This window comes from Passer montanus, unplaced genomic scaffold (assembly GCF_014805655.1).
Source record: "Passer montanus isolate IOZ18808 unplaced genomic scaffold, ASM1480565v1 scaffold27, whole genome shotgun sequence".
NCBI classification, from domain to species: Eukaryota; Metazoa; Chordata; class Aves; order Passeriformes; family Passeridae; genus Passer; species Passer montanus.
Genome location: NW_024367372.1, coordinates 4,268,729 through 4,379,643, shown reverse-complemented (window position 1 = coordinate 4,379,643; position 110,915 = coordinate 4,268,729). Strand labels below are relative to the sequence as shown.

The 110,915-nt window shown below is 40.5% G+C and overlaps 1 protein-coding gene across 16 annotated transcripts; it reads right to left on the bottom strand.

Annotated features, from left to right (window-relative positions):
- Positions 1 to 324: 324 nt before the first annotated feature.
- CDC42BPB (CDC42 binding protein kinase beta) lies at positions 325 to 91,361 on the bottom strand. Of its 16 annotated transcripts, none has more exons than XM_039712492.1 (39): positions 91,184 to 91,361; positions 62,864 to 62,955; positions 50,575 to 50,658; positions 46,909 to 47,004; positions 42,490 to 42,638; positions 40,437 to 40,530; positions 38,923 to 39,123; positions 37,818 to 38,066; positions 36,783 to 36,862; positions 35,638 to 35,804; positions 35,429 to 35,548; positions 33,460 to 33,593; positions 31,482 to 31,724; positions 29,825 to 29,935; positions 29,127 to 29,371; positions 28,840 to 28,945; positions 28,221 to 28,345; positions 27,365 to 27,470; positions 25,644 to 25,792; positions 24,936 to 25,030; positions 24,769 to 24,848; positions 23,300 to 23,350; positions 22,129 to 22,218; positions 21,618 to 21,707; positions 20,909 to 21,014; positions 18,405 to 18,541; positions 17,504 to 17,643; positions 15,864 to 15,945; positions 12,510 to 12,726; positions 12,060 to 12,122; positions 9,199 to 9,795; positions 6,090 to 6,187; positions 5,897 to 5,981; positions 5,630 to 5,750; positions 5,427 to 5,544; positions 4,461 to 4,499; positions 4,220 to 4,331; positions 4,058 to 4,128; positions 325 to 2,056 (listed from the first exon to the last, which is right to left on the bottom strand). In XM_039712492.1, the coding sequence occupies exons 1-39, from the start codon at positions 91,359 to 91,361 to the stop codon at positions 1,925 to 1,927; spliced, it is 5,253 nt and encodes a 1,750-aa protein (XP_039568426.1). In that variant the 3' UTR covers positions 325 to 1,924. The 16 variants fall into 16 exon arrangements, 14 of the variants coding, with proteins under 14 accessions (XP_039568426.1, XP_039568427.1, XP_039568428.1 ...); XM_039712493.1 differs by having other exon boundaries at positions 1,511 to 2,056; positions 5,630 to 5,747; XM_039712494.1 differs by having other exon boundaries at positions 1,511 to 2,056; positions 21,618 to 21,692.
- Positions 91,362 to 110,915: the final 19,554 nt, after the last annotated feature.

Genomic DNA, 110,915 nt, shown 5'->3' with positions numbered 1-110,915 from the left:
CCTTACATGCTTCAGCTCTAAGTAACGAGTCATATAAATCATTTAAAAAGGAATTAATAAGGCCAGCAAATCAAGATCATGACAACACTAAAACAAAACTGAGGGCACAAAATTTCAGTGCTGTATTCCACCAAAAGGACTTCCATGGCTCCTGAACATTCACTCACCTTCAGCAATATGCACCTTTCTTGTAGTGCTTGGGTATGGGGCTCCAAAATACCTTCAGTTTATGTCAAATGTCCATGTGAACAAAGTGAATTTACCGTGAGACTGAAGCAAGTGTCAGTGGTAGATTGTTTTCAGATGTCAAGACAGACGACTATAAACTTTAAAACCTCCCTCTTCTGCTTTATTGACATGTAAATTGTTCAAAAATGTTCTCACAATTCAATAATTACAAAGACTTAGACTTACATTAAAAAAGTAAAAACCAGAAAACCCCCAAAGCAGTAGTGTCCAGCTCTAACTGAGCCCCTTTATCAAGAATCTGAGAAAAAGAGCAAGTACTGTCGAACACTTAACGTAACAGGATTAAATGTTGACTAGAACACTCAGTTTAAACTAAAGATAAGTGCACGTCCTATACAGTGTTTCAGAAAAGAACATTAGCCATTGGTATATCATTAGCCCATTTAAACTGAATTTTAAATAAGTGACATCCAACTGTCATAAAATTGGCACAGAAGGCACACTAGTGTGACAATGACAAACTGGATATGCCAGCCACTGAATTAATTACAAGCTTTTAATGAAACATGGTCACAAATCTTTGAGTACTAAATGTATAATACATGGAAGCATGAGATTAAATATACACGCAAAACATCACCGCACGTGGGCCATCGCAAAATATACAGGAGTGTGTTGTGCATTTTTCTACATGATCAATACTTGATTAATAATCATGGGGTCTTCATGCAGGTGAGGATACAATTAATGAGAAAAGCAGCACCCCCAGTTACACATCCTTCACGTTCCACTTTGGTAACCAATGAACAGACTGATGTTTTAGTGCGATACAGTCCCTCGGGTCAAGCAGACTCCGAGGGCAATGCGTCCACAAGAAGGCTTGCTAGCTAAACAGCGTAGTGTGTCCTTACACCAAAAACCCAGGAGAAACAACTTCTCAGGAGGAGAAAGGCAGGAACTAGGAGTAAAATTTTTTTCACAGCAGTATTTTAAAAGCCCTGACTAATGAGTGATGAGGACTAAAAGCAGGGAATGGGTAACGAGATAACTGTCAGTAGTCCTATGTACAAGACTAAAAAGTTGGTAGAAAGATAGAAAGACAGTTATGCACCTGTATATGTAATGGCTAAATGAATTAAAAGGCCACAAAACTATAACCAGCTTTTCTTTGACTTCCTGGTGACTCTACTGATGTTGGAAACGACCTACAGCTTCCTACCATTCTCCTTCTCCTTAAGATTTAGGAAAAAAACAGTTACAGGAAAAAGGGAAAAGTGTATTCATCTGAGGATGTAACTAGCCCTGCTCACATTTCCTATTTAGAAGTCCAAATTCTGTCTAAAAGGATTTCCTGCTAATCAGACATTACATCATTCTATAGAAAAATAATATTCCTGATATTGTAGCAACATTATCAGTAACTCTATTTCTCTTTCACCATAAGAATAAGACTATTTACCGGTGGCCTTAAATGCTCCTATGCAATAAAACTGTCACAGCTGTGCAGAAAGGAATCAACCGTAACCGAGCAGTGAACAATTCTGCATAAAAAGCTCAATCGCTATTAGTAAAGAATTTTCTTCATTTCCATAGTTTGTATCTACAATCTGGATATATAATTATTCTTGTACAACACTAGAGAGTCTGTGTCAGGCTTGGCACTAGCATCTGAGACGGCTTTGCCCTGCTGCTGAGCAGGGGCGAGCAGGGGATGACAGCGGCGGGAGCGCTGGCGTTACGCGTCGCACGTCGACTGGTCCAGTCCATCCAGCGTCAGCTGATTCCTATGAGGAGAGTTGGGACTTGGGGGACCACTGGGGTTTGAGCTGTTCGATGGAGTAGAGTGTTTGGTGGAGTCTGAATCAGGCTGTTAATGAGAAGTATTAAAGAATTATGTTTACTTGAAGTGAATTCTTTACACTCAAAAGCTTTCAAAGGCACTCAAAATGAGGGTGAGCATCACCTATGAAGCAGTGTGCATTGGATTAAATCCAGAGTTAAACATTCAAGCAATTACTCCCATTACCATAACAGGCTCTAGTGCAGTCCCAAAGGTGACCTCTGATGCAACAGGAATTATGGTAAAGTATGTGGAAATTGCTACATCTCTGGCTCCTCTCCTTTAGACATTGCAAAGCTTTCCTGATGGAATACATCTATCTGTTCACTGCTGTTCAGAATTTACCAGCCTGCAATTTTTATAGCCCAGGAGTAGCTTTATCTGCCCATGTAAACATATAAAAACTATGGTCAAATCATCTTCAGTTTGGTGAGGAGGAAGGAAATAAGCATTATGAACTGTTTACAAAACAGCAACAAGCCTGTGAAGTGCCTGACAAACGAGTGAAGGCTGCCAAGAATCTGGCTGGAGATCTGGAAACAGAATACACTTAGTGGCTACGTCCTACATCAATATCTAATAAAGACTATCCACAGTTATTTCCCCAGTATGAGATTAGTCGTTGGATATTTGCCTTCACAGGCTGGTCTCACTTCAACAGGATGGCTGGCAAGTTTCCCACTATTTTGGTGTGTTAGAATTCTGAGCACTGCACAGACTCACAGCTAATGAAATACTGCACAAAAAAACCCTGTTACCAGTGCAGCAAGTTATTTTCAAGAAAGGGAAATATATACTTAGCAAACAGATTGAAAGGTAACATCCTTCAAGAACGCTGTTCAGAAGATTTTGCATGGCTTGAACAAAAATAAGATAATCTATAACAAGATTATCCTAACATGATCCGGTTCATAAAGTCCAAAGCCATGGGGGAAATAGTATAAAGCCAAAAGGTGTTATTAGAGTCTTTTTCCAGTTTCAAACTAATATTTTTTAAAATTTAACAAGTCATAAGAAATTGTAAGAGCTACCAAAAAGAGAAAACATTGTAAAAAATCCCTTTCGAGTCCATCATTAATCTTGTCTACAAACAACAATTACCATTAGAGCATGGAACATAATGGAGTTTGGGAAGGGTGAGCAGAATAACTAACACAATCTATCATAACCACCACTGAAAATCAAGCCTGTTTCAAAAATACCCATGTTTAGAGATCCCCACTTTCATGTGCTTTTAATGGCTAACTGAAGGTTACAAAGGAAGTCAGACCACAGGTGCCATCAGAAATCTGGACTTGACATGTGCTAAGGCATCCAGCAAAGGTCTGGCTTTACAAAAACATGCTTCAAAATTCAGAGCATTATATGGACCTGCAGTTGGGTACCAAAAAGTGCTAAAAATATCTTAATCAGGGGCTTTGCTTCCCAGGAATAATTCCTAACACTTTCCTTTCACAGACGATGCTTTAGCAAAGCTTAGAAGAAAACACATGATAAATCACAGATACAAAAAACATGTATCTTCTCTATTTAGATTTAGGAACATCAGTTTTGTAGAGCCAGGACATTTTAAGTTTGGTAATTACTGGCACATACTCTTATTCTTGCTAAAAGCAGTTTTATGTATTATAAATTTGATTCTTTCTCAAGTTACATGACAAAAAGTCTTCCTTAAGGCAGCACAGAAAATTACTTAACTAGTCATATTACTTTGCTATTCTATGCTAATATCCCAGAGAACATTTTTAGGAACTTTGAGGACATTTCATCAATTAGTCAAATTTCTGTTGCCTATAAAGCTTAATTGAAGACATTACACTTCTTAAAATATCACCACAAGAAGATCTTTTCACAGCTTTGCTTTTGTGCTAGCATATCTAACTTTTGCTGGGAAAAACACTTGTGGAAAGAAAACATCTCCATAAACATCTCTATGAAGTATTTCCTTGGGAATGTAATTTATTGGAAGAAGAGAACAATCTGTGTCAACAGGATACTGCTGGTCTCCATGCACAGGAGCTGTTTTACCTCTTTGTCAAACTCCTGGTCAGGGTCGGACATACTTCGGGAAGGCATGGCTGCTCCCCCATCACTGCCACCTGCAGAGAGGAAAGGACAAAAGGCAGTTTGCAGCTCCTGCTGACATCACAGAGTACAGCTCAGAAGTGAGCAGCTTGCTGCCAGCCTTACTTGACGAGGGCCATGAGATGTAGGTTTTGTTTCTCTGCTGCTGCTGCTGCTGCCGTGACAGGTTAGCTGAAGACAGACAGGATTTTTCATCCTGGGCAGGAGGTAGGACACTCTACAGTGTAAATGAAACACCTTGTTAGCCAGCAACAAAAGCTATCCAAGAAAAAGCTGTTACTCATGAAAACTTTACTGTGGTTTTGAATCTATTACAACCCAGTGTTGGTAGAAAAACTGAACTTACTTGACCACATCCACATATTTTCAGTAACAGACACAAACCCTGAGAAAGACAGAGAAAGAACTAAGCCCCACAGCAGCCACTGGAACCTGTCAGCCAGCAAACCCTCTATGAAGAGGCAGGGACTGTACTAACAGCTCTGCTTTCCTTCCTCCTCCTGCTGAAATGACAAATGCCTGACCCACATCTGGGCTATCTGAGAAAGACACGAGAAAGCCTGACTAACAGCTCTAGGATGGAGGGTACATCCAGAACATAAAAGTGTACCTTCACATCTTCCTCTTGTAGATTTAACACTAAAATAGCTCATAAAATGCTGTATTAGTTAAATACAAAATAAAAGAAATGCTATAAAGCACTGCAAGTCGCATGCATTTTAGTTACCTCCACAGCATTAGTTTTTTTCCCCTTGTTATTGCTCTAGAATTGGTGAAGTGCCACAAGCATACCATATTCCAGTTCCTAACAGTTTGCAGCTACTCCTACCCTTGCTAGGGAAGCAGAGGAGGGACAGGAAGAGGAAGAAAGCAGAAGGGAGCCTTGCAGTGAGGAATGGTCACTCTGGAGAGAGATTTCAGCAGAGATAGGGCTCATGTGATAGACGTGCTCAAAGCCTGTTGGGGGTGATACCAAGAGCAAAATGTTGAGAGGATGAGGGGAAAGGAAATTCATTCTGTTGTTTTAAGACAAACAAGAAAAAGGAAGGAGGAGACTGATTATATACAAAACTACTAACAAGCTCCTGGCAGTGATATCTGTCTTTCAGTGTCTCATTCATAAGTCAGCTAACAGTATTTCCTTGCACAGGATTTAGAAGCATTGCACAGCAGGAAGGTTCACCTTTCTCAAAAGGATTTAAAGAAGAATTCGGTACAGGGATAATACTTGAGCCCATCCAGCTCATCTTCACAGCTTTTGTGAGCAAGAACAAATGCACATATGTACCCCTCCCTTATAAATGTATTTTACCAGTGGGAGGTCCATGAGGACCTGCATTCCATCTCCTGGTCCCATGTGAGCCACGTGGTTGAAATTCGTTGGGTTAGAAATCATCTTTGACCTTAGCTCAGGGTCTCTAAGCATTTCCCTAAAAAAAACAAGAGCGATTTTTACCTCTGCATGTCATCATGTATATTCAGTTATGTTTTACAAATTTGCAAATAAATTCTTACCGCCTTTGCTGTAACCTCTCTTCCTCAGGAACCTTAAACACAAATCTTCTTTTGCTCCTGGTTCGGAGCATTTGCTTCTTGCTATTGTCAGAGGTTTCTGGTACACTGAGGCCAGCTCCTGCTGTAATAGCACAAAGCAATTTCACTTACAGAGGTACAGGCTGATCCAGACACATTCAACACAGATTTCATCTAGTGCAAAGGTAACATGGTGAAAATTACCCAGTTAGAATGAGTTCCCCATTTCTCCCCTTGCTCAGGACTCACCTGAAAACTTGTTCTTGAAATATATTAACCTTGGTGGCTCACAGTTAAGGAGGTTCAGTGTCCCATCCATGTTTAATGGTCTGATCTGTGAGGAAGGAGACAGAGAATTACCTCAAGTCTAGCATGCACTCTGAAGAAACACCTCATTTGAAAGTAACCCAATTAAGTTCAATATTCAAAGAAAATGACTTACCCTTCGCAGGCCAATAGTCTGGACCCACTCCATAGTGTTAACATCAAACACATCAACACCATACTCGCTATACACTGTTACATATGAAGAATTGCAACCTGCATTGATTGAAAGCAAACAGAAAACCTTAATGTCATTTCAGTAGTGCAGAACTGACAAACATTTGAGCTGATTTACACAGTTACATGTTTTCCACTATGTGCAAGATACATTTTAAAACACATTTTCAAAGCCCCAGTTTCAAACAGATTTATTTTGTGAGAATCAATTTGCTAATGACAACTACGAGCATTATGGAAATATTTAAGTTTGACCCTTTCAGTATTTTTTAAAACTTCACATTGCCATTTCATGAAATTGCAAAATGGCATCTGAAGTTTTCAGATGCATACAAATTTGCTAGGTGGTAGGAGCTGAGCAGCTAGCTTTGCTATGGATTACTTCACTTCAGAAGAAGCAAACTAACTATACATCTGCTGAGTGCAGAGGAGATGAGAGAGCCACCATCTGTGAGCTGGGTCATGAACTCATGATGCAGATCTGCTCTCAATTTCCTTCCTCTTTTGCTTACAATTTTCTAGCTTTAGATATTCATGTATGGATTACTTTCATCAAGTCGACAGAAAAATGTCACAATGCTTAAAGCCCGTAACTCATTTTCTCTTTTCAACTTTTTTCTTTTAAGGCATAAAAAGCATCAGCAGACAAGTTTATTTTAGGTCAAACAAAAAGCAGAGATCTCTAGAGCTTTGTATCAACATGCTTTTGCTCATGTAAAGATTGTCTCCTGATGTAAAAAGCAGTTATTAGAAACTTAAGGGATTTAATAGAGAGAAGATGCTTCAATAAACAAAACGAAAATAAACCCAGTAGGACACTAAACACATCACAGAATCTTAGAAGAACTGAAGTACAGTTGTGGTGCTATTTTTTAAATTCATTAAAAGAATGCCTTGGACAGCTATCATAAAAATGTAACACAAAAGTGATTTATGGTCAAGCATCTATTACATGAAGCCTTAGCTGGCCTGGCTGTTCAAATCAAGAGAGAGAAGCGAGCACTGGGCAGAAGCAGCACCTGCAGCCAAGGCTGGCACTTGCCAGCCAGAGCTGATGAGCTTGACCAGGTCTCAAGTGGGCAGAGAGCTGTGTCAGTGCCTGCACTGGGGGGGCCCATGCTCCACCTCCAGAGCAGCTGGCTCCAAGGCTCTGCTCCAGGCTGCAGCCAAGGACACCAGCACCAGGCTGCTGCAGGGACAACCCTGCTGGGCCAGCCAGGGTGACAGAGCTGGGCCAGGGCTCACCCTGCCCTCTCCTGGGGCGAGGGGCAGCCAAGGACACCAGCACCAGGCTGCTGCAGGGACAACCCTGCTGGGCCAGGGCTCACCCTGCCCTCTCCCAGGGCAAGGACACTGAATGCCCCAGACACAAATTCTCTGTTTTAGCCCAAAACCTCTCTACAACATGGTGTTTTACACAGCAGAATCACTTCCACTTTGCTGGTCTCTCCTACGAAGACTGGCTGAGAGAGCTGGGGCTGTGCTCAGTGGGGAGAGGAGAGGAGAGGAGAGGGAGAGGGAGAGGGAGAGGGAGAGGGAGAGGGAGAGGGAGAGGAGAGAGTGGGGAGACCTTACAGCACCTCCCAGCACCTAAAGAGGCTACGAGGGCATGGAGTGATACAACAGGAGAGATGCCTTTAAACTGAGAGTGGGTTTAGACTAGATATTAGCAAGGAATTCTTTATTGTGAGGGTGGTGAGGTACTGGAACAAGCTGCTCCATCCATGCCAGTGTTCAAGGGCAGGTTGGATGGAGCTTTGAGGAAATTGGTTTAGTAGAAGGTGTCCCTGCCCATGGCAGGGAAGTTGGAAGTAGGTGATCTTTAAGATCCCTTCCAACCCAAACCATTCTGTAATTTTACAACCTCCTGATGGGATAGTTAAAAAAACCCACCATCACTAGTGACAGACACTAGGACTGAGGAGTGAGGACAAGTCTAATGAAAAGGGAAGTAATTCAGTTTCCTTTGGCAGCAGAAAATGTTGCTCTTTCTACAAAAACAGCCCTAGGCCAGCACCACTCAGGACTGCACATACAAGAATGTTATAAAATAGTTTACAGTAAGAACACTTCTAATAATAACAGACAAAACCATTAACTAGCAAGTCTTGTTTGCTGAAGTGCAAAAAACTGTAAAGCTGGTTAAGGGAAAGGAAACATTAGTTTTAGCTAATAGTGTTTTAAAGTAAATTTGCCACTACATTGTTTCCTTGGGACTTTGCTTCAGACTTCTGTACAGAAGTAGGTCAGAATAAAGTAAGCAAACAATTTCAGTTCAAATCAAATACAATTAAACACATTCCTATTAGGGCCTGGTCTGATCAAACCAACATGCACCTAACTCCTTGCTGTACTACTTAAACAAAAAGCTATTTATTGCCTTCAATCATTCAAAAAATTTTAATTGCTATTTGAGCTTCAAATAGAAATACAAGATTTATCATCAACTACCTTTGACTACTGAATATTGAAAAATGCTCTACATGTGCCTCTGTTCTACCAAGCTGATAATCAATGCTCCTGAAACAAGCAGGGTGGTTCAAATATTAACCTGCACCTATACTATTTTTGGATATTGTCCCCTTAAAATTAAAACCAAAAGGAGAAAATTTTTATCTATTATCTTTATGAACCTTCAGACTTGCACTTACATTTCTTCTTCAACTTTCTACTGTAATTTAAGTACAGTACACAGAAGACACCGTGCAGGCCACTGCACATTTATGCTCTCTAGGTGAACAAAAATCTTTCTAGAATTTCACAGACAGGACTGCATCCAGGACTACACTCTGTAAAAATTATTTTGCATTCTACTATTTATTCTTCTGTGTCCTGTAATAAGACAGAGCACTTCTTGCAGCACCCAGGATCTCCAAGTCCAAAACTACCACCAGGAAGAACCATGTGTCTGTTAACTCAAACCAAGACACTCACCAAAACTTAAATTCAATATTCAAGGACAAACTGAAGCAAAATTGAATACAATGCTGAGTATTTTTTGACAAGTAAAGCAGCAACAGGGATATGGCAACAGAAAAACATATACATACTACAGGCAACAGGAGTTGCAGGCCACATTAGTTCCTGCATGCGTGACCTTCGACCTTGCGAATCGACGTAAACTCCCATATGGCTGAAGCAAAGCAGGTATTCCTCATTACTGAGCTCCACAGCACAAAGGGCATCAAAAGACTGCTGGGAGAGGAAGATAAGCGAGGGGTCATTAGGATTTACCAGGTTTATAGATTGTCCATCTCCCTGGATGGTCAACAGAGAGAACCCAGACTGGTAGCCAACACAGAGCTTGTCCTTGAACACTGTCATCCACTGTACAATTCCTGGAGCCTGAATTTCACTGAATTTTTTGTGGAAAGGTTTAGTTCTGTGAATTTCATAGCAAAAAACCTGTCGTTTGACAGCCACAAACAAACAAGTAGAAGAACTCTTCTTTAGCGTTCCAGTTGTAATCAATTGGCAGCCTTTAGTTTCTGCAAGCTTAATGTCAAAGTTCCCTTCTGACCCATCCAGAGAGGCCCAGGGGTAAAGGTGGACATGGTGGTTCCGACCACAGATGAGGATGATGATTTTTTCTTTGGGAGCAAGCTCTATCTGGTACACCTTCTTGCAGTCAGCAGCTCGGACTATCACTGCAAAGGAAACAAGAGCTGCCATAAGTTAGAGGAAAATCACCAGGCCCAGAAACACTGCAGTGCTACACAGTGATGCCTGAAAATTAATCTAAACACAGACATCTACCAGGTGAGGAAGAACACTTATTACACATGTTTGATTCTCTGTTATGAATTCTCAGAGCAAACAATGAAACAAAGCATTCCTGTAACCCTCTCTACTCATAAAAAAAAAAAAATCTCAACAACACTTTGTGGGAAAATGCTGCTTAACATGTAGGATAAATGGAGACATTTCTTTATATAATTGTGTCTGTACCATCTGTACAGTGAAAGATGCTACATCTTCAGAAGTGGGTCCCACCTCCAGGAAAACATCAGCATCTTCAGTAAATTTTGGAGGAAGACCAAATTAGGAGAACACAAAGACAAGAAATATAAAGTATTTAATCCTGATAAGTGAGGAGATAAAATGTTGTACTGTTAGCAGATGTCTCAGCCAGGTACAAAAGCAGTACAATAAGGGGGTGTAAAACCCACATATGGAAAGATGAAAAATGCTCTTTGTGATGGGGAAAGGATAAGAAGGAATGGGCTTGGGCTGCAGGAAGAGAGGCTCAGGACAGGCACCAGGAAAACCCCTTCAGAACAAGGACTAGTCAGGCTGCCCATGGGGAGTTTTGCTGTTTGATGCATTCTTTTTAAAGCAGGGTTAGAGGCAGCTAAGGAGGCTGGGTACAGTGTGTGCTCTTTGGGGATCTTGGCTATACAAGAACTTCAAGAATGCAGTGAGTATTTAATGAGGTACAAAAGAAGAGCAATTCTAAACTAGGAAACTTAATAAGCATAAACCAATAAAATTAAATTGTAACTTTAATTTTTCTGCTAGCTGAATGCTTTAAAAATATTTGTGAATTGTAGTTAAAAAAAAAAAACACCAACCCAGAACTCTTCATTGGAAATTCTTTGCCTTTTTTCAGTAACAGTTGAGTAATATAGCCAAAGCTACCAAATTCTTTAAACTTGGCAATAAAACTTTAGCTGTTTAAATCACAAAGTGCTGTTGTGGTGTACCCTCACCTGAATAAAAAGATGAAATGTCTGAAGAAATGCTCTATGAAATAACTGGCTTTGCCACAGAGGAATGGTTTCCTTCCTAGCTCCAACTCCAGCTTATTTGTCAAGAATTAAGCAATATTCTAACCAAAATCCTTTGCTATAAACAGCTGGCAGTTAATTAACACTAAAAATTACAACTGCCATAAAATGACAAACAGATTACAATTTATAAAAATGCTATTAACACACAGAACTGTCCATAGAAAACTCCTGCTAAACATCTCTTAACTTAAAACCAAACCTGATAATTAAGTTTCACATTTACATATAACACGGTGATACAGATAATTGTTCCTTTAGGAAATGACCTTTCAAATTAAATTTACAACTTTCTTTTATGCAAGAAGCTGTACTGGAATTCCTGGAATTATTTGCATCTCAAGTTGTGTTTATATCTAACTACTTAAAGAATGGTGACCACTGGAAGTTTACTCAAAGGAATGGCATTCATTACTGCTAAAAAGAATTCCAAATATCTGCTGTCTCCATATATAAAGCAGTTTCTCCTGGAATTGGGCAATGTCTTATTGTAAACAAGAAGAATTTTCTGTTGATCCAAAACCAGATCCCTGATATAATTTAATTTTGGAAGTCAAGTAAGTCTTTAAAAACCTGTATTCACTGCTTTATTTTACATTGAAATGCAAGCTTTAGCATGAGTAAAATCCAACTTTCACATTGCCACAAACTAAATTACACAGAAAAAGGAATTGAGAAAATCCCTGACAAGACAAGCACCCCAAGACACATTTGCTTGGGACACCACTGGTCTTCAAGAGAATGTGAGTGGTTGTCAAATTTCTGGAAGAAACAGGTAAGACATGGAGGTTTTAAAGGGATGCCTGCACATTTTGTGTGTGCTGTGCATGCTCTGTGAGCTGAAGCATTTTGAAACCTGCTGTGGGAACACAGCTAAGGTGAGAATGTGTCAGGATATGCCCAGTAACTCATCCCTTTAATTTCAGCCATTCACCTGAATGTAACGATAATGACCAAATTAGTGCTTATGTCTCACATTCACTTTTCCTTCTCATCAATTAACTGAGTGCTTAACACTTACTGTACATGAAAGGCTGTTGTGCAACCTATATTAGAGCAGCACTAAAAGTTATGGAGCTCATTATTTTGTGTGTAATTACTGCATGCATTATGGCCCAACTTACCGTCACGGGTCACCTCTATCACATACAGTCCTTCTTCTGAACCAATTGCTATTCTGTCTCGATCTAAGGGGGAAAAAAAGGCCATTAACTCAGCTATGCTTGGTCTTATCTTTAAAACAGGCTGTTTGCTTTGAACAGCTGAAAAAATTTCTCCACAAACAGATTTTCACCAGCAAATCAATTTTACTTGAATTCACACAGTCTATCAAAAGCATGCTAAGTACCATATTGCTAAACCAACCTGCTGAACAACTCAACAGTATTATTTTCTCCAAGTGGATGAAGAAAACTGAATATCAATGCAAGATTAGCATTTTTCACCCATTATTAAATTCCTATGAAGGAATTCAGCTGAGGAATTTATTTCAAGATGTCATTGCTCTCGTTATAAAAGCCCATCTAAAAGTTCCAACAACCTTCATACACTGATAAAAGTTAAAACAAACATACCTACAATAGCAGCAGCTAAACTTGCTTTAATAAGAGGCAGTGTACTGTCATAGGCTTCTTGTGGAATATGCACAACCTGGTTCCTCAGCCTGTTTTTGTGCAGGATAGACTGCAACCCTTCTAGGATTCCAACCCACTTCCTCTTTTCATTCTCATTTTCCGTCAGGATCAGTAGAGAACAAGACTTTGAAGGCAAACCTAACAGAGAAGCTGTCACCTTTAAACAGACAGAGACAGTGGAATTAGTTAGAGTAATAAAAGCCCTTTTTATCACACAGAACTGTGAAAATGAACTACACTTTCACATGACAATGGAATGATGTACCCAAGGGGCGTACACAACACAGGTAACACAGTGCTTCAAAAAAAACTACCAAAACACAAACACTGCACAAGCCAAGTGGCTTTGTTTCAAAGTATTCTGCCTTGCTTACATATTCTAATCCTAACATATGGGCAGGGAATGTTACAATAATCAATACGTGGCAGTAAAAGGCTCCTTCCTGCTCTGAACCATTGTTTGTCCTGATCCCACCCACCCATAACTTACTGACAGTGACACACAGGCTTTGTAAACCAGATATATTGAAACCCAAAGGCATTGCTATCACCAGTTCTACATTTTGAATTTGTTATCTAATTTTCCAAACATTTGTCCAGGGGAAGAGCACATCATATCTGCATTCAAAACTCTGGAGAAAAGCAGTATTTGAGACTGAAGAACTGCATTCTCCCATGTCCCTGTGTTAAAGGAAAATCACTATGGCTTCACTTAATTTTCAGTTAAATCATCCCACTGATCTCAAAGCAGAATGTGTTCTACATAGAAAAACTATCCAGGAATTTCTGTTGCCTGAAGAATGCATGCAGTAATTCTTAACATTCTGGGGTTTTGTACTGCATGAAGAGACTGAAGGGTTTATGGTATCACAGGAACTGTACTTTCAGCCACAGACAAACAGGCCAACAGCCAGGATCAGCCCTCACCACAGACTCTGAGTAACAACAGTTGAACAGAAAAAAAAGCAACAAAAGGTGTCAAAGTGCAAATCTGAAGGCTGTAACATGGAATATCAGACCTTCAGCCTACATGCTGTTATAATAAAATCATTTTAGGGATGGATGTTGTGGTAATGCAACACACACACTTCCTGGAAGAGTGAAGAAAACAGTAACACTCATCCTGAAGATAAAATATATCGGAAAGTAAACTTGGGACAACAGGATGTCAAAGACAGAAGTTCAGAAGTAAGATGAAGGTGGAGGTGAAGGGAGGTAGGGAAAGAACTGAGTAGTTGCAACTGCTCATAGCTCTTACTACTCTGCATAAAGGTTTGCTCCTCTCTAAACTGTAACTAAGCATTAATATCTTAAAGACAGATGGAGGCATAATGGACAGTGTTTAGAAAACAAAACAAAACCAGATTCCAGCAATGGTTTTCCCTTTGAAGTACCACCATGTATTACTCCTCAATCTTTCAAGCTGGCAACTTGCATATAGTCAAATGCAAGAAAAAAGAAGTGAGCAGTTGGTCATAATATAAATTGCATTATTCGTCATAGAAAAATCCATTTTTTGCTATGAAACTCAAGGCTTCTTAACTTGGACTGCTAAGCTGTGGGAACACTCCACTACAGCCAATCTTACACTATTATTAGAAATGTGAATCAATGGCAGAACTTCAGACTGTGGTGTCTGAATGTCAGCATGGCCTAACACCCAGCTTTAAAAACTGGTTACCAAGGAGAAATGTTTGAATCTGAGACAAATTCTTACTCTTCTTGAATTCATGGGGGGTCAGAGGTGGGAACATTTTAGTGTTTGGCAGCATTCTGGTATCGTTTTCTGCTGGTAGAATATCCAGAAGAAATGAACATCTGTCTTTCGTAGGCCATCAATATCACCAGGTGTTTTGTGCAATGACACATAAAAACAAGGATCACATTTTTACACAGATGATGTGAATTAACAGTTTAAACTGTTCTGTACAAGCTACTCTATGTGACTGTGTCAGCAAGATGCACATCCAGAACTAAATTAAATTGAGATGAGACTCTCCCAATCAGGCTCAGTGGTTTTCAGTTTTAGAAATTCCTGCTTTTGAAGGAGGACATAGAACTGAGAAAAGAGGTGTAATTCAGCAGCTTCTCTGGCCCCCTACCTGAAAGGATATATTTATACATCAAGCTTCCAGTTAATTCATCACATCTCTTTAGCAGGGGATAATCTGATCAAACCATGGAAATATTTGGTAATGTATATCCTCACAAGTATTTTTACACAGGGATATTTGATAAAAATGAATTTTATTATTTAGATACCCTTTCAGTTAAAAACTGGAGGCAGAAACTAGAGCAGCAAGTCAGGCAGGCTGAACTGTATGGATGCCTTGTTCTTAAATGAATGAACCATCATTCTGCACAGTGTATTTTCACTCCTCAGATGTCCTTTCCTACAGTATTCCATGTTTGCTAATTTAACAAGAGAACAGACAGGTGGGAACTAAAAAACCCAAAAACCAAAATACAAACAAGAGGAAACTTAAGGTAAATGTAGTAGTAAACCAAAGTATGAAAATTCACTGCAGAAAATATTTTTACAAAAAAAGCAGAAACACAGAGACAGACAAGTAGCAAAGACAATTCCCAAGTAAAATCCTGAAGGACCAAATGACAGGGACTGCAATTGACTGACAGCTTTTTGCTTTCCATGTTTTCCTGACTTGATTCTAAATGGATGAAGATCAGAGATGCTGAAAACTATGAGTGTCTGTATTCAAATGTAAAGGACTACAGATACTGGCTACTAATGTATTCTTTTCTAAATTTTAGAACTCCAGATTTAATATAATTCACACAAAACACAGGAATTAAGTTCCTGTTGTTAAAAACTAAATACAGCATTCAGATAGAACACACACTAAAGGAGATATTAAAGCTCAGTTTATTATTTTCTCTTATTTTACTTTTTTCTCCTGTGCTTAAATATGAAATTAAGGAAACTAGATCAGTTTCAGAATACTGTGTTACAGCATTGGTTCCTAAAGCAAGAAAAAAGAGAATCTGGTAAGACCAATGGAAAAAGAGAGAAAATATACTAAATTATAATCAGGAAAATAAAAAAGTGACAAACTTTATATACAAGGAAGGAGCTAAAGAAGGAGAACTTTGTTCTTTACAGTTTAGTTATAAGAGGAGCACCACATTGCTTTTCTACATATGTTAGCACCCTTGTAAATTCTTACACTTCTACATAACTTAATCAACATCAGATATGGATAGCATTTGCTATTATCAAAGCAAACCACTGGTATTTATCAGGTATTTTCTGTAAGAGTCAGTGCACAGCCATACCCTGAAAATGCATGGGATGTCTTTCCGAGTTGCGTGTATTACATCTGATGCTAGGACAGAGCTCACACAAAAATCTTCATCTCTAGTGAGAAAAGAGAACAAGAGCATCACATAGAAGCACACACTAGGATTATTCAGCAAAATCTAATTGGTATCAGCACTGTTTCAATAGGCTGCAATCTCCTAACACCGCACAGAGGTCACAACTGCTTTGTTATGCTCTAACCATCCTTGACCCAAACAGCTCCCAAGCCTCGCTTATGTCTCTACAGCATCTGGTATGTGTATCTCAGTCCACCTGAAGTTAAGCAGGGTGGCTTTGTGTAGTTTTGGTGTCCCAACCACACCTATTCTACAATTAGAAGCAAGAATATTGCTCTTCCAGCCCAGCAGACACATTAGAAATGAATAATTCATACCTCAATGTGTAGCAAGAGAGGGGCCTTTGGAAAAAAAGAAAAATCACATAAAAAGCTCTTGGCAACATAATTATAGTTTGTGGGTTTCAAATAAGGGTTTTCAAAATAGCTAGATTTTATTCTCTATTACAGTAAAATAAACAGACACCAGAACAACCTTTGCATCTTGGAGTGCTCCACTCCAGAGGGAACTAGCACTAGCCTTTTAAAACTGAATTTGACCAAGTTGATCACCATAATTGCCAATTTTAGTGCAAAGATGACACTAATGTCTGAAAGTTGCCTGTGCTAGAATTCATAGCTGTGGTGCTTAACATCTATTAAAAACATCTAAGAACCCTCAGATGACAGCCTGAAAGGGGCAGCTACAGTAAGCAGATAAAGCATGGGACAGTTGGTATAGGGTATCTGGCTGAGTTGCTTCAAGCAATGTACTGATGGGAATGCTGCTATTTGCAATACTTCCACGTTCCTGCTCCCACTGCCAGCATGTCAGAGAGCTGACACTGACAGCTCCCAGTGAGTGTGAGACCAGCACAGCAGCACTGGGTAACCCCACGGTACTGCTGTCTGGAAAAAATATAAATCAAGGTGCTTGTGAATGCAAACTTTATATTCAACACAGGTACAAAGGTGCTGCAACATTAAAAAGTATTATGCTTTCTTGGTATTTCCATAAATTGAAATAAAAGAACTTCCCTGGTTACTCTGATCAACATAAGTCTCAGATATTTGGCAGACAGTGTTCACTGGTTCAGATGGTTTCCCTTGAAGTAATAACTCCTGTTAAAAGGCAGGGTCAGAGCCATTTGCAGTGGAAATTAGTTGGTGCTTTTCTGAAGACTACTTCAATTTTTCTAACATTCCTGAACTTACTGGCTAAGGGATGATCTGTGACTCAATGTTGAGGTCAGAGTGCATGGGAAAAGCAATCTACCAATATATACTCGCTTTTTACAGGTGCATATGGAATTCTAGGAAGAAGCATGCCAATGCTGTGAATACTGGTGATTGCAGTGTGAGTGACTGTAAAGTCACTTAAAATAATTTCTTGTTGAGCCAACCTGATCAGCCTAAACTCAGCTGCAGTTTATGTACACAATACATGAATCTTCTTAGGCCAGAGCTCTCAAAATCTTGTAATTTCTTGTGTACTAGGAATAAACACTCCTGTTAAGAAAAAAGTAGAGAGGATTTCTACTCTGCCATAACAATACAAACCTGAGATCCAAGACTTGACTTGCCACAACTCCAGGCTGGGTGGATTTTCCTTCAGGCACATCATATAAGAACAGTTTACAGTCACAGACAACTGCATACGCCCTCTGCCACCCTTTCTTAACTCCTGTAGGCTTTGGGACCTGCAGGTAAAGAATTGATTGCTTATTACGTGTAAGCACATGTAGAAGACACAGAAAGCAGGACATTTAGAAAAGCTTATACTTAGATCTACTAGATCTATCTCGTAGATTCTACTTATCCTTCAAAATAGGATGAAAAATACCAAGTAATCAAGCAATCACTTTTCCTCTTTTAAGTTCAACCATTCCTTGTTACAGCTTAAAAAATATATGAAGACTTGTATAAAGATATTTGGTTTGGATATTCCACCAATGCCAAAATGGTAGGACAGTTTAACTTTTGTATTATGCTTACATCAAAAATGACAGAAATTCTTTCTTAAACCATTCTTTTTTTTTTTCCCCTGCTGCTTATGAACATTGTAGCTACTAATCTACTGACCTTCAGCCCTTGTAGTAAAACCAAGTGTTTCTCCCACATCTAAACCAACAAAGCTTAAATAAGTTACATAGATAAGGCTTTAGCACTAGTTAGGAGATGGGTTCAAACATACTTAGAGTCTTAAACCATTCTTTTTTTTTTTCCCCTGCTGCTTATGAACATTGTAGCTACTAATCTACTGACCTTCAGCCCTTGTAGTAAAACCAAGTGTTTCTCCCACATCTAAAGCAACAAAGCTTAAATAAGTTACTTAGATGGCACACAAATCCTTAAGGCTCTAGCATTAGTTAGGAGATGTGTTCAAACATACTTAGAAGTTCCAAGCTGTAGAGCTGTAAGTGAAGTATTCTTCTCTTGTCCAAGAAGAAAAGACTGTTACCTTGACATAACCTTTGTAGGCTGTTCCTATTCCTCTTTGCACATCTACTCCAAGAGGCCTTTTGGCTTGTTCAGGGGGTATAGGGCAGACCTGAGGTGCACTATCCTTGCAGGAAACATGGCATGCAAATGAACACACTAAGTACAAAAGAGAAAATTCACAGTGAAATATATGTATGAGTCAATCATAACAGGTGATTAACATAGTCTATGCTCAGCAAATTAATTAATCACACTGAAACTGGCAGTCAAATACTACAATAGCTCACTATGCTGAAGGAGTGAACACACCTAGATATTATATGGGACTCTCCAAAGTGCTTTTATTTCCTCTTTTTAACCTATTACATTCATGAAGGACATGATCTGAGTCCACATTTCAAGGAAAATGAGTTGGGCAGCCTTGCTGGTGCTAAGCACCAACTAAGCCAGTCATAGAAGAGAAACAGTATTAATAAAGAAGGAATAAAAATTACAGGGTAGCACTAATAGGTGTTTAATTTGATCCACATATGCAAGAAAACTGCAAAGACAAAATTAAACTGATCAAAAAATAGAAAGGGTTAAACTATACTACTAAACACAAGATATAGACATAAATAAAGCACAAATAAAGTAGAAACCAGGGACAAGGACTGAAATACTGCATGATGAAAGAGCCATCCATAGCTATTGCCCAGAGGTCCAGTAAGTTCAAATAAGGAGGAAACTAGCATTGCATTTGCACCACTTTGTGCTGCACCAGCAAGGGACAGAGGTCTCTAGATCTTGTCTACAGAGCACTTCACAGAGAAGCAGTACACAGAAAATCCTCATAATACATGCCATTTCACATGAGACATACTACAAGAACTGTGGAATGAGTTAATGTGTTGTATCATCTGACCCACAGCTTAGGGGTGAGATCCTTCCACTGAGATTTTGCTTTGTTTGTCCCAGCTACCCTGTTTCTGTACCAGAAGGCTTGGGAAGGCAGGAAGAGAGGGGCACGACAGCACTCTGAGCTGTCCTGTGTTTCCTCCTAACCATATTCTCAGAAGTGGGAATCTGGCAGATATCCTAGGTACATCTTGTTCTGTAATTATGAAGTTTCAAAGGATTCAAAACCTGGAAACAGCCTCCTTCTGCTACAGCCACAGTCAGGGCAACAAACCTCCTTCTCATGATGCCTGAGGGAAGAGACAGCAGAGGGGGCAGCCCAGATCAGGTTGCCTGGCTTGTTCTTTCAGTTACTGTCTGCTCCCAGGAGGGCACGGGTTACCAAACAGTCACACACACAAAGTACTGCAGGTGCTCCCCAAGATCAGGTAATAAATTCAGCTCTTTGAGGAGGCATCATGATTATTTGGGACTGTGGATATCAAGGTACAGCAGTTACAGAACAGGGAAAATCCACAGGATAGAATCAGTTCCAGTCTTCTGTAAGTGTAGCTGTATCCACAGTCTCCAGGATTAGAAAGAGGAGGAATTGGGAAATGCAAGTGATTGAGAGGGGAATGTTTGGCAAAGTTTTGTTCTATTGGAATCATCTCTATTTTTATATCATTTTTTTCTCTAGCAATCAAGAACTGCTGTAGATTAGGTAAAATGGAAAACTAATGAGGCAGAGCTTAATCAAAATACACAAGACAAAAGAAGAGTGAAGCCGATGGCTGCACTAAAGGAAAAAGACAGTTTCAAGCTTGCAAGAAGAGATGCAAAACAAGAGCTCAGAACTGTCAGCAACAGGAGACAAAAGGCAGCCCCAGGGCAAGTGCTGGCAGAGTGATAGGTCCTCCTGGGGAAGAGCTGCCACCAGAAGATCTGCCAGGAAAAAAGCCCTGAAGGGCAGATGAGGCAATCTACATGTGATACTGAGGGTGACAGTGGAGAGACTGCCACTAGCAAGAACTAAGCTGAGCACAGAAATAAAGTTATTTATACTGTAGTATGTATACTACATGGATTTGTGGCCTATTTAACTGAGCTCATGTATCTTATCAATATACAGTAAATATTTTCAAATGAAAATACCTCCATATACTTGAACATGGAATTCAGTAGTGATACATGCATCAGAGAAAGCATTTTAAATAAACTAATGAGCAGCAAGACAGGCTACAGGTCAAGTAATAGAGCAAACAGTCCTCCCAACATATGGGGTTATGACCAGAATAGCATAAAATAGACATAATCAGATTCATGCCACCAGATCATTCCTGCACTTTTCTCTAGTAAAACAAAATAAACTAGTCTTGTCTTCCCTACCCCCTCCCCTGCACTATAACAGCACTAATGGTAGTAGAATTAATTAGCAATATGCAAGGAAACCATACTTCATCATACATCACCATTCTTCTAAGGAGACTTCAGGAATATGCTGTGATGCAACAGAAAGGAAAATCATCCAGTGGCAGCCACCCTTCTCTTTCATTTCCTCCCCACAGAAATGGTTGTCTTAAAATACATTGGGATGCTTTTTTTGAGGGGCTTGCTGAAAATTTACAAGAAGTTTTACCAACTCACCGTCACAGGCATAACCTTGTCGAACCAATCCCACCATAAGAGAGGTGCAGTGACTACACTGAGTGGGGCTTGTGAACGACTTGATATTGAGCTGGTGAGCTTTAGGCTGAAAGATACATTCAGGATAAAAAATAACTTCATTTTCTGGACTTAAGTAATGCAAGCACCTCCCTCCACCACCCTCCAGCATATCAGTGTGTACATTATGAAGCCTGTATGTAAGTGCATCTTGTAGCTGCAAGACAACAGTAACAGTTTTATTTCCAACTCCAAAACTGACTACACTGAGTGGGGCTTGTGAACGACTTGATATTGAGCTGGTGAGCTTTAGGCTGAAAGATACATTCAGGATAAAAAATAACTTCATTTTCTGGACTTAAGTAATGCAAGCCTCCCTCCACCACCCTCCAGTACATCAGTGTGTACATTATGAAGCCTGGGCTTCTTTTATGTAAGTGCATCTTGTAGCTGCAAGTTTTATTTCCAACTCCAAAACATACTCAGAATCAAAACTACAACCATGTTTTGTCATCCCCTCCAACAAAACAAAACTCACTGATATGCATGTGGAAGCATTTGATTAAAAACACAGACCTAACAAAAACACACACATGACAAACCCAAACAGGACAAGAAAACATAGAGGGCTAATTTATAAATGACTTTTTTTCCTTTATTCTTTAGAATAAGGTTAGCACAGTCCCCCTACCTTTGGTACAGCTAGAGAAATGGACTGAATGGTGGGGGAAGGAGCAGCAGGCATCCTCTGAAGCCGAATTGGTTCCTGAATCACAAGAAACTGTAATTGAGCAAAATAAGGCTGCAAGAATTTGTTTCAAGATTGGGGTGGCAAAGCTTATTGTTCTGATTTTTTTTCCTTTTTTGAAAATTATCAAAAATTTAATAATTGTAAACATTGCCATTCTGATTTAATAGAAACAGATTGTGTTTTAAAGCACTCACAGGAAAGCCTGCACACTAACAAACAAGCAGCAATACAGAAAACATGAAAATGAGGTACATCAACATACACAAAGGCAGTGAAAGGGTTTCATTTGCAACTGTCCTCAAAGCAGGTGCAATTAACACTGAGACATTGCAAATATGCAGCATTCAATCCTGCTTCTTCATAATGAATGCTGCAGTATGTATTTATCATGAGCAAGACAGAGAGACTTTCTGGTGAATTACTCTTCGGAGTAAAATAACGGGTCTCTTACTTCTTGTTGTTGCTCTGCAGTTACAACTGAAGTAGATGGTGAAACCTCTGACTTGGGACCCTGCATTTCCTGCTCACTAATAGAGCTGGTCTGCAAAAGGGACAGCAAACATGTTAGATTAGATACCACATATCTGATGAAGCGCCCTCGTGTCAACAAAATGGAAACAAGACCTGGTGCTGATTTCTATATGAAGTACACATACATTTAACATCCACTCCGAAAAAAGATCTTTCCTCAAAACAAACCCTGACACCTGATGGAAAAGCTGGAAGTACTGAAATGCAAAATCTCATAGTAGACAGCATAAATGCTCTAACAGTTGTATTCTCCTATGCAAGGCTGTGCCTAATCTCTTGCTTGCAGGTATGGAATGATGTTTGAGTAGCTTGGCAATCATCCCTAAAATAGCTGATTTCTCATGGTAGCTTACTATACTAGGATTTTTTCTAGCATACAGAAGCGAGCAAGTCTGCCATAAGAAAAAAATCTTAAAGTAGTAATACTCCATCTTTTGAAAAGTTGTTTAAGAATGATTGGCCTCTGTCATTAAAAGAATCATGTCTAATTAATCACAGTGTCTTACATTTCACTAACGTTTAAAGCCAGCATCCATTACAAGCCATCTATTAATTTCACACTTAAATTAGCAACTACTAATTGCCAGCACAAGGGGGAAGTATGCTACAATTGCAGAACTAAAGCAGCTGGGTGTGGAAGTAGGATTCTGTATTACTGTACTCTCAGGACATCATGAAAACTGTGATTAACAAACATGAGATTAGACTTCACATCAATGATGTAATTAGCACTAAAGGCAACAAGTAATGAATCACTCACTTCCCAGCCAGTTTAGACAGGAAGACATCTCCAGTCAGCTCAGTAAATTTGTTCAGATACTTGTTATTTTTGTTTTGCTCCAAATTGATTAGAAGGGCTGGGCCATTTAAGATCAAATTGCACAATTATGTAATATGAACAATTTCAAAATACTGTGTGATTCAGCTTTAGCTATATAGATAGTCAAACTATAGAACAGTAAGCCTCAAAGAGGTTTAGTGGATTAAGTCACAGAAAAATTAAGGAAGCAAAATATCTAGTTTTAGATGGCCATTCTTACTAAGACAGGTCACAACAAAATAAGGACACAAAACTACTAGCAAAAACTTACTTCTTCCCAAAAGGCTAGCAGAGAAGATGTAGACGAAGAAGAAACAGAATCCTTTGTTGTAACAGATATGAGGGATAAAAACGATCGCTTATCACCCACAGGAAAACTTCAGATAGAATATTAGTTGACTAGCTAAATAAAATTTTATATGGCCAAATGAAACTCATTCAAATTAAATTAACCCCACAGCAGATGATACAAAATATCTTTATAAGTACATGTGAAAAAACCAAAAAAGTTAATGTAAAGTATTAAGCATGGCATCAGCAATTTTCATGTAATTAATCAGAAAATGCCACCTGTATTTCCATAGAGAATATGTATTTATTTCAGGATCCATCAAATGGAACCTTATTTAGTTATGGTCCTGATATTCTACATGTTACTGTTTTACATCTATCTGGTACTTTTTAAAGCAATGTTTTAAAATATAAGTAGATAAAAGATAGCATTAAGAAAGTAGCATGTGTCATGCTTCTCTCTCTTCCCTCCTTGTCACCCACAGAGTACATCTTCCTGCTTCAACAGAAAGGCAGCATAGACATTTTGTGACTGGGAACAGCAAATACACAAACTGTATGAAAATATTACAGCACGTCCATAGGATTTTTTGTCTTTAGCAAAAGTGTCAATAAAAAAAAAAGAAAAATAAAAAAGAGAGAGTAGACATCTCAGATAGGAAATCTAACCAGACTGACGAGGTTTTAACCTGAACCCCTTTAACTCAACTTCCTCAACAGACCGTTTCAGTTCAAGCCCTTGGTTTTATCCTAAACTGTCTATGCTTTGCAAAACAACATTTAAAAAAATCCTAGAAAAATCTTCAAGGATCAAGAGTTCATGAAGTAAGGAAATGTGATTCAATGTTGGATTTAACAGCTGCTTCCTCAGGGAATGCACAAATCATTTAAAGTGAAACGCCTACTTGGAGCTGTGATTTGAATGATTAGATTTCTAAGGATCACAGGGTGTGTCACAATAAAATTATTATACCAACATCTGTGGGTCCTCTGATTCTCTTCCTGGCTCCTTCTCCTCTAACCACTGCATTAAGATCTGGAGCCAACAATTTTACAAATCTCACTCCTTGAACTGTGTGAACACTTTTCCTTGTAATAATCAGCATCTTCTAACTGCAAAGCATTTAATTCCTTATTTGTAACAGGGTGTGCCAACATTTCCAAAAAACTGAATATATTTCATTTAGCAAATGTTTGAGATTAACCTAAACAAAGAAGCCAGAATGGGAAATAATGAAACTGAACTTCAGAGAATATTTCCCAGAGGTGCCAGCTTCTCTACAAAATGCCAAGCAAACAGACAACTACTGGGCATCCAATTCTGTGCCATGCTGATTTGGCTGATATGCAAGATACCAATCTGCCATACAGTGCCTAAGAGATACTTTTACATAATAAAAATATAATTTGGTTATCTCATTTTTATAGTTATTTTATGTAATAACTCACTCTGAAAGTCAAATCACGTGCAAGAGGAGAGGTGTTGAAATAGTCAAAAATGGAATCTTGAAAGTCTGGAAGTTTGAGACCTAAAACCAAAAGCAGAACAGGCTTAGCTAAAAGGCAACATCACAGGTTGTGTTAGAACTCTGTTAGAACACAGTGAATTCAATTACCTGAATCTGTTCTGTATTTTTCTTCCATTTTTTTCTTCAAACCTTCTATCTCTTCCAACAGTTCTCTATTTTTTGCTTCTGATTCCTTTAATTTACTAAAGAAAAAAAAAATTATCACAATGTAATTTGAAATGTCTCACAGGCAGGAATGCCAGTACACAAAGTTGTTTATTTCTAGTCCTACATCTTAAGACTTTCAGAAAAACCCTTTTTGTAATTTTTGGGGGGTTATGTTGGGTTTTTTTGAGGGGCATTGGGGTTTTTTTTAAGTAATTTTTTTTAAGGATTAATTTTACTTTTTCCCTGAACAGACACCTCACTACTTGACTAGATATTTAAAACGGTACTTAAGAATTCTGCTATCACTGCAGGTATCTGCCAAACAAAATTATTCTAATAGTACTTTGACTTTTTAATTCCCAAGAACATGTCTAACTCTCCAGTTAGTCGAAGAAATGGTAGTGAATTTGCTTTGAATTTGCTCTTACAACTTTGTTTTCTCAGATGCCCAAGATTTGTTACTTACTATAGCAGTGAAGTGTTTACTTGAAGAAATTTTTACATTTGACTATGTAAGAAATGCATAGTCTGTAGAATGGGATCCTTCTGGCTCCTTAAATGGGAGCCATTTTAAGGAAGTTGCTGCTATTCTAATCAGCAGTTTAGATCAGCACATTAATCCCCAAACAGAACCAAACCCCTCATTACCTTTCAAAAGATATGTTTGCATCTTTAACTTTCCTTAGCTCTTCTTGAACCAGTTGTTTGGCACGAATTTCTGCATCAAGAGCTGACTGTAATTCCAGCCTTGCTGACATATCCAACTTCTGACTGCGGCGCACTTTCCAAAGTGGATCCTGTTGCAGTAAGTTACTGAGTATTACTATCAACTGTCTCAGGATATTTCTGTTCTTGCCCAAATACATAAATTAGCTTTCACACTGGTTCAGAGAATGCTCTTTTAATCACCTAAGGACAACATACCTGCTGCATGAAAATTAGTCAATAGTCAGTGTCATGACACAAAAATGAAGTAATGAGCAATTTTAGTGTTGGTTACACCATTAACACAATATGCTGGAAACCAAAATGCTGGATCACTGAGCATGGAAGTCAGACAAAACCCACTGGAAATGACTAGTTTTCACTGTCCAATCTAGAACTGAGTGTAAAACTTGCACAGTGATATAATGGACTCTCAAAGGTGAGTTAAATGACAACATTTAAGGTAAAACATACTAACATAAAACATACCAAGAGTAGCAAAACCATGAGAAGAAAAAAGGAAGAAAGAATCTGGGTCTTCAGATGCCCCAGATACCCAGAACATTTGCCTAATCAAGTCTTATGCTTGCTAAGTAGCATATACTATATAAGCTACTATACATATAACATATGCTACATACATCCAACATATGCTATACTCCAGCATACACCATGCAATTCCTCCCTACTACCCCAAAAGCCAATATTCTGAGCTTTTACAGGCATTTTTCATGTGGACTATGTTTCTGATATTCCCTAATGAATACCTCTCTAGTCACAGATGAATGTGCAAATAAGAGTCATGAAAACTGAGAAGCACTTTTTATGTTGAGAAGTAACTGCCTTAGTTATAATATAAAGAACAGACAGTGTTCATTATTCTGGCAGTAGCTAAGATAAAAATGCAAACTGTATTTGATCCAATCTTTCTTCCCATTAAACCTCTCTATATTATAATATAGTCTCCTGATGATGCAAACAAATGTCAGCTCACAGAAATAAAACTTTCTCTTATTCTCTCATATTCATAGGTTTGGAAGGGGTGAGCAATTTCTCAAGTGCATAAACCAGCAGCAGATGGATTCTGGATGGCAGACTAGTGATTGGCATTAGTAGGGATGTGGGCTCCCATGCCAAGCTGCAAATGGCTCTTCCTTTCCTTATGCAGGTGTTTTTCTCTTTGAAACCATACTCCTTTATGAGAGCTCTTCTATTAAATTTTGGGGAATTCATGTTACTACTGTATGGGAAAATGTGGCACAAAGGTCTCATTGTTCTGCATGTAAATAAAGCCACATGCTTCTTGTGTCCCTACTTTTATTGGTATAAGCTAGATAGTATTTTTTCACAGAAGAAAACTTACTTTGTTGTCTCACTGTAACAGCAATTATTCAATTGTGCATGACATTGTAAGGTATATTTCTGTACTCCCTTTTGATGGTTTAAGTTATTGTTTCTTTTCTCCTCTGTAGTGTTTAATATCTGTGATGGCACATAATAATATCAAACAACTGCCCCCTGTAATGATCAAATTCTGATCAGATTACCTAGTTGGATTTGCAAGCAGTACCTAAAAACTATAAAGCAGAGCAGAGGATAATTAGGTACAAAATGTAGCTTCTCAGACATGCCCAGAACATCCTGAATGTTTCCTATTTCCTTACCAGTGTCCGTGACCCCAGACTGGAACTTCTCAGAGATTCTAATTCTTCTGTCATCTTGGAAGCTAATGCTTGGAGATAGCCACGAGCATCCTTCTCATCACTTACCCTGTTGTGCAATTACAAAAACCCATAACTTAGCAGTTTCATGGCTCACAGCACCAAATACTGTACCACCAAATTATCAGAGTGTCTGTGCTGGGCTTAGGGACATAACAGGAAAGAACAGAGTAGGGAAAACTCTCCCAGCAACTGAAAACTGAATACATCTCAGATTGCCTGCCTTAAATTTTTCTTTTATCTGATTTTCTTGATTGTGGCAGTTGCTAGGGAAACTGAAATCTCTCTTTTGCCATTAGCAAGAGTTCTGCAGAGATTTGCTGTTATATGAAAATTATCTGCATATTACTTGCTCAATTTTTGTAAGGACTACCTTCCAGTCCTTTCTGTTTTGCACACTGAAATTCTTGCACAGAGCTTGCTAGAACAGTGAATTGTATAGGGGAGAAGAGTGGAAGTAATAAGTGCTTGTCTAGTACAGCTAGTGAGGTTCTGTATGTTAATGCTGACCTTTTAAATCATGACCGACTTCCTGAATGAATTTATCAAAATATTCCAAATTGGATGATTTAACAATCACTTTAGAGACTGAAGAAAGTTGATACCCAGACTCTGCTTTGTACTTGTGTCAGGGGCATCTGGCAATTTTAACAAAATCAGCACTCAGAAGTACCATGCTTTTGCTGGTCTCAGACACAGACAAGGCCTAGCTATAGGTTAAAAAAAAAAGAAAAAGAAAAGCCAAACAGTATTTCAGAAGTTGAAAGTGGCCGTATCTGGATCTCTAACCAGCACATACCATTGAATGATTTCTGCAATCTGAGCTTCCCAGTGAGCAACAGACTCCTTCTTTGCTGCTAGATCCTGGAGCTCATCTTCCAGCTGTCTGTTCTGTGCTGTCAGCTTGTCCACAAAGGAGCAGAGCTGAAACAAGAGATTAGTTTCACTTGTGACTTAGGTCAGTTTCAGACTTTTTATGTGTGTATGCCTACCACACACCTTTAGAACCTAAACAAACAAGACCACCCTGGGCTATCTGGATGGGCTTCCTTTTTGTGAAACTATCAGTTCACATAAAATAATTTAAAACAAAGGAAAACAAAAAAGCAAGTGTAGAGGTCAGAGAGGAACAAGGTTTAACTGTAAACCACCAGGAAGGCAGGCAGTGCGTGTCAATGATTCCCTCTCTTTGCAGCCTTCATGAAAAATCAAAAAGGGTGGTGGGAATCAATCCCCCAAAGAGCAGAGTAGCAAGATGCTAAAGTTACTATGCAGCCAAATCTCTAATATTTATATGGCAAAAATTAAGTTTTTAAAATTCAGATAGTGCCTGAATACTCACAGATCCTGTTCTGATCAGTGAGTAGACTACTTTAACATCAGAGAACTAAGAATTATATGTTTTCTGAAATAATTACCCTCTCATTTTCTGTTGTTAGTTTTTTGTTATCTTCCAAGAGCATAGATCTTTCACGCTCGTATTTCTCCTTCATTGTTCCTACTGCTTCCTCCATTTCACTGTGCCTAAAGAGAAGGGAAGAAATAGAAACACACTGTCACACTGCTGAACCTGTAGACTGGGATTTTCAAAAATGAATAAACAGAGTTGGGGTGAAATACCACCCTGCACAGGCACCCCTGCAATGCAGTACATACACACAACAAAAAGAAATCCACTGTGAGGGAAGCATGCCCAAAAGCTTACCTCTCTCGCTTTGTTTTCTCTAATTTATCTTTTAATATCATGATCTCCTTCTGGAGTGCAAGCTGATGGCTCTCTGAATCATGTACTTCCTTTTTCACGTTTTTTACTTCCAAAACATGTGATGCTTCTCGTCGGACCAACTCCTCTTCATAAAATAAGATTTTCTTTTCCAGCTCAGACTTAACTTTGGAAAGCTCCTGCTGATGTTCCAGTGTGGCACCAGCTGCCCGGCCTCCCTGCTTCAACTGCAAAACAAGAGGAGAAGCCATCAGGAAGAAGATATGATCTTTGTATTTTGAGTATATTCTTAAAAGTCAGAATTGTCCAGTTGGTGGCATTTTGGAAAAATTTTTATTTGGGCACTGAGTGATTTAAAAGCTGCCTGTCCCCAAGCATTGTAAGCAACTGCTCTGCTTACATGACCCGAATAAGGGGTTGAAATGGCTTGCAGAGGTAACAAATTTGGATCACATTTGTTTACTTGCTGCTTAGAAATTATATAAACTGAGCATTTTCAAGACATTAGTATCTAGCAAGTAAAGGCTTTCAAGCAAAAAAGGTAAATAAATCTGGATGTGCTAGGTCAGATTTCTAGTAATGCTGTAATTTTTAAGTTTCCCACGGGTATCAACAGTTGAGTAAGCCAAACTATTGCAACTTCTAGGCCACGAGTAAATATTTGTCAAAAACCATGTAACCTTTAGAGCTTCCAGTTCATTTTCCAGTTGTTTGGAGAAAACCTCGCTGTGCTCACGGAGCTTGCGTTCTTTTGATGCTTCTGCTACGACTTCTTCAAGTTGGGCTTCCAGCTGTGAAGAGCCATTTTAGGTCATTTCAACACAAGATAACACTATCTGGATCACTCATTTCCTTTCCTCCATACGGCCTAGCAGCAAGTTTTACTTATTTCTATTTTAGGTTACACCACTATAACAACCATCTCAGAATGTCATGATAATTGTTTTGCCTTCAGTGATTCAGGCATCCATCTGTCACATGCAGAGAACTATTATTTTATGACTCTTTGTACTGATGTGAACTACATCAAGCCCATTCAGGGATAACTGCACAGCTTCTATTACAGAAAAGAGAAGGAAATGGCACTAGGAAGACACTGCAGCTGAAAAAGAGAAAAGTCTGCCACATTTACAGGTCAGCTCCATGGCGCAGTATCTAAGTACAGCAGCTTAAAAATTATCAACCTTTAAACCAAATAATTGCAAAACACTTTAAATATGAATATTGAATATTTTTACTTTGCAATTATGAAACAAAGTAAGCCTGATCATGCATTTATGATCTTCAGAAAGCTTATCAGAAAGACAATTTAGATTTAGTGGCAACTAAGGCAACTGCTGGAATTCAAGCAATAGCAGCACAGTTTCAAACCCTGACAGGAAGAGAAAGGTTTGTTTTCCTATGTTCAAATTAAACTAGCAAAGTTGTTTTTAAAAGGATTGTACTTAGAACTGTGGGATGAGATAATGAACTTCTAGACTGTGCTCTGAATAGAAGATTGATACAACTGTTATGAAAGGGAGTACAGAGGCATTTTTAAGAACAAAGACAGGAGATTTTAAAGCTCTGCATGGAAGTATTTAACTGCATTAGCAACAACACTTGAATGCCTGCTGCACTCTGCTCTAGAGATGAGATGCCACACCAATTCATCAATTCCTAGTTGACTATCATATCTTGTTCATGGAGAAAAGCCTTAGTTCATTATCTACTACATTTTCATAGACTACCCTTCAATTTGCCAGAAGTTTTCTAGCAATGTTTACAGAGCTCTTGAATTTCTGTTCTCTTTCACCCAGAGAATACAGAAAACATTATGATTTTTCAGTGATTAAAATACTCCAGATTAACCACAGTAATTTTTTTATGCTCTCTTCTGGCTATCCACTTCATCCCATGTAAAACTATAAACTGCCTAGAATACTAATTGGAAATTAGCTTGTTTAAAGATATTACTCTTACAATGACTTAAATACAGAGGAAGGAAAACCACATATTTAGTTTTGCATCACTGTTCCTCATTTCAGCTGGACAAAAACATTCAGTTAAAAAAACAGTGAAGTCAGAATACTCCAGCCTCAGAGCACATGAAGACATTCACTGAGCTTTATAAGTTTCAAGCTGTGAGTCAAGACTCTAGAAAAATCCAAACACCAGAACTAATAAACTGGACATACATCAAGAATACTTCCCTCAAGATTCAAATCAGTCTGAGCGTAAAAAAAAGCCCCACAAAAATCCCCAGAAGACACTCCCAATTTCTCCATACAATCACATATGAGGTACAGGGTAAGCAGCAGCTGAAACACACGAGAGCTAGCTGTTTTATCAAGCTACCTCTTTTCTCATCTTCTCTGATTTACGGAGGTCCTGGCGCAGAGCATCGATTCTCTGCATGCTCACTTCCAGCTCCTCCTCCTTGTCGCGAAGTTGCCGGGACAGCTTCTGCTTTTGGGAGCGCAGGTCCCCCATCCTCTCACTGAGCTCAGAGAACTCCTGCACAGCCAGCTTTCTTTGTTGGTGGGCATCCCTCAGCTCTTTGGACTGCATCTTTAATCTCTCCGAGGCTTCTACAAGTTGCTGGTTTAAAAAAAAATATAATAAAAAAGAGTAATTTGAACTCCATCTATTCTTTCCAAGAAGAAAGAAACTGGATGTACATAAGCTTGTTGTGACCACCTCATGTAACTACTAAAGATTTCTAATTCTTAACTTACACAATTGTTTAACTAAGCAGCTGCAGTGACATACAAAGACAGCCATTACTCTGCTTCTAGTGTGGCAGCTCCAAAGCTACTTTTGGTATTCCCAGAAGTCTTTCTTATAAATGTGACTAACTACACAAGGCCACCTCACTTCCAAATAACTTGATTTTAGATTACCACCCAGTACCTGCACATTTGTAACCTTTTGTTTAAAGGAATGCTTCAGAAGACAGAACATTCAGAAGCAACATCAAATACATTGTACCAGCACTGAGGGGCTGCAGCAAATGTGAGATTTTTCAGAAAACTGAGGAAGATTCCTTGAAACAAATTGTGAAACTCTTAATACTTTAATACTCTTAATTGAAAGTATAAAAACTATTTTCTTTAGGGAAAGTAGTTCAGAAAAATTAACAAGATTAAAATACAAATGGAACATTTGACATAAAATCATTTGAGAGTTGGAGGAAAAAATAAGAAAAAGAGCAGAATCACACAACAAAATAAATATATACTGCACAAGGGAATTCTAAAAGTTTCTGCTATTAGTATGAGCATTGCAGGAAGATTAAATTCCCAAAAGCATGTGCTCAGACCAGAAGATCCACCTTCTCTGCTACTTATACACTATGGTAAATAATCCCTACTGGTGGTTAACAGACAGAAGAGAGACTGTTAAATTCTACTGTAGAAACAGCCCAGAAATTCTGGCCCGTGGATTACTTTTGGATCCATATGAATGCTCAGAACAATATGGCTGGTAGACTTTTGCAAAACTAGTTATTCCAATACAGGTAGCTTTTTTTACTATTACTGAAAGTGGTAGGTAGTATATGCAAATCCCTATTTACTTTACTACAAAATATGTTGCTGACTTACATCCTGAAATACTGCTAAATTTCAGGAAGCAAACTAAGGGATAATTTACCCAGCAGCAAATAAACTCAATGATTACATAAAAGTCATCATTAACGTTAAGCAATAATTAAGCTTTTGGTATAAAAAAGAGCAAATGGGCTCTTTCAATGAGCTCTGCTAACTTCTGTGCAAAGATCTTTTTCCCCTAAATAGACAGGTGTACCCCAAATGTCACCAGCAGGCCCTGGTATCATGTAAACACTGACCCATGGTCAAAACCCCATAATTCTTCCAGGGATACCAAACAGGATCTGCTGTGTCTGTTTCCTCCCTCATCATTGCCTGAAACTGGAAGAATAGAGGAGAATAATACTTGTGTATTATTATATAATACTCATGTATTATTATATACTGATCCCTTAACAAGTCATCCCAAGGCTCTGAAGTCTCTCTTGATTGCCCTCAGACTTCTACTGAAACAGTTCAGAATAATTAAACAGCTTAATTAAAACCATTCTTTAGGTGCTTGTTTCATCTATATCAGAACATATTTGACATAGTAAGCCCATCAACTTCCAAAAAATGAAAGTGTGATAATTTGGAAAGCTACTGTACTGCTGAACAGGATCCTTAAGATCTCTGCATAGTTTTAAAAAGCAGCATTTAAAACACTAGAATTGCAATCACAATGTAACTGTTCTGGAACTACTTTGCATCACCATTTAAAAAAATATCTGTCTTTGGATCAGTACCTTATGAAGGTCCTCCTTTTCCTGCCTCAGTACTCTGCACTGCTTTTCCAGTCCTTTCAACTTGTGTGTGGAGTCTTCATGCTCCTGTCGAAAAGCCACTGCATCCGCAAGCTGAGCTTCCAGTTTACTTATATCTGTAGATAAATACATATTACAGGCAGCTGGTCCCAAATTAACACCAATAACACAAGCCACATTACTCATGCAAATTTGCATCACTTTGCTTGGAAAATAAACTTCTTTCCTATTCCCACCATTTTAGACTGTTTAAACTAACATTGGGACATTGATACCTCAAAATAATTTTATTTTTCTCAGTCCCAAAGATTGTGATCTCTAAGGGAAAAAGCCTTAGCACAAGGCTTTGTTTTGTTTTTGAGGAACGTAACTTCTAGCCCTAGAAAATCATAAAATAAACTTGAAATGTTCCAATTCCAACTCTAGTAATGTGTTTCCTAAATAGTTTTCCTTATGCAACAAAAAGGCAACAGTCATTAGCGCATCCAGCAAGACAAGCAAGGACTATTTATTTTCTAGATAAGAACTAATTAATAGTTTGGGAAAGAAATACCATCCTGCACAAGGTAATCTGGAGACCTGACTGACCATACTCCTGGCAGCTTGTTCTCACTTTACTTTCAATGACAAGTAAACAAATTTGATTTGAAATTTTTGTTTTTAAGTGCAAAACACCCAACAGAGCCACCTTTATATACTCCTGCTCAGTCTTACCAATTCTAAGAAAATGAACTTCCATTCTCTATTTGTTTTTAATTACCACTTCTATTAAACAAATAAATAAGAAATTTCACAGGGAATAACTGTCTCACTCAAGTTCCACTGATATCTGTGGCAGAACAGGAAAATGGACCTAAGTATTCAGGATCCCAAGCACTGTTATAATGCTTGAAGTATTATTCCTTTTCTCACTTCTGAACAAACTCCTCCCATCCTACATGAACCAATGCCACTTCTTTTTAAATAAGAACATACTGTTAGAATTGATATGTAACAGGACATCACTGGTAGAAGAATGACATAAACCTGAACCCTTTGAAAAAGCAGAACATTAATCTAACCATTGTGACTCAAACCTAATTTCAGAATACACAAAAATAGCTTTTTTGGGAATATAATCTGTGTAGGAGAACAGCTGATTTTAGCAGGGCATACACCTACAAAAAGGGTATATTGTCAAAAGAAACCAGGAAAAGATAGTCTAAAACAACCAGCATCAGTGATTTAGAATCTGAATTCACACTATATAGGCCTCTATAAAACTCTCAGCCAAGTCATTAGGATTCAAAACTACCACTTTGTTTATCACTGATTCCCACTTAAAAATTAGGTGCTAACAGGAGGTTTGCATGGATAAACTAATAGCATTGTCAAGCAACAGATTTTCAGTGATATGGGTGAGTCAGTCTTCCCTCAGGACAGATGCCAGTATTTGTTTTTCTGCAATGCTCAGTGCTTCCTAATTAATGCATCACCAAACACAGAAACACAAAGGGAGCAGAAGCTCAGAAATATTTAAATGTGCACTACTATTACACATCCCCCATCTACTCCTTTATGTTACTAAAGAGCAACCAGACTTCCATCTCCTGTCTCTTACACCTGCCTCCAAGTAAAACCTCTCCAACACAATACTCCTCCCCAAATAGAGGAGGAAGAGAAGAGGATCTCCTGAGATTTTTAGGGAAACAAATATCAGTATTTGTGTTTTAGGGAAACAAACATTTAACTAAATCCATCCACACAATTCATCACACTCTGGACTTCCCATGTGTTATCAAGCCAAGCAAGTGGAAGAACCAGTTAAGCACTCATCTGGAAAAAAATGAAATGCCTCTTAATTTTGAACAAGGCTTTAAAACACCCTCTGTTTTTTAAACAGCTCAAGAACATTAATTCTACTTACTGCAAAATAAATTGCATTACTATAATTACCATGCCAGAGGCTTACCTGTTAATTTGTTCTTCAACCGTTCAATTTCTTCATTTAGTTTTTTAATCTCCTTATCACGACTTGTATTTGCTGTAACACACACTGGACCTTGGAGGTTCTGCACTGTCTGTGTAGATTCTTAAAATCCAAAAAGAAAGGGAAAGATTTTCAATAGAATATATTCCAATGAGCAGAACTAAGAATCCAAACAAATATAAACCACTAACCTTGCAGTTTTCTGTTCAAATCCTGCTTTTCTTGCTCTAATTTCCGTATTTTCTTTTCATAGCCTTCTATTTGTGAAGTGCTCTTTAAGTCTCGCTGTACATCCGTATCTTTGGTTACAGTGTCAGACTGCAGCACACTCTTTAAAGTGCCTCTATCAGATAAAGAGCTGAAAAGAAATACTTAAGTTAGGACATTTTAATAAATACTCACAGCAGTCTATAGCTGGGACATGCTGGGATTCCACCAAATATGCACCTTAAATTCACAAGTACAATTAGTGCAGTAATTGTTACTGTAGAGACAATTCTCAGGGTAAAGTTATTACTCCCTAGCAACTGTGCATGCTGCTGTAGACTTAAGATACCTGCATGCAGAACTTCAATGATGCAGATATACCTTGACTTCACCAACTGCCTAAATGACTGAAAATGTTAACTCTCCCATGCCAAAGGTTACAGGTACCTGGCAGAAATGGAAGCAGGTACCTGCTTTGAAGTGTACCTGCACTGAGACAGCTGAGGGACAACCCCAAAAGTTTAGTTTAAAGCATGGCAAAGATGGATTTCAGTTAAGGCACATGATCTCACTGTGAACAGGATGACACGCATGATTTGGGGTCATGGGGTAACAAACCCCAGCAATGGGAAATAACAGAATTACAAACAGGTCAGATCAGAGACAAGCATATGTTTGAGAGATCTCTGGATCTCTGAAGTCAGATGGAGGCCATTTCATTTCAAAGATATGCAAAGTCCTTTGTCCATGCTCAGAAGCCTCTATGTTAACTTGGACTACCAGCAGGACAGTGGAGCAATGAGATAATCCTGAACAGTTCCTGGCAGATGTCCAGTGGGGACAAGACTTGCTCTCAGCCTCTCAATGCAGGAACTGCAATTGACACATCCTGTCCCTTAACTTTATTTCATTTCAAATACATAAAATATTAAATACAAAAGCACCTAATCTTGGAAAACAGGATCAAAATATGTTCAGATATTGGGAAAAACCAAACAAGTAACAAAATTTGGGCCGCATGTATACCTATGGACATCAACCTTTCTATATGTTTACAAAAATGAGAATTCCCAGGAATCGGCTGCATTTGGGAAAAAAGTTTCCTTGATAAAACATATCCTTTGCTTACCTGTCAGTTGTGTATGTAAACCCAACGAATGGCAAATGCAATCCAGAAAAGCCTGTATGAGAACTTGGTGGCACCACTTCCTGCATGAAAACAATGTGCATGAAAACCCCAGAGAGAACCCATACAGAGTGAAAGACATTTCACTGAGCCTCAACAGCTAAAAGAGAGACAGCTAATGGAAAGATTTTTCTTAATGCACCAACTGATAATTAATTGGCAGTTATGCTCCACTGCCCCTGGACAAGCTTTATTTCAGATCAGGTCGCCTAACAGAATGACTTGAATTTTGGAGCCTCTTGAACTGGCACATGAAAGGGCAGCATTTCAACAAGTTCAAAGCACAATGCAGCCAGTAAAAGGAAACCCAAAATTTCAAGTTCCTAATTAAAAGTGACCTGGCACCAAAATGCATGCTGTTACTCTTAGTATTCTAGTTACTGTCAGACATGTAATCAAAAAACGTGCCAAAAGCTCTTAATTTCTTGGAGTACAAACGGGTGAAAAAATTACCACAAAAGGTCTCTACTCCTCCTGAACCATTTGTAAACTACAAGAAATAGAAATGGAGGAGTGCAACACCAATGCTCCTATTCCAAGAACCATCCTCCTGCTTCTTAAGTCAGCGGAGAAGTAGCAGGATGAGTCCTCTCACTTGGACAGCTGTGACTGCAAGCTGCACAGAGAATATATGTGTACTTGTAAAGACAGATTTTTTTTCACCTTTGAAAAAGCATAAATGCTAGCTCCCTGTCCAGGTAAACTGAAAGGGCAACTAAGAGGCCTTTTTCCCTACCTAAACATATTTTAACTTCGACCATGTAACAGTAATGCAGTCTGGCAAGTGCTACCACTTAAAAAAGCAGCTCATGATTTCTGATAGCACAAAATGCCAAGAGATGAAAAACTTGAATTTTTCACATTTGGAGTGACTTATTTTTCATCTCTTTCTTTATTCTGAAGTAAGTTCTCACTACCACATTACAGTGCACCAAGGATGCATACTTCCATTAGTAATATCTAAAAACAAAGACTCACTGGATTTCTTAGTACATCATCATCTACATCAAAGTTTGAGGTGTCAGAAGGACTGCTAACTTCTGGAATGTAAGGTGCTTCTAGGTTTCGGATGTTATCCCAATTAAGTCCTTCAAAAAATGCATGAGACTTAAAATCCTCTATTCCATTCTGTCCCAGTCTACGTTCCCTGCTGCAGATAAGTCTCTGAATAAGATCTTTTGCTTCTTCAGATACGTCTGTAACATGGGATGGAAACTGAAATCGTTCCTAGAAAACAAAACAAACAGAGAAGTTTTTAGAGAAGGAATTAATTCCAAAACTTACAACTGTAGTTTAAAAAAAACCCATTAAACTACACCAATAAAACTGGAAATGAATAGTCGAATGTTGTTCTAGTTACAGTGAGCAATGACAGAGCACAATTCAATACATTCAATGACAGACTTTTTGTCTTAAATTGGATTTCAAGTACAAGAAATCATTTTTCAATTTCTTTAAAACAGATCTGTTTCATCTGTGATTACAATAACTCTTTTAGGAAAAGCAAACATTTTTTTAAGACACACCAGGATTTTTACACACTACAATATATTAAAGATCATACAATAAAGACAGACTGGTATGCTTAGAGGTCCACTGATCTCCTGGAGATTAAATTAATTTCAACTCCTAAAACCCCATGATGTTAGTCAGTTCTTTATGTTGTCCTATTTAAGAATGCATTTTTCTAATATATAGGTTAAATACATGTTTTTCTTACCAAAATATAATCTACATGTAGAAAATATTTCTATTAAAATAAACATAAGATCTAAAAATTGTAATTACCACTAACAAGTGAAATTACTCTAGACTGAAGAAATTGGAGTAGATTTTAATTTTGATTTTGTGATGACTTAGATTTTCCAACAAGAAAATCAGCATTTAGAGAAAAGTTTCAATTTGTTGAAGAATTAAATTTCTGCAGTTCAGAGAAGCAAGCTTCCTAAAACCTGAACCAACAAACCTCCACAACATCAATCTAAAACACTGAGCAAAAGCAAACAACTGCCATCACTTCAATATCCTCAAGTGCTAAGTTTCTCTGTAAACACAAACTCAGGAGATTTAATACAGCTCTTACTTCATGATTCATAATCTTCCCATAGGTTTCCACTAGTGACTCTGCATAGAAGGGTGTTTCACCATAGAGCATTTCATACATGCAGACACCCAGTGACCACCAGTCACACTCAGGCCCATATTTCCCCATTCCATCTTCCATTGCTTGCAGTATCTCAGGAGAGATGTAGTCAGGAGTACCCACTGCTACTGATGACTGTACCTTAAAAATAAGGCAAACATAATTCTCATAAGTTTCCAGCTTCTCTCAGCAACTGTTTTACTCAAACACTAATATTTCTGACAGAGACACCACAACATAGTTCTGGAGAAGGAAGAGATTCATAAATTCATAGCAACATAACAAAGGAAATATTAAGAAAGTAACAAAGACTGCAAAGATTAATTTCCATTCTACTGCTACATAAAATCAGTTGATATGTTTTATTCTGAACACAGGAGAAACCCAAAATAATCACAGATACTGCGAAAGCAGAAAGACAAAATATATTTTTCCTTTGAGTCTGTTTATATTTTAAAACCACAATTTGCTGCCCAGAAGTTGAAAAGAAAAATGAGTAAGTAGGGAGATCAGGTTCTACACCCGAATTTTACAGTTTCATTTGAAGATCATAGACCAAATTTCCTGGGTAAGTTTTACTATGTCAGAAATCAGTCAAATGTTTATTGCTAATGTGCAACTGGATGTACTACAGGAATAAGGTGGAGATTTACTCTGTGCACAAGTAATAGGGAAGCCCTGACCATCAGGACAGACTACTCTCTAGGAATATGTTCTCAATTCTAATGGCTCTTTCATTTTACATTTTTTATGGTAAAGCTTTGACAGGCTTTTTATGACTAAAGAACATCAACAAGATGTGAGTTTGTGCCAAAACCAGTGAACGATGGTGCATGCCATACTTTGGCAGGACTGGCACCCCTGGAAGTGCCCTAAATGAGGCAAAACAAACAAAACCTGTCACAAGCAATTCAGCTTTTAGAGGTAAATCCAATCTGCTGCACAAGATGGCCAATTACCATCATGTTGCTGTTCCATTTGTCAAACGCATATAAAACAAACTGCTTATTAATTGTAGAATCAAGACAATTATCTAGGTTGGAAAAGACTTTTTAGATCATTATATCCAGCTGTTAACTGAGCACTGACAAGTCCACCTAAATCATGTGCCCATGTACCACATCAACACATCTTTTTGATACCTAGAGGGATGGTGACTCACCCTACTTCCCTGGACTCAAATGGTCATTAGAAGAAAAAGTGAAAACCAGAAAAATATAGCAAAGGATAACTTAAAAAGTTAGCAGTCTGTAAAATAAGGAGATGGAAGATTTCAAAAATGCATTTAAGTATGTTGAGTTATACTGCACCCTCAATTTATAGTGTGTCATAAGTTCACTATCTATCACACCCCAGATGAACACTGATGATATCTAATCTCTTTAAAACCAGCAACTAACTCACTTAGAAGGTCCCACTATCAGCAACCCAAATAAATGTAGCTTCATACATACTGTGCCATCTTCACTCATTTTCAGACAGGACCCAAAGTCTGCCAGTCGTATGTGGCCATTCATGTCCAAAAGAACATTATCAGGCTTTATGTCCCTGTTATAACAGACAAAAGTGAAAGGATTCAAACACACAGTATTAGCTGTGCTTGTAGAGATTATATCTTGCATCAAAATAACATAGAATTTTACCCAGTGATGTAAACTCTTTTTGGTACTATTTATGACTCTCTCCCCCTGACCAACCTTAAACCCACTGGCTTTGTTGCACCATAAAATCTGCATTTCTTTTCAAATGTGAAGTTCCAAATGCTACTACGTGTGTTGAAAAACTTAAAAACTCTACAACACCTTCAGTTTAATATTTGAGAAGGAGACCAGAATTACGAGTAGTAAATAAAAATAAGGTGCTCTAATACACCTTGCTACATAATACACCTTGCTACATAGATGTGGAAGCTGACAATGGCTGATTTTTAAGGTGCTGAATTCCAGTTTCACACTTGACATTTGTGAGAAAAAACGTGACTTAACAAATTTGTAAAAAGCCTGCCAATTGATACATTTTTCCAACACAAACTTGAATTAACCTTTTTTAACTAAAGGCTAATGCTCTGAAATTAATTACTGAAATGTCACTAATACTGCTGCTCATTAGCAGTATTAATACAAAATAATAAATGCTAATCTATGCCTATCTACATAAATTTAAATGTTAAATGCGTATTTACTTGTCATAAGACACAAAAAATATGTGCTGAGAAAATTGGACTATGTCACCATGCCTCCCCAAAAATAATTAGTAATTCTGTATTGTTAAACTTATTCCATACATTTCAGTTCCAGATATTGTCAACCTTCCACAACCACAAGTCAAGCTCAGTAGTTGCAGTGGACTATAAAAATTAATACACAACTATACACTAATTTGTTTGTTTTTTAAAGAACGTTGCTGACTGTGGCACTTGCAGCATGAGCCAATCTGTGCTTGGCACGCAGCCCTCACTTGCCTCAGGGACCAGAACTGCTGCTCAGAAAGGCTCAATGCCTCCTCTCTGAGCTCCACTGTCTCCTATCTGCAGCTAACAGGTCGTATAAGCCCTTAAAGGGTCCTTGAAACCCTCTCCAGAGCAATCCTGCTTCCTCCTCATCCATTCCAGCTGCCAAGCAGTGATTTCTTGGGCATTGGCACACGTCCTGTTCAAAGCACGTGTTTTGGCCACAGAGCCACACTCTCCTATTGCCACAACAGACCTTCATTCAGCCCTGTGAAAAGATGTAGCTGCTCAGTAAGTCAGGCCACCTTCCTTGGAAATTGGTGCAATGGTGCCTCGGGTGAACTTCTCTGAGTCTGTAACATTTTTAAATCCCCAAATATTGTCCACATTTACTCACAGGAGTTTTAGAGAGTTTAAATATCTTGTCAATATTTAAAATAGTAATCAAAGTGCAAACAGCAGAGCTCAAAGCATTATAGCTGAGAATTCCCTATGCTTTTTGAACTTTAACTGTACAGCTACTACCAACCACAACCTAAGTTTATTTGATGGCAGCCACTGATTCAGAATACACATCTTGTGTGCAAAAACAATTAGACCAGCACATGCCCACTGATCAGAAAATCTGTTTGAGGATGATCTCAGGTAAGTAGATGCACTGATGTTACCATGGGCTTACTGCGCATAAATTTTGCAGAATGTCTAAACATCTGTAGAAAGTTAAAACCATTTCAAACTGCTTCAAACTTCTAGGTTGCTTGGACAAAGGCAGATAAATATTTATTAAGTGAATTGAGAATAAGTCAAGAGCCCTGATTAAAAATAGAACAGACCTTAAAAGGTTAGTCAGATAAATGTCACTGCTTCTGACACCAATCCATCAAAATTTGATATTTAAAATAAAGTAGCTTATACAGCTATTATACAGCATAAAGTTAACCTGTGTCTATAGTAGTTTGGTTTTGGCTACTGTGTGTGTTTGTATACATAGCAGTAAACTTGGGATTAACTTCAAATAACTGTATTTGTATTTTTTGCCACATGAGAAGGTATTTTACCTGTGTACATAATGCAGCTCGTGTATGGAATGTATAGCAAGCACCATTTCACCAATGTAGAACCTAGCCATATCTTCAGGAAGCTTGTCTTCAAACTTACTGAGAAGTGTCAGCAAGTCACCACCAACATAGTAGTCCATCACTAGATACTGAAAATAGAGAAATAAAGCAATCAAGTACTGAGAGACAGATGGCAAGAAAAAAAAATTTAAAGTTCATCAGTTAACCCCTGAAAAAACCCTTTCACTATTTTTTTCTGTGCCTATGGAAAGCAGTCAAAATTGGTGGTCTTCTGTTTTACTTTTATTTACTTAGTATAAAAAGGTATCATATTCCTTTATTAATCACAGAAAAAAAGGCACATCAGCATTTAGTTCCTATGATTAAAAAAACTCTCAACAAAATATGACAACAATGAAGTAAATCAGGATGAGTTTATTTCTGTCTTAACTAGTATCATAAAGAAAATTCACCAAAATTGATGCATGTTATGAACTCTTAAACTGAAAATTTTCAGAAGATGATGAAAGAAAAAAAAAGTATAGTTAAAATCAATATTTGATGCAGCTTAGTCTAAAATATACATTATTAATTTTTTAGTTATGGTACCCTTTCAATACTACTCCGTTGCTCCTGAAGTGGCACTTATCAACATCTTCAAATACTCATCTTGGCACATCCCACATCATGGATGCATAACACAGCTGGCAGGAGTGTGATGGCACCACACATTACTACACTATCCATGGATGCCCATAACAAGCTAAAAGCACTGTCAAGCCAGAGGCACTAGTGGGAAATTTAAAAGTAAAACATCGGTGTTCTTTGAAAAAGTAAACAGCCTCCTAGGCCAATCAGGCACCATCCCATCCATGAGAAGGACCAATACTGATAGGGTGACATGAAAGAAAAGGACTCAGGTATGTTTCTCCTACCACAAAACAAGGATTATGTTTGAGGTATGTCTTAGCAATATCCACCTAAATCCAGACCATTACATCAAGTATAATGACTTCATCTAGTACTACCAGTCTTGAGCCATTTTGTTCTTTGTTTCCCAAGATGACTTGATATGTGGTTTTAAGACTAACGTTGCTTATTCTGGAATTAAGTTTTCAAAGCCATCTTCTTATTTTTCTCCTCAAAGTAAAGCGACCTAGAATCCACTGTCCCTGCCACAGATTCATCTTCCACGAGGGAAACTAATCAAAGATAGAAATGCAAAGAACATGAAGTGCAACTCCAGCCATTTCCTCACAATCTTTTACATTAAAAGAGCAACTCCAAGAACCACAAGTTTTGGTATTTTTCTCTATTTTATTCAAATTACCACTTAATCTGATAAGCAAATTGCATCATTTATGCTGAAATCAATCTGTGGGTATTGTTTCAAGGAACTTTAAACATGTACTGAACACTGTACACAAGCAACATTTATGTTTGAAAACAAAATGCTACAGGCAGAAGCCATCAGTCTTTTAAAAGGGATATTATCTTGAAGTATTTTCTCTCAAATTCAAGGCAAAGAGGTTTTATAGAACCTTCTGTGGGAAGTGAAATATCCTCCCTGTCAGAGACAAGGTAATGCACTTCTGTCAGCTCCCAAAGCATTTATAACTCAGCAAGAACTCAGGTGACCCATGAAGGAAGGCACTTGGATCACAGAAACATGGTGATATCTCGTCTTTGAGGAAGCAGAACTTTATTAATTTTTCAATTCAAAATTATCTGCTTGCCAGAGGTGCTTCACTCTTCTTATGGGGTTAAAATAAAAGCTATTCTGATGCTGAAATCTCGCAGTAGTGCATTTCTGCCAGGGAAGTGACTACATTGAATGGTGACAGTAGTTAGGAGTCAAAGGAAAAAAGGCTATCAAAATACTCTCATGAGTACCCAGAAGCCTTTGAGAGGCTGACAGCAGGGAAATACACATATGCCCTTTTTCATGAATGAGACCGGGTAAGAAAATTAAGAGATCTGAATCTGGAAGAGATGGAGAACTTCAAGTTCCATGCAAGTTTTCAATATTCATGGACTATGTTTCACTTACATCATATCTGCTTCAGCTAAATCACCAAAGGCTGGTTTAACCATTCTTGACACAGGCTGTCTCTTATGAAGAATTTTTAAGAACCAGAAAAAACTTACACAGCATTTCCATGTAACGTAATTTAAGAACTGACTGTTTAGAAAACAGTAATGCATGGTGCATTTACTTGAAAGGTTTTAAAACTACAAGAGCAGAACCAGAAAATTAATTCCAGAACATATATATTTCATAGAATTTTGTATTTATTGCTTAAATATAAGTTCTGCATTATCAAATGGTCTGTTCATACTAAAGGCAGAGACTAAAACTAAGTACTTTTAGACTCTCCAAAGACAGATACTACTTTTCTATATTAGTATCTTACTTTTTATTTTCTTGTTCTGAACCCTTTATCATGCAGCCAGAGGAAGCAGAGCACTAGGCAGGAGAAGACACAAGGCTCTCCCTCTGCTCAGGGTTAGCTTATGTGGTTTTGCATTTAAGAATCACTAGATATAATACACAAACATCACTGGGAGAATATACTGGAACCTAGAAATTTCTTTTGCAGAGGATCAGGGTGGAAAACCAAGCTCTTTTGTCTGTTCTTATTTTGTTCTCAGCTTTGTATTCCATTCTGCAAAGACCATGGGTGAACAGCACAGCTAAAAAGTAAACTAAATCTGCCCAGGCTCTGTACTAAGCTCTCACTCTCCAGGATGAGGAAAAATGTACCTATAAACTCCTTCAAGCTCCAAAGAGAATTGAACAGAGATCTCTCAGCCCCTGGACAAGGACTAGATGGTCTGGAAGAGAACCTTCTGTCCAGCTTTTTGGATGAATTGATTTCTTTATGTGTTTCACCTTTTCCTCATGCATCATTTACAGCAGTGACTGAGACATGGATCCACTCCATCTGTGAGCACCAGACACTTACAGGAGATGGTTTCTGAGTAACAGACCAAATTGGAAGACAGCACCTCAGCACATGCAGAAGCAGACCTCAGGCAAGCTGGGAATCTGCTGACTTTGGCTGCTAGGCAGAAATGTTGCCTTCTTAGATATTGGATCTTAAATTAGATGTCTACATTCTGCTGTCAAGTGAAACTTCAATATCTAAACACCTTTGGGAACTTTGGGAAATGGTTCCCCCTCTGTGCTGTCTTTGCTATTGCTTGTTATCTCACAGAGCTAACAATTTTTCCTTAGGTAGCTCCATTCTTACAAGCTACTTGGAAATACAAAACAGGATGCTATTTATGCACGTCTGAAGGTTGCCTCTGTGGGAATTTGAAACTCCAAGCTGATCTGAAATCATGAGGCAGTGCTGGAGACAACTAAACTGCCAGAGACTGAAAATCTGGACCTATCACAAACCATTCAATGGAAATAGCCCGTAAATGAGGGCCTAAGATGTGACTGCTTATTTTCCTACTATGTGCTTGGTATTCTAAAAATACTCCAACCATGACAAAGTAATGTGTTTTGTCTCAGCATCTGTGGAATGTTTGAGTATTTACTAACTGCTGCTTAGTTCCTGAACTATTTGGCAGTCTTTTATAAATACATTTTTCTTATTTATATTCATGACTTGCTACCATGCTACTAAAGTGTTAAGAAAGTGAAAACTTTCACACTAAAGCTATGTCAGATGTTACAGAAACAGCAGGTTTGTAAACCCAGCCTGAAGTAGCCACGGGAAGCTGTATGGTTAAGTATATTGCAGGATATTGGGGCTTTACTGACTTTGCTCCTAACCAGTACTCTGGTGTATTCTGTGACTAAAGTGAACAGGCTTGTATATCACAGTTCTAGTAACCAATCATAAAGAAATGTCATAAGAGTACAGATTTTCTTTATAAATGTTTGCTAAAGTCCCTCAAATTACTGAGAGACCAATCTGCTGATTTAAAAACATATTTTATAGAAATACTTTTAAGAAATAGGCAATTTTTCCCCTAAGGACTATAAAATACCAAACTTTTAAATTGATTTTGCCAATTTAAACCAAAATCTTGCTTTAAAAAACATTATGAAAGTTTAAAATAAAATATTTCTTACTTTCACAGTTAACATATCTCAGATTAGTTAAATGCAACCTTATCCAAAATACTAAATTTGAACATGGTATTTTTTTATGCAAGGCGAGATTAGTTAATTTAAGATGCTTAATTAAATTTCTATATACCATAGTTCTACACAACTTTCTCACTTTCCTGAAGTTACAGACAGTCCCTTTGAAGTTTTGCTTCAAGGAGAAAACAAGAACGTTGAAACACTGCTGTGAGGCATGAGGTGGACGGATTTAATGCACTAATATTTTTTAAATATACCAAAAACAAAGTTCTTTCACAACCCAGAGCTTTTATTTACTGATGAATCAAACATACCAAATAGTTCTCATCTTGAAAGGCATAGTGCAATGTAGTAATCCACTGACAATCTCCATTCACCAAGACATTTCTCTCCTCTCGGAAGCAAGCTGTCTAAAGGAAGAGAGGGGGAGAGAAGCCATTGTCAACATCAACAAGTAGTTTTCACAGGATGAATATACATGGATGTTTTATGGGATTATTTCAAATTACTGAACAGAGGTCTCTATTCATTTGGATGCAGTCTACACAAGTGACATGCCAGGGAATCTCTGCAGGTTTTAGTCAGGCATTCAGTTGCTCTAATCCTGACTGCAACTTTAAAAAACAAAACCAAACAACCCCAAACCAAATGAAAAAAACCCACCAACCTCCCCTCCCCCCCACCAAATCCCAAAAACACTCCACACCAACACACAACACCCCCCAACACCAAAAAGCCCACAAGTCAATTCAAGTCAAAGCTAAATCTTTGTTTTACAAAACATTTTTAAAAGTTAGAAAATAATAACTTGTCACTACCAACTGCAGCAGAAAGATAACGGCTCTAGGAAAGTAAGTCTGATTCTTCTGATAAAGACCTTTATGAAAACAGTTACATGTATACTTTTATTACATTACAGTCCCAGTTCCAGACACTGCTAGCACACTATGGAAAATAAGCAGATTTTACTATTACTGTGTTATCTTTGTCCAGTATAATACATTTTCATTTTCAATAATCCTTCCTCAACTTCAAACAGCACACTGCAACACTTCATAGAAGCAAGCTCTGTGTAACAGGTTTTCTCAGCATCTTTACATAAAACCAACTTTCATAAACTTCAAGAGAGTTCTCCCCAATAAAAATATATTAATGTTTTTATTGGATCAGAACTATCATGAAATAGACCTTGGGATTCTTCTATTACTCTCAATCCAGAGAGGCATTATCAGGATATTTGACAGCTACAGACTAAAGTGTTTGGGCTCTAGAAAAGAACTGATTTTTTTTTTGGTCATTGCCACTTCTTCAAATATATTAGAAAATGTACTATGGAAATGTGCCTGGGAAGCCCAAACCTTACCATATACTGACTGCACCTTACAAATGTATCTCCAACTATTTTCCCCTCAAAGGAAGCAAAGTTAAATGTACAATTTTACTGAAGAAGACCAGGCTGTGGTCACATTGTAAATTAGTAATCACTGGTGCAAAGAGAAGTAAATTGTAATTAAATGGCAGCTGAGTGGTTTAACGGTTTATGAATGCAAGGACAAAGTAGCGCTCTGCAAAAAAGGCTGGCAGCTACAGCAGCTCCAAGTAATCCTATCCCCTTCCCACAGCACCAGAGCATTGCACTTCTCAGCTCTCCTGGCACCACGATGTGAGGAGGCTGCCAACACAGAGAACTAGTTTGTTTATTTTTGAAGACATCAGTCCCTTGATCCAGTTCACTGTGCAACCTCAAATAGCGAGGGAATGTTATGAACACTGAAAACCCAGAAATGCTGCTGAACACTGCATCATGAATTCAGAGCACAAAATTCTCCTCCTCTGCTTACACTAGCTTAAAAGGCCTTGAGATGTGACTTGAAAAAGCATGACAGGCTACCTAATCAGCCAGTCAGGACTTATTTGGAACTGTCAACAGTAATACACTAATGACTGTGTATTTTGCTGTGAGAACAACGAATACAAATAGTCCTTATCAACATAAATGGCATGCCTATTTTTGCTTCCAACCCATTTAGGGATGTCAGGTGATATTCACTAACCTTTCTTTTATTTGAGTGGCTTCCAACCATAAGGGGTTTTTTTCTTGCAGCAAGTACATGAATAAGCAGTATTTTGCTAATTTCTTGCCATGTTTTATGTCATGCACAACAAACATAAACCAGTATAACAACATGCTTCTTAACCCACTCGTAATAATAACAATAATATTTTTATATAATAATAGGTGAGTGGATTAATAAAATACTAGAAGTCTGCTTTTTCAGTGGAACTCTCCATTTAAGAAGCTACTGTATTCTTGCAGGCTTCATTTTAAAAACTAACAGGTTTTACCACATTTGGGAAATTTTTAACACCCAGATGTTGCATGAACTTGATATGCAGGTTGTAACGTCCTGCTTATCCAGAAATGCCAAATCAAGCAAGCCAACTCATCAGGAAAAGACAAAGTGGTCCTGCAGAAAAGACAGTTCCTTTATTGTCCTTTGTAGATGGGGAAAATCAGAAGAGAGAAAATTTTTTTTTGACTGTTACTTTTCTTAAGTTGGGAAAACTATTGCTTAGTATACATCTTTCATGTCTGCCTGAGAGGATGAGTTAGTTGCATGATTAGAACACAATTTGTAAACAGCTGTCTTCTCTACATGCAAAAGCTGCATCTACTTAGGCCACATAATGAAATCACTTTAAAAATGACTGAAGTAAGGCAGCATAGCTGTATTCCCATTTGAGCTTGGGAGACCCCTGCAAATATTTGTGCTTAAAATAATTCTATACTGACCAATCAATCAGCACAGCTGAAATCTGCATAGAAAGGGAACCAAATTTCCCTCCTACAGGGAAAGGCTTAATGCAGAACCGCTGATGCAGCACAGCCCAGGGTGTGAAATCTCCTGACAGCTCAAAGGAGAGCCGGGTGGCAGCGGCTGCTGCCGCCTCTAAAGAAGTGCATGGATGGATGGATGGAAGGACAGACTGTGACTAAATCAGGCAAAGGCAGTGCTGAAGAGGGGCTTAACAAGAGGGAGGAGACTTTGTCACAGGAAAAGGCCTGGCACTGACTCACTGAAAGGAAGGGAGGGAATAGATAGGGCAGGCTGGGGGGAGGAGGTGTCAGGAAGGGGACAGAAGAATGGGACAGGGAAGGGTCAGCAAGCTCAGACCTCAGCAAAGCTGCTGTTGCTTGCCCCTTAACCGAACTGCTGCAAGTCCTGATGCAATACATGTCTTTTCTCTTCAAATCTATTGCTCATTTATCTGCAAACTTACATAATATTATGTATGTGCCATAAGGTTTTCCTCTACCATGGAGGAGTATGTGTCCTAGAAATACCTATCTGAGAAAGCTGCTTTCCACTGTGTATTCTTAGTATTTTCCTAATGTGTGAAGTACCCATTTGCCTTTAGATTTACAGAATTTGTTGTGACAGTGTGCACCTCCTTTCACCAAAAAAACCCTTCTTAAACAGATTTACCTTCTTAACACGTTTTGTTTTACAGTCTGAATCTGATTCCAAAATATTTAGCTATAGTTTTACTAGCTATATAAATCCTGTTACAAACTGTAGGATGCAAAGCTCCTTAATGGATGCTTTCTGAATGGAACAGAAGAAAGACCTTTTTCATAACATTTTTGTATACAGCTGTGAATGTCACAGTAGCACCAATCTAAGCTTTCATGTAGTCTTTAACTTGCCTTTACTGTAAACAAAAATCTGGCCAATAAATTCAGGGTAAGAACTAGGGCAGACTGTCTGGTAAATGAATACACAGTAATGCTGAGAACAACAGATGCCTAGAAGGGACTGTCAGACTTGATTGCATTAAAACAGCTTAAGGGAAAAAAAAGAGAAAAGAACGAAGCTCCTATGCTCATGAAATAATTCTTTCTAATCTGGAAGAGCTTCAGTGTAATCTTTCTAATGTCATTTTAAAAATTCTCTGTGTTAAAAAAACGTATTACTTACCTCTGCCCTTTTAAGCATTTCCCATTTATTTAGAATTTTCATTGCATAAATGCGCTCTGTACACTTCATTTTAACAACTGCAACCTGAAAAATTAAGATATCTTTAACAGGAGCATGGTCAGAAAAATACAATATTTAAAGAGATCAATACTCACACAAAAGCATGGTCAGAGAAATACAGTTTTCAAACAGTTTAATTTCAGAAATCCATAAAATAAGTTACTAAGGAGTCATCAGTGATCAAGTGACACATTGATGAACTGCAGTCTGAGTCTTTGCTCCTTCTGTATTCCTCCAACATTACTACTATGTGCTTGATGCACCCTGTGTGGTCAAGAGCTCAGGATGAAGTACATGGGGGATGATACAGGAGGAGCATGAAGCTTTTCATATGAAGATGTGCAGTAAAGCTGCATTGTTTCCCAAGAACAAGTGGGGTTTGTAGTCATGCCTGCAGCCAGTGGGGCAACATTTAAAAGGGCAGCCTGAGAAAACAAGAAAGGCTGCTGTCAATAGAAATACACTACATTTGACTAATTTGTTTTCACATTTCAGGTCTCAGAAACTTGAAAGATATTTGCAAATTAGCATGCTTTTGTGTACCTTATGCAGATATTTTAAAAGAAAAAAAAATTCATTTATTTATTCACCATTTTGCTTACAGCATTTTACCATGCATGCTGTGTATTAGACTTGCTTACACTGATCTATTATGAACAGTAGCTCTGCACACAGCTGTAAATGGAAGAAGAAACAAGAATACAAAAACTTCAAGGCTTAGGAATGCAAAGACTTTATTTTGACCAAGAAAATGTACTGTCATTGACCAAAGTCAATGTATTCTCAAAGACCAAAACTAATTCTTCTTGTGGTAATGCCGTAATTTCCACAAAGTTCTTCCAGTTGGCAAAAGAAAAACAGGCATCATGACTAACACAGCAACATTTTCACAGGACTATACATGGACTGTTTGAATATTTCTACTGCTTCTCAGCTCATCTCTATTTCAGAAGCAGAAAACCAGCTTTCACTGCTTCCAACACAGCTCTGAATAGCCATGTGAAAAGGAATGACATCACCTCGTCTCTTCTGTTGTTTAAAAACTCTTATCTAGAAAGGATTCAGCTACAGCAGCTTTAAGAAGCTGCTGACTATAGAAAAAGGTTGGAATAGTGCATCAAGCACACCAACATTATAAAAAGTCTTAAGTCTTGAGGAGGGAAGAGGAAAATGTAGTATCACCCTGTACCTTACCAGTAAAGAAGTTCCAAGTGAGGGGCAGGGAAATACTGCTTCACCAGTAACACAAGAACAGGGAATTCACATTTACACAGACATCTCAGCCTGCAGGTACATAGCTCAGCCCTCCACCCATCAAAGAGTGAAGCTCCACTCACCAGGTCACATAGTGACAGCACCTTGTACCCACCCTGCACAGCCATGTGACAGACACATAGCTCTGAAAAAAACATACCCACTGCAGGAAAGCCATGGGAATCTGGCCCTGGACACAGCTGGGAAATGCACAGCACTAAGAAGCAGCTTCTGTAAGTGAAGCAGAATACCCAGAGCTACATAACAATCCCAGTGTCTCCTGGCCTACAAACACCTCCCACAGAAACTGCTCATGCTGCGGGGGAAGGATGAGCAAGACAAGAAAGTCTCAAACCAAACACACGAGGTTCCTTGGCACATATGGAACTGTTCAACTGACCTTCTGTAATGGCCTTAAATGTAAACAGCCTTGCTCCTCTTTTCATCACAGTTAAAAGTCACTGTAAAAACCTCTCTCCATACACTTAATTGGGTCATTACCCTGATCCAGCTGAAGGCACACTCTAAGTCAAACAGCGCATTAAAAGCTTTGAGAAACTGCAAGATGCTGACATTACCCACTACACTTTTTAAACTGTTCCAGAGAGAACGTGGTGACTCAGGAAATGCCCACACCTCCAGTGCAGGGACAGGGACAGAGCAGCACCAAGGTTACCTGCTGCAGAGGAATGAACCAACGCTCTGCAGCAGATGCAATTTGCAAGCAAAGCTCTGTGTGCCCCGGTGTAGCAACATTCAAGTTTCATAACACCACAACACTAGAACTGCCCAGCTATTTGAGTACAAACACAGTGCACAAATCAGAACCCAGGCAGGCATCTACTGCACTTTATCTAAGACCATCACTGTCCAAAAGCATTGCAGGATATCACAAGTTTGGAGCGTGCTCAAGTGCTGAGGAGCGATGGAAGCCTGGAATCATGGAGAGCAGGCACAGCTGAGGAGCTGTGTAAATGTTAGAACAAAGTGGCAAATTAAGCAGGCCTGGAAAAAGAAGAAAGGAAAAGAAGAAAGGATGCCAAATCTCTAGGACTTATTTAGCAATTCCCCAGTCACTAACTATATTAGTGCTATTTATTTTCAACTGAAAAGACTGCTTTAAAAAGGCCAATTTAAACTTTCTGGAGGAAGATAATTGTCTTCTGTGGAAGAGAAAGTATAGTTCATAAAAAGAAAGCTGACTCATCTTTTCACATTAAGTGGTTATCAAGTTATGGCACCAGCAAACACACTGCTGCTTTAGTTATAAGGGTGACAGTGGGACAGCTTTTCATCTCAGCAGAAAAATTCATTGAACCACACAGCAAATTAGGTAATTCCCCATGAATTTTATCGCTGGAAAGAAATCTTAGGACTGCTGAAGATATCTCACATTACATTACAGTCCCAGTATTTTGGGACTGTAATGTCAATATTTATATTGACAGAATTTTTGCCTGACTAGACCTGACTCCTCAACCAATTCAAATAATTAGGATTTTTTTTAAAGAAAACAAACAGAAAAGCATAACCCAAACTTCACTGATATCTGAAATGAAACAGGGAAGCACAAATAAAATTATGCCCTGATAAAGTCAGTGCTATTATATGGAAGAATACTGTTACAATATTGGAAAAGATCCTTTCTTCCATAAAACACCTCAGCATTTCCTTGAGCGGCCTTTCTTTTACTTTCCTCATCAGGTGGCAGCATTTCTAAGTTTACTTTTGTCATAATAATGCTTTGTCTCCTTCTGAGACGTTGCAGTAGAGCTGTTTTTTCTTACTTTTATATTAATTCTTCCTTCTCTGGCATACCTCAAATTCAGTTACAATAACCACACTGACCACTTTGTGAGATCAAACAGAGGCCTCTTATACTGCAGTTGTGCAAAGCATGCAAGATGTCTGGTTTTAAATATGATGGTTTTTATCCTACATACCGATCCACCACATCTACTAAGGCAAGGGAAAACCATTCAGGTGGTGTTCAGACATATTCCAAAGGACATAGATTTGTACACTGCTACAAATGTCTGCTTTAAGAACAAAAGCATTGTTTCTATCTTCAGAGTTTAAAAGTTTAGTGGCTGAACAAGTGCTCATGTTATGCACAGAGTAGGATTTAATATTGGTTTTCACTCTCCATTTTTAAGCCTAATGCAATTTACACTGCATTAGAAGTTTAAAAAAAAAGAAGTATGCTAAGAATAATGAAAGGAAAAAATGTACAAGCAGAGGTATGATAAAACAGCTTCTCAAGAAGATTTAATAACCTAAAATATTCCAGGCCTGGAAGAGGCAACAGCTATGACAGACACAGGAAACCATGAATGTCAAGGAGAACATGAACAGATAACAATAATTTGCCATTTCTCATAACACAGACATTGAAAAGCATCAAATTAAAAAAAAATAAAAATTAAGGAAGTATTATTGTCAGAAAAAAGTTATGGAACTCAGCCACAGGCTGCTGTGGCCACTTCAGTATTCAGAATGTATTAAATACAGACATGCTTAATACCTGAGTAACACACACTGCAGTGTGGGTCCCAGTGACCACTGATCCCTGACTTAGAGGGGTGGGCTGGGGACTCAATGAACCCTCAGCCACTGAAAACTGTGAGAATTCAGCTTTGCTCTCTTCTTGGGTTTTTTTCCTACATCTCTCTACCTGGCCAAAGAATTGGGACATGGGCTAACCAATCCACACACCTCTGGCCCAGAACTACCATCTTTAATACCTGTGTCAAACTAAGGAAATTAAAACTTATTCCCAATGCTCAACAATCACAAGGTAGTCTGGTAGATATTTAGATGATTCTGTTTTATTAAGTCTAAAAATGTGACAAGAAAAAATCGCAGGTGCAAGGGTTCCCCCAGCACTGCAACCCCCCTTCCATCTGATTTGATTAGCATCACCATGACTCCTCATGCTCAGGACTGAGGCAACAGGAAAACTGCAATAAAGCTCAAGTATGCTTCCTCAAGGATTTCAGAAAGCCTAATGAATCCTAGTGCCTTCACTTCAACCAACTTTCAACATATTTATGTTTAAAAAAAAAGTATGACAAGTGGGACTAAAACATAACTGAGATCCATCTAGGGTAACTACAAGGTAAAACACCCCATCACATTTGTATTGCTTCTGCCATCCATTTCCTTGCCATATTCTGTGTCTCAAAGCTCTCTTGCACTTGTAGTGCAATAAAATAAAATAAAGAACCAATATAGCTAAAGTAGCTTTCTAGACTTCAGCAAGAGTTAGTATTTTGCTTCTTGAATTGTTTTATAGGAGTATTTTGCTATGTTTTGATCTTCAAAACCCACTCAATACTGACATTCAGGGCTGCACTGTGCAAAGTCATCCCAAACCAAGTTCCACCTTTCCCAGTGTTCCAGTGAAATCTACAGGGTGCAAATCTGAGCCAAATCATCCTCTACAGACAAGACAGAACTTCCCAGCACTGCACTGTGCCCTCTGAGTGACACGATCAACATCAGTAAGCAGCATCAAGTTACAAGTTTTATTTTATGTAAATGGTTAAGTATGGTGCAATAAAGTGCAGAAATAATTTAAATGTAAGACTGGCTTTCCAGAAAACAATTAAGACAACTAACAAGTATTTCTTAAAAATCATGCAGGCATTAATTTCTGCGAAGACAAAAAAACTCACTAGGACACTATTCATGCCCGTGGCACCTTGAACTTAACTTATCTTTAAGGACTGGACTTACAGGGATAAGGTGAAACTGCAAAATGTTCTCAGCTGAAAAGAAGAGGAACACAGACAGAGGTGATAATACTTGTGCAAACAGCTCATAATGGCAGGTAGTTAAGAAAAAAGGCAAACTGAATCTGGAATTCACAAGCAGACACACACCACTGGGGATAGCTAAACATTACTGCCTTACAATACAAACTCAGGAAACCACACACAGCCACACCTCAGAAAAAGAAACTTCATCTGGAGCAGGTGTGAAAGAGGACAATTGAGGTGATCAAGAAATTATAGAGCCTCTCATGCTAGCGTGGGAATAGAAAAAAGCCTTACTTGCTAAAAAAAAGAGAAAAAATAAAGTGTACATTATTGTTATTATTCAAGGTCAGGCTGGATGGGGTTCTGACCAACCTGCTCTAGTAAAAGGTGTCCCTGGCCCATGGCAGAGGGACTGGAACGAGATGATCTTTAAAGCCCCTTCCAACCAAAACCATTCTATGATTCTATCTAAAAATAAAATTGGAAGGAAGGGCATCAATAAAAGTGGATGATAAAAGATCTCCTTAGTCTAACAGACAATAAAATTACATGGATAAAACAGTGTAAAATCCCATGAATTAACCTTTGATGGGAACTTGGAAAGGCTTTAGACATTTGAGGAGAGATTTTAGTCAAGCCTTTCAACTGGGAGAAGAGACAAAATGTCATTTCAGATGTAAACAATTTACCCATAATGTCTTATTACCAGATTTATAATTGAATATTACATTCATTTCCTTTGGCTAAAGCTTGTTTACGCCACATTTACTCTACTATTTCTGTCTCATGTTATTGATACCCTGCACACCAGCTACTGCAAAAACACTGCAGCAACTACTTTATCCTCCTGACACTTTCAGATAGGAAAAAGTCTTTGATATAGAGCTCATTAGTTGATGGTTTTAATACTGCATCTTTGAGGAAAAACTGGTCTGGGCTGCTCTATCAGTTCTTTTTTTAAAGTCTATTTTACATATAAATTTAAAAACCGGAGTGTCTTTTGATAGAGTTCATATGCCATGGTGCAGATTTCCAAAGCAAAATCAGGTTTTTTTGAGCATGCAGTGTGTATCTTCATGTTGTGCAAATAAGAAATCCCTTACAAGTCCCAGCCAGAACGACTCTGCAGAAGAAGAATAAAGGCCCCAAATAGCACCTAAGCTGTTCCTCAGGACTGGGGGGGGTTTGCACAGACGAATGTCTGCTCTCACAGCAGCTCCACAATGAACTGTGTGTGTCTCTGGCTCCTTGCAACCTGCCTGTCTCCATAGTTACTTGGTGCTGCCACACAAACACACACGGAGCTGGGGAGGACTGAGATAGAAACCAGCTCTTTTGAAGCATTTTCAAAACAAAGCAGCTTCTTTCTTCATCCATTTCCACAGCAGAAAATAGCTTGCTTTGATTTAATTTTCTTTTTTCATGAAGAGCATATTAAAGAAAAGCAGAGCTAATTAAATACTTCTTTTGCATCGTATTCTGAATGCTTTGACTCTTTGAATAGTTGAATGAAAAGTGTCATATGTGGTGCACAATACTTTGGAATTCTGTTAATCTACAATGTAGGAAGGTACAGTCCCTGCTGGGCACCTAACAGCAACCACCAAAGCTTCTGAATAGGTGAGACAGCCTTAATTGCAGTCCATAGGCTCCTGAGCCCCAGGTTAATTTCTAGAAGTACATCAAAACACTGAACTCAGTACCCTACAGCTGTGTTTACAAGGTGGAAAGGGCACAAAGAGCTCTGCCTCTCACTGCCAAGCACGGCTGACCAGGGGAAGGTTAGGTTTTACACATTCACTTCTGACTCCCACTGCAACCTCAGCCAGCATCTCTCTCATTAGAAACCACATCAGTGATCAGAACCTGTGGTACACAGGGGATCAGCCTTATGCTCTCTCAGCCATTATTTTCTTCTGGAAACACATTTTTCTGTCTGTTGATCCCAGCTGAGACTGTGACTAAGCATCCCCAGTTGAAGTGACGTATTATTACCAAACACTACACAGATCAAGTCTGTGCACAACAGCATTTACATGAGAAGGTATTTCTAATCCATCCAGAACAGTAATACTTAGGTGGGGCACATTAAGAGTTTTAGTTATTTTTGTGCTAAGCAAGACCAAGCAGTTCCACCCTTCTGCTGGAACCACAGTAAGCATTGCTCATTCAAGAAATCCTTGCTAACAAACAAGGGAAGGAAGACAATTGTTTCAGTCCCACGCTGCCAAATTTCCAGGAGGTGTCAGCCACGTTATACAATCCAAGCTCTCAAACAAGGTACATTTTGACTCATTCTTCCTTCAACAACTGCTCTTTGACTGGAGTGTGTTGATGTACAGAAGTGTGCCTACATGGTATTTTACACAAAATGAGGACATGTGACCTTAAAGACATATGAGCACATTACTGAGAATGAAACTGCAAAGAAGCACATGCAAGTGTCTAGAGCCACAGTCCCCATGTACAGTGTCCTCCTCCTATCCCTCTCAGCCTGCTTGCTGTAAGCACAAATCCTCCCAGTTCTTTTGGCATGTGCAGCCAAACACCAAGCACACAGAAAGCACTTCTCAGGCTGGCCTGAGTTTCCCAGGTAAGCACAATCCCACCAGGCACAGGTCCTCAGGACATCATTTCATTTCAACTAACGGTCCCTGGTGTTTCTAGATGAAAGGAATAGTCAGGCACAGGCAAACTTCAAACCACAGCTCAGCTGCTTTTTGGTTTCTTTGTTGTTTTGGTGTGGTTTTCTAAAGGTTGAAAATCTGAAAGAGTTTTGCATTCTATGCTGATATTCTTTAAATCTCCTAAAGACTGTATCTTCACTTCTGTGTAATTTACAGAAGTGATTTTCACTCTTGCGTGGTTTGTGTGTTTTCTGTGTAGTTCACAAAATACTTCATGCTACACAAAACACTCTTTCTTGTCTACAAATACAGATTTCTACAGTCATTTTATTAATAGAAACCAGAATTAAGATAACAGAAAACCATTTTACTTCTGAATTTGTTTCAGGGGGCTTCTAACTTACTATTAGTTTTGTTCATTGTGGAGGTTGTCCCTCTGTACATGAGTTACCTGCCTGTATGACCCAGAAAACGAAAACTAAAAGTAACACTGGGGCACTCATGAAAATGCTCCACCCAGCTGGGTATATACCCAGGCAAACACAGCCTAGAGATGAGGAAGAACTATGAGCACTTTATTCTCCTTCTGGCATTTCAAATTATAAGCTATTCTAACTGTCACACACTCAAATAACATATAAAACTTTTCTTCCTAACTATGAAATTTCTGAAAAAAATAAATGATGTTCTCAAGCCAGTGACTTCCTGAGTCCCTACATGCTGCTGCAAGGAATACTCAGACATTCAGTTCACCCTGACTGCAAAGTGGCTGGCTTCTTTTATGTGAAAGGAGAAGTCCAGGTGGCTACAGAGGAAATCTCTAGGCTCTAAGCTAGGCTGTTTCTCCCCTAGCGTAATAATAACAATTTAAGAAACATTCTTCTCTTGCATGCCATGCTGCAAGAACTTTCATTAAGGTGGTTTTGCATTGGGTTTTGTTCTCATGCTGCTGGAAGAAGTGTAAAGAGCCAAGCTGAGCTCTGCAAAGGAGAAAGAAGAAAGAAAAAGGTACTGACGTGCCAATACAGATGTGTTCTGGTGATTATATCAATCTGCCTTAGATACTGATTTTGCAGTTGTGTTCAGAGGGATAAGCTCACATGTGCTCTCAATCCTCTCTTTGGTCAAATACCACGTTTCCTTCCTTGGCTTATATCTTTTCTGGCAAAAACTGACCACTGATCCTGACTAATAACTAATATCATGCTTTTATTTTGTTTGAACTATATTTCTTCAAAGCTACTGATTTATGCAAAAGTTCTTTGAGAAGAATAAAGCCCCTGGCACTCTCCAAAAAAACCCAAAGAAGCTAAACTGAGAAGAATGGAATGTAATTTTCATCCTTTTTGAAGTCTACCTTGTTTAGCTGTTCAGTATTTAAATTAAATTACTTCATTCTAACAGGAATCTGTTTAGTTTAATTCTGAGTAATTTCTTTATACATTTAAACAAATATTTTATAGGTATTCTTAAAATGGATTTTTAGCACATAAAGCCCATCAAGTAATTTCCAACACAATTCCCATGCATGTATGAAAGTATTATGGAAACATGACTCACAGCTCCTCCATTCAGTTTTCTCAAGTGTTCTCAAGCCAGATGCCACCAGCTCCTTTCAAGAAACTACATTTCATTTTCTTATTATGGAATGTCAACCTTTACATAATTACTGTTTTATAATACCTATAAAATCTGGCAGTTATAGCAGTGTGGAATATACATGGGTCAAAGGATTCTTTCATAAGCAAAAAGCACAAAATATTCTGTGGCAAGAGGGATTAAAGTATAATGAATTTAGAATCAATGATTCCTGTATAATTTAAACTGATCAAAAGTTTCAAGCTGCTGCAACTATAAATTAAAACTTTTCTAGGTAAGAGATGAACAAGATGTGATACTGACAGGTAACTGATACCACTGACTCTGCAAGCACAGCTCCAACAGAAGGATGGAATTAAGATACTTTCTCATTTCACTTCTGTGAAATTTCATTTCCACTGCGGGGGATGGGATGTGTGAGTTCCTTTTGTTAAGTTCCATGCTTTTCCAAATGAAAGAGTATGAAACACATTGTTGATTCTGGCACTCCAAACACTATTAACACAAGTTTCCACTCAGCATTTGTATCTTTCATGCACCTTAAGACTTTGATCCAAAGCTAAGAAAGGTCATCCCAGCAAATATAAACTGAAGTCTCTTGAAATGCATATAAATACTTCATTTACTGTTGTACTGAGATTTCCAGCTGGTCAATTCTTTAAGTAGAGAAGAGCATCTTTTGAAAAAGAACAGAACAAGTACTATGGAAAATAAGCCTTCCATGAATATTATACTGTGGGAAGGCATTCCCAACACTGACTCCATCTGCAAGTCACTATAAAGGGTTCCCATTTTTGATAGCCAAAGCAATCACAAGTCTAGTTCTGAAAAGATCCAGAAACCTTTTTTAATCCTGCCAAAAGACAAACTGCCAAAATGCTAATCTAAAATTCTTTAGATATCAGTGGTCACAGCCACTATAGCAAGTCATTTGGCACAGCAAGAGCAGAACAACATCAAAGTATCCTGGGCTGAGCCTTCCCATCTATACTGTATGCAGCTCAGGAATTCTGTTTCAGCCTGTATCTAGCCTGATTTCCTGGACCAAACATGCTTTGAAGCTGTGAGGAGAGTCAAACCCAGTGATTGATTCTTATGCACTCCTTGGATCCAAAGGGCCATTTGGTGCACACCTGGAATGGAGGTTCTGGTTACTTTCCTCCAGAAGAAACCCAGCTCATGGAGAGTAAAATCCTCATGCAGTAGGTGAGGGCATTGTCTTCAAAACTGTGCCACTGCTTTGAACCAAAACCCCAACAGAGAGAGAGACGGGTACCCACTACTGTCTTGATTCTTTAGGCCTTTTATCTACTTATAAACCTTCCTGCTTAGACTTATTTTCTGGACTCAGTTTGTAGCTCTCAGTCCTCCCTTAGACTAACCAATATTTTTCCAATTATTGCTTTTTTCTGACAAACTTTTTACAGTAACTTTTTTTCTCTAAAATTTGTGTTCAAATAATACTGAAGTGAATCACTCAAACGAAATAAGTGATTTTCATGCAGCATTTCCATTACTCTCAGATACCACTTCCTTTTTTGTAACAAATGTTACACTCATCAAGTTCAACATCCACTAGAAAGTGAACTTTTGTCTTACAGGGCAAGACATTATTGCTAATCTGGACATTTTATTAAAATGCTCCACTTCCTTCAGCAGCCGTGTTCAGGATGATTACATGTAAACTACATCATTAGATGATGGTACACATGAAGACATATTCTTGAAACATTAATTTCTGTCTTAGGTGTCTGCTTTTCTCAAGAGCAGTTTCTGAAGTAGCTTAAAATCACGTGGATATAAAATCATTACTTCACCCACTACCAAATTCATACACACATAGAAACCTCGTTGTTTTCTGAACCCAGGTCAAGTAGAGTCCTGGTGCTTCTCTAGCTGAGTTTCTGGTTGCCTTCTGCTACCCATGTCCCACATTCAAACCCTACATGGAAGAGTTGAGATGCCCAGAGCACACCATGCTTGGAAGGAAAGCCTGCCATGGCAGAGAGTCCTGCTCTCTGTAAGACAACAGGACATGGGGATCAGGAAGCTTCTCCTTAGCCACCAGCAGCAGAAAGTGCAGCTGAGTGCCACGGGCTGAAGGGAGCCACTAATGGCAGCCTCTGCATTTCACTTTAGTGTGGCACTACTTCAAAAAAGTTTCCTGAAAGAAACAGAAGGGGTTTTTACTTCTAGAAATTCTCTAGTTAATAATCTTTTTTGCTGACAGCTATGAAAATCACTTTAGTTACCTGTTCTTAAATGCTGAAAAGGTTGTCTTTGAGGTCCTCCAGAAGCCTCGGGTATGCTATGCCTGCTGTCTGTGAATGCTTTTGCCACTGGCATGCCCTACCAGGCTTGTGTGATTGATGAGACTTTCATCAAATACATTAAGAAGTTAAGCTTCAGTCCAGGGTCCTGGGACTGGCGAGTCCTCAAAACACAAGGCGTTCCTATCATCCCAGCATGATTCAACTTGCTGTCCAAAAAACAGATCCAGCAGCCTTTGATCTTCAAAGATGACAGGGAACAGCCTTTGAGGCAGCCAAATGCGTCTTTCTGCATTACCAGATTGCTACAGAGACAGGCAGATGGGTGGAGCAGCCTCCATGCTCCTACCATAGAAGCAGCCCAGCTCTGTGTTAAATTAGAGCAGCAGCAAGCAGTACATATGGCAAGTGGGAGAAGGGATCCCAAATTCAGCTGTGCAGCTGCTAGGTGGGACCATCCTGCTCATACAGTCATCCAAGAGACATCTGTTTGGCTGCAGTGAAGTCAGAAAGCCAGTCACAGAAATGGCACACCTGGACACTGAATAACCTGATTCAAAGGGACCTTAGGTATCTAGTACTTAGGTACCTATCCCACATTTGGAAGAATTTTAGCACATCTGTGTGGACCTTTTGTCCCCAGGTCAACTGTAACAAGAAATCAGATGCACAAACAATGAAACTTTTATTACTACAACTGAAAGTTAAAATCTCTTACCTCTCCAAATGCACCTCTTCCGATTACTTTTATAATTTCAAAGTCATCTCGATGGAGTTGCATTTCCTTTACCAATTTCGTAAATGGTTTTGCTGTTTAACAAAAAAAAAGAAAAAAAAAAGAAAAGTCAATTACAAAGAGAAACATCACAAGCCAGCCCATAAACTGGAGGTCAAAAGTATTCATTGCATACCCACAGCAATAGCAGATTTTCAACTATTAAACTACAGAGGGGGAAAAAAAAGCTAAATACACTATTTAATTAACAATTAACATTTTTTTAGAAGTTCAATCACATGAATGGTTCTGCCTTGCTGCTAGTAAGAATATAGAGCAAAGTGGTCTTTCAGAAGGATTTTCCTCCCTTTCTTTAGGGTTTTGTGAATCAGTGAGTACCACGTGAAAGGGAGAGCTCATTCATTACTGCTAAACCCTATGGACAATCTGTCCTACACTGCAGGCACTAGATTAATTCTCTTCTAAGTGGAGTGCAGCTTTACTTTTTATTATTTCAGCTAGTACCAGCTAAGGCTTTAACAACCCAGTCTCAAGAGATAGCTGTCTCTACTCAACAGCAGTGAAACCATTTCCCACAAGATCTGTGGCTAATTTAAGGTTTTTACTTTGAACTGTCTTTTCTGCTAAGCAACATTCACCAGATCTCAATTAGACCAAGTAGTGAAGGGCTGCAGTCTAAAAAGATGTCCAGTGATTAACTAACTTACACTTTGTTCTGGTGGTCCCACATTTCTCAAAATATCTGGTGGATAAATTCCACTATACCTGTAGATCCATCTGTTTTCTCCTCTCCAGATCCCATTCAGAATACTTTATTTATTTCTAGCATATCACAATATGTGGATCACTGTTTAGGTAGAATGTTTGTTACAAGTCACTACTCCAAAGACCAGATCAATAATGAAAAACAGTGGTGTAAGTGCAAGCAAACTGCATGAGGACGAGTTTGCACAAGCACAGCAGCAGTTTACTCTTCAAACTAAGCACAAAAAGATTGCTGCTCTTCACCCCATCACAAACACTGTTAGACTAAAGGACCAAACTTTTCCAGTATATGTATTTTTTCCTATCTGCAACTGAATAAAACATCACAGAACCACTACTTGTAATTCAGCCCAGACTCCTGTTTTACCTCACCTTACATTATGATTAAGCTAGTAAGTTATAAGCCAAACAGAATTCCTACAAGAGGGGTCACTACCTTAACGGTGTATTTCAGATGCTAACAAAGAAATCAAACCTTACAACCACACAGGGATACAGAATTCTGAACTGGAGACTGAAAACTACAGTATGAAATCTAAGCAAGAATGCCTGAAAACCTCTCAGCAAAAAACCATTAACTGCTAAAATAATGAAGAAACAGCTGTACTGAGGAACAGTCATGCTGCTGCTTTGTATTTAGGAGGGTGTTACTGAAAAGGCTTCCTCCAGAAGTAATACCCCTTTCACTCAGAGTTTCTTGTCTATCCACAGTACGAAATTTAAAGAATGAGACACTGCTAGATTTTCTGGTAGACTCCCTGTTTCAGCTGGGCACAAATGCCAGTCACACTTTCCTCACCACAAGGTCACTGAGACTATTACCTCAAACCCAACATAATTTCCACTGAACCTCCCCAGCACCACCACCTCAAACCAGTTAGAGATCTGTGCCAGACCAGTCAGACACCTGTAGAAGCAAGTACACAGCTGTCAGCAGTGCTATTATCAACTGTTTTGCAAGGTTCTCTCACCTCCTTCCCATCAATTTAACATAGATGGAGGAAATAGAACTGCAGGCAAGAAATAAACATGCAAGTTCCCCTATTAAGGGTTTGGTACTACAGAATGCTGGTCATTGAACTAATTCTGCAGAACAACAGCTTCTGTTACTAAAATTCAAGGGGAATGAAATCTAGTATTTATTTCTGGAGGACACTAACCCAATAAATAGCTTTTGTTTTAAATAAACAGCAAATTTTAGCAATAATTCTACTAAGTAAACAAACTATCAAAATTAGAGAATCACAGAGCAATCTGGGGTGGAAGGGAGCTTTAAGATCATCTATTTCCAAGCCCTCTACCATGGGCAAGCACAACTTCCACTACACCGGGTTGTTCAGAGTCCCATCCAGCCTGGCCTTGAACACTTCCAGGGATGGAGCATCCACAACTTCTCTGGGCAATAAAATAACTGCTTTAAGTATTAGAAGCTCTGGTGCTGTAAATTGATCACAAGCAACTTTCAAAGCCAGGAGACACAAACTTGGTAAGTTCAAGCTGTCTTGTACACCAAAAAAAACCCCCAACTCCCTTATATCTTACATTTCTGCTGATGGTGACAAAATATTTTATTATTTCATCTACAAATTTCCCCACTTGAAAGTGCATCAAACTTCATACCACTAAAACTGGAATGCAGTTTAGAAATGCATAAAGTTGTGTAAGAGCAAATCAATTTGATTAGTTTTGTATTTTAATATTAATAAACATTATGTATTAAGCAGAAGCACATACTTAAATTTCAGTAAACAGAACAAATAGGGAAGGGCATTATTGCCATCTTTCTAGAAATTGTATCCTTGAAGAAGGAAGGATGAGCAGCCCTCATTTTCTTGACCGACATTTTGGATAAAATCTACAAGAGTTTTAGGCTGGTCCTGCTTTTTCCAACTCAACTGGTCAACTGAAGTACTAGCTAATAAAACCACTGGTTTAACATATGTAAATTAAAAGAAATATTCACTCCTAGAAGGAAGTTACTGTTTTTACAAACCATTTGTGCACTTAACTAATGTTTTAGTATTTAGTAGGTGTTGGTGTTCAGAAATACTGCAGCTTCAGTGGCCTCTGTCTTAGAAAGCACCAAACATGAACATTTGAATGTACAGAAAAATCTTAAACTTGGCAGGACATCCCCTGAACTGGAAAAATTCTGAGTCTTTGTCAAGGCATCTAAGATTCCTTAAAAGTAAATATAACTTGAAAATAAAACTGGGTGTTAAAAGAATCTAATGATCACAGACACTACAACAGCAATTACAGATCAGAGCTCAGAGGAAACAACGGACCAATAATTTATTTAAACTGATATATACTTTAATGGCATTTTGAAGTAGAACCCTGTTTACATCAGGATGTGACCTGTTCCATTTAAGTACTGGATTCCACAATTTCTATCTCTTAGTAAGTTAAATCAAAAAATATTTCCAATTTGCATTCCTGAGGCTGCTGTTCCTCAACTGCAAATATGCTGATCAGTAGCATGCACAGAACTGGCAAAACTGAGTGAGGAGAAACTTGCACCAAAAAGCATCAGAGACAGACTGTGCTTGCCAGAACAATGCCAAGGGATTTATCACTACCTAACTGGTAAAAAAGTTACAGCTTCTCCCTTTACATACCACTATTTGAAAAACAGGGAACTCAAACCAAACTTATCTCCATATACTGGAATGAATAATTACTTTTGATCCTAATACTGAAGGCAGAACTTATGATCTGGAGTTGATTTAATCCTTAATGAAAATATTTCATCCTGGCAAACAGAAGCATTAGCTGTACTGGGGGTTTTGTTGGCCGTGATTACTGAATTTTGTTATATATACACACTGTTGTCAGGGTAACATTAGCTGCAAGTAATTGCAAGAGTTTGTTTATTCATGACTGTGAGGATGTAATAAGAATTTGGGATAGACATTCTATGTGCAGTATCTTTGTATGCACCACTGCCTTTTCTCTCAAGCTGATTTTTCATTATTCTACTCAGCCTTGTTTGGAAGAAGGGTGTTTTCTATAAAGCCAGGCAAGGGAAAAAAAACCAAACCCAAACAACCGATTTTCAGAAGCCAAGTAATGTATGCTCTCAAGAAAATAATACAAAACAGTAACAGTTGATGTTTTGGTTTGTAATGAGAAGTGAAATGCCAGCATTTATTTCCTCATTGAAAACCAGGGTACATGTGAAAGACACAATTCTCCACACACCAATTCTATTATGATCATATTCTCCACTTCAACTGATAGATGGGATTAGGATATTCTGTTTCCGCAAAAAGAAAACATAAATTTTAATAAGTAAAAACATAATTTAAATGTTTTACTCACAGGTAAACAGGTTTGTGATTTAGCTTTGAGAGCTGGTGCATCTACACTGCAGTCAATGTGTATTATGCCACCTAACAGAAAATATTTGGAGGCAGTTTCAGAATGACTGAAAGCTGCAGGAAATGCCAGCGGAGATGATCTGACACAGCAGACTGGGCACTCTGCACTGTTACCCCAGGAATGGGTGCATGCTGGCCTCATATGTCAAATTTCTTCTCATTTCTGAAAGCAGATCGGGGAAGGATGCCAGTGTTGTCAACATCACCCTCAAAAAATAATAGGTCAACTCTTCCCACCTGAAATGTGGTTAAAAATGAGAAGTTTCAAGGTATGTTTTGAATTTCTATTTTCTGTTCATATTCTGGATCATTCCATTTATGTCAATAATTTACCATCAGGAACCACAAAAGCTAACACCCTTACACTGCAATGGGCAAAAGACAACCTGGTGGATAACGATCACTGCTGCTTCAGTGGTGGAGTTACCCCAGGATTCTTATTTGAGGACTCATCCAAATTTTGCTTGGCAGTACAAATTTCCAGAAATTTACAAAAATCACTTAGCTGAAGCTGTCAAATGCTCAAAAACATCTGATGTTTTGTATCACTGGCAGCTCCAAGTTTTAAATACATGTGACAATGGCAAGAAAATAATACACACTCACAATTCAGGGTGAAAGGGACTAGCTGTTCTCTAATCCAATCTCCTGCTCAAATCACAGTCAATATTGATTTCAGACCAGGTTACTCATGGTTCTGCCTGGTCAAGTTTCAAAAACTTCCAAGGATGGAGACTCCATGGGCTCTGTGGACAACCTGTTCATATCATGTAACAGACTGCCTACAGTCTGTTATGATAGTTACAGTTGATGCTGTACGTGATTTGGGGTTTAAGTCATTATATAACACCATAACAACGTTCAGGTGGATCTACCCTGAAGGTATGTCCAAAGTGTCTGGTCAGACACAAGTTCATCTGCCACCATGCTCCCTTTATCTCCTCACTCCCTCTACAAAACATTGTGGTAGGAAACTATGTGAATTGCAAAATATTAATGTCAGGGAAAAACAAAATGACGCAGATAACTGTCTGCGGAGCCATACTCCCACCAGGCAGATCCAGTATTTTATTTAAGATGTTTTCTTTGGAGGAAGAACATGAAAGAGCAGCAAATTTCACCATTTCCCTCAGCCATCCCTCAACTTACATTCTAGAAATCAAGTAACTTTTGTGCCCTTTGTGCACCCTTTTCAAAGAAACAGCACTCCTATGATATTGCTACTAAAACAGCAGGCTGGCAGGTTTAACAAGTTAGTGCTTGTATACATGTCTCGGGAGATACCCACACCCAGGTAGCCTCAACCTGCTTACTAAGGTGATAAATACCTGTTACAACCCACACTTGAGTTTTAAAGAAGTACAATCCTCTTGTATCAGATTGTGAAATTTCCCCTGTATTTTAGAAATGCAAATGTTTTTTATTCCATCCTATGCTGACTCCACTTTTAATTTTTCCAAATATAGATCCTTGCTTCCCTTTTCCTGTGCTGGCCTGTTTCCTCTTACTGTCTACCTCTGTGAATGCTTTTTTTCAGTCTGGTTTCCTAAGGAAATAAGGTATGTCTGATCACACTGCTGGACACTCTGAAACCATTCCTCTCACCCGGTACCTTTTGATCCCAATAAAGTCCATTCATATCCCTTTTACCAAATTTCTCTGAAGTTGTCCAAAGATACAAAGTTGCTACAAGTTTTATTTAAAAATGGCAGTGAATAGGAGACACCCATGGTATCACCTCTGCTAAGGGAAAGGCGGCAGCAGGAACAAAGCAGTCACCTGCTCAGCTGGCAGCCAGCACACACCCAGGTGCAAAGCAGACATTCCTCACTGTCCACAGTCATGCAGGGACAACACGGCACAGAAGAGGGAAGAAAGGGAAGTGTGCAGCATGAAAGAGAAGCTCATGCAGTGGGAAGGGCAGGCAGTTATTCCACTGAGCCTAGTAAAGTTGATAAATACAAATTTACAGGAAGACAAATTTCACCAAAGGTCTGCTGTCTACAAGTCAAGGTGACACATTCTGTGTTCTCTGACACATTTACTGCTGGGCCGTTGTCATGCCCTCCCTCCTGTTTTTACAACATACATCCACACACTTCAGTTACTCTGTCTGCCTCTTGCCCAGTGATCCAATTCTTCATCACTCATCAACATCCACTGGACCCATGCAGTGGAGCAAGACTCTTGGTTATCACTACAATGACAGTGATAAACCAAACTCCACTGGCTTTAAAACCAGAGAAGCACAACCTGGTTACCTCTCACAGTGCCTGGAGACCTCGCAGATCAACCTGTTGCTACAACACTGCTTCACACACCATCAGAATCTTCTTCATTCCCTGAACAAGGCCAGCCAGTTTTACAGTGGCTGGTACTTGCTCTCTTACAACAGTACCACTGGCATTTACTAAAATGCCAACAGAAACACATACATGAACAGAACAGCAAGAAACTCTGAGTCTTCTTGAGGCTGATTTTTCAAGACAGGAGGTGGTAACCAATTATTAAGTTAAATGTCAAATTCTTAGTTTTTATTTGGTATATAAATGCTTAAAAAGCTTTCTGAAGAACTGTTGCACAAAGGTATCCATTTGCAGCCAGTTATGGATTTTGCTTCATTTCATGAAAGTCTTCTGACATATGTAAAAGAGCAGCTGAGCACCTTCAATCAGATACCGTGCTGACACTTAACAGAACTATGAATTTGGATAACATTTGGATTTGATGATTACAAGCAAAACCCCTCAAAGGTTTAAAAGGACAAAAACATCATTAATTTTACGCATAAACCAAGACTGAGTGTCTGTAGCTTCTGCATCTTGCTCTGTAACTGGCTTTATCAGTTACAGAAGAACTGATTCTGGCATTTGGCATTTGTACTCTAGTCTGTGATAACTGCATGAAAAATTTATCACCAAGCTGAAGGCTAATGGCATTGGGAAATGCTTTCAAGAAAAATATCAAGTAGCAATTCTGATGTTGATCCTATTAGTGTTGCTAAATTTGCCAGCAGAAGAGCAGGGCACTTACCTCAAAATATCATCTGTGCTCACTGTTATTCTTTTTGTGTGGCAAACCCCAAAAGCAAGTGCCACACAGAAGGACTCAATCAGCAGCAATATGCCAGCTTGCTGATGAATGTTACCACAAACACTTAATAGCTGGCTATCTGCCTGCCCGGCCCATTCACTGCTTTCCATGCTTACAATGAAAGGACATCCAAGAGAATACTCAAGGTTTGTACAGACAAGCACTGAGGAACACACAGATGGCTTCCAGTAGTCCAAGTGACAAAACACATTGCCAGTTTAACTCCTGCCAAGGCCACTGCGTGTTTCTGAGAACTAAACAGAGTTCTAGCAGGTGAGAGGAAGTAAGGATTGGCTCACACATCTGAAGAAACACACCAAATGACTATTTGCTGTACTCGTATACATGCAAGACCTTTCTTTGCCAAAGGAAAAATAATAGGTAAAACAAAAACCACATGCCAATCAGACCATGGTGTGTGCTAGTACCACAAGGGATGCAAGTACAAGGAGAGGAGGCTTGCATCAGTATCAGAGGGTGAGACTCACTACCCAATTTCTCATTTTATTCATGTTACTGTCACTGAATGATTCAAATTTGGGGAATGGCTCCTTGGTTTCTAGAACAAATTCATGTAGGACTTGTCTTATTTATTTATTAATACTGAAGTTGATCTTGGAAGATGAAACTGCAGTACTAACACTGAAGAAAAAAGTGACTGTAAGTAGCATTGACTTCGGGAAAGCCAAAAGTGAATTACTGTGCACACAAACCTGGTGAAGCTTCACAAAATGTAATATTTCAGCATAACGCTGTCAGGACACAGATTTTTATTTTTTTTTTTTAAGGCAGGAAGAAAGACTGGATAAGAAGACGTGCACCTTTTGGAAGTACTCATAAAGGCATTTCAGAAAATACCCAGCAATCTGAGATTCAATTCTAGCCTAACTGTCATGGGAGAATGAAGAAAGCCCTTAGAGAAACAGTGCTCCTGAGTGCACTGGGTAGTCCCAGTTTTTCATACTTCTTTCCAACTTGCCACATTTGTTTGGGAGAAGAAAAGCCATGTTTCTCTAACCTTTTTCTAAGGTTTTCCCTAAGATTCCCAGCTCCTTCATCAGACTACATACCAACCATGGATTCCCTGATGGTCCATCAGCCTCTTCAGCCTTAGAACCATCACTGGCTAAAATACTGAGCAGAAGTCCACCAATATCTGCAAGCTGGCACCTTCTGCACAGACCAAAACAAATGGACCTTGCTTCTACTCAAATTTCGCAAGGTTTTCAAAGATGTTGGTTTCCTTCTGCTTAAGTCTTGCTAAAAATCTGCAAAGAAAATATTACTATTTCTGCTCTTTATAACTGCTGATATCCAGTGCCTTCATAAGCTTCATCTTCAGTCCTTTTATTTTCCTCAAGATGATAGTACCCAGCCTGGAAGACACACGTACATCAAGCCATATACAGATTTTCTGTGGGACTGTCTGACATCCCAGACATTTGAGACAACTGAATAGGGAGCTACAGGACGACTTCAATCCAGGAAATTCATTCTACTCCTGAAGGAGTTCCTCCTTTTCCTTCCCACTACGCTCCAGTCCACTGTTTGGATCATCAGCCTTCATGTGGTATGTCAGACAAGGAACATTTCCAGGCAAAAGCTAGCTTGTCTATCCCCTTTCACCCCCTCCCACCACACCATTCACCCAGTGTGACCCCCATACAGCTGTGGCACTGGAGCCCCAGCCCAAGGCAGGGAGCAGGACAAGGCTGCAGAAGGGCAAAACAGCTTTCAGAGGTGAGGTGAATGTGGTGTGGAGCACAGCAACCATGGAAGTGGCTATACCACAGCCTACACCACAATAGGACAGGCTCTTCCAAAACAGATGTTTAAACTTTGTAAGAAACACCACAGAATGCAGTATCTGTTTAATTTAGCTTTATTCGTGCCTCAATTTTTCTGTATTCCTAGTTCAGGGCCAGATTTTGCAGGTGTTGGAGAGGCCATTTAAGCCACAGCAAATGGCAATCCCATATTGAAGCACATCAGTAATGGAAAAATTGTTTCAGGGGGTTTACATGAATCACTAGTTCCAAACAGTAAAATTTCAATGATTCAATTTTTTTTTTATTCCATAACAACACTGTAAATATTGCTAAAATCCACTTATTTTACTGCATGATGAACAATCTTAACAGCATAGTTAATAATTTTTTGTAGACTAGCCTGAGAATTACATCTGCTCAGAAAAAAATTTGGTATTTTTCAGATGGTTTCAAAGTAGAAATTAAGAAAATCTCAAATTTGAGCTCACCCAAATTTTAATAACATAGGATGAAACTAAATTTCATCAGACCCAGCACCTCTTGCACATCCTAAGAAGTAAAACAATTCCAATCTGATGACCACATTGTGCTGATATAAGCATACATACACTTAAATTAATTAAGCCACCACTTACATCATCAATGTATGAGCAAAGTTCTAGTTTCTGACTGCATGCTTTATTTCATCTTAGAAGTAAAACTTAACAGGAAAGCAGTATAGCTGTTTTACCAATCACTTACAGTAAATGCATGAGGTTTCTTCCTCCAGCACAAACTTTTCTCTCAAGTTACTATAAACACAATATGTGCATTATGTAATAAAATAATTTACACTTCACACTGGTACTGTATTTACCACACGCCACCTCCTTTATTGCTAGAGCTTAGAGGTTTTCAGTAAATTCTTCTTGCCAAAGCACCCTAAACAAATGCACTTACAGTAACAGGAGAGAAATCCACCTTATGATGCATCCCTTTTCTCTGCTCATAAATTTAGATTAAAGTAGTTCAATGACACAACTGTAGTGGATCACTGTGACCAGAGCAGCAGTTCCACGGATCTGCTCTCTCCCATCAGCTCCAACAAACCCAGCTGGTCTCACCTCACCGACCTGATCCTACTCACTAAACCAGCAGGATCCCAAGACACACAACACATCTATCACCCTGTAGTTGAAGAAATTGAGTCATCAAGGGTCGGGAGAGGCTGCTACGCCAGAAGCACGGAGGGTAAAGGAGCAGAGGGTTTCTCCCGAAGCCGCTGCCTGCGGGGCACAGGCTGTGGGGTGAGCTGCCCACGGCCCCGCCGCGCCCGGCTGCTGCAGAGCTGGCCTGCCTTGCTGCCAGCAGGGAGCTCCAGGGAAAGCTGGGTAAGGAAGCACAGCCAAATGACAATTACCTTTCGCCTGACACTTCAGTTCCCAACCAGATCAACACCATCAACTGGGAATACAAGATGAAGGGGATGGGACAATGAGGTGAGCTTGCAGTGCTACAGAACTGCACCTGACTTTTTTTTCTTTTTTTTTTTTAACACGACTCAAGGCTGCAACACTACACATATAAATACCCTGAGCTGTTTTTCAATTTTAAGAGCTCAGGTAGCAACAGCTACTTTAAGAACAGGTGTGGCACATCTTTCTCTTCACTTCCTTCTAAATGGCAGCGGGCAGGAGGACATTTTCTCAGACATTACTCACCCCGTTTCAAAACTTGCCTGGAGCTTGAGATCTAATTAAAAGGTCACTGAAAGTCAGATCTTTGCCGTAGGAAAAGGCCATGAAGACATGCGACAAGCAATTACTGTAACCAGGCACAAGAATCTTTGAGTAGCTCAAGCTACTCAGAAGCAGAGAAGAGGGGAACTGTCTTTAAATCTGCAGAGACTACTAACAAGTCCCATGCTAAGATTTGCTACACATTATACTGGATGGCTCAGAGTGGCACTTTTATTATTATAAATACTCTCAGGATTATAACTCTTGTTAACTTCCCCCTCTAGACCAGGAATCTATAGCCAAATCTATTCTGTCTTCCACTACTCATTCCAATACCACTGGCTGGCAACAAGCAAGAGGAAAACCATTTACAGCAGCACTATTTTCACTGACTTCAAGTGCCAAAGGTCACCCCCAACAAAATTCAGGGCAAGCAGGGCATCAGGAGCATCAGGCCAGCTGCCTGCAACAGAAAAATCACTGGCATTTGGGGTACTCAGAAGGTAAGCATATCAGGATGCTTCCTGACAAATTACTTGCTCAGATAGTACAGAAAGAAAGTCCAAAGGGAAGAGAAATACATCTCTCAGCCTTCCAATGCATGATGAAAACTTCACTCAGATCAGGCAACATGCTTCTAATTTCACTGTGCAACTTTTCCTTAACATCTGACACTGCCTCAGCATATTTTAAAATTTGTCTAGATCTATTCCTAGGCTTTCCATATAATACAGTTAAAATTTTAAATGGATAAAAGAAAGGTCTAAATTTTTACCAAGAGTGGTGAGAATCTACTGGAAAGCTGAGAAAATCCTACCCCTGGCCTTAGATGCAGCTTTCAAAAAATGAAGTCAAACTGTACGATAATAGATCATTAGCAGTACAGATATTTTTTTAAGTGCTTATGGCTAAAAAAAAGCCAAAAAATTTAATTACCAATGAAATAAACCAAGAAGCCTGCAGAATTCTGTTTTAGAATACTGCCCATTTACCAACTATCAGTTATTAGCTTGCTAGCGTCAGATAATTATTCTGAAGTTTCAAACTTACCAGGACCAATTCATTTGCAATTAAAAAAAAATCCATTTAAAACAGGGTTTGGTTTTTTAACACACAGTGAATATCCATGAAACAAAACATTTTGGAAAAATGATAACCTAGAATTTTAGACATATGACAGTTTATACAGAATCAAAATTTTAAACTCTCCTTCAAATCAAAAAGTCATTGTTAGGGGAGGCAAATCTTGGAACAGTTAGGAGTGAATTTTTAAAATTTAACTGAATTAGAACATGACTAAAGAGCTTTAACATCGCATGTGTATGCAAAGCATACAGACCAGGAAACTAAAAATAGAACCCCAAGCCTCTTCCTAGAGACATTTCCAAGTCTCCAAGCATTATAAATTCAGCTTTCTCTAGTGCAGGCAGGATGAAGTTCTTCCTTCTTCCCTCCCCCTCATTCTGTATTTTTATCATGCTTTCCTATCCAAATTTTTGATAATTTATGTACAGTACACTGAATAAGCTCTTTCCCCTTATCTCAGTATTTTGTGTATCAAAGAACAGTTTTGGTTTTGTTTAGTATTTATAGCCCATCTTTTCTTAACACCTTTGCCATGATATCTTTCAGAAATTCTTAAATCCAGCTTCTGGATCATGATTTTAGAAAAGCTCTCAACAGACTGCCAGCCCACATGACATGCTGTTTAATGGACATGCTTCTAGGCATTCCCAAACCTCCTGTAGGCTCCTGGAATCTTACATCCTCCATTCCAGTCCAGATCATACCTCCTGTTACTGCACATTTCATGAGCAGCAGCAGGCCAAGATCCCTGGGTTCTAGCTGCTTCCTCTTTCTTCCATATTCTTAAAGCCAGTAGGGAACAAAAATCTGTTCAATCGCTGCACTCACAATTGCACATACCATGTCTCACCTCTGTGTCTTGTTCCTCAGCTTTTCAAGATAGGCATATTGAGGGAGGAACATCCCAGAAAGTTTTTATGTCAGGTGCAGTATCTTAAAGCATTCTGTTTTTTAAGCTTGCCATTTTGAACATAAATTTACAGTTTTGTACACTCCCCCTTACTTAAGGTATAACATTATCCACATGCCATCTATGTTTAATAAACGCTACATCCATGATCCTTTTGCTTTAAGATTTATTTCCACGCATTTAAGTGGAGAATTCCTTTTTTCTTCCTCATTTACAGTCCATCTAGACAGGTGTGTTGATTTCAAAACAGAAAATCAAGTACTAAGACATTCAGAACAAGCTTGTAGTAGGCTGGCAATCTCAAGTCTACATCTATACCTCAGGCTCCATTCTGTTGGCTTCCAACCTTTGTCTTTACTCATACTTGGAAATAACAACCAAACATTTGGAAACTCCTATGCAACACCAGGGTGAGCACCTGCATGCCAGTACAGATGCAGCTGGAAAACCCTACTGGTGCAGATGTGCTTTTACAAGTTCCCATTTCCAGAGTAGGAACCAGTAAAGATGCATTAACTTCTTTCCAGAAATCTTCCAACATAGCACTCAAGTGGTGACCACAAACAGAAAATCAAGGAATTTCAGTCAATCTACAAAATGTTTCAATCTACTTCAATGCAACTGCAATCTACTATAGACATTGAGCCAACATTTACACAGATAAAAGCCAAATGGATGCCCTTCTACTTTCTTACACATCATTTTAGTTATACCCTATTCCTTTTTCTTTTTCCATACAGAATTTAGTATTTTCCTTTACTAATTTGTCTCCAGTGTCATCTAAGTAAACCTTGGGTACTTTGCCCATTTTGTGACTGTTTTAGCTCTTCAGTAATATTTTCCACTTGCATCGACTCACTTTAAAAACACATTCAGTCCCAAACCACAATCTTATAAAGACTGTCAAACTCTTCATCGCTGATACTGTAGTTCAGACAAGCTAGGTTCATTTTTGATACTAATATTGTGGAGCTGAGGCTATGTAATCCTTTTCTCCATAAACTTCTTTGGGAGTCTCTAATGTAAAAGTCTGGAAGAGCTGTCCATTTTTTTCCCTTTACATAAGATACTCAATATACACGTCACTTAGGGCTTTTTTTTTTTTTTTTTTTTTTTTGCCTCATGAAAAACATGCTCAGTAATCCATTATTCCTTCTTTGGACTGCCACTGTGAATCAAGCAAGGACATGACATTTACCAAAAATGTTTTTAATCTCTTGGAAGTTTCATGGTCTTTAATATACAGCTTCACTCTGGTTCACACACAGTGCAGGTACACACACAGTGCAGATCTGTGGCAATGCCCTGCAGGACACAAACATCCCACAGCATTGGGGGAAAGATGACTGCTTATAAAACTTGCTTTTTAGTTCATCAAATTGTCTGTAAAGGAGTTAAAAAGCCTTGAAGACTATACTTCTGACAACTGTCCTAATGTTTATACCTTAACAGCCCCAAAATTTCACTTTATAATAATTTCTTGACATTTAACTCTTGTTTTCTATATAATTTGAATTTTAAAACAAGCCCACAGAAGCATTATTTAAAAAAAAAAAAGACAAAACAGCTAACACCTAGCTCCGTAAAATCTTTCAAAACAAGTATCAGTCATGATAAAAAAGAAGGAACAGTCATGTGTTAAACTACTCCACTGCATTATCTGCATGAGCAGCAAGGGTCACTTTGTCACTATGTCTGTTACTATGCTCAGACTGCACCACTCATTACTCTTACACAGGAACAAAAATGTACCTAATTGTTTAAAGAAATTTTACAATAGCAGAGTAGTTTATGTAGTTGTTGGCCAAAACTCACTCCTGACTGACTATTCAGCTGTATTTTAAAGGAAGGAAAGAAAACAGGAGCACTTAGAACTGTATTACATGAAATCAAAACTTAAGGAATTACTCTTCTGAAGAGCCATTCTCTAAGGAATGCATTTTTAAGGAACTGCATTAAGAAGTCACTTTGGAATCCCACCTTTCTTATGTGAACAAACTTGAACAACTCAAAACCGCATGTTTAGTAGTTTAGTAAGAATCTTTCTTATCTCATGTGAGAAGTTCTTCTTTGAGTACCATCAGTTCCATCTCTCCTTCAAAACTTTCTTAACAGACATTTTAGTAAAAAAATCTCAAAGTTTACTTTAACGTACAGGAACTTCTGGAAGCACCAGGTAAAGACATCTGGCATGACCAATGTTTGCAGTGTATTGACCAGTATCTTGGACTTTCAATTATGTTTTTTTCCACTTGTTTCTAATTCACAGACCTGCTTATTTTTTATTGCAATACTATAAATTTTAAAACAAATACTGTGACTCCCCAACAATCTATTTCTGGATATATGTTAAAAGATTACAAGCAGACAGTGTTGATTTCCTCTTCCATGAATTGTTATGCACAGCTAAATTTATTTCCTTGCCAATTAATTTTTTTTATTATTTTTTAAACACAGAAGTGATAACAAGCCATCTCCACCCAAGTCCCTCAGAAAATGGAGAGCACAGGTTCTTAAGTGTTATATGGGACATGAGGGGGGAGGAAGAGATGAGGGCAAGGAGATTGATCTAAGAAGTAGGTCTTGCCCATGCTTTCCTCTTGCAGAAAGATAATCCATTATCTTTCACCAGCTGTCACCCACAGAGCTCTGAAGGTGAATTACTGGAGCACATTTTCCAGTGAGGTCTGTATTATTTATTCTGCAGTTATCAAGCACATACTTGAAGAAAGAGCTATCATTACCAACATGCACAATGACATATTACAGCCACTGACACAAAAGATCATTGCTGCCATGTGTGCACAAGTGTGCACTGCTGTTTTAAAGACATCGCTGCAAAGTGCCTTCTCTAAACAGAAGGAAGAAACAAAAAGTGAAGAGTCTGAAATGAAAGAGGATATTCAGGCATAAGAGGAGAATGGTATTTCTCAGTAGTTTTAAGCTGCAAGACTCAGTCCACAAAAAAAGTTACTGCCATTATTTCACTGTGTTCTTTTTCCCCCTCTGTACCTCCACGGTGTGCAAGCACCAAAGCATCTGAAACAACTACACAACACTTTAAGAAAAGGTTATTCTGAAAAATGAACACACATTATAAACTGCTCAGACACAGACTGACACAGTCCTTGCCCCAGAAGGGCAGTGGACCATTACATTATACAGTGCTCTCAATGAATAGCTGACAATGTATGTTCTCTGAGAAGGGTATCTACCAGACTTCCAGGCATTTAGGAATGTAGGAATTTTGAAGAATGTTATTATTTTGCAAGGGTTTTGCTGTAAGAAAAACACTTAATGACACAGATATAAATTCATTGTATAGAAAGTCAAGTGCCACTTTGGATACCTTCTAAGTACAAAACAGCACTAAAAAAGGATTCATTTCTTAGGTTTTGTCCCATTTGTACATTGTTAACCTCATCGAGTCAAGTGCCACTTTGGATACCTTCTAAGTACAAAACAGCACTAAAAATGATTAATTTCTTAGGTTTTGTCCAATTTGTACATTGTTAACCTCATCACTGATAGTACTATCATATACCAATATAATTTTGAAACACTGAATTTGTTGTGCATTTGGTTAGCTGAGTCTACTATCATCAATCAAGAATATCAGCATTAAAACCATGCTGCAAGTCCAACTTCATGTAAGCCACATGAGTTCTCAGTTTACAGAGGAAACAAAAAACCCCAGCTAGTATGTCTCATTACATCTTCCTCTTATGAGGAACACTTGTTTCACCCTGTTGTTAGCAACTGCTTAGCCAGACTCCTTATAGTGTCAGATATAAGCATATTAAGAGCCCTACTAGATAAAGATGCTTTGTGATATGAGAACATATCTAGTACAACAATTAAACCTGTACTTTTCATAAAGGATGATTCAGGCTCGCAGTCATGCAGGGAGGGCAGGCTCTTCTGACAGCTCCACAGAGAAATGCTTTAAAATATCCAAGTGCTATCAAGACTAACTAGACATAAGGAAACCACACTTGAGAGACGGCACTAAACAAAAAATATAGGTTCAAAGTTCTTAAAACCTGTTCTGGCAAATTCACTGCCAGGAACAAGGAAACTGATGCTTTCTTTAAATACATGGAAGAACAATATGAACAAAATTTAGTTTCCCTTAATTTAACAAGTCTAGTTAAAAGAATGTCAATACTTATGTTTAGACTGTGGTAAAATGCCAGCCAACCAAGGTGATCACCTGAGACTATCAAAAAATCAAGTTGTGTTAGCTACTTTATCTACAGCAAGAAGATGCTATTTCACATACTGCTTTTCATTCTGAGAAGTATGAAGAACAACAATTTACTGTTAGAGCAGCCATGATCTTAAATATATTTGCTAACTTGAAAAAAAATATACTGAACCACAGAGTAAACATAGGTTGGAAAGGACTTCTGGACACGAGAATCCACCCAAATTACTCAAAGCTGAGATAACATCAAAGTTCAATCAGGTGACAAAGGCTTTATCCAACTGAGGTTTGTTGCCAGGATAAAGAGCCTTTCATCTTTCTGGGTGACTCCTCCATCCTCAGGAGGAGTACTTTTATCTTTCTCTCACAAAGAGTCAGAATCCTCCTTGCCATAGCCTGTGTCCACTGTTTGTCCCTCTTGGCAGTGCACCCAGGAAGCATCTGCCTCTCTGTTCTCCCTAACCACACGTGTGGCAGTGGAGGATAACAGTGAGATTCCCCTTCTCCAGGCATCTCCGGCTTTTGTTCCATCTCAAGTACTTCAGGCCCTCAGCGACATCAGTGGTTTACTCCTAGACTCACTTCAGCTTCCCAGTGGTTTTTCTGTACTGGGAAGCCCTGAACTAGACACAGTACAAGAGAAATGGCCTTGGAAGAGCGATGTAAAGAGAATAACAACCACTTCTCTCAGCCTGCTGGCTACACCCTCCAGATGCAGGCCTGCACATAGGCAACTTCTATTGCTACAATGATGCATCACTGACTTTTTTAACTAATTGTATACCAGGATCCAAAAATCCTTTTTCGTAAGGCTGCTGTCTAGATGATCATTCCCCAACTTTTACAGCTGCACATAGCAAGACTCTGCATTTGTCATGCTGAATTTTGTGATGTTTCACAGTGTGAGGGAAGTATAGTGCTGTATACAAAAGGTAGAGGATGGAATGTAGTATCTGCTATCCCCACCCTCAAAACATGCCTGAAACATTAAACACAATCTTTATGATGTTTAACACTACCCACAAGAACAGGAAGTCTGTACCTAGACAACCTACAGCTTTGGTTCTGTCAGGATAAACCAGGGCAACTTCTCCTGGTCTGAGCCACTCAAATGCATGCATACCTTTAACACTGATGAAAATTACTGCAAAGCCCTTTCCTAAGGGCAGTAAAAGCTTCTTCACAAATAGCTTTTAATTTTCTTAATTAAAAATCTCCCACTTCCCTCCTTCACAAAATGTCAGGGCTTTTATCTTGACAATTCACAACAGAGTCAACTTCAGGACGCACAAGGATTGATAATTTCTAGCCACAGATGTAAACCTGTCTAGGTCATGCCTGCCAGGGTCAAGCCTGCCCAGTACAGCCCTGTTGGGACAGCACTACATCCAATCCAGTAAATCCTGCTGGCCCACAGTAGTAAACACACACTGATAACCAGAGTTCAGTTGCCTTAATAACCAGTAAATACTTGTAGGGTAAGATAAAGACAGTCTGTGGGTCTGATACAGCCTCCAGTTAGGCATCCCCACACTATGTTGTCCCACGTTATCTGGAGTACCAGGCCAGAAGAACCACAGTTTAAAAACAGCTGTGTGTATATTGACATTATACCCAAATTAAATATCAACTGTTCAGGAAACCGAAGGCTGAACTAACTGGTAATGGAAATCTTCAATTACATACCAGAATAAGTTAACACAGTCAAACTTAACTCCTCTATGCACTGATATGATGGCACATGACCTAAGGTGTTTTGCTACAACTAGTTAAAGCTGGTCTGGAAGGAATATGTGTGTGCTTCTTCCCTGTGACACAGCTGACCTGCAACTTCTCAGAAAGTCTGCTCTTTGAAGAAGCGCTGTGAGTTTAGGAAAAATACTTATTACCCAATAATGGCAGAAATATTAAATACCACAGGCTCCAGCCTTCACTCTGCACTTACAACCCAACACCTACCAGTCACTCCACTATGAAGTCTAGACCACTTTTAGCCTCTTGTACATGTAAAACTTTTCTTCTCACAGCCTCCTGGAAGAAGTCCCATTATTCTGAATCACAAAAATGTCTTATCCTTCAAAATGTGTAACATGAGAGCATTCCAGGGCAACAATGCCACCCTATAAATAGCCACTGATAGGGAGAACAGAGTGAGATTCCCTCCTTGGCTTAAAGAGCATATAAACTAAAAAGAAAGAACATGTGGTCAGATATTACATTCCCATTTCATGCTGACATAATGCAAGCAATCACAGACTAGACACAGAAACATAAATCCTTAATTTAAAAATTTCAATACAAACGTCTTACTCAAGTACACCTAACTATAGGAAAAACACCTAACAATAGGAAAAATTTGCTTTTTGTCCTTTGGATGCAGAGTCCAAAAACCAGAAGCCTGTAGAACAAAGCCTGCAGAGCTTGCACACTTGGTGTCCATCTCTCAGGGCTCATAAGAATCAGACCACAGCCATGCAGTCATGATACACAGAAATGGGGGTGGAAGGAACAACACATGACAACCTAACTAATCCTATCAGAAAAAGAGCTAAATCTAAAGACTAAACACGCATCTTAAAAAGCAAACCTTTAGGAATATATTCCAAAATTATATAATAGGATCTTCATGCCTGGAGTCACCCTCCTGCTGTTTCTACTCTGCCTTAATTACAGTGAAATAAAAGGTACTGCAAACACTCCAGCCTCCTGTATTGATAATCCAAGTGTCACACAGGCAGCAATAAGGCTGGCAGCACATTGAAAAGCTCCATGAAGAAGCCAACTTTTGAGGAAGGATGTGCTAAGTGAAGATCAGAGAAGCCATGTTATAAAAACATTGGCAATCCTAAGGTGTGCAAGGCAGTGGAGACAATCCCCATCCATTCCCAAGGTACATGTCAAATCTCTGTAAGAAGTAGTGGGGGGAACCAGGGACAGAGGAATTCCTCAAGAGTAGGAAAAAGATTCTAGATGTCCCATGAGTATTACCATGTAATTATTAGAAACCCTGTCCTTCCTCAGATGAGGACAGATTTCAAAGGCAAACAGTTTAGCTCTTAGGCTAAGGGACCATTACTGGCAGGGAAATATAATATACAACCCCATACTTCTATAGTGGTTGTTGTGCTTTGGGTAAAGTTATACCTCCTGTATAACTTTATAAAGAATGAATTTATAACTTTTATAAAAGAATGAATCCACATCCCATGAATTACACAGTCCCAAATAAAAGTGCAATATTGCCAGAACAGCTGCAACACTTCTTTAAGACTGACTTCCATATACCTTCTCAAATTAGTTTAAAACAGCTGTCATTTTACTTGTTACTCCACCTTTCATCAAATCTTTTGATGACAATTAGAACACAACTCAGATTTAAGCTGAATTAAAAATCCAGACAGAATTTTGTATTGACTTTTCCAAAACTCTGAGCATGCATATCTCACTAAACTGGCATAAACATTCCAAGCAGGACTTCACAAAGCAATTATCCGTGTTTATTTTTATGTTGGAGAACAATTATAAATTATGAAAAGAATTTGGGATATATTTGAAATTGGTGCTGCTTCTGACCTCTTCTCAGCCCTTTGGGGAAAGGCATCCATACATATTCACCCCCCAACGGCACTGCACTTAACAAAATTAAGAACTATACCTCAGACTTCACTAATGCACATCTGATTAATAAATTCCATAGAGTTTCAATGATTTAATACTTGGTAAAGATATCCCCACCATTTTCTAAAGCTCAGACTCCTTTATAGATGTCTTAGGTTGGGTATCCAGAGGAACTAATCACATTTGAAGCTTTAGGCCATGGTTAAGTAATAACACGTTTCAGTGTTAAGACCCTGATGACATGAATGATAGAAATTAAGATCTCAGGCACTTCAGGATGCCTAAGGCCTCAGCTGGAAATGATGGATGCACACACTTAATCTGAATGCACTCTAAGTATAACTCCAGACATGATTACTGAGGTCTATGCAAAATCAGGGCTTAAGAAAACAGTGTGTAGTTTCCTACTGAAGAAAGCTACATTCATTATAGTGAACAAGATCTTTATAAATGAAAGCCTGCATTCTGGCAATCTGCATATGCTGATGAGAAAAATAGGCAGGAAGCTTTTAGTGTTAGGAGACAGTCAAAAAATGAACAGATCACATTGAACCACAGAGCAAATGTACATAAAAATTCTCAGACCTGGAGAATATTTTAAATTAAATCCCTTTTAAAAATAAATAAATATATTAAATAAAATGCAAAACCCCCTAGCACTTCAGTGGGATATAACAGTGAGCATGACACAAGCCCTTTGGTAACATCAAGAATACTTTGGAACCCTCAAGCTTACATTATGAGATTTAGGAAACAAATGTCAACTCTATTTAAAGTATTATGAAAAGCAAAATTATATTATACAGCTTTAACAAGTCCCTTCTAGTTTTCTAAACAGTTTATTTGTGGTCCATTGTCCTATTAATTTTTTCAGACTTTGGTAATGAAAATGATGAACCCATAAAATTTCTTATAGTCCTAGGCACTACATTCTGTTAATGGCACAGATAAATTTGCGATTTTTAAGTATTATAATTCTTCCTTTTTATAATATCCATCTTAAACCAGCTTGCATGAATTGCCTCAAATTACATGCAAGAGAAAAAGCATAACTTTTTATAGATATAAAGAATCTGTAGTTTAACATTTCCAGCTAATCTCAACTAAAGATCAACATTCCTAAAACCTAAAATATTAATATACAACCATAAAGTAGAAGTAACTTGCTAAAAACAGTTAAAGAAACAAGTATGTGCAGTTCTGATTCCCACAATTAAAATCATTTGTCCTAGTAGGTGTGGAAGAAACGGACTCATTCCCACACATTAATTGTTTGCAAAAATAGATCAGTTCAACTTAATTTGATAGAAAAATTCTGTTGACTAAACTGACTTTCCAGACATTTCCACTGATAATGTGTAACTCTGACAACCATGCAAGTTTTAAGGATGCAAATTGAGTGATTTTTTTGCAAAATATTATATCTTATCTGTGAAAAATCAATATGAAAATAATTTAGATTTGCAAGTGAAACAAGACAGGAAAAAAAGTTAGATTTATGGATGCTTATGAAATCTTACTTCTGCATTATAATCTTACACTTTATCATGTACCATCTAGAAGCTACTAGCTGCACACATTTTCCTGTATGAAGACAAACTTATCAGTGGTTTATTTACCCCCTTCTGAGTTTTCATAGATGAACAAAATTTAAATGCAAAAGATGGATCACAGCCTTCAATATACCACATAATTCCTCAAGCCCTAACTAAAGGCTGGTGCTCTTTATTAGCACCTCCATCCACAGGAGAAAAGCAATACTGAGTTCCTTCTATGGGACAAAAGACAATCTTCACCCAGGCCATCTGTCACCTTAATAACACTTGCCAATGGGCCTCTCATCCTCCAGACCCTGTTACTTTGCCACTACTAAAACATGACTGCAATATTCAGTCCCAATGCTTCACAGCATGAAGTTTTACAGAAAAAGTCATTAAAAGATTGTCTCATTCTAAAAATAACAAATTAAAACAGATGTCCTGTAAAGAGTCCAGCATCATACAGCAACAGAATTTTAACCTGCCCTCACGTCACTAGCCCTGACCACAATGCTGTCAAAGCTAACATGAAAGTCTGGGCTACTTCAACATGAATTAACCCTAACATACACCTTTGAAAAGAACAAAACCAGTTTCATCAAAGCAGAGAATGCAGGAAACTGGGATTCAGCAGCCAGGGTCACACTATTCTGCCAGATGACCATCATGACCTCGTTAGGGAAGGTGATCCAAGCTATGGTGCCCCATCTATGACCACAGGAAAGCCTTCAGAAGCAGGGAAGAGTTCCAGCTGCATCCACAGTGCACAAAAAAACCCATGGTCACCACCACTCACCTTTCCAGAACATCTGCAAGGCACCTGCAGCTGTGCCTTGCCCCAGTGGGCCCTCAGTCCACATCCTCCTGTCACTAGCTCTGCTACAAGGGATCGTAACAGGCTTTGGTGGATAGTGGATGATGTATGAAACTAAGCCAAAATCTGAAATTCAGTTTTCTTGTTCATCAGCTGTCTTCATTATCCAACTGCTATCACTTCACACATGTGCCCAACAGGCTTATCACTCACTGCACAGCTTCTGCCTGCACAGAGAAGGACATTATATGAGCTGGCAGAGCCCGAGGCCCCTTCCTGGATTTTTATGTGTATTTCTGCAAGCAGGGGAGGGAGAGGAGTGCCAAAGGGAAGGAAGAGAGGAATTTAAGCCCTCAAGTCAAGAGGTAAGACGTGTTATCAAGTGACAGTTTTTCCTGGTATAACCCCAAAAGACCAACGGATCCTCATAAGCAACCCTAAAAGTCTAAAGTCCATCAGCTCTGAGGTCATCTCAAAAATACCTGAGGACAGTTCTGCCTCCTGTGCTAGCAGCACACTTGGCACACGTTGTGCCCCTGCCCTTACCCAGTACTTTTTCTAGTACAGCAGTACCTGTGACACAGGACGAGGCCAACCCTGCAGCTGGTTTAGAAGATGCTCCAGTGCAGGCTGGCAAGACCCTTTCTCAGGCTCACATGTACACTTCTGAACACAACTGCTGTCAGGCTGAGAGAACAGGCTCTACACTGTTCTGACAGAAAGGCCATCCTGCAAGGTTATCCCTTCCCTAATTAGGTATTTTTTTATCTGAAAGGTTAATGTGCCTCTTTAAGCAGAGCTGAAAGGAGGAGACACTAGGTGTCAGAGTCAACTTGCAAAGCTCATAGAGCCCCTCTAAATGGCAAAATCCAAACTTGAAGCACCAGTCCCAACAGTGACCTAAAGTTGTGAATCACTGCACCAGCACAGCAGCCCTTCCTGGTCAATGCTCTGTGTATGATTTTTTCCATCTATGGTCCAGACTCAAGTGTAACAAATATGTACCCAAAAGTGGCAATTCAGGACTAGGCTAGAGGTTGCTTTGAGCACTCTGTGTGTACATTTTATCTCCTCTAGTCCAGACTGGGAATATATTGATCTGACTACACCATCACCCATTGTCTATTATGCCAGACTGTCTTTAAGAGCTCAGTAGCAGGTGCCAAGCTGGCCTACTTGTGCTAATCATGTGCATCTTCTTGATGCTCCCCACAGCTTGACCATCCTTAGAGTTCCTTTCAGGAAAAAAGAAAAACAAACACAGAGACAAAAATCTCCACCACCACCATCCAAAAGCAGAACACCACTCTAGCTGGGTAGCAGACCTTGCACAAACTGAGAACACAGAAGTTAAGTCAGCATTCAAACTGACAGCTGACAACAAACAAGGAGAAACAGTCCACAGAAGTATCTTGTGAGCCTGCGTCAAACAAAAACAAACTACTGAACTACTCTGACATGGGGTTTGAGGTGCTGCCACAGAGAGAACCAGCCACTACATAGTCTGGGAGTGAGACAACACTGAATGAAGTGTATGGGGACACATACCACCCTGCCTTCTGTAGCAGACCAGCAGTATGAAACAGGGTCAGAGGAAACAAAGGCTGAAGCAAGAGAGGCTGTGCAGGACCAGGATCATTTTGAATACCAATAAGGCCCACTCCTGAGAGTCTCCCCTGAACATGTTTGACTACTGGCTGTAAACTGTGACAAGCAGCTGTCCAAAAACGGAGCAGCCGGTTGCGCCAGTCCCTGGTGACTGGAAGGAAGGGGCAGCGAGCACCAGCCACAGCCTGCTAAGATAACTCCTGAAAAACAAGGTGATGTCAAGCCAGCACAGAAGTGATGCCAGCCAGCAAGGTGCCCTGCAAGCAGCCACTCCAGCACAGGGTTATGCAAGACTTGGATGCCTCAGTATGAGAGAACAAGAGGCTCCATGGGGAGGAACATGCTGTACCTGAAAGCTAAAGGACAGGTGGTGCAGACACCTGAGCTGTGACTGCTGCTCCAGCACTCTTGTGCTTCTCTCCTTATCAGGGTAAACAAGGGACAGCATTTTCTGCAGGAAAAGTCTCTTGGGACATCCCTCTGCAGTGTATGGACAATACTCACTGCAGCACCCATAGTCCATCAGGTAAGTCCAAAGTCCATGCAGCCTCCTTGGTGCCTGCTGACAGCTTCAGGCAGTCCCACTTCCAGAGAGGAATGAGCAAAGCCAACTAGAATAAACAGGACTCCTCACTATTTCTCACTCTAGGAGCAGCAGATGCAGCAACAGTTTAAAAGACACTAAGCACAGATTTGGGAAGTTCTTTCTGAACATGCAGACATGGGTCTGCTACCTAACAGACTTGGATTCAATTCCCACTAAGAATACTGAGCATTATTTCAATATCTATTACATAAACAATATAACAGTGATAACCAACTGGGTGTGAGCTTATTCAACAGAAGTTATAAATAAAAATAACTACAAGAAAAGGACTTTGGACTCCTCACTTGCAGTTCAGCTAGCTCTTCTCCAAAGACACTTGGCATAAAGAAATGTGTATTATACATCCAGTATAGGGAAAAAACCCAGCCTTTTTGAAAGCTCCATTCACCATGGGAAAGCTGTAATTGACAAGGTTAAAATGGCAGATTCTTACAAGATTTGTAAAGCAATGGAAGCCACAAGCTGCCTCAAGGCAAAGGACCACACCCTGCACTCTTCTATGGTTAGCAAATAGGAAGAAGATTTAAGCCTGTGGCAGGACTACCAGGAAGCAGCAGAGGAATTAATAGGACAGAAGCAATGGGATGCACCATTTGGAGTTTATCAGCCTCCTCAAGTAAGGTGCAAGGCTTCCACAGATGTTGAATAGAGAGGAGGTGGCCTAAGTCTCACAATATGAACATGGACCTTAATTTTCTGGACTCCCCATTTCTCCAGCATCCACCAGCTACAGAGTATGAGCAGCACCATGCTCTGTCAGAAGGCAGAGATATCCATATCCAGCAACTACACCACACAATTCACAATCTTCTCTGCACCCCACAGCCAGGAAAAAGCCCAGCCTCAACTACGACACCTGAACTCTATTTTCTCTAGCCAATGAAGAAGGCAAGCAAGTCCATTAGCCACCCTGTATCATTTCAAGGGAATTTTACATGTGTGATACCTCACACCCAGTTTTAAAATCACAATTGTAAAAAAAAATGTTTGTTATATAGCTCATGTTAATTCAAATTTAATACCTATGCAGCTTATTTCCATTGTCAGTGGTAAGTCTCCATTTTGTCAAAAGGAAATTCCTTCTGTCTCCAGTTGATAAAGAAACACTGATCTTCAAAGTATATCCCAAATATTTAACTACACTCTCATGCTTCTACAGACACATAACAGCACAGAAAACTTCTGCACATTAATCCAGAATATCTTCTAACAGCAAATCAGGCTGTAATTAAGACACATCATGACATAAGGAAGATTAGCATGTTTGGCATGATATTTTCCTTATTAGCTGGAGGCAGAAACAAGTTCCTTGTCAGTGGAAACACACTGTGAGGGCATTAGGACACAGATAAAAGGTGTCTCATTGCTGGCACTTACTTGTTTTTAGCAGCTTGAAGGAAAGGAAGGAACTCACAGTATTAACTGTAATTGGTTTTAAGGGTATCCCTTGTTGATGGAACACAAATATACAGTCCAGACTTAGGTCCACCCCCTTACCATCAAGAGCCTGGATTACAAACTTTTATCCCTACTCTGCAGCACCAGATGGTAGCTCACATACATTTCAATTATTTATTGAATAGGCACTTTGTTATACCAGGGTAATCCCACACTGCAGTAAAACCTACACACTGTTTTTATTGCGAGCTATACTTTTCATCAAGTCAGTAACCTTTTCAAATTCAGTGAACACAATAAATAGAATTAAAAGAAGCAATTTTATAAACAATTGGATAATGGGCCTCTCCATCACACAAAAAATGACAACGCTGGGATCAATGAGTAAGACACAACCACCAGCAGCGCTGTAGAAAAAGCTATCATTCTCTGGCCTGCCCCAAACCCTTCCAACTTCAGTTTTCAAAGTCTGCTGCACTCTGATCTATCACACTTAACAATTTGCTGGTGCTCACTCCTTCAAGCCATCAGCTTGAAAACAAAAAACCCTGAATGCTCTTTGCAGAAGACATCCAAAGCTCCCATGACAAAACAAATAATCAATGCTCCCCGGGCTGCAGCCTTGCGGGGCAGATGTGATAAAGTGGTTAATTATTCAGTTGGCAATCGCATTACTGACGTCAATAGAAGAGTCCAGGAAGTGAATCCTCTTAGTTTGTTAGTGTATGACAAAGAGTGGTGGTCCCCACTGAAATTAAGGAGAACCAGCTGTCCCTTCATGTTAGTGCTCTGGTCTCTAGTGCTAAAGACACACATTTGCATTTACTGAAGTAAATCTGCCCCTCCCTCTCCCTTAGGAAATCCTTTGTTTTGTTGGTTGGTTTTTTTTTTTGTTTGTTTTTTGATTTTTTAAGAGTCTCTCTTTTAAAGCCTAATTAACTGTACATGCATGGAACAGCTGATAAACGGGGCAACATTCTCGTGAGCAATGATCACTCCTCCCTCCCCTCCAATTCTTATTCCATGGAGAAGTTAAGTCACCCTCGTCATACATTATTATTCATAACTTACTCAGCTGAATAAACCAGTCAGCCACCATGGCCGTTTTAACATAAATTCATTTAGACATGCAGCAGGGAAAGATCTCTGCTCTCCACATACCTCTAGTCAATAGCCTTAACTAACCAACACTGGATGGAAAACTTTTATCCTAAGTTCCATCAAAAGTATCCACATCTTCTTTTGTCAGCATGCTCCGGACTACTGGAGGTCTCTCGTTATCAGGCTGCTGAACAGTAGGGAACCATTAAACAAAGCTCTCAGAAAGGCTGCCTAGAAATACTCTGTCCTTGGGGGGGCATGCCCAAATTAAAACAGACAGCATGATGAACGGGAACTGTTGTTTCTTCGAGCCACACACACACACGCCCTCCCCAAAGCAAGGAGCCGGCACCGGAGCAACACTTCAAAGCCTGAGCCTGGCGCTCTCCCCTCCCCCAGGTAGGAAACCCTCCGAGGAGCACTGGCTTAGCCTGACGTTCCGGGCTAAGCCGAGCACGGTTTCAGGCCAAGGACACTCCGCTGCCGCTCCCGCTGCCGGCTGCCAAGCGGCTCGCCCGGGACCGAGGGAGGAGAGCGGCAGGGTCAAGGCCCGGCTGGCGGCGGGGGTGTTCCCCAGGGAGGCGCCGCATCCAGGGGCGGCGTCTCCGGCCGCAGCCGGCAGCGGCGGAGGGAGCGCACTGCGGGCCCGGGCCGGCCCGCCGCCCCCCGGCCCCCGCCCGGGCTCACCCCACTCGAGGAAGTCGGACACGTATCGGTCGCGGCGGAGCGGCGAGTCGCGGCTGCACTCGGCGTAGACGCCGACCAGGAGGTCGAGCAGGGTCTCCACGCTCAGCACGCTGTCGTGCCGCTGCGGCCCGTCCAGCACCAGCTGCTCCAGCCGCTTCAGCCGCACCTTGGCCGACATGGTGCCGCTCGGGCGGCGGGCGCGGGGCGCGGACGGGACGGGGCGAAGCGAAGGCCCCGGGGCTCAGCCGCTCTCAGCCGCTCCGCGCCGCCTCCCGCGGCCGAGCGGCTCCTTCCACGGGCTCCGCGCCGGGCACGGACGGTCCATGGGCCGGACCCGGCCACCCCCCGCCCCGCTCCGCTGCGGCCTCGCCCCGGCGGCGGGGAAGGGCCGATCCCGCTGCCGATGCCGCTCCTCCTCCCCGGGCCCGGCGCGGCCCTCGGAGCGCCTCCGGCCACGCCCACCGCGCGGCGCCCGCGCGCTCCGACGTGGGCAGGGCCGCGCGAAGCCGCGCCGGAAGATTGGGCCGGGCGGCGCCCCGTAGCGGCAGATTCGCCACGGAGGGCGCAAGGGGCGGCGTGGGCTGCGCGTCCGCGTCGGCACTTTCGTGTCTCTGTGTGTCTGTCTGTGTGTTATCCCAGTCAGGAGGTTCTTTGGTGTCACATCAGCGTGTGCCTTCAAGCACGAGAGAGGAGCCCTAGTCAGAGGGCCAGGCAGCGTCCCTCACGCACAGACCCGCTGGCACTGAGGGGCTCCGGGCGGGCAGCCCATGGCCGTGCTGGTGTCTGCCACAGGCTCTCGGAAAGGGTCCGGGACCACAACGGGGCCTTGTCCAACCTCCCTGCTGGAGCAGGGTCATCCCAGAGCACGTGGCACAGGATGGCATCCAGATAGTTCTTTGATATCTCCAGGGAGGGAGACTCCACACCCTCTCCGGGCAGCCAGTGCCCGTGTGTGGTCTCTGCACTGTGAAGTTCTTCCTCATGTTCGGGTGGAACTTCTGTGCATCAGTTCCTGCCCATTGCCTCTTTTCTATGGCTCGGCACCACTGAGAAGAGCCTGGTTCCATCCTCTTGCCACCCTCCCTTCAGATACCTGTAGACATTGACGGGGTCCCCTCTCAGCTGTGTTTTCTCGAGGCTGAACAGGACCTGCTCCCTCAGCCTTTCCTCAGAAGAGAGAGGCTCCAGTCCCCCAGTTATCCTTCCTGTTTTCCACTGGAGCTGCTCCAGGGGCTCCATTGCCAACTTGGGCAAAATGCTCAAGGTCCAAGTATCCTATTGCTGAGCCATCTTAAGTGTAATACTAAAGATCACACCTACAGGTCAGAAAGACCCCTGCCCAGATGAAGACCCTTTCTCTGAGCATGTGTAGAAGTTAGCTGGGGTTATGTAACTTGTATGGAAATAACCAATCCTAGTAGAGGGGCTGAGCTTGGGAAGTTGCTAACTCTGAATTTCTGTTTATGAATAAAGGTGCAGAAACTCCAGTGGCTTGTGCTTGATTTGTGCAATACCACTGAGCACCCAGGCTTGCACAACGCTGGAATAAATAATCAATGTCTCTCTCGAGTGTGCAGTTCTGATAATGATTCACCAGATAATGATTCCCATTTCATGGACAACGTGTGTGTCCAGTGTGTGTGCCCTGGCCTGTGCCATCCCGACAGGGCTCCAGGGCAAAGCCCCCTCCCAACTGGTCAGGCAGATGCCCTGGGGACTGCCCGAGCCACCCAGCTCCTGCCCGAGCCAGCCAGCCCTGCACCTGGCCGTGCCAGGCCATGGGTTCCCATGAAGGATGTGGTGATCCCAGGGCCACCATCCCCACGGGTCTTCACTGGGTGCTGTGGCCATTGGGAGAATTTTCCCATCACAGCTGGAGTGGGGCCTTCTCTTTCCCAGCCCTGGTCACGACTCCCTGCTCTGTGACTTGCCTCAATGGGGCTGGCAGGGTAGGCACGGCTTTGCAGCAGGACATGGTGTCTGGAAGGCTTTTTATGCCTTTTAGAACCTCCCTAGTGACAGGACTTTATTTCCCAGCAGCAGCTAGCCTGGGCAAAAAGAGCCCTGTGTGTTCACAGCTGCTGCCCTTGGTCCCTTGAAGGAGCAGGGTAAGGCACTCAAACCTTTCCCCAGCACTGCTTTTTTTCCCATCACAGCTTATTCTGAGAACTGTTCCCTCTGGAAGCTGCAGCACCTCAAGGCAAGATGCTGAGTAGCTTGGGCTGGGAGTTTGCTCCTGCAGGAATGCAGCCGGTCAGGTCCTGATGCAAAGCTGAGCTGGCAAGGATGCTGCTCCCTCGCCTGGCTGCCCCGGCAGGCAGATGAAGCGCTGTGCGTTCAAAAGCATGGCAGCGGAGAGGAGGCGGCCGTGTCTGCTGGGAACAGCCTGCCTCGGGCAGCAGAGCCGGCCTGGCCTCTGCTCACGGTCGGACGTGACATGTCAGTCCCTGCTGAAAGCCCTGAACCGGCCTCTCTGTCACCTCCAGGGCCAAACCCGAGCAGGAGCTGCCCTTTCCCAAGGGCCGGAGCACACCCAGGCAGGGCGAGGGGATATTTACTGTGGAGCAGGCCACGGGACACAGAAATACCTGTTTCTAGGATCCCTTGGCCCTCAGATGTTTGATATCTCTCTGACAGCAGATATCTGTTACATTTGAAAGCTATTCAGTTCATGATAATACCGTCCTGTGCATTTGGACCTAGTACCTGGGTCAAGAAGATACAGGCCTGTTGCGACCTGTTAATTCTAAAAAATGCAAGTTGATAGAAGATCCTATGAATCACACAGAGAACCTATAATTTTAAAACAAAGAAAACCCACAGTAGACTAAAATAGTTTTGTTTTTCCTGAATAACTTCTATCTCTTTGTAATTCCTTCTGCAAACATCCACTTGAAAAAAAAAATATTTTGCAGCAGATCTCGAGGTTTTCATTGTTCTCTCGAGGTGTTCCTCCTTGGTTACAGTTGCTTCATCTGACCTCATACTGTGTCATATCACAGATACATTCCTTTAGAGGAGCCTTGGTATTTTAACAATCACAATTGTTTTCTGGTGCCGTTGCTTTATTTAAAAGGAGAGCCTAACATTTTCAGCTTATTACCACTTTGGAGAGTAATTTTCGCGCAGTTGATCAGTGATGGCCAGCGAGAACAGAGGTCTAAAGATGCTGTTACAATATCTGTCTTTGCCCTTCTTATCTGTCCCTGCAGGTGATGATTATCATCACCTCCTCCAGCGAGGAAGAGATAAAGGAGATTGCAGCTGGTGAAGAAATAGCCATCTCTACCTACCAATCGCTCTGTTGTTCCCAGTCTCCTCAGTCTGTTTTGCATTAGCAGAATTCAGGGATTTCGGGAGCTACTCCTGACTTGCGCCAGTAGCAGGGAAGAGCCGGGTCCGGTGCTGGGAGGACGACAGATGGGTGACAGATGACATTGAATCCGGCTTTAACAGCTATGGGAGCTTTAGCGCATCCGAGCAGCACGTGCAGGATTATTCATGAGCCGTACTGTAGGTATTCCAGAATTAGTTGGAATTTTGTTTTAAAAAACCCTTGCAAAGAGTTAAAAGCTGTCTGTGTTGTAAGTAAGTCTGGGTTTTCGCAGCGAGGATTTCATCTATGAAAAAAGTCTAAACTGAGCTAAAAGGTGACATTTGGTATTCCTACTAGGAATTGTATGTAAACTTGGAAATGTAGCTGAAGGTATTCTGCTTCTGTTACTCATCTGTGCCAATTCCATAGGCTAAAAATAAATGTGATCTGGCTAAAATGAACTAAATGATCCATCTTACCAGTTCCTTTTTCCTATGGCGTATTTAAGTGGAAAAATACAGCCCTTTTTTCTGGAACAGATCTGATTTTAAATTTTAGGGGTTTTTTTGTTTGTTTGTTTAGGTTTTTTTCTGGGTTTTTTTTTGGCAAGTGAACAGGTTCTCAGTTTTCTCACTTATTTGGAATCATTGTAGATCTGCAGAACTGAAGGCACAAAGTCCATGTGGCTATTGAAAAGTTTTTATGAATCCAATAAACTCAATCAGCTTAGGTTGGGGTGGGTTTTTGGTTTATTTTTAAAATTTTTTGGGTGTTTGTTTGGTTTGGTTGTTTTGGGTTTTGTTTGTTGGTTTTTTTGTTTTGTTTTTTTTTAATGGCTGTACTCCAAGTAACTTGTAGAGGGAGAAATTCTGTTACAGAATTTTGATGGCAGCAGGAAATAGCTGTGTCACTGCTTTATGACTTCAGGAAAATCCACCCACAGATCATTTTGGAATTAAGGAAAATGAAGAAATACAGAGTATGGACAGAAATTGCAAGCATAGCTCATTAACAAGGGAAACACCATGCTAAAAATAAAAAGTGAAGACGTCGCAACCATCTCCTTTGTTACATTCAAACAGATAATTCTAGAAAAAGAGAAAAAAGCATCAAGTTGCAATATTTTGTTTTTTGCCTAAATTGTTTTTATAGTATTAAACAAAAGGGAGTCTAAATAGCTACAAAACCTAGCTAGAAGACCTAAGTATATTCTATTCATTAAGGAAATTAGATAAAATTTTTAACTGACAGAGAAAATTACTAATGTGCAGCAAAGGAGGAGTATTCTAAGGATCTAGAATGCAGAAGATAATTAAATTGAAATCAGAGAAAGCTCATAGTAATGAGTTCCAAAGTAGAATATAAAAAAGAGTTAAGCATGTCTAAAAGTCACACGACTGCTCTGTATCTTGTTGTTATCATGACTTTCCTTCCTGGAATTATTTTTTAGGAAACTGTCACCTTTCCAGCTCTGTTTGTATTTGGCAATATCCTAAAAAATCCTTTCTTGCCAAACACAGTGTAAATATACAGCTGTCATCTATACTGGGAGCCAAAATAATCTATCAGTGGGGGCTGTCTTTGATGACATTGCACCGTGTAAGCCTGAACATTGAGCTAATGCAGTCAATATTAAAAACAACAGCAAAGTCACCACTGGTTTGTTAGCCACCATGTCAAGTACATAGGAAATTTCTCAGAGAAGACAAAGTCTCTGCCCCTTTGTTGGTGAGTGCTAGAACTGTGCTTCAGCTTGTAGGGAGCTCTGTCTGCTTCAGCTCTGGTAATGCAATATCTGAGCAAGGGAGTTGCACTAATGCTCTTCCCTTTGCACATGATGATGAGTGAAGTGGGAGGAAAGAACGGGCAGTTGTTCACAGGAAAGTGCTGGGAAAGGCTGAGAGTCTGGTAATTTCCAGTTCTTACTAAAATGCTTTCCCATAACATAAATTAGAAAAGAAAAAAAAAAAGAAAAAAGAGGAGAGCAACAAAGCTGCTTGGCAAGTTACCTCCTGTTAAGTGTGTTCTGCCATTGGGTGCATTTGTTGGCAGTGCTTCTGTTTTGCTCTTGTAAACATCTAGATTTTAGTGATGGTACAACCCAACATTTTGACTGAAGGTGAAGCAAACTAGGATGTGAAAAGATTTTGTACTTGCTGCATGCTTCCTTAAAGAGAACAAAAAACAAAGAAGCAAAAATGTATTAGGTGTATTAGTAGAGACTTTTAGGGACACTGTCTCTTCTGACTGGTTTGCTTTGCAGGACTTAAGGAGCAGAGTGCCTTAATAAGCATAACCCCTCACTTCCCCCAGTCTAGCTGCAGCAGGTTCCCAAACACATCATTTTATCTATTTTTTCATGCTCATCCAGTTGTCTTACTCAATAATTTATGCCCATGTAAGTTCACCTGAAAGAAGGAATCTTGCCTGTCTGCTGGTGTTTCAGGAAGCCATTGGTTTTACTAATCTACATTTCCCCCTCATGGGCAGTTGCATTTGAGGAGCCTGAAATGGATCCCATCAAATTAAAAAGCTTCCCATTCCATTCATGCTTTGAGTGCAGCATTAACTGAAGTGGGCAGCTGCTTTCATCAAAATCATTATGAGATCACTTGTTCTTTTCTTTCTTGGTTTTTTTCCCCCTCCCAGCATTTGTCTGAAAAAGACTGAAGTGTAGAGAACTATGGGTTTAGATGAGGTCATTGTCATGGACATCTGGAGCAGAATGTCATCACCACGTTTAGGCAACACAACAGCTCATTTTTATTTCAGTTCTGATTTCAAGTCCACGCTATCCTAAGGAAAACACTGGCTCAATGGTCCAATCTGTTTAGGCACATGGCAGTTTGAAAGAGTGACAAAACAAAACAAAAAACCCTCCTTAGGCTCATAGTTCTTCCTGGATCTCCCAGGAAGGTGGACGCAGTGGCACAGAGATGATGTTAAAACCCCCTAATACTTCTCAACCATTATGATGTCTTGCAAGTCACAGCACCATGTCTTGCTCTTTGTACAGCTGCCATTTTGTCATTTAAGAGTGTTTGTTACTGCAACTTCACATCTGCCAGACTTGGTCAGATCAATCTTTGTACAAAGTGTGAAAAGCATCGTTGCTGGAGGCAATTTTTTGCGCCTGGGTTGACGCTAGACTAAGATTATCTGATTTTGTTTTGTGGGCTTTTTTGTTTTTTGCTAGATGCTCTGGCACCGTGGTTCAGCCAAGCTGACAGTTGTACTGTTCATTGTAGAGAATAAGGGGAGTTTTAGGTGATATGTGCAATAAATATATAGGAAATATGTTTCTTAACTAATCTGTAGTTCTCCTGGGTTGCTAAGAGTAGCAGTGTTACTCATACCACATTTTAAATTAATACTGCATTTTATTAATTTTTTTATGTCTTGAGAGGAATGATAGGAGATGAAAAATAAAACTTCTTCCATCTTCTCTCTTGAACCTTTAAAAATCTGTCACTGACTTTAATAGTAGTGTTCCCATGGAGATAAGCACAACTAAGTCTCTCTAAAAGGAATAGAACTAATCTGCTTTGAATGAAATATTTTTGCATTTTAAGTAATGTTACTTTAATACATACTTCATTCTTCTCTGACAAAGTGCTCTTTGATTTTCAGAAAATGTGTAATCAAAATAAAGAGCAAGTTCTATTGTACTCTCTTCCCTGGTTCCCTCTCCACAATGAACAATCCATAGATAATAATTTTGTGGTAATGAGAAGTTGAAATCAGAAAATATTCCAATCTCTTTCTAAGATGCAGGCAGAACCTAAATAGCATGCAGGAAAAATGCAGTTGTACACTGCCCTAAAAGCAGCAGGAGACACAGTGCAGAAAAATGCTTTTACTCCTTCAGTAATGGTGACCTGGCAAGCCATTCCCAGCTGATGGGATTGGCTTTATTATAAATTTCTGAGCACTGTTCAGAGAGGCACAGGTAGGACCAAAATGGCTTAAATTCACAGTATCCTGGGACAGTGAAAAAATAACTGTACCAGCATCAGCATCAAATATCCTGAAAGACTGCTCCTGATAATTCTCACTTTTCTGTTCGATAAAACCTCTTCCAAAACCAAAGTGATTGTTCTGACAATGTGCAAAGAAGACATTTTGCTCCTATTCATTTGCTCTGAATAAAGATTTCAGCCGAGCTTCAGGCTGATCTTGACTGCACCATTGCACATCCAGAGGCACTCAGTGTGGATCTGCAGTTACCCCTCCACAGCACGGAGCTGTGCCAAAGGCCTCTGTCTCATCTCACATGTTAGCAATTACAAAGATTTGTAACAACGTTGACAGCACTTCAGAAGAGACCTGGACTTCACAGCACTGCAGGCAAAGGTGAATGCTACCCCTGCCTGGCTCCCCTGCTCCCAGACACCGCCAGCCCACCACCCACCAGAAATATTTGATCTGCTCACTTCCCACCTCCCTGCTGAGGGCTGGCTCTCTGTCATTCCCCATGCTGATCCCCTTCTTTTTGAGAAGAGTGATGAGTTACTCATCCTCCAGTGGCACACACCTGGACTTTTCAGAAGTCTGTGGAGGAATCAAGGGGAAGGGCAGACAAAAAGCCAGGGAGGATTCTGAAGAGCTGGACATGCATCAGCTGATTTGGGGATGGGGGCTGTATGGTGACTGGCAATGCCCCTAGTAGGGCATTCACCTGACTTCAGAAGGAGTAGCAGCAAGGCTGGCTCTCCAGCTGCAGTGAAGAAGGAGAGGACAGCTGCTGGTCCCACACAGGTCTCCAGCCAGCTCTGTAATTACCAGCCCTCAACCACTCCTGGAAATATAAAGTTATCTGCAGCCTCAGCTCTTTAATCTTTTAGCTTTCTCCATATAGTGTTGAAATGTTCCCCACATTTTAGTGAAGCTCTGAAAATTCCATCTGTGATGAGCTGCTTCAGTTGGGATTTCAGCTTCCCAGACAAGACCAAACACCATGTTGCAGGTGTGGGTGCAATTCCCACTAACATGGGGGTAGAGGCTGCATCTGCTGGTGTGTGACAGTGTCAAAACTCCATTTAATGGCATCACAAATCTCTGATCAAAGCCCTATTTTCAGAGGTAAAAGACCAGGCAGTGATTACCACATGGTGCTAGGAGTCCCTAGTCCCACGTGAGGAGGTCTTCTGACCAGCAAACACCGTGGGAGAAATAGCAAGGAAGGATTCCCCAAGGAGCCTGGGGTTTGAGAGCTGCTCCTCTGACATAAGATGTATGAGGTAGATGTATGAGGAGGCAGCTGCTGTGGTTGTCACTTGTTCGGAGTCTTAGCTCTGATGGAGAAATGGGGACTTTTCTAAAACTGAAATGGCCATTGTCACAGGCTGAAGAGCTCAGGCTAGGCAATGCAGAAGAGCATGAAGTTGAGATATCTCTTTCTGAGAGGATCTTCTTGAATATTGTGTGCCATCCTGGTCCCCACAATTTAAGGAGGGTGTGAGGACCTTGAATGCATCCAGAGGAGTGCAACAAAGCTGTTGAAAGGGCTGGAAGGAATGTGCTGTGAGGAGTGGCTAAGAACTTTGGACCTGTCTAGTTTGCAGAAAAGGAGGCTGTGGGGTGATCTCATTGCTTTCCACAGCTTCCTGAGAAGGGGAAGTGCAGAGGGAGATGCTGGTCTCTTCTCTTTGAGATCCAGTGACATAACACATGGTTCAAAGCTCCATCAGGGAGGTTGAAACTGGACATTGGGAAGCATTCTTTACTGAGAGGGTGGTCAAACACTGGAAAGGGCTTGGACTGCATGATCACAATAACAAACCTATTCTATTCTATTCTATTCTATTCTATTCTATTCTATTCTATTCTATTCTATTCTATTCTATTCTATTCTATTCTATTCTATTCTATTCTATTCTATTCTATTCTATTCTATTCCCATTCTAAATGGGTAGTGCTTTTGTTCTTGCTGTTAAGCAGGAGGTGGGGGGTGGTAGATCCTCAGCTACAGTAAATTGCCATGACTTCATTGGAGTCAATAGCAAATTGCACAGACTCACTCTGTCAATAACTAAACTCCCCAGGGCTGATAGAATCAGTCATAACTTCATTGAAATCCACTGATGTCCATCTGATCCTGAGGTTTTGTTATTGATTATGTTAGGAGTAGGACAAGGCCTACATTTAATTTTGTGATGGTCCAGGAACAGGATACATTATTTCAAAGCATTCATCGTTACTGAAGTTAATTGGGGCCTGTCCTGGACAAGGCTGTCTCTTTCAATCATTAAAATGCTGCTTGCCAATCTATGATTTGCCCTGCAGATGTGAAAATCTGCACTGACATATGTAAAGCAGAAGGGCTTTGACTATTTCAGGTTTCGTTTAGGTGTGTAGTCTATGGTTGCCTCAGGTAACGCTGAGGTACTACTTAATCATGATAACACGATTAAGATGCAAATCCACATGCCTAATTTAAATACATTTGGTCTCTGAACCATCCACCTGGGTGTAGTTTCTACCAGTAAATGCAAAGTACTCACAGCAAGCTTCAGCTCAAGCAGAATCTCAGGGACAGCTTCCAAATGTAATCACTCATTGTCATAGTAGAAAGTTGAAGTCACCTTTTTTAAAAGTCCAGGTGTTACACATGCTCTTCACTGTTTCTGTTACAGAATCACAGAGTGGCTGGGGTTGGAAGGGACCTCTGGAGGTCATCTGATCCCACTCCTCCTGCTCAAGCAGGGCTACCTAGAGCCCCAGGGCAGTATCTATAAGGGATGAGAGAATATTTCCAGGGGTGGAGACTCCTCAATCTCTCTGGGCAACCTGTGCCAGTTCTCAGTCACCCTCAGGGAGAAAAAGTGTTTCTGGATGTTCAGATAGAAAGTCCCATGTTTCCCACTGCCCACTGCCTCGTCCTGTCAGTGGCACCACTGAAAACAGTCTGGCTCCATTCTCTTTACACTCTCACTTCAGGTATTTATTTTGTTACACATTGCTAAGATCCCCTTGAGCATTCTCTTTTCCAGGTTGAACAGGCTCTCAGCCTTTCCCCATAAGAGGGATGGTCCAGTCTCTTAATTGTCATAGTGTTCCCTCCCTGGACTCTCTCCACTGTGTCCATGTCAGCCTTGTCCTGGGGAGCCCAGAGCTAGACACAATGCTCCAGCTGGGACTCACCAGGGCTGAGCAGAGGGGATCACCTCCAGGATACCTTTGGCCTGCTGTGCCACAGGGAAGCATTGCTGATTTATGTAATTGCCTTCTTCCTGGGGCAAATGGGCTTTGGGCAGAAGGGAGGTGATATCAGCCAGGCCTCACAGTTAGGGAACCTGCAGAGACGCTGAACCTGCAGGGCTGACAGGGTCTCTCTGAATGTGACAAAGGGTGCACTAAGCTAACTGATGGATTTACCTTTCCAGGTCCTCACTAGTCATGTCCACCCATCCATCTTGCCCCAAAAACATCTGGTGTGTTACTAGTGTGAAAACCTCCTCCAGGAGCAGCCACCACTGAGCAGGGTGGTGTGCAGCTCCTGTTGTGGGGTCCTAGCAAAGCACAAGGATAGCACTGGCTGGAGGCACACACGGGAATTTGGGGAGCAGCCCAAGGTCTGAGCCACCCTGAGCCCTGGGTGGACAGCTATTCCAGGATTTTGTCCCTGATGGCAATTAGGCAGGCTCATGTATCTAAGGTGCCTGGCTGGTGGGACACAGCCTGGTCAGAGTGGCCATCTCCCTCCTAGCTGTGAGTAGCTTCCTGTCTGTGTGGGATAGGCCATGGCATTGCTGGTGGACATGGCAGTGTGAGGTCTACAGCTGGGCTTGATGAACTGAAAGATCTTTTTCAGCCTCCATCCTTCTGTGATTTTAATGCAGTTGGCATGCAGCCACCAGGCTGCAGCTCAGGTTAGAGCCAGATGCACTGCAAGTTTACAGCTTGTCCTGTTCTGCCTGCACCTCCTTCTGCCTGCTGTCTTTCCCCTTGAGAAAGCTCCTGAGGCTCCAGTGAAGGTTTGCTCCATTTTCACTACCCCGAGGCAGGGCTGTGGGGCTCATTCAGCGCAAAGTATGAGCTCTAATGGTGTTTTAATGGCCCTTTCCAGCTAGTGTATGACCCTGCAGAAGGACTTCTATATTCCCATGGGCACACAGCTAATCCTTCAGTAGTTCTTGTCTGCAGGTTCCTTTCCTCATCAGGCTGAATGAGAAGGCTCAGGTGAAGAAGCCTGGTTCTTTAGAGTGCAGGTTGAGCATATGCTGAACATTTCTCCTATAAAAGTCCTGATTTGTATGAAGCTCAAATACACATTGGGAAATCACCTAACAACAATACATTCAAGTGGATCTTGGAATGTGGAATGTTTTGATCCTATGCAGTTAGGCCACCCCCCAAAATACAAGATTGCAACCAGAGGAGTATCACAGCCATACAAAAGCTGAGAGAGATGGAACACTCTCATTTAAAAATGAGCAAAGCCACTGTTTTGTAGCAGAAGCAAGCCAGCTGGATATGCAGTGTGAGCATGTATTATGATGAGCCTGGGTTATTAGCAGTCACCAGTTTCGAAGCCCTCAGTGAATAAATTTGCTGTTTCAGGATAAAAAGGGAGCATGGTATCTGCTTTGTCAGTAGTCACTGCAGAAGTGAATAATGAAAAGACAGGACCAGTCCATGAAGAACTGCCCAGATACATGCTGGTTTTCTCAAGCTGTCAAAAGAAATGCACAAGAGAACTAAGTGCTAAAACAGAGGAAGAAACCAATCACATGTTGAGAGTCCTGGGGCTGTGAATAGTTCCAAGGGATGAGATCTGCTGAATGTGCCACACCTAGAGATATGATGCAGAGCTTCAGAGATCAGGTCACTGTTTATCTTGTCATTGCATTTGTCAGTAGTGACCCAGGATGGAGAGTGCTCACGAGCTACAGAACTAAGGAACCTTTTTCCAGTGCATCTGTGCCCTGTGCACTAACGATCACTCTTCTACTCATTTTCTGTGTCGTTTCCATAGCAGCATCCCAGAACTGCTCTGTGTCCAGCACTCAGAATTGTACCTGCCTTTCCCACCCATGCTTCCCATGCCTCTGTCCTCCAGCCCTGTAGTATGCCAAAGTGTTTATTTACCACTTCCTTCTGATTCATGTCAATATTTCCAGTTCCCTTTCTGTTTCTCACCTACCTCCTGTGGGCTCTCAACAGAGTGCCACAAGATTCTGGCTGTGCTGGTTGCCAGACCCAATAGGTAAGGCCTGGAGGCAGTCTTGCCTTTCTCTCTGGGAGGGTAAAAGTTCAGCTTCTCACCCTCCTCTCTTAAATCACCCATTTACACAGAACTTGCAGGATGACAATATCCTTGCCATTTCTATGCTTTTGCCAAATTTGGTAGAAATCAGGTTCCATAGGTGCTGGTGCAGGGAGAGCACCAGACACATAACCAGGAGACAGTTGCTAAGGAAATCAGAAACCCGGAACACCAGGCTCCTGAGCAGTTCTGACTGCGACTCGTAAGAATGCTGATAGCATAAATACCTGCATGATGAAGAAGTAGATGCAGAACAGCCATAGAAATACCCCAGAGGCTTTGAGAAACACAAATCTAGAAAGGGACATCACAGAAATGCTAAGAATTTGAGGGTTTGATAGAGTGCTGTATGAGAGTTGTGAAAGAGCCTGGTCTCTACAAGATACACCCAACATGGGGAGGATGACACAAAAGCATCTGAGGATTAATGTGCTGTGTGACTGATTGTTTGCATTCAAAATCCAGCTCAACCTCTTGCAGAGCCATGTGATATTGCTGAAAGTGGGTACAAAAAGCTGACAGGATGAAGCAAAAGATATTTCTTTTGTGGCTTTCTGGACATGATGGGGCAGAGTAGGAGTCCTAACAGCATGTGAGCATTTTACAAAAGTGGCAGTGAAGGGAAGATAGGAAGTGGGAGTGAGTCTGATAAAGAAGAAAAATGGAAGCTTTTAGTTCTAAAGAATTCAACTGCAGGAAGGCAGAGGAACACTTTAATGAGGTTCTTAACAGAGAAGTGGGCAAAGGTGAAGAGTAAGTGGCCATTTTCCAGATAGCTGAGCTGTTTGCAGCAGGATTTTGAAAAAAAAAAAAAAAGAAAAAAGAAAAGATGCAAAAGACATTTACTTGGAAGGCTCAGGCTCAGCAAGGGAGCAGGGCGCAGTGTTCCTGCAGAATTACTGAAAAATGGGTGGTAGAGATAACATGAAAGCCTTTACAAGCTATTTTTAGTGGCTTGGGGGATTGAAACAATAATAGAAGGGTTGACTGTGACCTGAATTGCATGCCCAGTTTGGAGAAGGAAGGAAAACAAGAATGTGGGAATGTCAGAAGCTGCTCTTTAAGGCTTGTAAAATGTAACTGTGATGCTCAAGAGAGTCAGACCCCTCATGCCAGGGAGCTAGCCAGGCCTTCCCAAACACAGGACTCAAGATAGTCCGAGTCAGTGCTGCTGCTGACATCCCTGAAGGCCTTTCAGTCAGTGCCCTGATCCAAATGAGCATCTCTCTGCATTCAGGCTGGACAGACAGACACAGGGACACACAAGGCAGGTATTCTCTTCCTGACTGCTGAGGCTATGCTATTAATATATCTTCTTCTGTCTGTTTCTGGATGGCCTGTGAGTTTCTTTGTCTCTCAACACTTGTCACTCAGCCCCAAACACTACCCAGACAAAACCACACTACCCAGAGCAGCTGAATTCCTGAGCAGCCTCCCCTATATGAAGCACATGTTTACTTCATCTTAAAGATTCCTTAAATGGAAAAGCAGAATTGAAACCTATCATAGCTCATGAGATTTAACACAAGTCCTAAACCAGCATTTGTGGAACTACTGCATTTGGTTTGTGCTGTAGTCTCATCAAAATGCACCTACCACAGGCCACATGGCACAGATTCTGCATTCTGTACCCCCAGCAACAGCATTATTTCTCCCAGTTTTATTGCAGTGACACACAACACTGATGAGCTCAAAACTTTTCTGAATAGGACTGAGAAATACTTGGCTGTGTATTGCATGACAGTGCTCTTTGCAACTTGGCACGTCTCCCTGATGTATTGTTTTACATTAGTCATCAACTTTAAAACCCATCTCTCCTTTATTGGCTTCAGGTCAGAGACCAATGCCCTGATTCACTTTGAGAAGCACCCAACTCTGCAAATATTCCAAATATTCCTACTGACGTTCAAGGATCTCCTGTTCAGTTTGCGGAGCAGGTGGTTATGAAACAATCATTTGCTTTTCCCTGAAATATAGCCATGTTAAAAAAATTCCAGTATGTCATTTTCACAGTCACCTTTCAGAGCAGAGCTGTATTGCACACATACCAGCTCCCTTTCTGCTTATTAAATCCGACTGTTGTCTTAACCTGAAAATTTTGTAACTAATATTTCAATATCCCAACCTAGCCATTTAAAAATACAAGACATTACTGATAATTAAAGTCTTAAAATCAAATGCTTTTTGGTGCTCAAGTCCTAGCCTCCCATCATAAGCTGCTTTTAAGCCAGTTGTCTGTCTAACTCAATGCTTTACTGCATTATCATACCACAGCCAGTAGTCAATTAATCTTTAACTTTTCTCTTTATGAAGTGCTTTTAAAAATCTTGGCACAAATGTCTTCTCTATTTTCTCTTGCTATCATCCCACTAACAGCTCTGAAATATTGCAGTGAATTAGTTATGCAAGACTTCTTATCATTTCACATCATCTGTCTCATCATTGCAAATAAGGCACTGAAGCACTGATTTACCAAGACCTGTCTCAAATAGATTACTGCATCCTTCAGAAATAACAATATTTTCTTCCTAATACATGTTTATGTTGGGTTCCCCCCTGCCCCCAGCTCTATTTGACTGCTATTTTTTTTTTTCTGACTGCAATTTGTGGAATATCATCTCACTGACAGGGTTGGTTCAAGTATTTTTGAACTCTGCAAGTTGTACACTGACTTGCCTTTTATTGCCTCTGGTGCCTTTCACCTTTTTTTGCTGGGCTGGCTGGCAAGTTCAACCAGCATTCCCAACAGAAAGAAAAACCAACAGATTCTGCAGGTTCTGTCATCATTTCCCTCAGCAGAGTTGCTGAAAGGCTGAGGAACACCAGCCTTCATCCTGGCAGCATATCATTGCTCAAGCACACTTTGCAGGTACTTCAACTGCTGGGACATATGGTGCAAAATATGAGCCAGCAAATAATTTCCAACTCTCATGGTCTTTAAGGCCCTGAGATACCTCATTCAGCAGCCTGGGCTGCAGCAAGCACATCACCACATTCTGTGGCATCTTCCTTTTCCCTGACTTATACCCACTTCAACAGAAGGAAAACAGTAGCAGCAGATTGATTGGAACACAGTTCCCACCTGTCAACACAGAAGGCTTTATTTTAAATTTACATTTACCCTTTATCTTGTACCTTGCTTGTACTTGTCATGTCAATAGTTACCAGGTAGGAAAAGGAAAGGAATGCAACCCCAGATAACCTAGCTAACAAATGTCATGGGCTAATTTTTAGTGAAGGAGTTTTTCTACTTTGAAATGACTCAGCAGGAGCTGCCATAAAATCTTCACATATTTTAATATATTTTTTTAATAATAGTGGAATAAATAACAAGTTATTAATGCTCAGGATAAAAATATAAACCAAACCTCAGAGATTTTCTTCAGCTTGCTAGTAAACCTGTCAGTTTGCTGTTCCAACAAAAGCAATATATCTAGGAAAGCAGCAAGTACAATTTATTCACGCTTGACCTGATGTGAGAATTCAAGGACACAGAGTGATCTGAGATACTTGAAGGCTCAAGCAACTCATATTTTTCTTTTAGAACACTACAAAGTGGACAGAGTACCCTGAAATGGCTTTTACAGGCTTGCTTAAAGCAAGCCCCTGGAAGGGAGAGAGCGTGGGTTGAGGTCCCTGTAACACAGTGGTCACAGCTCTGCTCCTTCCTAGGAGACACTACTGAGAGCTGGCATGGCCACATGAGCTCATGACCCCACTCCAGTGGAGATCCCTGAGGGCCAGGGTGTAACCCAGCAGGCACTATAGGCTGTTTTTTCTGGTCTGAGGTAAGATGTGCAGATGTGGAACAGGGAGATGGGATGATCCAAGTCACCTCATGGCCAGCTCACCTTGCAAGAATTCGTGCCTGTGCACACGGAGGACGATGGCTGGTGGCTGTAGAAATGGGGGAGGCAGGGCAGCTGTGCCTGGTGGGGCCTGGGCTTAGGAGCAGCCTCAGTCTCCTGAGACTCCCTCTGCTAGACTAGGGCTCAGTCAGAGCAGAAATCCAATCTGGGTGACCAGATGTGCCCCCTACTTCTCCTCCTCTTTGGTCATGGAGAAGTCCTGCAATATGTGCACGTGTATTTGTGTGTGATATGGACAAGCCAGATTCCTGGAAATGTTTCAAATATGAATCCAGATAGTCGAAATCCGGAAGCAGACACAAAAACACATAGAAGAAAATATACAGAAACACACACAAAATACCTAGTCAAGAGAGATACAGAGGGGAGTAGTTTTCAATTAAATACCACTTAAATTGTGATGATTACTTCAGTCACAAAAGGGGCAGCAGTTTGGTCTTACACTGCAACAGTCACAGTGTTAGAGCACAGGAGGGATGCTGGGAGCGAGGAGTTGTGTGTAGCTGAGTCACGGTGCTGAGAAAGACAGAGAAAAATGGAAAGGTGGGCTAGACCCTCAGGCTGTGGTTGGAGAGTGCCAGACCTCCAGCAGCAAGATTTCCTCCTGCTGCTCGCTCCTGTGTGAGCTGGGTGCATGGTGCTCTGTCTGCACTCCTGCTGGCGCTGTTCTTTGTACTCCTCCACCCATTTTATGGGAAGACCGGGCAGGGACAGGAGTGGAGGGGACAGAAACAGATGTCATGTCTCAGGGCCATGTGGGAAGCAAAGAGGGGCAGGAAGGGACCTGTAAAAGCACCAGTGCTGGGGCAACATGTCCTGCCTTCTCAAGGTTGGTGGGACGGTTTTGTAGAGAGGTGAGGCACAAGGTGTTGGAAAATATCTGGGTTTTCTCCCCCTAGCAGACAGAGAACAATTTGAGATTAAACTGCAAGAGTTGTTTTGCAACAATTGGAGTGACAATTAGTGACAATGGCAGGCAGCTGCTGTACTGTGACCATGGGTTATTAAGCTAATCATAATTGTCTCCCTGTTACCTTGTGCTCCTCCCTGTCTGTATGGGGCATCCATCTGTTGTCGCTCATTCTGTAATTAAACCGGAAGCTCTTTGGGGCAGGGACCATCTTTTCATTATGTCTTGCACGAGGGGGTCCCAATCAGAGCCTCTAGCTGCTACTCCAGCACAAATAAAGTGGCAGTAAATAAAGGAAAATACTCTACTTCGATTTGAATGCCAGCTACAGCTTAGAAAGAATTACTGTTAATGAGATGTGGTTTGTGAGAGAGAAATGTGCTTCATCAGAGGCGAGGCGTGTGGCTTGCTGCTGGGGAAGGCTGGAGGGTCGCAGTGAGCCCCACCCTCCTGTGACAGCAGTGTGCCAGCTCCAGCACCCACTGGGAAGCAAAAGCTTTGTTTCCAGTCATGGGTGGCAGAGGCACCCAATTTGCCACAGGTTGTGTATCTCTGTGTCAGGGAGCATCTGATCAGCTGGGGAACCCAGGACCTCCATGGCCCTCTCTCGCAGCCTTGATCCCTGGAGCTGTGCCCCATGCCCGTGTGTGGGCTGTGGCGGGGTCCTCTGCTCTGCTGGGGACACCAGAGTCAGGACAGGACTTCAGGTGCCTTCGTGTCAGGTCAAAATAGAGGAAAAAAGCCCATCCAAACATGAAATGCAGTGCAATCCCTTGGTCCAGGCAGATCATCACTCACCTCTTTCTGAAGGATCCTTTCTAGGCCCCTACAGAAGTGTATTCACTGCTGCATTAGCAATCTGCTGCAGAGGCTGAAAACAAAAGCCACGACGCCCGTTCATCCTTCACTGGGCATCTAGCTTCAGATGTGTCAGTGCTCTCATTTTATTTGGAGCTCCGGAAGACTGGGAGTGCACACTTTATGGAACACCCTCTGGGGCCAGGGCCCAGCATCACCTAGGAGTGCAGCAGGATGCGGTCCAGGACCCATCTCTTGCCCAGCACCACCTGGGAGTGCAGCAGGATGCGGTCCAGGACCCATCTTTCCCCCAGCACCACCTGAAAGTGTGGCAGGACGCAGTCCAGGACCCATCTCTCCCCCAGCATCACCCAGGACCCATCTTTCCCCCAGCACCCCTTGGCAGTGTGGCAGGACGCGCTCCCACTCCCGGCCCTGCCCGCAGCCCCTGTGGCATCCCCTCGGAAAACAGCAGCTGCCTTTGTGATCGCTCCCGCTCCCTGCAAAACAGCTGAAAAAACCCTCTGCTGCCGTAAGAGAATATTGCCAACCCGCGCCTAGAGCGCGGCGCATGTTATGAATGTTAATAGTCAAGGCTTCGTGGAAAAAATAACCCGAGTGCCCTCTAGTGACACGGGACCGGGACCGAGCCGTGCCGGGCTGCCGGGCACGGGGCAGCCCGAGGGAGGTGCTGGGAGCCCACAGGGTGATCTGGGGGAGAGACCCTCGCAAGGGTGAGGATTTATGAAAATAACTCGTGGCCGTGTCATTACAGGCTGCTGGAAACCCTGTTGAGCCCACAGGGTGATCTGGGGGAGAGACCCTCGCAAGGGTGAGGATTTATGAAAATAACTCGTGGCCGTCATTGCAGGCTTCTGGAAACCCTGTTCGTCTGTGGCAGCCGTGCAGCCTGGGGTATGAGTGTACAGCACGCTGACCATGTGCACAGCCCACTGGCAGAGTTACAGGCACAGCCCCTGACCTGCCTTTTCCCAGTCCTGTTACCCAGGTTCTCTGGTTCTTCAGCTTCTTCCTGCCTTGAATGCATAAACTCCCCTGTGACACAATATTTTCCATGGAAACCAGTGATGGAGTTACAGACAAATGTTCATCTAAGTGCTATCACCAGCTGCCCTTTCAAAGAAATGAGACAAGCAAGGGATGGTGACATCTTACCTGAGCCCTCTCCCCTTGCCCCTAGAGCAGCAGGGCTCTGAGCCAAAGCCCACTGCCCTGAGCCAGCTTCTCCCCTCTCCCTCCCTCCTTTCAGCCCTGCACACAGCCAGGATGAAGAAATCTCTGTTCCTCCAGCTCTCCCCTGCCTGGGGACTTGTACCTGTCCCAGACAACTCCCTGGTTTTTGTTGTGGCTTTGCTGTGTCTGTCCATTCACATTTGTGCAACTGCAGCAGGTTCAGGGAGTCTACCCGTTCCTTGGCTTCCTGGTGAAAATCCATTTACTGGATAAGTGAAGTGAAGAAACACACAGCTGAGGAAATTGCTGGTGTCTTCAGCAGGGAGGCAGCTGGACTGGCACTGCCATTGCTAGGCAAAGGGAGTTGGTTCAAATGG

Bases quoted from the DNA above. Each gene is read 5' to 3' on its own strand.
- CDC42BPB (XM_039712492.1), bottom strand. From the start codon at position 91,361: ATGTCGGCCAAGGTGCGGCTGAAGCGGCTGGAGCAGCTGGTGCTGGAC. The intron at 15,946-17,503 runs GTTTGTATTGTT...TTTTCTCACTAG, and splicing joins AGTCAAGTCTTGGATCTCAG to AGATGAAGATTTTTGTGTGA. The intron at 4,500-5,426 runs GTAAAATACATT...TGTCTTTCTCAG, and splicing joins TCCTCATGGACCTCCCACTG to GGTTTGTGTCTGTTACTGAA.